This window comes from Amblyomma mixtum, chromosome 5 (assembly GCF_055824585.1).
Source record: "Amblyomma mixtum isolate Tamu chromosome 5, ASM5582458v1, whole genome shotgun sequence".
Lineage (NCBI taxonomy): Eukaryota > Metazoa > Arthropoda > Arachnida > Ixodida > Ixodidae > Amblyomma > Amblyomma mixtum.
In genome coordinates, this window is record NC_143016.1 from 177,908,891 (window position 1) to 178,044,459 (window position 135,569).

The 135,569-nt window shown below is 50.1% G+C and overlaps 1 protein-coding gene, 2 long non-coding RNA genes and 3 pseudogenes across 5 annotated transcripts; 2 read left to right on the plus strand and 4 right to left on the minus strand.

Moving 5' to 3' along the window:
* The first annotated feature begins 27,123 nt into the window (after positions 1 to 27,123).
* LOC149344905 (uncharacterized) lies at positions 27,124 to 32,618 on the plus strand (annotated as a pseudogene).
* A 1,886-nt stretch (positions 32,619 to 34,504) lies between these two features.
* On the minus strand, positions 34,505 to 37,370 carry LOC149344906 (uncharacterized). The gene is made up of 4 exons (XM_089542684.1): positions 37,098 to 37,370; positions 36,034 to 36,198; positions 35,297 to 35,396; positions 34,505 to 34,701 (listed from the first exon to the last, which is right to left on the minus strand). Exons 1-4 carry the CDS (start codon positions 37,235 to 37,237, stop codon positions 34,534 to 34,536), a joined length of 573 nt encoding a protein of 190 aa, XP_089398810.1. The 5' UTR covers positions 37,238 to 37,370; the 3' UTR covers positions 34,505 to 34,533.
* A 22,897-nt stretch (positions 37,371 to 60,267) lies between these two features.
* LOC149344907 (uncharacterized) lies at positions 60,268 to 62,110 on the minus strand (annotated as a pseudogene).
* Positions 62,111 to 64,326: 2,216 nt separating this feature from the next.
* LOC149344908 (uncharacterized) lies at positions 64,327 to 64,696 on the minus strand. Its single transcript, XR_016282797.1, has 2 exons — positions 64,597 to 64,696; positions 64,327 to 64,461 (listed from the first exon to the last, which is right to left on the minus strand). It is a non-coding gene; the product is annotated as an uncharacterized LOC149344908 (long non-coding RNA).
* Positions 64,697 to 65,365: 669 nt separating this feature from the next.
* Positions 65,366 to 68,051, minus strand: LOC149344909 (uncharacterized). 3 transcript variants are annotated; one of them, XR_016282799.1, is made up of 4 exons: positions 67,769 to 68,051; positions 66,779 to 66,835; positions 65,479 to 65,632; positions 65,366 to 65,416 (listed from the first exon to the last, which is right to left on the minus strand). It is a non-coding gene; the product is annotated as an uncharacterized LOC149344909 (long non-coding RNA). The 3 variants fall into 3 exon arrangements; XR_016282800.1 differs by adding an exon at positions 65,915 to 65,931 and having other exon boundaries at positions 65,366 to 65,632; positions 67,769 to 68,045; XR_016282798.1 differs by having other exon boundaries at positions 65,366 to 65,632; positions 67,769 to 68,045.
* Positions 68,052 to 96,939: 28,888 nt separating this feature from the next.
* LOC149344910 (uncharacterized) lies at positions 96,940 to 98,612 on the plus strand (annotated as a pseudogene).
* The last annotated feature ends 36,957 nt before the right edge of the window (positions 98,613 to 135,569 follow it).

Here is a 135,569-nt window from a genome sequence, read left to right on the forward strand (position 1 = left end):
AACGCAAGAGGCGTCCGTGTGCTGTGCCATGTCAGTGCACGTTAAAGATCTCCAGGTGGTCGAAATTATTCCGAAGACCTCCACTACGGCACCACTTTATCTCTTTCTTCTTTCACTCCAACCTTCCTCCCTTCCCTTACGGCGCGGTTCAGGTGTCCGCCGATATATGTGAGACAGATACTGCGCCATTTCCTATCCTCAAAAACCAGTTTACAATTTATATAGGTCATGCATCTGTATCAAAATGATAGCCTGCCATTCTTGAGCGCCATATAGAGTGGAGGACCAAGAGGATTATGAGATCAAATGGTACCCCATCCTCATTAGCAGTACTTGAAGAACCAATTCCCTGCGGGTCAAGTGGTAGCTCTTTTTTCTTGTCCTTTTTAATACATCCCAAAAATAAACCCCTTCCCAGGAATGCAAAAAAAAACATGACATATTGTTTCGGGCTGTTTAAAATTAAGCAGTTCATTCCCCAGAGTAAAAAGAAATCATTTCCCTCTAAAAACTTATTAACTGGTAGCGTACCGGTGTGTAATTTTAAAAAAAAAGGTCTCAACATCTGGTGGCACCTGCATTTTCTTCACCCTTTTTACAACATCACTTCCCGGGCCCCCACTGTACAAGGCCCTGTGCATGGGCTGTGGGAAAACAATATCGCAAAGATCACGGTACAACTTTTTCCTTTTAGTTTTGCATAAATAACCGCTGGAAAAACGTGTAGAAAGGAACCTAACACTTGCTACAATCTCTTTTTAGTAACCAAGAATTCCACCCGAGAGATCTTTTGTGGATACAGCAAACTTTGTGGATACAACAATAGCCGCAGCCTCAATTGGCACAGGGTGCGCAAGAACGGGTCTGTGACGTCGCGAAAAACGAAAAAAAGGTTCACCAGCTGCCTTGAAAACAGCTGCCCTAGTCACAGTCTCCCGTCTTTGGCCCGCCGGAACAGGTTCGTTCTGCTACGACATTCCCATTCGGAAGCCCCTATCAAGACGGCAAAAATCCTGTGTAGCTGCTGAATGTTCACCACGAGAGCAATGCAAAACCTGCATTACATACAAGACCTTGCCACGACTGCTTGTTTTTTTTTTAACATGTATTTATTGAATTAATGAAGCGATGTTTTAAGTACATGAGCAATCTGCAAGCAGTGGCACATCAACAGAGAAGCACGAGAAAAGTGTTAATGCGGAGCACATAGCGGATACATCATAACACGACACATCTAAGCAACAAAGATCTAGATATAAGGCAATGAACAACAAAGCACTAAGAGTGAGTACCGGTCGGGGTTCATATTCCGGTTCATACTCGGTCGAGGCACACAATTCTTTTAGGAGTACAGTCATTCTACAGAAATTGTCTTTGGCAGAAACAACAGATTCACAATGTCTGTCTATCATGCGTGTTTTCCACATGCTGTGTAATCCAATTAACAATAACATACCTAAGGGCTCATCAACAAATGCTAGTGCAGTGATAAATCGTACAGAATGCGGCGCTGCGGCCAACTTCCCCGCAGATTCACTGCCCGAAGAACTCCAGAAGCGTGTAGGCCCGCAAAAGACCCTGATGGAAAGCTCTAATCTAGAAGTACTAGTCCGGGTCACAGCACGAGCCCAAAGGTCGCCTTCAGCACTGACTCAGGGCCATCTGATGGGGTCGACAGAACTGATCACTCCCAGTACCGATATTAAAGTTTTATGACTGACTGACTGACTGACTCGGGGTTTGAACTTTCTAACGCGTTACCTGAAGAAAATCGGCTGTGGTTAGCGTGCTCGGCTACTGATCAGGAGTTCGAATCCGGCCGCGGTGGCCGCATCTCTATGGAGGCGAAGCGCAAAGGCGTTCGTGTGCTGCGTGATGACAGCGCACATAAGCGTGGGTCCAAGAGTCGAACTTGTCGCCGGGCGATTCGCCTGGCCTTCCGACGCTACGGTCGCCTTCCCGAAAAGTCCCCAGGTGGTCGAAATTATTACGGAGCCCTCTACTGGGGCACCTTTTTCTTTTTCTCTGCTTTCTTTGCCACCTTCCTCCCTCCACTCACGGCGCGGTTGGGGTGTCCACCGAGAAAAATGAAAATTGATTTTGAAGAAATAAATGACGCAGCAGCTGTCTCACATATCTCGGTGGACACCCCAACCGCACCGTAAAGTTAGGGACAAAGACATCAGGCAACTACATGGAGGCAGCTACAAACAAACACATACCCCAGTCGCTGCATATACAGTAAGATTTGGCCTACGCAATACACTCCGGAATGCGTGTGGTGCGGAGAGATAGCCACCCTCTACCACTCCACATGGGGCTGTCGGGCGAGTCCGATAGAGCCCAAAATTACAAGCCCGTCAGTCGAGCAGTGGGAGGAGCTTCTGTCCAGCTCCGACCCCCAAGATCAGCTTGCGCTAGTTGAGTAGGCCGAGGAGGCAGCAAGAACCAATGGGATCCTGCACCTAGGAATGAATGAATGAATGAATGAATGAATGAATGAATGAATGAATGAATGAATGAATGAATGAATGAATGAATGAATGAATGAATGAATGAATGAATGAATGAATGAATGAATGAATGAAAAACTTTATTGTATAAGGGTTCTTTCTCGCAGCGTAGGTGGAGCCCTCAGTCCAGGACCCCAGCGGATTTTGTAGTCTTGCGAGCCCTGCCGATCAGCTTGAGCTGCTCTTCAGGCTTCGAGCTGGACAGCGCAGCTTCCCGGCTCAACACCGAGGAGACCCTCGGTAGAGACCACTGCATCATTAACACTACACTACGCACACGCCCCCTCAAGCGTGCCAGAACACAAGCCCATATCCCAGATTGGACGAAATTCAGGCAAAATTTTAACTCACTTAATAATACACCCATTTCCGCGCAAGGCTACACAGCATGGTCCCAACAGCTCCTGGCACACCTTTCCTCGCATGAAACACACATCCAGCTCTCAGAGGTGGTCACGGACGTGGATAACCACCTTCTACACCTCTGGGAAGCCCGTCGCAGCCTCGTCCGCCGTTGGCGACGCCAGAAACACAATAGAAAGCTTAAAGCTCGAATTGCCGAGCTTACCCAGAAAGCGGCAGAGTACGCGGCCCAACTCGCCGACTCCAACTGGGTAGATAGATGCAACACGGCCGCGCGACAAATGTCCAGCCGAAACACGTGGCGTCTCTTTCGAGCCCTAATCGACCCAACACAAACACGAACCGAAACACAAAAACATTTGCAGTGAGCCCTGCACGCTTTTCCTGGCAAAACGACTCAAATGGCACAGAAACTTCGGGACCAGTATCTGTGTACAGCCCGAGACCCCTGTGGATCTGCGTACTCTTATGCAGGCAGAGAGAACACGGAGCTGGATCAACCTTTCCAGCTCCATGATCTGCGGGCGGCTCTCACCAAAATGAAACGGGGCACTGCGCCAGGACGGGATAAGGTCACCGTCAAGCTTTTGACGAACCTGCCCTACTTGGCATACCAGTCCCTCCTGGAATACGTCAATGCGATTTGGCGCGGGGACACCCCCCTGCCAATCGAATGGAAAACGGCTTTGGTCACTTTTATTCCTAAAGCTGGCAAACCAATTGACACAGATAACCTCCGCCCCATCTCTCTCACCTCATGTGTGGGCAAACTAATGGAGACGATGGTGCGGGATCGGTTATCTACATATCTTGAACACAAACAAGTCTTTGCGAGCACCATGTTCGGATTCCGCCCACACAGATCCGCACAGGATGTCCTCCTGCAACTCAATCGGGAAGTCCTTGACCCCCTCGAATGCCCCCATAATGACCGGGTAGTACTCGCCTTGGATCTCAAAGGGGCATTTGACAATGTAACACATGAGATCATACTCACTAACCTAAGTCACACCGACTGTGGCCTCAACACATTGCAATACATAAGCCAATGTTTAATCGATCGTCAATCCTACATTCGAATTCAAGATAGAGACCATGGTCCTTACCTACTCGGCACGCGGGGAACCCCTCAAGGCGCGGTACTTTCCCCGCTGCTCTTCAATCTGGCCATGAAGCACCTGCCGGCCCAGCTGAGTGGTGTCGCCAGCGTGCAGCACGCCCTGTACGCCGATGACATCACTTTGTGGGCCACGCAGGGCAGCACAGGAGACATTGAAACCAGCCTGCAAACAGAGGCGACGATAGTAGACCGCTACGCCCGCCGCTGCGGTCTTCAATGTTCCCCTCAAAAATCGGAATTTGTGCACCTCCGCTCCTCAGAGAAGTGCACAACTAAAATATCTCTCTCTCTCTCTTGAGAGTCGTCTCATGCGCGAAAGTGATGAGATACGGGTACTCGGACTCTACATCTACAAACACAGGCGGCCAGACACTACATTGGCCAAACTCCGTAAGGTGGCGGACCAGGTGGGCCGCATGGTCCGCCAGGTTTCCAACAAACGCGGAGGGTTACGAAGTAAGGATGCCTTGCGGCTGGCAAACGCCTTCGTAACTAGTCGAATTCTCTATTCGACTCCTTATCTCCACCTACGGAAACAAGAGGAGGACGCCCTTGAGGTCATCCTTCGCAAAATTGTTAAACGTGCCCTTGATCTCCCCATCACTACTTCAAACAGCCGGCTTATGGCTCTTGGGGTGGTGAATACTTTCCGGGAGCTCCGGGAGGCGCACCTTACAAACCAGTACACGCGCTTGTCGCTAACGGAGTCGGGTCGCCGCCTTCTTGCTCGACTCCATATCCAAAACACACCCCTCCAATGGAAGACAGGTTTCGCATCCCGGAACTGTGGAGACGTGCCTTCCACGTGCGGCCTCTTCCAGCAAACATGTCACATGAAGACCATAATGGTCGGCGTCTGGCACGAGCGGAAGCGCTAGCCCGACATTATGGCAATAAAACAGGTGTATACTACGTGGACGCCTCCGGCCCTCACCACGGCGCATGGCACACGGCCGCGGTAGTTCACAACAGCAACACAGTTAACGGCCTAACTTTCAGAGCCCGCAGTGCAACACAAGCAGAAGAGGTCGCGATCGCTCTCGCGGCCTCACATTCCAATTCAAAATACATAATCACCGACTCGCGAGGGGCCTGTCGGAACGTGGAACAATGCTGCACTCCCTTTTTAGCCTATCGAATATACCAAAATTGCATACGTGATACGGACCCCGCACACCGTTACCACATATGGGCCCCTGCTCATCAGGGGTTGGCAGGAAACGAGGCAGCAGACGCAGCCGCCCGCGCGCTCTGTCACCGGGCTGTTTTCTCCTCCCCATCCGATCAGGAACCCGATTTTAATCCGGTATATACATTCAAAGATATTACAACATATTATCAAAATTGTCATCGCCTTTACCCTAGCCCATGTAAAGGCCTGAAGAAGGCGGATGAGCGGCTCCTTCTCCGCCTTCTCACCAATACATTGCTGTGCCCGGCAGCGCTAAAACATTTTGACCCCTCCTTTAGCGGTAGCTGCCCACACTGTAGTGCAGTGTCTTCTGACACCTATCACATGGTGTGGGCCTGCCCCTCCAACCCCGCTATTCCCCCCATCCCCAACCCAACCCGGGAGGACTGGGAGGCGACCCTGCTCGGCTGCCACGACTTACAGGCCCAACAAGCCTTAGTCGGGCGCGCCCGGGCGGCGGCAACCGCCACTGGGGTCCCATACTAGGGACCTCCACCTAGTGTTTGTAAGGATCGGTCCCTTAGGGGCTGATCCAAACATACCTCCTGTTCATTCGTAATAAATGTTTTCACCACCACCACCACCACTGCTCCGGTGTTGGTGTGTTGTTTATCGGCGCTGCCTCTAATTTCTGACAGGCCCATGTAACGTGGTAAAGCGTTGGGTCTTCACCGCATAACGGGCATTTGTTGTCATATGTGGATGGAGAGATTTTGCTGAGTAAACTGAGATTGGGGTATGTATTAGTCTGCAGTTGTCTCCAGGCAACCGACTGCTCTCTACTAAGGTCTTTGTGGGGAGGAGGGTAGGTCCTCCAGAGGGCTCGTTGGTGTTCTAAGATGGCTCCATACCGTCTAGTGACTGCGTCCAGTTCCCCTTCGGTGCGCGCCTCCCGGTTGGCGTATGCTCGGGCATTGGCGTCCGCACATTGTTTCCCTTTGACAGCCTCATGGCCTGGTGTCCACGTGACGAAGCATCTCGTAAAAGTGATTGTTCTCGCCTTGAGTATGTGAATGGCTGCAGTGGATATGCGTTTACTGCTGTATCTTCTGCACGCCTCTTGTGAGTCTGTAATGATGTGTGCATGGGGCTCGTCACTCTGCTGGGTGATGGCGAGTGCAATTGCTGCTTCCTCAGCCTCGAGGATGTTGTTGGTTTTTATCGAGCGCAGTTGATTTCCCTGAGCTGGTAATCCACCACGCTGGCTACCGAGCCGTATCGGTGTCTGTATGTTGTTGCGTCAACATATAATACGGCTTTTGCCCCGACGAAGCTTCTTTCGCGGAATTCAGATCTTGCCTTTCTTCTCGCCTTATGTATATCTGGATGCATGTTTTTTGGAATCAGAGGATCTCAATGATCCTCCTGATTTCATTGATTTCTTTCAAATCGTCCCTCATGCCCAGCAACCGCAGCGTGTTTCTGCCTGTTGCGGACAGCATCAGTCTTGTTTTCTGCGCGAGTAGGTGGGCCTCGATATGTTCTTGTACTGTGTTGTTTATGCCCAGTTTAAGGACGTTCTCCGTCGAAGCGCTGACCGACAGTCCGAGAGCGCATTTGTATGCTTTTCTAAGAATTGCCTCTAACTGCTCCTTTTCTTACTCGAGCGGTGTTTGGTAGGGGACGCCGTATAAGATCCTACTGACCACGAGGGCCTGTACTAGCCTACATGTCTCTTCCTCCTTCATACCTCTTCTTCTGTTGGAAATTCTTGCAATCATTCTGGTGATCTGAGCTGTGGTATTTGCTAGCTGTCTGATCATGTGATCAATACGACGGTTGCTTTGGATCTACATACCGAGGATCCTAACTTTCGATACTTCCGGAACCTTCGTTTCCCCTATGTAGATATCTATGAAGTTTTACAGATCATACCCTTGTCTGTAGACTCTGAGCACCTCAGATTTTTCAGCGGAGCATGCAAGTCCACAGTGTCGGGCGCATGCGTTGACCGTGTCTGCTGCTCGCTGAAGAAGCTCTTGTTTTTCTCCTAAGGATCCCTTTATCACCCAGATTTTGATATCATCTGCGTAGATGGCATGCCGGATTTCTTCAATTTTTTCGAGCGCCCTTGCTAAACCAATCATTGCAATATTAAAAAGCATAGCTGATAGCACAGAGCCTTGCGGTGTTCCTTTTTCGGGGGTGTTGAAGGTGTCAGTCCTGATGCCTCCTATTCCAATGGTATAGGTTCGGTTAGTCAGACGGGCATTCACATAGTTGAATATTCTCTGCCCAACACCCAGTTTGCTGAGCCCATCCAGCACAGCCCTGTGACTGACGCTGTCGAAGGCCGCCTTAAAATCGAGAGCGAGCAAGATATTTTCTCCATATTTTGGGACGTTAGTAAGCACCTCCTCCTTGATCTGCAGGAGAACGTCTTGTGTTGATAGGTATTTTCTAAATCCAAACATAGTGTGCGTCATGAGTTCGTTGTCCTCAAGGTGGGTCTGCAACCTGTGATGCACAACTCTCTCGTACACTTTTCCCAAGCATGATGTTAACGAAATGGGGCTAAGATTTTCCAGGTTTGGAGTCTTTCCGGACTTCGGGATTATTACTATTTCCGCATGTCGCCAGTCGTCCGGGAGGGTCCCCTGTTCCCAGTGTTTATTGACGAATTCCGTGAATCTTTTGATTGAATTGTCATCCATATTCCTTATCATGGCATTGGTGATGCCATCCTTCCCTGGTGTTGTGTTCTTTGTGGCGGACATCACAGCGTGTCTGACTTCTTCTATGGTAAGGGGTTCGTCCAGAGCGGGATTCGCTTCGCCCGTGTATGCCGAGCTGCTGTCGGCGTGTGTTGCATTGCCGATATAACGCTGCTTGATGTTCTGTAGCATTTCCTCGTCAGTGCCTTGGAACTGCTGCGCGATCCTTTGGGTCGTCTTACGAGTTTCGGATTTTGTTTGAGTCTATGAGAGCCCTTAGCAAGGCCCATGTCTTGGCCCAACCTAGAGTCCCCTGAAGTTCGTTGCACTTTTGGTTCCAGTCGCGCCTCGAGAGCTCTGTCGCATATTATTCGGCTTGTCTGGTGACCTCAGCGATCTTACGCTTGAGCCGCCTATTATGCTTTTGCCTTTTCCACCTTCTTAGTAGGTCCCGTCTGGCGTCCCAAAGGTGTAAGAGATGTTTGTCCACCTCGGGTGTGTTGTAGTGAGGGCGACCTTTCGGGTTAGTTTTTGCCAGTCTGTCTTGATTCCTCGACCGAATTCCTACCTAGGAACACCACCTGCAGCTCAAGGAAGGGAAAACTTTATTTACAGTAATGGTTCTTCTGCGGTTTGGGGGCTTCTTCAGAGACGTCTTGGTTCTACCCCCAGGAGCCTTCTCTGTCGAAGTCGTCCATCTCTAACCAGTGGTCGGTTGCCCTCAGTCCAGGGCTCCGCTGGCCACTGCCGCCCGTTGAGCTCGCTGTACCAGACCTTGTTGGTCTTCGCAGCGGTCGCTGGACAGCAGAGTCTCCCACTGCTCCGCACTCGGGTTTTGTATTTTGGGGACCACGTCTATGTTTTGGCAGGCCCATGTGATGTGGTATAGTGTAGGTTTTTCGTCGCACCAGGGACATTTGTTCGTGTATATCGTAGGGTGCATTTTGTTTAGTATATGTAGGTTTGGGAAAGAGCCTGTTTGTAATTGTCTCCAAGTGACAGCTTCCTCTCTGCTGAGAGATTTGTGCGGTGGGGGATATCGCATTCTTCTGCCTCTATAGTTTTGTAGTATGGCCGAGTATTCCCTGGGTGCTGGCGCGAGTTCCGCGGTCTCGTCGGAAGCTCGGAAAGTAATGTATCCTCGAGCTATCCTGTCGGCCTCTCGGTTCCCTGCAACCCCCGTGTGCCCCGGTACCCACACAATTTTGTGTAGGATCTTGTCGTTTTGTTCTTCCCGGTTTTTAATTCTGTCACTCGCTGCGAGGAGTATACGGATCGCGTGACGACCTATCCTGCCATTCATGTAATTTCGGCAGGCTGTTTGAGAGTCCGTAAGTATTGTTAGTCACCCCAACCGCTAAACCCCGTCCCATTTTGCGGAATAAAGTTTTACACTACTACTACTACTGCGGCACCTCTTCCTCTGCTTTCTTTGCCACCTTCCTCCCTCGACTCACGGCGCGGTTCGGGTGTCCACCGAGAAAAAGGAAAATTGATTTTGAAGAAAGTAAACGACGCAGCCACAGTCTCACAGATCTGGGTGGACACCCCAACCGCACCGTAAGAGAGGGATAAATCAGGGAGTGAAAGAAGAAAGGAGGAAAGAGTTCCAGTAGTGGAGGTCTCCGGAGTAATTTCTACCAGCTGCGAATCTTCAACGTGAACTGACATCGCACAGCACAACAAAAAACAGATAGACGAACTCCGGGCACAGAATGAGCTTTTGCTCAACAAAATTCAAAATTTAGAGTCAAAATTGGCGTCTGCCGCACCGAGCCCGCAGAACTCGGACGCAATGGAGAGCGACGCGGAGATCTCGCCTGCCCTCGTGACAGCCATCTCTGCGATGGAGGAGCGCTTAACCTCTAAATTGCGATATATGATAGAGACCGCCATGGACCAGATCTTGACAAAGGTCAAATCTGCCGTCCCCGCGGTGGTCTCAAAACACATCTCGGACAACCCCCGCCTCCTCCGTCGGAGGGGACCCATTAGGGACGTATCCCGTCCTTCAAAATTCAACTGTCTGATTATTGATTCCGACAATGAGGACAGCTGCCCCGCTCCTTCCGTCATCACCCCCTTGATGGCGCAAGTAGCTGGCTCTGAGGCAGCCAATCCCTCCTCCTCCCCCCCAAGAATTTTAAATCATGGCGAGACACCTTAATCAAAGGATTTCCGCCATCTCCAATTCGGCCATGTCAACTTCAATAACACAGTGGAACTGTAGAGGCTTTAAGGACCGCACTAAGCGGGCCAATTTCCGCCTCTACCTTGAAACTTTCGAGTCCTTACCAGCCGTGGTTGCCCTCCAAGAGCCAGGCCTGGGCGCCACAATTTCAAATTACACGACGTTCCAACAGGATCCCGCGTCTTGTCTTCTCGTTCACAAAGACTACACAGCCAACCTAGTGGATCACAACCTCCAACTAGAGTACTCTTATGTAATGGTGACCCTCCTACCAGTCCGCCGCAGGGACCCACCGTTGCATATACTCAACGTGTACTGCTCTCTCAAACTAAAGCGAGTGACTTTTGCGGACCTCTTTAGCCGCGCGCTAAGAGTAGCGGGCCGCGATCCCCTGCTGATTGTGGGCGACTTTAACGCTCCCAGTCAGCAGTGGGGGCATCGCAAGGAGGAGTCGCGCGGGCGTAAGCTGGCCGAGCTTGCGTCCACGTTGGGCCTCACCCTCCACACGGACCCTGTCCACCCAACCCGGCTAGGAAATTCCGCGACACGGGATACGTGTCCGGACTTAACCTTCACTCGCAACATACGACACGCAGACTGGCTCAACACCGAGGAGACCATCGGTAGCGACCACTGCATCCTTAACACTACACTGAGCACACGCACCCTCAAGCGTCCCAGAACACAAGCCCGTATCCCAGATTGGACGAAATTCAGGCAAAATTTCCACTCACTTGATAACACACCCATTTCCGAGAAAGGCTACCCAGCATGGTCCCAACAGCTGCTGACACACCTTTCCTCGCATGAAACACACCCAGCTCTCAGAGGCGGTCACGGACGTGGATAACCACCTTCTACACCTCTGGGAAGCCCGTCGCAGCCTCGTCCGCCGTTGGCGACGCCAGAAACACAATAGAAAGCTTAAAGCTCGAATTGCCGAGCTTACCCAGAAAGCGGCAGAGTACGCGGCCCAACTCGCCGACTCCAACTGAGTAGATAGATGCAACACGGCCGCGCGACAAATGTCCAGCCGAAACACGTGGCGTCTCTTTCGAGCCCTAATCGACCCAACCCAAACACGAACCTAAACACAAAAACATTTGCAGCGAGCCCTGCACGCTTTTCCTGGCAACACGACTCAACTGGCACAGAAACTTCGGGACCAGTATCTGTGTACAGCCCAAGACCCCCGTGGATCTGCGTACTCTTATTCCAGGCAGAGAGAACACGGAGCTGGATCAACCTTTCCAGCTCCATGATCTGCGGGCGGCTCTCGCCAAAATGAAACGGGGCACTGCGCCAGGACGGGATAAGGTCACCGTCAAGCTTTTGACGAACCTGCCCGACTTGGCATACCAGTCCCTCCTGGAATACATCAATGCGATTTGGCGCGGGGACACCCCCCTGCCAATCGAATGGAAAACGGCTTTGGTCACTTTTATTCCTAAAGCTGGTAAACCAATTGACACAGATAACCTCCGCCCCATCTCTGCACTCCCTTCCTAGCCTATCGAATATACCAAAATTGCATACGGGATACGGACCCCGCACACCGTTACCTCATATGGGCCCCTGCTCATCAGGGGTTGGCAGGAAACGAGGCAGCAGACGCAGCCGTCCGCGCGCTCTCTCACCGGGCTGTTTTCTCCTCCCCATCCGATCAGGAACCCGATTTCAATCCGGTCTATACATTCAAAGATATTACAACAAATTATCAAAATTGTCATCGCCTTTAACCTAGCCCATGTAAAGGCCTGAAGAAGGCGGATGAGCGGCTCCTTCTCCGCCTTCTCACCAATACATTGCTGTGCCCGGCAGCGCTAAAACATTTTGACCCCTCCTTTAGCGGCAGCTGCCCACACTGTAGTGCAGTGTCTTCTGACACCTATCACATGGTGTGGGCCTGCCCCTCCAACCCCGCTATTCCCCCCATCCACAACCCAACCCGGGAGGACTGGGAGGCGACCCTGCTCGGCTGGCACGATTTACAGGCCCAACAAGCCTTAGTCGGGCGCGCCCGGGCGGCGGCAACCGCCACTGGGATCCCATACTAGGGACCTCCACCTAGTGTTTGTAAGGATCGGTCCCTTACGGGCTGATCCAAACATACCTCCTGTTCATTCGTAATAAATGTTTTCACCACTACCACCCACAGCACACGGGCGGCTTTTGCGTTTCGCCTCCACCGAAACGCGGCCGCAGCAGTCGGGTTCGAACCCGGGCACTCCGGCTCAGTAGACGAGCGCCTTAACCACTGAGCCACCGCGGCGGGGCCGAGATGCGAGACAATTACTGCTTCATTTCATTTCCTCAGAAACTAAAAGCAAAAAAGAATAGGGGACCCTATTGTTGTTGTGAGTAGCTAGTTATTTTATAGAAATGGTCGAATCTGGATGGAGGCGAAATTCTAGAGCCCGAGTACTGTGCGATGTCAGTGCACGTTAAAGAACACCAGGTGGTCCAAATTTCTGGAGCCCTTCACTACGGCGTCCCTCATAGTCTGAGTCGCATTGGGACGTTAAGCCACATACTCCATAAACCAAACGAAGGAAAATGGAAGGAAAAGGTGTTGCTAGCCGCGGCATCTGCCGTCGCTACCTGAAGCACCTGAGCTGCGGCTAGCGGGAATAGGAGGGCAGGGAGAGGGAAATTAAGGGGGGAGCGATAGAAGAAAGGAGGAGGGAAGGGCGGCATGCAGTATACACTATGTACAAATACAGGATATGTTGACCCCATGAGTTCGGGACATAGGCGGCAATAGCGGGACGCCAGTGCTCATGCGGAGGGCAATAACGCGAGGGACATTTAAAGCGAAAGCCTTTAATGCCTTATGTTGTCGTGACCAAGACGAGTTAGCACGTTTCGGTTGCATGCCTGATATGGGCATATGTCAATCATTGGCCAATCGATACTTAATCGGGTGCAATCGAAAAACATCGGAACATGATATAAAAGGATTTCATGATTATATCATTGTACTTAATAACTAAATGGATGATTGGTAATTAGTAATAAAGTGGCATGGGGGACTGTCCACTGCTCCTGTACCTTAACTAACACTAATTAATCAGTGTACTAGTTAAGGTCACGTTAACTATCACTAACCATACATTAACTGATATCACGAAATGTGCATATCATGCTTAACTATCATTAACCATCACTAACAGACGTTTCCAGACGTTTCATAGACATTGTGCCGAACATTCTAGAGAGTTCCATCACTTGACACGTGAGTGACAGGACATAATGAATGACATTAGAACAATGGTAAATACCAATTAGCCTAACTAATCTTTCTAGTTAGACCACATAAATAAATAAAACCGAGTCGGAAATTTATCGAGTTGGGGAATCGAAGCAGGGTCTCTGGAGTGCGAGGCGAGCACGCTAACCACTCCGCCATGCCAGCTCGATGGTTTGGAATGAACAAAAGCGTGTCTAGCTAATACGGCATCTTCGTTCACTCCCATCTTCCTCCCTTTCCTTGCGGCGGTGGTGGTGGTGAAAAACATTTATAATGCAATAAATATTTACAGAGAGGTGATTGGGGTAGGCCCTATTGGCCCTTACCCCTAACAATACTAGGTGGAGCCCCTATTCCGGGGCCCCATTGGCAAGCAACGCCGCCCGCGTCCGTTGAACCAAGGCCTTTTGGCTCTTTAGGTCCTGACAGCCGAGCAGGGCCGCCTCCCAGTCCTCTCTGGTGGGGTTGGGGTTGGGGGGGATAGATTTATTTATTTATTTATTTATTTGTTTATGAATACTGTCAACCCTCATTTGAGGGTCATTACAGGGAGGGAAAGTGAAGAGACAAAGAAATGCACATATAACCATGAATGAACAAGCTTCTTTGAGCATACAATACAAGAGAGCATTGAAACGCAATACAGTTCACACCACTGTAGAACCACCTGCTATACAAAAAGCAATATTGGACAATCAGTTACGCGCCCATCTACAAGAATCCCATGCCTAGACGGAATCCCCAAGTGCATTCAAGAAAGCCGCTACACCTGTAGACTCAGCAACGTGAGCGGGCAGTTTATTCCAGTGCTCAATAGCATCCGGAAAGAATGAGCAGCGAAAGACGTTAGTTCGTGTCAAGTATGGCCGAATTGCTTTGTGGTGGTTAAGGCGGGAGCTTAGTCTACCTGGAGGCTGCAGATATTTTTCTTTATTGATGTTAATTTCTCCGTGAATGATTTGGTAAAGTATTTTTAATCTCTGCCTTTTACGTCTTTTTTCTAATGTTTCTAGACTACATGAGTTTAACATCTCCGTTACCGAATCTGTTTTCCTGTATTTTGAACAAATAAATCTCGCTGCACGTCTTTGAATCTTTTCTATTTCCGTTGAAAGAATCTTCTGCCGAGGAGACCATACTACAGATGCATATTCTTAGATGGGTTATCAAGATGGGTATATCAAACCTTAGATGGGTTTGATTGACACGCCCAAACCATGTGGAAGGTGTCAGCCACCTCCCCACAGAACTGGCACGTGCCATCAAAGGATGTATTGAAATGTTTAAGCACCGCCGGGCACAGTACAGTGTTAGTAAGAATTTTGATGAGGAGGCGCTCGTCAGCGCGATCCAGTCCCTTACAAGGGGCCGGGTAGCGCCGGTGCTCCTCCTTGTAGTAATCGGTGATGTGTTTGAATGTAAGGGCCAGATTGTCAGGTTCAGGTGTCCACCGAGATATGCAAGATAGATTCATTTCCTTTCCTCAAAAACCAATTTACCGTCGAGCAAAGCGCAGAGCCGAATGGGCGATGGCGTTCTGTGGACTCCCTGGCAGCGTTGCAAGACGGCGTCGCGTTCCACTCGTAGAAGCCAAGCTTAACATCTTAACCACACATCAGTGACACAAGCAGGAACAATGGGCTTAAGGCTTTTGCCTCGTCGCACCTTAGGTCAAAAAAGTGCCATCTGAATTTTTTTTTTGTTCTGCGCGTGTGCACTGGCCCCCCGCTATTGTCCTATATCCCGGACAGATGGGGTCCCCCTATTCTAAAAGTTTCTTGTAGGGAGGTTTCTTCCCTTTACACCCGAGCTGGCATGGGGCACGTCATGCACCGCGTATATAGCTCCTCTTAGGATAAGGGAGCCATGAAACGCTATTTCGTGAGGTTAGGGAAAGCGCACGAGCGATCGGTGGTGGTCGTGGTGAAAAAAATGGCTGAGGCTTAACTTGGTTCAGCCTGGAGAATGCGAAGCATCATCGAATCGCGTAATTTGGAGGCGCACAACCATAGCGACGGCGCGAGGTGGGCCCCCGTTTCTCCACTGTCGTGACGTCATCGTGTCACGTGGTGTGACGTCATGTATCACGTGATTTGGAGGCGCACAACCACAGCGACGGCGCAAGGTGGGCCCCCGTTTCTCCACTGTCGTGACGTCATCGTGTCACGTGGTGTGACGTCATCTATCACGTGATTTGGAGGCGCATAACCACGGTGAAGGGCTGAAGTGGTAGCTAAAGTAGTATGCTTCGCATAAAAATTAGGCAGTGTCTTAGCTCTGGTTAAGCGTGGATATACAAGCGAAAAGCTGCAGTTGTGATTGGTTTGACGTCGTTGCTGTCGCAGTTCGCGGATAATCCACTGGGAGCATGGTGGAGGCGTTCGGAGTCCACATACTGCCTGTATGGAGGTGCTGTCTTAGAAGGTTGATTTAGAGACATACTGCGGTGTCCATTCCTTTCGGGTGTACGCCAAGATATGAGAGACAGGCACTTCCTTTCCTTAAAACCAATTTTCATTTCCTTTCATTTTCCTTAAGGCCCTTACAGCGCGGTTCGGGTGTCCACCGATTTTCATGGCGCATTGTTTGTCGTTTATTTATTTTTTGTTTGTGCCGCATGTGACGTCACTTGGTTTCGCGCATGCGCAGCTGTGGCAAATCTTGGCTCCGACGGCTCACGCGAAACGCGGCGACAGGCGTCGTTTCCTTTCCTTAAAACCAATTCTTTTAAGCATGAAATGCTTTTAGCTCCCGCTGTCGGCAGTGTGGTGGCGCCGAGACCGAGAGCCAACATCCAGGCACTGAATTCCACTCATCCGGGCACTGAAACGGCAGCATCCGGGGTGGTGGTGGTGAAAACATTTATTACGAATGAACAGGAGGTATATTTGAATCAGCCCGTAAGGGACCGATCATTACAAACACTAGGTGGAGGTCCCTAGTATGGGACCCCAGTGGCGGTTGCCGCCGCCCGGGTGCGCCCGACTAAGGCTTGTTGGGCCTGTAAGTCGTGGCAGCCGAGCAGGGTCGCCTCCCAGTCCTCCCGGGTTGGGTTGGGGATGGGGGGAATAGCGGGGTTGGAGGGGCAGGCCCACACCATGTGATAGGTGTCAGAAGACACTGCAATACAGTGTGGGCAGCTACCGCTAAAGGAGGGGTCAAAATCTTTTAGCGCTGCCGGGCAAAGCAATGTATTGGTGAGAAGGCGGAGAAGGGGCCGCTCATCCGCCTCCCTCAGGCCTTTACATGGGCTAGGGTAAAGGCGATGACAATTTAGATAATATGTTGTAATATCTTTGAATGTATATACCGGATTAAAATCGGGTTCCTGATCGGATGGGGAGGAGAAAACAGCCCGGTGAGAGAGCGCGCGGGCGGCTGCCTCGGCTGCAGCCTCGGTTCCTGCCAACCCCTGATGAGCAGGGGCCCATATGAGGTAACGGTGTGCGGGGTCCGTATCCCGTATGCAATTTTGGTATATTCGATAGGCTAGGAAGGGAGTGCAGCCTTGTTCGACGTTCCCACCGGCCCCTCGCGAGTCGGTGATTATGTATTTTGAATTGGAATGTGAGGCCGCGAGAGCGATCGCGACCTCTTCTGCTTGTGTTGCACTGCGGCTCTGAAAGTTGGGCCGTTAACTGTGTTGCTGTTGTGAACTACCAGGGCCGTGTACCATCCCCCGTGGTGAGCGCCGGAGGCGTCCACGTAGTATACACCTGTTTTGTTGCCATAATATCGGGCTAGCGCTTCCGCTCGTGCCAGGTGCCGACCATTATGGTCTTCATGTGACATGTTTGCTGGAAGAGGCCGTACGTGGAGGGCACGTCTCCACAGTTCAGGGATGCCAAACCTGTCTTCCATTGGAGGGGTGTGTTGGATATAAAGTCGAGCAAGAAGGCGGCGATCCGACTCTGTTAGCGACAAGCGCGTGTACTGGTTTGTAAGGTGCGGCTCCCGGAGCTCCCGGAAAGTATTCACCACCCCTAGAGCCATAAGCCGGCTGTTTGAAGTAGTGATGGGAGGTCAAGGGCACGTTTAACAATTTTGCGAAGGATGACCTCAAGGGCGTCCTCCTCTTGTTTCCGTAGGTGGAGATAAGGAGTCGAATAGAGAATTCGACAAGTTACGAAGGCGTTTGCCAGCCGCAAGGCATCCTTACTTCGTAACCCTCCGCGTTTGTTGGAAACCCGGCGGACCATGCGGCCCACCTGGTCCCCCACCTTACGGAGTTTGGCCAATGTAGTGTCTGGCCGCCTGTGTTTGTGGATGTAGAGTCCGAGTACCCGTATCTCATCACTTTCGCGTATGGGACAACTCTCAAGAGAGAGAGAGAGATATTTTAGTTGTGCACTTCTCTGAGGAGCGGAGGTGCACAAATTCCGATTTTTGAGGGGAACATTGTAGGCCGCAGCGGCGGGCGTAGCGGTCTACTATCGTCGTCTCTGTTTGCAAGCTGGTTTCAATGTCTCCTCTGCTGCCCTGCGTGGCCCACAGAGTGATGTCATCGGCGTGCAGGGCGTGCTGCACGCCGGCGACACCACTCAGCTGGGCCGGCAGGTGCTTCATGGCCAGATTGAAGAGCAGCGGGGAAAGTACCGCGCCTTGAGGGGTTCCCCGCGTGCCGAGTAGGTAGGGACCATGGTCTCTATCTTGAATTCGAATGTAGGATTGACGATCCATTAAAAATTGGCTTATGTATTGGAATGTGTTGAGGCCACAGTCGGTGTGACTTAGGTTAGTGAGTATGATCTCATGTGTTACATTGTCAAATGCCCCTTTAAGATCCGAAGCGAGTACTACCCGGTCATTATGGGGGCATTCGAGGGGGTCAAGGACTTCCCGATTGAGTTGCAGGAGGACATCCTGTGCGGATCTGTGTGGGCGCAATCCGAACATGATGCTCGCAAAAACTTGTTTGTGTTTAAGATATGTAGATAACCGATCCCGCACCATCGTCGCCATTAGTTTGTCCACACATGAGGTGAGAGAGATGGGGCGGAGGTTATCTGTGTCAATTGGTTTGCCAGCTTTAGGAATAAAAGTGACCAAAGCCGTTTTCCATTCCATTGGCAGGGGGGTGTCCCCGCGCCAAATCGCATTGACGTATTCCAGGAGGGACTGGTGTGCCAAGTCGGGCAGGTTCGACAAAAGCTTGACGGTGACCTTATCCCGTCCTGGAGCAGTGCCCCGTTTCATTTTGGCGAGATCCGCCCGCAGATCATACAGCTGGTAAGGTTGATCCAGCTCCCTGTTCTCTCTGCCTGCATAAGAGTACGCAGATCCACGGGGGTCTTGGGCTGTACACAGATACTGGTCCCAAAGTTTCTGTGCCAGTTGAGTCGTGTTGCCAGGAAAAGCGTGCAGGGCTCGCTGCAAATGTTTTGTGTTTCGGATCGTGTTTGGGTTGGGTCAATTAGGGCTCGAAAGAGACGCCACGTGTTTCGGCTGGACATTTGTCGCGCGGCCGTGTTGCATCTATCTACCCAGTTGGAGTCGGCGAGTTGGGCCGCGTACTCTGCCGCTTTCTGGGTAAGCTCGGCAATTCGAGCTTCAAGCTTTCTATTGCGTTTCTGGCGTTGCCAACGGCGGACGAGGCTGCGACGGGCTTCCCAGAGGTGTAGAAGGTGGTTATGGACGTCCGTGACCGCCTCTGAGAGCTCGATCTGAGTTTCATGCGAGAAAAGGTGTGTCAGCAGCTGTTGGGACCATGCTAGGTAGCCTTTCTCGGAAATGGGTGTGTTATCAAGTGAGTGAAAATTTTGCCATAATTTCGTCCAATCTGGGATACGGGCTTGTGTTCTGGGACGCTGGAGGGTGCGTGTGCTCAGTGTAGTGTTAAGGATGCAGTGGTCGCTACCGATGGTCTCCTCGATGTTGAGCCAGTCTGCGTGTCGTATGTTACGAGTGAAGGTTAAGTCCGGACACGTATCCCGTGTCACGGAATTTCCTAGCCGGGTTGGGTGGACAGGGTCCGTGTGGAGGGTGAGGCCCAACGTGGACGCAAGCTGCGCCAGCTTACGCCCGCGCGACTCCTCCTTGCGATACCCCCACTGCTGACTGGGAGCGTTAAAGTCGCCCACAATCAGCAGGGGATCGCGGCCCGCTACTCTTAGCGCGCGGCTGAAGAGGTCCGCAAAAGTCACTCGCTTTAGTTTGGGAGAGCAGTACACGTTGAGGATATGCAACGGCGGGTCCCTGCGGCGGACTGGTAGGAGGGTCACCATTACATAAGAGTACTCTAGTTGGAGGTCGAGATCCACTAAGTTGGCTGTGTAGTCTTTGTGAACGAGAATACAAGACGCGGGATCCTGTTGGAACGTCGTGTAATTTGAAATTGTGGCGCCCAGGCCTGGCTCTTAGAGGGCAACCACGGCTGTTAAGGACTCGAAAGGTTCAAGGTAGAGGCGGAAATTGGCCCGCTTAGTGCGGTCCTTAAAGCCTCTACAGTTTCACTGTGTTATTGAAGTTGACATGGCCGAATTGGAGATGGCGGAACTCCTTTGATTAAGGTCTCTCGCCATGATTTAAAATTCTTCGGGGGGAGGAGGAGGGATTGGCTGCCTCAGAGCCAGCTACTTGCTCCATCAAGGGGGTGATGACGGAAGGAGCGGGGCAGCTGTCCTCATTGTCCGAATCAATAATCAGACGGTTGAATTTTGAAGGGCGGGATACGTCCCTAATGGGGCCCGTCCGACGCAGGAGGCGGGGGTTGTCCGACATGTGTTTTGAGACCACCGCGGGGACGGCAGATTTGACCTTTGTCAAGATCTGGTCCATGGCGGTCGCGATCATATATCGCAATTTAGAGGTTAAGCGCTCCTCCATCGCAGAGATGGCTGTCACGAGGGCAGGCGAGATCTCCACGTCGCTCTCCATTGCGTCCGAGTTCTCCGGGCTCGGTGCGGCGGACGCCAATTTTGACTCTAAATTTTGGATTTTGTTGAGCAAAAGCTCATTTTGTGCCCGGAGCACGTCTATCTGTTTTTTGTATTCCGCGTCGAGTGCGGAGACGGTTACGGGAGAGGGTGAGGGATTGGAGGTGGTGGTGAAAAACATTTATGGGAAATTAAGTTTTTTTTACAGAAAGGTGATTGGGGTAGGACCCTATTGTCCTTTTCCCCGTACAATACTGGGTGGAGCCCCTATTCCGGTGTCACATTGGCAAGCAACGCCGCCCGCGTCCGTTGAACCAAAGCCTTTTGGCTCTTTAGGTCTTGACAGCCGAGCAGGGCCGCCTCCCAGTCCTCTCTGGTGGGGTTGGGGTTGGGGGGGATAGATGGATTTGATTGACACGCCCAAACCATGTGGAAGGTGTCAGCCACCTCCCCAAAGAACTGGCACGCGCCATCAAAGGATGTATTGAAAGGTTTAAGCACCGCCGGGCACAGCACAGTGGTAGTAAGAATTTTGATGAGGAGGTGCTCGTCAGCGCGATCCAGACCCTTACAAGGGGCCGGGTAGCGCCGGTGCTCCTCCTTGTAGTAATCGGCGATTTGTTTGAATGTAAGGGCCAGATTGTCTGATTGGGAGTACCCTTCCCAGGACAGGGAGATATCCCGGGGAGAGAGTGCGCGGGCGGCCTGATCGGCCTGTTCGTTTCCCTGGAGTCCCTGGTGACCGGGGGCCCAAATCCGGTTGCGTGGAGTTGGATCTTCGCATCGACAGCTATATTCCAGTATGCGCCAGGCAAGCGGGGGAGCCCAGCCCAACTCGTAGTTCCGACAGGCCCCTCGCGAGTCGGTGATGATGTGTTTTGACTTGGGATTCATGAGAGCCAGAGCAATGGCAATCACCTCCGCGTGTGTTGCGTTGTAGGCTTTGAAAGTGAGCCCGTTAACTGTGTTTGTGTTGTGTACGACTGCGGCCGTGTACCACCCCCCGTTGTGTGGGCCGGCAACGTCCACGTAATACACGTGTTCTTGGTTACCATAGTATCGCGCCAACGCTTCCGCGCGCGCCTGACGACGACCGCTATGGTCATCTCTGGACATGTTGCGGGGAAGGGGTCGGACCCGGAGGGCGCGTCTCCAGGGTTCTGGCACTCTCTCCCTTTCCTCAATGTGCTAGTTATGTTTGATGTGCAGCCGGTCCAAGAGGCGGCGACCGGACGTGGTCTGTGCAAGACGCGTGTATTGGTTGACTAAGTGGGCTTCTCGAAGCTCCCTAAATGTGTTCACCACGCCCAAGGCCAGAAGCCTCTGGTTGGACGTGGTGACCGGGAGATCGAGAGCCCGCTTGATGACTTTCCGCAGGATGACCTCCAGTTGGTCATCATCGTGTTTGTGCAGGTGCAAGTAGGGATATATTTCAGAAGCGACGAGGCTTGGGCATGTTGGTATGACATACTTAAGGGAAATAAATAGCGCACAAGAGAAGACGGGACAAGCGAGGAGACACAGACAAGCGCTAACTTTCAACAGACGGTTTATTGCAAAATCGGGAGCATATATACACATGTCCAGATAGGCAACAAAGAACATGATCGAAGATGACATCAACAAGACACACACCCCCTCGACAGCCATCTGCTTATCGTGCCAGATATGCAAGCTCTTTTTTTTAGACAAACTAACGGAAGGTTCGCTCACACAAACCGGTCCAAAGCGCACGATGTTCGACGCTTCAACAATCTCCCTGGTAAGTTGGTCGCGGTGATGATACAAGATCACAGTATCTTCAAAAATTGGACGGCAAGGAGGGTCACAGTCACATGTCTTACAATGCAAAGCCAAATGCCCGTCGACACCACCTCTGACTTTCTTCGCGTGCTCTTTTAGGCGTACGTTGAGGCATCTGCCCGTTTGCCCGATGTAGAATCTACCGCAGGACAAGGGGATCTTGTAGACTACCCCCAACCGACAATGGACGTAGGTCTGCCTATGTCTGATATTACAGTCGGGTCTACGCATTTTGATCGGGCAACTCATTCTGCACAATCTCCCCAGCCTCTCAGGAGCCGTGAACACGACCTTCACATGAGACCGTTGACCCACCTTCTTGAGGTTGTGTGATACCTTATGCAAGTAAGGTATCACCGCCAACTTTTCTTTCTCTCTTCTATCCTTTTTCTTTTTCCTGTCCTCTGATCTTTGTTCATGACTCAGGCGAGAAGCTTCCTTCCTATTGCGATGCAAGCATTCAGCTACCGAAGCTATCACGTGAGTCGGATAGCCCGCGCCCTGCAAACGTGCAACTTGCATGTTTAAACCCTCCTCGAACGTATGCCGGCATGACTTGTCAAGAGCATTGGACAGGAACGAACGAACGATATTTCTTTTGACAAGTTTAGAATGCGCTGAACTGTACTGCAAAGGGGGCTTGTTAGCTCTGGGCTCGTATATCCAACAGGCATGGTCCTTTCGAAACCGCAGCCGCAGGTCTAAGAACCTAATGCTGTCATGATCAGGCATTTCAGACGTGAATGTCAACGGGTAAAAACAATCAACAAAAGAATTTAAAATGCGCGTGACAATAGGGTGACTACTAGCAAGAAGATTAGATCGTCCGACAAGAGGGTCAGTAAAAACAGACAGGTCAAAAAGAATTAAAAAGTCATCCACATAACGAAAGATCTTTAAAATCTTTAGATCAGTTAGTCGCTCAAAAAGAGCCTTGTCACAACGAGCTAAAAACAAGTCACTCAAAATCGGTGCGATGCAGGATCCGATGCAAACACCTTGCTTTTGCAGGAAAACGTTGTTGTCAAAGGTAACAAAAGTAGAAGTAAGGTAAACGGATAAAAGCTCTAAAAAACCATCCGTGCTCACGCCACAAGCATTTTGAAAGTCGACAGCGCCGCTATTGTCGATAGCATCCTCGACGCAAGACAGCAGCCCTTCATGGGGCAACGAGTAAAACAAATCTTTTATGTCTACTGAAAAAGCTGCAATGTTCTTCTGGTCATTTGCTTTGAGGAAGTCAATAACGGCTGCGGAATCCTTGGTTAGGAAAGGATCAATCACAGAGAGGAGTTTCAAATTGGATTGCAGATAGTCCGCAACGCACTTCTGCCACGAACCAGACTCTGAGATAATGACGCGAAATGGGCATTCTATCTTATGCGTCTTAGCCGAGAAAAACATCTCCAGTGTATCTTTGTCGCTATTATCTATGCCCTTAACGACGTTCGTCAGGCTAAGCTTGTCGCAAAGCTTTTTTGCCCGCGCCTTCACCTTTGTTAGCGGTACGCGTTTCATCTGCTTGAACACAGTCTGTACAGCCTCAGACGCCTTAACACGAAACAAATGAATGATGAAGACAGGCTCGATTCTTCCGTGACTTGCTGCACGCAACCGCCTTCAGTGAAGGAGATTCAAGGGTAGGGTGCCTTAGGTGGCGTGAGTATTCAAGCCTTCTTGTCCACTCCACTGAGGCCTTCTGGCAACAGGCACTGGTCGCCCTTGTCACCTGGTTCCCCCGAAGAAGACCGAGGAATCCAGTTACAAGATCCACACAATTGGTAAGGTGGATTTACCGGATGAAGTTAGCCGGACTTTGCGCTTTGGTCCCAAGTACGCTGTCGAGCCAAAGAAAGACGCTGCGGAACTACTGGCCTGTGTTCGTAAGGTGGCTAGGCGAGCGGACGCTGATGGGAAGGACGCTTGTGTGTCACAAGGTGTCTGCGTGCTAGAGCGCTGTAAACTGGAGCGTCCTAAAGTTCGGTTTCAACGTTTGTCGACCCTCCTCAAAGACCACTCGTTATGTGTGCTCCCCGCCGACAAGGAAGGGGGTTTTGCTGTGCTTGGACACGATTTGTTTCAGCGTCTGAGGCTGTACAGACTGTGTTCAAGCAGATGAAACGCGTACCGCTAACAAAGGTGAAGGCGCGGGCAAAAAAGCTTTGCGACAAGCTTAGCCTGACGAACGTCGTTAAGTGCATAGATAATAGCGACAAAGATACACTGGAGATGTTTTTCTCGGCTAAGACGCATAAGATAGAATGCCCATTTCGCGTCATTATCTCAGAGTGGTTCGTGGGAGAAGTGCGTTGCGGACTATCTGCAATCCAATTTGAAACTCCTCTCTGTGATTGATCCTTTCCTAACCAAGGATTCCGCAGCCGTTATTGACTTCCTCAAAGCAAATGACCAGAAGAACATTGCAGCTTTTTCAGTAGACATAAAAGATTTGTTTTACTCGTTGCCCCATGAAGGGCTGTTGTCTTGCGTCGAGGATGCTATCGACAATAGCGGCGCTGTCGACTTTCAAAATGCTTGTGGCGTGAGCACGGATGGTTTTTTAGAGCTTTTATCCGTTTACCTTACTTCTACTTTTGTTACCTTTGACAACAACGTTTTCCTGCAAAAGCAAGGTGTTTGCATCGGATCCTGCATCGCACAGATTTTGAGTGACTTGTTTTTAGCTCGTTGTGACAAGGCTCTTTTTGAGCGACTAACTGATCTAAAGATTTTAAAGATCTTTCGTTATGTGGATGACTTTTTAATTCTTTTTGACCTGTCTGTTTTTACTGACCCTCTTGTCGGACGATCTAATCTTCTTGTTAGTAGTCACCCTATTGTCACACGCATTTTAAATTCTTTTGTTGATTGCTTTTACCCGTTGACATTCACGTCTGAAATGCCTGATCATGACAGCATTAGGTTCTTAGACCTGCGGCTGCGGTTTCGAAAGGACCATGCCTGTTGGATATACGAGCCCAGAGCTAACAAGCCCCCTTTGCAGTACAGTTCAGCGCATTCTAAACTTGTCAAAAGAAATATCGTTCGTTCGTTCCTGTCCAATGCTCTTGACAAGTCATGCCGGCATACGTTCGAGGAGGGTTTAAACATGCAAGTTGCACGTTTGCAGGGCGCGGGCTATCCGACTCACGTGATAGCTTCGGTAGCTGAATGCTTGCATCGCAATAGGAAGGAAGCTTCTCGCCTGAGTCATGAACAAAGAGCAGAGGACAGGAAAAAGAAAAAGGATAGAAGAGAGAAAGAAAAGTTGGCGGTGATACCTTACTTGCATAAGGTATCACACAACCTCAAGAAGGTGGGTCAACGGTCTCATGTGAAGGTCGTGTTCACGGCTCCTGAGAGGCTGGGAAGATTGTGCAGAATGAGTTGCCCGATCAACACGCGTAGACCCGACTGTAATATCAGACATAGGCAGACCTACGTCCATTGTCGGTTGGGGGTAGTCTACAAGATCTCCTTGTCCTGCGGTAGATTCTACATCGGGCAAACGGGCAGATACCTCAACGTACGCCTAAAAGAGCACGCGAAGAAAGTCAGAGGTGGTGTCGACGGGCATTTGGCTTTGCATTGTAAGACATGTGACTGTGACCCTCCTTGCCGTCCAATTTTTGAAGATACTGTGATCTTGTATCATCACCGCGACCAACTTACCAGGGAGATTGTTGAAGCGTCGAACATCGTGCGCTTTGGACCGGATTGTGTCAGCGAACCTTCCGTTAATTTGTCGAAAAAAGAGCTTGCATATCTGGCACGATAAGCAGATGGCTGTCGAGGGGGTGTGTGTCTTGTTGATGTCATCTTCGATCATGTTCTTTGTTGCCTATCTGGACATGTGTATATATGCTCCCGATTTTGCAATAAACCGTCTGTTGAAAGTTAGCGCTTGTCTGTGTCTCCTCGCTTGTCCCGTTTTCTCTTGTGCGCTATTTATTTCCCTTAAGCAAGTAGGGAGTTGAGTAGAGGATTCCACTCGTTACGAAAGCATGGGCAAGCCGCAGTGCATTCTTGCTTCGTAATCCGCCCCGCTTGTTGGAGACCCGGCGGACCATGCGGCCTACCTGGTCTCCCACCGTGCGAAGTTTAACTAGGGTGGTGTCGACTCTGCGTTGGTGGGGTGTGAAGAGGCCAAGGACTCGGATCTCCTTGGCCTCCCGGATCGGTCCCGAGGGGAGACTGATGCGAAGCGGTGTTGTGTCCCGAGGGGAGGGACGTAAGTGCACGAATTCTGATTTAGCTGGGGCGCACTGGAGTCCGCAGTAGGCCGCGTAGTCGTCGACTATAGTCGCCGCTGCTTGCAGGCAGGACTCCATGTGGCCCAGGTTACCTTGCGTGGCCCAGATTGTAATGTCATCCGCATAAAGAGCGTGATGTATCCCGGGCAGAGAAGACAATTTGGAGGGAAGACGAAGCATTGCCAAATTGAAGAGCAGGGGAGACAGGACCGCGCCTTGAGGTGTTCCCCTCGAGCCGATGGTGTATGGCCTGTGTTCCGTATCTTGTATGCGTATATAGGCTTGACGGTCTATAAGAAATTGTCTTATGTAATGGAATGTTTTGTGGCCACAGTTGGTGTTACTGAGGTGGTCCAGGATTACTTCATGTTTGACGTTGTCGAATGCGCCTTTAAGATCCAAGGCCAGGACCACCTCGTCGTTGTGGGGACATTCTACAGGATTTAAAATGTCGTGGTGGAGCTGCAGAAGTATATCCTGTGCTGACTTGTGAGGACGAAAACCGAACATAGGTCCGCGAAAATGTGCTGTGTTTCGAGATAATCGGAGAGTCTGTCACGCACCATCGTCTCCATCAGCTTGCCGACAGAAGATGTGAGGGAGATGGGGCGAAGGTTCTCCACATCAATAGGTTTGCCGGCCTTCGGAATGAAGGTCGCGAGAGCCGATTTCCAATCGAGAGGGAGAGGAGTCTCTCCGTCCCAAATGCTATTGATGTATTTGAGGAGCGCGGCGTAGGCTGCGTCGGGAAGGTTGGCCAAGAGCTTGACCGTAACCTTGTCGCACCCGTGTGCAGGCGTTTGAGCGCGGAGCGATCGGACGCGTGGCACATCGGCTCCGTCGATTTTCGACTGGAACCCCGCCAATCTGATGTAACACCTATCAAACCTGTGCGACTGCATCTGTGAAGTCAGCAGGATCCTGGAGACACCGATCTGACCCAGGTACGCCCAATTTTCGGCCATTTCGAGCAACCCTCCGCATCACCACGTAGCGGTCGAGCTGAGCCTAACGGCTTCGGCTCCCCCGCCGCTGGCTGCGGAGGCGCCCGCCGGTCAACCGCTCAACATGGCTCTGCCTGAACAACGCGGATACGACCCCACGACTCTGTCGTGGTCGTCTGTCCCTGCAAGCCAGCCAGAGGATGGCCCATCCACCATTTCGGCGCAGCAAGCTGCCCTTTTTCAAGTCGTTGAAAGCCGGCGCCGCCGCCGGCAGAACGCACGAGGAGCTGCAACGCCCAAGACTCCTCTCGACAAATCAGCAACGGGAGACGCTCGCGCTCCGTCTTCTAAATGTCCGCAAAAGTCATTTTCACCAGTCTCCAAGTGGACGCCCTGACGATTACGTGATCGTGCTGCGGCCACGCAGTACGGTCGCCCTCAAGACAGCATTCCAGCAAGGTGAGCTCGGCGCTGCCATTTCGGAACTCATCGGCAGACGGCATATGAATGCGATTACAATTTCTCCCAATTGCGGGCAAAACATTATCGTCTGTGGCACGCAGAACCCCGAGGTAGCTCAAAAGCTTCTGACGGACATCCAAATTACAACCAGCAAAGGATCGCTTCCGCTTCACGTACACCTCAAGCTCACCGGTGACGTGTGTCGTGGTGTGATTTCTGTACATAACCTTGAAACCAGCGAATCCTTGAAACATAGTGTGCAGTGGCGCGGTGGTGAATTAGTCCATGTGCGCAAGCTGGGAAAATTGAATGTAGCTGTGCTGACTTTCGAGGGACGCAGCGTTCCGCGTTACGTCCATTATAATGCAGAACTGACTCCCGTCAAGGAGCATAAAAAAACGGTGCCAGCGTGCTACCGTTGCGGCACACTGGGGCACCGGGTGGACAACTGTCCCACCCCGGTCAAGGAAAGATGCGGCCTTTGTGGTCAAAACATGGGGCTTGGTACTGAGGGGATGGCCCCCCACGTCTGCAATCCTATGTGCTTAATCTGCGGGGGCCCGCACCTCACCAGCTCCCGCGAATGCACCGCCAAATTCATCAAGCTGCCGCAGCCAGGGCCCAGGACGCCATCCAAGGGAGCCAATTCCGGCGCTACACAGGGAGGGCGGCAGCAAAACAACCAGAAGACGCCACGGCGTGGCGTGATGCCTCCCCCAGGCAAGACAGCAACGGTAACGCCACCACCCGGAGCAGCGGAGTTCCCAGCTCTCAGCGCTTCACCTGGCGGCGCCGCCTGCAACCAACCCAAGGTAGGCAGCTGGGCGAGGGTCGCCTCCTCTCCTTCCCCTCCTCCCTCCTCCCCCACCAGCACCGCCGAGACGCAGGAACTCAAGCGCGAGCTCGCCCTCTTGCGAGCTCAAAACAAAAAACTAGCCAGCGAGCTTAACTCGCTCAAAGCCAAATTCCCTACTCCGCCCGCGTCGAGCGACGAGGAAGAAAATATCACAGACAGGAAGATTTCTACTCCTGTGGAGAGTCGCGCCGCGGCCCTGGAGAGCCGGGTGACCGCAATTGAAACACCATTGGCTGACCTCCCCAAAATTATCCACGATGCCATTGCGCGTCAGGTGGAGAGTGTCATCGCACAGGTGACACAAGCCGTAACTCCCATTATCCAAAAATGGATAAAAGACAATCCGCGCGTCCTTAAACGCGTAGGGCCCATCAGGGACGCTAACCGCCCCTCAAAATTCAACAGAGTTATTCCCGATGAGTTTGACTTCTCGGAAGACTCCTCCACGTCTGCGCCGGGCACTAGCGGACTGGGGAGTCTTAATAACGTAACCCCACCCTCTGCCTCCGACCATGGCCCCCAACCCTAAGTCGCGAGCAAGAGCAACTCAGCCGCTTACAATGACGCAGTGGAACTGCCGAGGTCTCAAGAACCGCACGAAGCGGACTCATCTCCGCCTCTATCTTGAGACCTTTGAGTTTCTCGTCGCCGCGGTTGCCCTTCAGGAACCCGGCGCCGGTGCCAAACTCACAAACTACACTACATTTCAACACAACCCGCAGACATGTATACTTGTTCACAAGCAGCATACTGCGCAGGAGGTCACGCTCCCCACAACACCGCCTTTCCCATACACGATGGTGTCCGTGCTGCCCCTAAAGCGGTCTGACCCACCTGTACACATTCTAAACATTTACTGGCCACCTAAACTTAAGAACGTCACATTCAATGAAATTTTCACCCAAGCAATGCAGGTGGCGGGAAGGGATCCCCTTCTGATCGTCGGCGACTTCAACGCCCCGAGCAGGCTATGGGGGTACCCCCGGGAGGACAGACAAGGGCGGAAGCTTGCAGAACTTCTTTCCACACTTGGACTTACTTTACACACTGATCCCGCCAACCCAACACGTGTCGGCAATTCTATTCAACGAGATACTTGCCCGGACCTCACATTTACACGCAACATACGCCATGCCGACTGGCTGAATACAGAGGATACTCTGGGTAGTGATCACTGTATAATCAACACCACCATTTACATGCGTCCCCTGGAACGCCCACTAACACAAGCTCGTGTACCGGACTGGACGACTTTACGCACATCTCTACCTATCGTAGATCCCCTCCAGTCGGGATACGACGCATGGTCCAAATCGCTCACGTCTACACTCACGCAACACGAAAAGCAGATACAGCTCACAGAAACACAAACAGACGTGGACAACCACTTGCTCCACCTTTGGGAGGCCCGCCGCAGCCTCACCAAACGATGGAAGAAACAGAAACATAACAGACGCCTAAAGAAACGCATCCTCGAACTCACACAACAACCAGCGGAATATGCTACTCAGCTAGCCGACACTAACTGGGTGGACCGGTGCAACGCGGCTGCGCGCCAGATGTCTGGCCGCAACACGTGGCGCCTATTCCGCGCTCTCATCGATCCAATACAAACACGCACGGAAACCCAACGCCACTTACATAGGGCATTGCACAACTTTACAGGAACGACAACACACTAGCGCACACGCTCAGGGATCGATACCTTTGCACCACTAAGAACCCCCGGCAGGCGGCGTACTCGTATGCAGGCTAAGAGAACACGGAGCTGGACAAGCCGTTCCAGCTCCACGACCTCCGGGCGGCCTTAAGCAAGATGAAGCGGAGCACTGCACCTGGGCGCGACAAGGTTACGGTCAAGCTTTTGGCCAACCTTCCCGACGCAGCCTACGCCGCGCTCTTCAAATACATCAATAGCATTTGGGACGAAGAGACTCCTCTCCCTCTCGATTGGAAATCGGCTCTCGTGACCTTCATTCCGAAGGCCGGCCAACCTATCGATGTGGAGAACCTTCGCCCCATCTCTTTGACGTCTTGTGTCGGCGAGCTGATGGAGACGATGGTGCGCGACAGACTCTCCGATTATCTCGAAACACAGCACCTTTTCGCGGACACCATGTTCGGTTTTCGTCCTCACAAGTCAGCACAGGATATACTTCTGCAGCTCCACCACGACATTTTAGATCCTGTCGAATGTCCCCACAACGACAAGGTGGTCCTGGCCTTGGATCTTAAAGGCGCATTCGACAACGTCAAACATGCAGTAATCCTGGACCACCTCAGTAACACCAACTGTGGCCACAAAACATTCCATTACATAAGTCAATTTCTTACAGACCGTCAAGCCTATACGCCCTGTGCAGCGCCTATAGGGGCGCCACTGAAAGCCGCCTAGCGGCGGCCGTTGGAACTGCAGGCGGGCCGGCGGGCGAGCAATGAGCCTCACACGGCAAGCATGGCTGAGGTGCGTGCGTGCGATTTGCCGTTTCTGCGTGTTCCGGACGGTTATTTCTCCGGTGAGAGTGTGCGCAAGGGGACAGCACTTTATAATAGTGGACATGTGTCCGACCTCACGGCTGTCTGGGACGACATCGTCTACATACGCGCCAAATGTCTGCCGCAGACGAGCATCAACAAGCTTGCCTACGAAGTGGAGCTCATTGTGAGTATGCCCTCTAATGCATTCATTCCTTGCCGCTTCAGCCAATGTTTTTGCTTTGATTAATGCACTCGCTTTTTCCGCTTGCATGACGCGTATTGTTACAGTAATTTGAGGGAGTGCCGTCCAACCTGCCAGAGACTCGTGCAGGTTGCGGTCGCGCGAAAAGCCAGCGAGTGTGCAAAGCAGCACGATGGGCGTGAAAAAACATCTCGGGTTAGACTGCGGCAGTAAGGGCTGAACGTTTTTATTCTTGCACTTTACCACTGCCAGAACAGGTCCAATTTCACGTGTTCCGTCGTTAAAAAAGAGCGTTTCGATGATTACAAGAGAGCACGCGAGTGAGATATCAGTCGAGCAAATAGCTAGAAAGTTGCACCGCCGGTAGCAAAAAGTTTTTAAATTTGAGAAGTATTTTATTTTTAGTGTCGCTCTCATTGTTATTCATATCAGCCTCACTCCCGAATGCATAGTTGAGGCGAAAGATTTGTCACCTGGCCTAGCGCCCTTAGTCTAAAGTTGCTTAATCACTTGCTTAATCACTTCATTGCTTAATCTGTGTAGCACCGTCTTGTCATTGCTTTTTCACATTCCAGCCAGATTACTGGAATAGTTTCTCTCCCTTCAAATTACCTGCACAGAAAGTTTCCAAAATATAGAATTTGCAAACATAGTTTGTTCAGGCTGTGAGGGCTGGTGAAACAAAGTAGTCGATTCAAGCTTTCTAGAGGGCAGCTTTACAAGTGGCATTTTATTCTTTTCCCACAGGTGCCTGATTTCTTGCTAGAAGATGGAAAATGCACTTGCAAGGCGGGAAAGGGAGGACGCTGTAAACATATTGATGCTGTGGTGCAATATGTTAACTCAAAAGAGCACAGCTCTCAAACAAATGACCCGAGGAAGTGGGGAAAACCTTCTGTAAAAAGCCTCGGAATTTACCAAAAGGGAGCATGCGTGGAAAGCTTCTATGGGAAGCAAGTGGAAGAGGTGGTTGCACTGCCACCAGCAGCCCCCCCTGTTCAAGATGCGACAACAGTGGCTGCTCTGCTTGACGGCCTTTGGGGTGAAAACTGCGCACTTTTCACGGCAGTCAGCAACGAGCTCTCCCCTCAGATTTTAGCAGAAGGAGATGAAGTGGCCCAGCACCCTACACCAGTTGTAGAGGGAAACATGCGCACTTCAGCACTTTACCGGTCAGTTGAGACCTGGACAAACACAGACTCTGAAATGGAATTTTATATGTCAAAGGTTGTGGCTACTCCTCATGACATACTTCATACTGAATAAACAACAAGGGAACCACGCAGAGATCTTGCTCATTGGAGAAGTATGCGAGCCATTCGCATATCTGCAAGTAGCCGGCCGCACACAATACTAAAATCGAGACGGGATCCCATTGCAGTAGCCGAAGGGTTTCTAAAAGACACAAGATTCTGGTCCCCTGCCACAGCATATGGAAGTGCCCTGGAAGCTGAAGCTGTGAGATCATTTGAAGAAGACATGTGCATTCAAGTCCGTACTTGTGGGCTTGTAGTGATGCTTGAACAGCCGTGGCTGTGCTGCATACCTGACGGCATTGTACCTCAAGAACCGGTGCAGGCCCTACTTGAAGTGAAATGTCCTTACACATGCAAGGACAAAAATATTGTCGAGTTCAGCGAACAATCCTGTAACGTACCTTACTTAGTATTTAAAGACTGCAGGCTGGAAGTGAAAAAGACGCACCAGTATTACACGCAGATTCAGATTTCCCTGTATGTTCTTGTCATGCAGAAGTGCTTCTTTTACGTTTACTCGAAGAAGCAACAAATTCTCATTGAAGTTCATGTGGATGAGAATTTTATTGGCACATCTGTTCCACGGTTGCAGGCATTCTACTTCAAGCATTTCCTCCCAGCAATTACTAAATCATCACATCAAACTGAGAAATAAGAACAATAAACTTTATTTCTCAAGGTCAAACCGACATAAGCATGCATTCTGTCTCACTTTCAACACAACTGTTACATGGTATGACTAAAAAAATCTCTCTTAATGCTGCATGATTTTGTGAACCAGCAATAGACATTAAAAGATCCAAAATGCATTTACTTTCAGGCATGCAGGCTTTCAGAATTGCTTTCAGAATTGGCTTTTGCAGATTCGCAAGCACCCCGCACATGTCTATTATTTTTCCGACATGAGGAACAAGGTCTGAGGAAAGCTTATCAGACAAAATTCTGTATATTTTTATCCGTTGGATGGACCTCTCTACATGAATCCGAGCACTTGCAACAGTGTATGTGGTATTCACCTCTTCTCGGGTAAATGGCTGATTAGGGCGGGCAAAAACTGGCATTTGGAATTTTACACCATGCTCTGCCAGCATGCTTCTTATCTGAGGAAACCCTTTATCAGCCAGCACAAGATCCCCAGGTTTTAAAAGGTGCAAAATTCCACAGTCTGTGGTGATAAATGAATCTGTGGCACGACCACCATAAGGCCTTGAAAGAAAGCTTATGATGCCGCTTGGTGTGATGCCCAGTAAAAACTTGACAGTAAAGCACCCTTTATAATTTGAATACATTAGAACGCGTTCATGCACAGTGCTTGGTGCCGCACAAGCAACCTCTGTGCAGTCAATAATGACCTGACAGTCTGCAAAATGCGGCTTAAAGCTTTCTGGCATCATCATCTGATTAGTCGATCGTGAGGGCCAATATATAAGGGGCCTCAACTTTTCGTGCAAAACATTCAGCACGGAAAAGAAATACCTAGAACAGGTCGTCCTGTGAACACCAAATAATACTGCCAGAAAACAGTATGATAGATTTAGTTTTAGCTTCATTAAAAACAGGAGAAGTTTGTTTGAAGCACTAACTATCTCCTCAGATCTGTGTGCTTTAAAAGATTCAATAACTATTCCTCGTAGCTTTTCAAAGACTGGGACTGAAACGCCTCCAATCGATTTGAGTATGTCTGCAGCCTTGTCTTCGCTACAAGCTGCAAGTGTCTCATAGCCTTGAAAATTTGGAGTGTTCGAGTTCGACACCACTACATTCATCGGGTCACATGCAGTGTCTTTTAGCTCTGTTGTTGTGCCCCAGGAAGCATCCTTGGTGTTCTTCTTCATAGGAAGGACGGCCTAATGGAAATTCAATTCATTTGTTAATTTTCACAATTCTTCAAAAACAAGAAAAATAAATTGTGTGCCTCTAGCATGCAGAATCAAGAGACATACGGTAGATATATCCATGAAATTAGTAAATTGAAACAGAAGGAATACAAATAGAGAACAAAGAATATAAATTCGGGTCAAGAAAATGGTGAGTAAGATATCAAAACCATGGGATATGGCCGCCCTTAATTTTAAATATCTGTGCATGTGGCAACTTGTTTTTGCCTGAAATTAAATCTCTTCAATCCACACCTTTCGCGCACAGAAATAGAATCATGCAGTGTGCAACAATCATAAACAACCAGTCACTTACTTGCGTCTCAGCATTGCAGTCTTGCATGCAGCAAAAGAACAGGCTTGGCATGTCAAGTTCTGTTTTCCATGCACAAGGGTCTGTTTGCAATCCGATCTGTACAATGTATAAAATGAAGAACCCTTGTTATTTTAAAACCTCTGTAATGAGCCACTTAAATGCAAGTCAACCAAATCACAGCAACGCAGTTCCCTATGCCATCGTGTGGCACCCCAGCCATGGTGCAGTGTGACAGCAGCAAAAATAAGAATCAAATGATTTTATGGTTATCACATAATGTGAATAAACATGGAGTCAAGTAATCAGCACAGAAGACTACAGGCCTGCTATACTTGTCGTCACTTTTATCAGTTCTTAGCGAGACTTATTACTTAATGCTTGAACGCCAGCTGTCAATTTCTCATATTTAGCATTCAGTGACGCAGCATCAAAATTGTCATTTGTTTCTTGCATAAAGTTTTCTGATGCAGCAAGAAATTACTGCTACAAAGGTGCATCAGTAAAGCAGCCCGGCAGTGAAACCGGTTAAAAAATTTGTCTCTCAGGTGCATGAGTAAGTGACAGCAGTGGTGTAGCAGTAATAATGGCTTTTCTCACTAATGACAAAGGGCAATTCATATACATACTCTTGCCGTTTCTTGACATTTAAAGATAAACATCCATTTGCAGCTATGAAAGAAATTGTATCTACACTTCTCTTTTCCACCTCCATACTGCGGTCATCCATGGCATCCTCAAGTGGTGGGCTATCCGAAGGAACGCTGTCCTCCTTTTGCTCACGTGCACGCAACCTGCAACCATAACAAAACATAAAGTCCACTCTTATATAGTAATGGCCTTTCCCCAAGGAACAGCAGTTCTGATATAAATAGCTATGCACAGTACATGGGACACTCTTCTGTATGCACAAATTGTGCCTTTCTTACCTTGTGCCTCTGCCTGCATGATAAAATAAGCCTCTGAGCTGAACACAGACCACGAAGTGCAATTAAGTTCCTATTCCCTCATCACATTGCCAAGAAATTTCTTTGATAGTAACGTAAAGCAGAGGATGAAACTAATGTAAAATAATTTACAATCTTGGCGGGTACTGCCTCCTAGACAGGGATTGTATGTATAGGTTCTTTGAGATCCAGCAGTTATTTTTAACCGCCTATGTTCTTTAACACAATTTTATGGAATGTGCCAGAAAGTCTAAATAATCTTGTCATTAAAATACTTGTCTTAAATTAAGCAACAAGCAATTGTAAGCTACCAGTACCATCAAATGACAGTGGTGGTGTAGTTAGTCTCATTTTCATACACTTACTCCTGCATTCCATGCCTTTGTGGAAATACCAGAAACAAGCATATTTATGACGCTGCAGCTCTACCCGAGTTGTCTCCCATAAGAGAGCAGAAAATATCTATTGTCAAGTTTATTTTTACCTTTGATACCTCTTTGAACTTCCAGGCTTTGGGCATCTGTTCACACTTGGGAATATGCTGGGAATGTATGCAGGACTTCTCGGATCATTTGACCTCTCGCCGTGTAGAAAATGTTTGCTGCAGATCCTGGTGTTTTTCGTAGGCTCCCATGGGCTGCCATCCTCTCTACAAGATGCATTAGATAACAGGAAGGTGCATGAACTAAGCAATTAGTTGAAAGGGCACATGACACAATATTAGCAGAGTGAAATAAAATGCAAAGCCAGGCAATAAATATTACTGGTAAATCACATGTTAAAGTGATTTTTTTTTTCAAAGTAGAGATGGTTTATCGAGTTTAACATCACAAAAACTCAGGCTGTGAGCGACTCCGCAGTGAAACACTCTGGATAATTTCAACCATTTGGGGTTCTTTAACGTGCACTAACATCGCATAGAAAACGGGCACCTAAGCATTTCTTTCGCGGCTAGGATCGAACCCAGGTCTTTCGAGTCAGCAGCCGAGCATCTAAACCATAGAGCCACCGCGGCGGCTTTCAGAGGCGAAACAAAACCGCAATAAAGCAGCATGAAAACATTAATTCATATCATGCAGAAAAGAGAACCACGCACGCTAGAACTACTACAAGGGTTAATAAAAAACGACGGTCTCACAGAGTTTACAACTTCTTTCACTGTGACCACAACGCGTAACATAGCCGGGGTAGAGAGATTACGCATTCACCGCAGAACAAATGTTTCGAAGTTCAGGCGGTTACTGTTACCGCGAAGTCATGCTAAAAGCATTCAACACAAATGTTGTACGCCCTATCGAAAGCTTTTAATGCCCACAGGTGTCACGTTGATGCTTAATTCTTGAAAGGCACCGCGACCTTGTTTTTAACACGGAGCATTTTGTTCAAACCATCTAAGCGCAATGAGCACATCACAGCTTCGCTAGCGATTTTAACTGTTGACGAGGCGAAGTTTAAACGGGGAAGCGTTCGCTAAAGGTCCAGCGCTTCAAGCAAGACAAAAAATAAAAGAAAAACGATCGAACGCTGAAGCATAGCGCGGTTTCTCACCTTCTGTGTCGTACAGCCGCGATCCATCGCCGCCGTCGCTCTTGCTCGTGAGGCAGGACCGGAAACTTATAGAAGTGCGTTCCTGGCGAGTTTTTGTAGGTATTCGAGCAGCCAACTACGCAGCAGTTGTTTCTCGACATCGCTGAAGGCTGACAGCAGCGTTAATTACAATCAAGAACACCCGCACGACCGCACGAGTGTGGACATGCATAGACGCTGGCGGGAACAGCGGCCGACCGACGATCGCTGCCATATGTACGATCTCAGCGATTCCTGGGTGTTGTAATCGACTACAATCTGTCATGGTCACCTCAGATAAAAAAACTCCGCCAGAGGATTACTGCAGCATCGCAAGTGTTCAGGTTCATGGCGGGAACAAGGTGGGGTAGCAACTGCCGATCAATGCTTCTGCTTGAAAAAGCCTACGTTGAAGGAACCTTGCGCTACTGTCTACCAGTGCTTCAAAGATTATCTACATCTAGCAATAAGACTCTCAATGCCGCACGGAACAACTGCCTGCGAATATGTCTTGGCCTCCCAAAAGGTTCCTCTGCGTCAGGAACAGTAGCGGAGGCAGGATGTCTCCCACTAGAGGTGATTTCCGCCCAGGAAACTATGCGTACCCATCTCCGCCATGTCCTGCAAGGGAAGAAACACTTCCTACACCGTGTCCATCTAACTCACAGCAACTCTAGCTTTGGCCAGGCAGTACATCTCCTGCCCCTTCCTACTATTAATCAGCCACAGAAGCTACTACCTCTGGCCTTTCCTCCATGGACACTCTCTCCTCTAAAGGTAAAGAAGTCTGTTCCAGGTGTGAATGCAAAGAGCCGCATGCCACAGGCAGCGCTTCTGCAAACTACTCTCGCCTACTTAACGGAGGAATATACGCAGCACATCCATATCTTCACCGATGGTTCAACTACTAAAGAAACCTCTTCTTGTGGCCTTTATGCGCCCTCAACAAACCATGCCCTTTCTTACCGGCTGCAGCGGAGGACATCCTCTACGACAGCTGAGCTTCACGGCATTAAGGAAGCTGTTTCTTACATCCTGCGCCGAACCGCCGGCCGTTGGGTTATCTTCACCGATTCAAAAGCATCTCTGCAGATCCTGGCCAACCTGCTGAAGAAAACGAATCACCAGCCAGTTTCCCTCGCCATCGGGTATATACATCATTTAGCTATTGCCGCAGGCCACTGCATAACATTTCAGTGGGTACCTGCTCACTGTGGCATTCTGGCTAATGAAAAAGCAGATGAAGCGGCCCGTAAGGGCCATCAACATCGGAGATACATTCGAACTTTTTTCACGAAATCGGATGCGTCCCAAATGGCTAAAAGTTTTGCTTACCAAGAAACGTATCGGCTTTGGAGTTTGCCGACACATCAGTACCAATTTCTTCACTCAATCGACCCACATCTTAGATCAAGACTCTAACCCAGAATTCCTCGACAACTGGAAACACTTTATCACCGACTTCGTCTGAATTCTGCATATACAAACGGCTTGCGATACCGTTTTGGACAAACGAACAGCCCGCATTGTGACAATTGTGCCTCTATAGAAACTGTGGAACATATCCTACTTGTGTGCCCTGCGTATGCTAACGAGCGTGCGTACTATGAACATTGCATGCAGAAGCTCTGCCCAGTGCCCCTAACAATGGACAAAGTTTTAGGTCCCTTAGCCTGCTTCAGGCAACAGAGACTTGCAATGAACTTTCTTTTTACATATTTAAAAGACATTGGACATCTTGATAAGCTCTAAATTCACTTGCACGTTACCTTCATGCATTCTTCATGCAGTGAACTTCGTCAGCCCATTTGTCGGACTATGCGCTCCATCATTCCATAGGTTACATCAATACTCGCCATTGCATCCTTAGTACCCATTTCATGGCCGCATTTTATCTTCGGGTTTTTTTTTTACCTCTTCCACGCTGCTCTCCTGTCTTTTTCTCCCAAATTTCCCTTCCTACGCAGAGTAGCATGCCAGCGATTTTTAAACGCCGGCTAAATTCTCTGCATTTCATTAAAGAGTCTCTCTCTCTCTCTCTCTCCGAGCCCGTCTACACTTCGCGGTGTTGGCGACAGGCTGCGCTACCGGCGTTTTGCTCACGGCGTTACAAGATGCGGAACACGGGCCATACACCATCGGCTCGAGGGGAACACCTCAAGGCGCGGTCCTGTCTCCCCTGCTCTTCAATTTGGCAATGCTTCGCCTTCCCTCCAAATTGTCTTCTCTGCACGGGATACGTCACGCTCTTTATGCGGATTACATTACAATCTGGGCCACGCAAGGCAACCTGGCCCACATGGAGTCCTGCCTGCAAGCAGCGGCGACCCTAGTCGAGGACTACGCGGCCTACTGCGGACTCCAGTGCGCCCCAGCTAAATCAGAATTTGTGCACTTACGTCCCTCACCTCGGGACACAACACCGCTTTGCATCAGTCTCCCCTCGGGACCGATCCGGGAGGCCTAGGAGATCCGAGTCCTTGGCCTCTTCATACCCCACCAACGCAGAGTCGACACCACCATAGCCAAACTTCGCACGGTGGGAGACCAGATGGGCCGAATGGTCCGCCGGGTCTCCAACAAGCGGGGCGGATTACGAAGCAAGGATGCACTGCGGCTTGCCCATGCTTTCGTAACGAGTAGAATCCTCTACTCAACTCCCTACTTGAACCTGCGCAAACACGATGATGACCAACTGGAGGTCATCCTGTGGAAAGTCTTCAAGCGGGCTCTCGATCTTCCGGTCACCACGTCCAACCAGAAGCTTCTGGCCTTGGACGTGGTGAACACATTTCGGGAGCTTCGAGAGGCCCACTTAGTCAACCAATACACGCGTCTCGCACAGACCACGTCCGGTCGCCGCCTCTTGGACCGGCTACACATCAAACACGACTACCACATTGAGGAAAGGGAGAGAGTGCCAGAACCCTGGAGACGCGCCCTCCGGGTCCGACCCCTTCCCCGCAACATGTCCAGAGAAAACCATAGCGGTCGTCGCCAGGCGCGCGCGGAAGCGTTGGCGCGATACTATGGTAACCAAGAACATGTGTATTACGTAGACGTTGCCGGCCCGCACCACGGGGGGTGGTACACGGCCGCAGTCGTACACAACACAAACACATTTAACGGGCTCACTTTCAAAGCCTACAGCGCAACACACGCGGAGGAGATTGCCATTGCTCTGGCTCTCACGAATCCCAAGTCAAAACACATCATCACCCACTCGCGAGGGGCCTGTCGGAACTACGAGTTGGGCTGGGCTCCCCCGCTTGCCTGGCGCATACTGGAATATAGCTGTCGATCTGAAGATCCAACTGCACGCAACCTTATTTGGGCCCCCGGTCACTAGGGACTCCAGGGAATCGAACAGGCCGATCAGACCGCCCGCGCACTCTCTCCCCTGGCTATCTCCCTGTCCTTGGAAGGGTACTCCCAATCAGACAATCTGGCCATTACATTCAAACAAATCACCGATTACTACAAGGAGGAGCACCGGCGCTACCCGGCCCCTTGTAAGGGTCTGGATCGCACTGACGAGCGCCTCATCAAAATTCTCAATAACACTGTACAGTGCCCGGCGGTGCTTAAACATTTCAATACATCCTTTGATGGCACGTGCCAGTTCTGTGGGGAGGTGTCTGACACCTTCCACATGGTTTGGGCGTGTCAATCTAACGCATCTATCCCCCCCAACCCCAACCCCACCAGAGAGGACTGGGAGGCGGCCCTGCTCGGCTGTCAAGACCTGAAGAGCCAAAAGGCCTTGGTTCAACGGACGCGGGCGGCGTTGCTTGCCAATGGGGCCCCGGAATAGGGGCTCCACCTAGTACTGTGAGGGGAAAGGGCCAATAGGGTCCTGCCCCAATCACCTTTCTGTAAAAAATTTAATTGCTTATAAATGTTCTTCACCACCACCACCCGGGTGCAGTGCCCCGCTCCATCTTGCTTAAGGCCGCCCGGAGGTCGTGGAGCTGGAACGGAGTGTCCAGCTCCGTGTTCTCTTCGCCTGCATAGGAGTACGCCACCGGCCGGGGGTCCTTAGTGGTGCACAGGTATCGATCCCTGAGCGTGTGCGCTAGCTGTGTTGTCGATCCTGTAAAGTTGTGCAATGCCCCATGCAAGTGGCGTTGGGTTTCCGTGCGTGTTTGTATTGGATCGATGAGAGCGCGGAATAGGCGCCACGTGTTGCGGCCAGACATCTGGCGCGCAGCCGCGTTGCACCGGTCCACCCAGTTAGTGTCGGCTAGCTGAGTAGCATGTTCCGCTGCCTGTTGTGTGAGTTCGAGGATGCGTTTCTTTAGGCGTATGTTATGTTTCTGTTTCTTCCATCGTTTGGTGAGGCTGCGGTGGGCCTCCCAAAGGTGGAGCAAGTGGTTGTCCACGTCCGTTTGTGTTTCTGTGAGGTGTATCTGCTTTTCGTGTTGCGTGAGTGTAGACGTGAGCGATTTGGACCATGCGTCGTATCCCGACAGGAAGGGGTCTACGATGGGTAGAGAGGTGCGGAAAGGCGTCCAGTCCGGGGCACGAGCTTGTGTTAGTGGGCGTTTCAGGGGACGCATGTAAATGGTTGTGTTGATTATACAGCGATCACTACCCAGACTGTCTTCTGTATTCAGCCAGTCGGCATGGCGTATGTTGCGTGTAAATGTGAGGTCCGGGCAAGTATCTCGTTGAATGGAATTGCCGACACGTGTTGGGTTGGCGGGGTCAGTGTGTAAAGTGAGTCCAAGTGTTGAAAGAAGCTCCGCAAGCTTCCTCCCACGTCTGTCCTCCCGGGGGTACCCCCATAGCCTGCTCGGGGCGTTGAAATCCCCGACGATCAGAAGGGGATCCCTTCCAGCCACCTGCATAGCTTGGGTGAAAATTTCATTGAACGTGACGTTCTTAAGTTTAGGTGGGCAGTAAATGTTTAGAATGTGTACAGGTGGGTCAGACCGCTTTAGGGGAAGCACTGACACCATCGTGTATGGGAAAGGCGGTGTTGTGGGGAGCGTGACCTACTGCGCAGTATACTGCTTGTGAACAAGTATACATGTGTACATGTTGTGAACAAGTATACATGTAGTGTAGTTTGTTAGTTTGGCCCCGGCGCCGGGTTCCTGAAGGGCAACCATGGCAACGAGGAACTCAAAGGTCTCAAGATAAAGGCGGAGATGAGTCCGCTTCGTGCGGTTCTTGAGACCACGGCAGTTTCACTGCTTTAGTGTAAGCGGCTGAGTTGTTCTTGCTCGCGACTTAGGGTTGGGGGCCATGGTCGGAGGCGGAGGGTGGGGTTACGTTGTTAAGACTCCCCAGTCCGCTAGTGCCCGGCGCAGACGTGCAGGAGTCTTCCGAGAAGTCAAACTCATCGGGAATAACTGTGTTGAATTTGGAGGGGCGGTTAGCGTCCCTGATGGGCCCTACGCGTTTAAGGACGCGCGGATTGTCTTTTATCCATTTTTGGATAATGTGAGTTACGGCTCGTGTCACCTGTGCGATGACACTCTCCACCTGACGCGCAATGGTATCGTGGATAATTTTTGGGAGGTCAGCCAATTGTGTTTCAATCGCGGTCACCCGGGTCTCCAGGGCCGCGGTACGACTCTCCACAGGAGTAGGAATCTCCCTGTCTGTGATGTTTTCATCCTCGCCGCTCGACGCGGGCGGAGTAGGGAATTGGGCTTTGAGCGAGTTAAGCTCGCTGGCTAGTTTTTCGTTTTGAGCTCGCAAGAGGGCGAGCTCGCGCTTGAGTTCCTGCGTCTCAGCGGTGCTGGTGGGGGAGGAGGGAGGAGGGGAAGGAGAGGAGGCGACCATCGTCCAGCTGCCTACCTTGGGTTGGTTGCAGGCGGTGGTGGTGGTGACAACATTTATTACGAATGAACAGGAGGTATGTTTGGATGAGCCCGTAAGGGACCGATCCTTACAAACACTAGGTGGAGGTCCCTAGTATGGGACCCCACTGGCGGTTGCCGCCGCCCGGGCGCGCCCGACTAAGGCTTGTTGGGCCTGTAAGTCGTGCCAGCCGAGCAGGGTCGCCTCCCAGTCCTCCCGGGTTGGGTTGGGGATGGGGGGAATAGCGGGGTTGGAGGGGCAGGCCCACACCATGTGATAGGTGTCAGAAGACACTGCACTACAGTGTGGGCAGCTGCCGCTAAAGGAGGGGCCAAAATGTTTTAGCGCTGCCGGGCACAGCAAAGTATTGGTGAGAAGGCGGAGAAGGAGCCGCTCATCCGCCTTCTTCAGGCCTTTACATGGGCTAGGGTAAAGGCGATGACAATTTTGATAATATGTTGTAATATCTTTGAATGTATAGACCGGATTAAAATCGGGTTCCTGATCGGATGGGGAGGAGAAAAGGCGGCGCCGCCAGATGAAGCGCTGAGAGCTGGGAACTCCGCTGCTCCGGGTGGTGGCGGTACCACTGCTGTCTTGCCAGGGGGAGGCCGTGGCGTCTTCTGGTTGTTTTGCTGCCGGCCGGTGGCGTGACTTCCCCGTGTCGCGCTGGCATTGGCTCCCTTGGGTGGCTTGATTGGCGGCCTGGGCCCTGGCTGCGGAAGCCGGATGAATTTGCTGGTGCATTCGCGGGAGCTGGTGAGGTGCGCCGCATATTATGCACATGGGATTGCAAACGTGGGGGGCCATCCCCTCAGTACCAACCCTCACGTTCTGGCCGCAAAGGCCGCATCTTTCTTTGACCGGGGTGGGACAGTTGTCCACCCGGTGCCCCAGCGTGCCGCAACGGTAGCACGCTGGCACCGTTTTCTTATACTCCTTGACGGGAGTCAGTTCTGCATTATAGTGGACGTAACGCGGAACGCTGCGTCCCTCGAAAGTGAGCACAGCTACATTCGATGTTCCCAGCTTGCGCACATGGACTAATTCACCACCGCGCCACTGCACACTTTGTTTCAAGGATTCGCTGGTTTCAAGGTTATGCACAGTAATCACACCACGACACATCACCGGTGAGCTTGAGCTGTCCGTGAAGCGGGAGCGATCCTTTGCTGGTGGTAATTTGGATGTCCGCCAGAAGCTTCTGAGCCACCTCGGGGTTCTTCGTGCCACAGACGATAATATTTTGTTCCCAAATGGGAGAAATTGTAATCGCATTCATATGCTGTCTGCCGATGAGTTGCGAAATGGCAGCGCCGAGCTCACCGTGCTGGAATGCTGTCTTGAGGGCGACTGTACTGCGTGGCCGCAGCACGATCACGTAATCGTCAGGGTTCATCCTGACCGTTGGCTTGGGCGTCCACTTGGAGATTGGTGAAAATGTCTTTTGTGGACATTTAGAAGACGGAGCGCGAGCGTCTTCCGTTACTGATTTGTCGAGAGGAGTCTTGGGCATTGCAGCTCCTCGTGCGTTCTGCCGGCGGCGGCGCCGGCTCTCAACGACTTGAAAAAGGGCAGCTTGCTGCGCCGAAATGGTGGATGGGCCATCCTCTGGCTGGCTTGCAGGGACAGACGACCACGACAGAGTCGTGGGGTCGTATCCGCGTTGTTCAGGCAGAGCCATGTTGAGAGGTTGACCGGCGTGCGTCTCCGCAGCCAGCGGCGGGGGAGCCGGAGCCGTTAAGGCCGTTGTACGATCGCTTTTGAGCGGATCCGCCAGGCAGGCGGACTGGCGGACCGAACGACCAGACAATAGGCATTCGCCCCGTTCGGCAGGCGAAAGGAAAGTTGGTGAACTTCAACTTTGGGGCGGACGAGCGAACCGCCCGGCGTCCGAATTGCAGCGATTGGCTGCTTTTTACGTGACGTAGGCATCCGCTCCTGCCGGGCAAGATGGCCGTCCGTCGACTGAACTGGGGAGCGAGGCATAGGTCGTGGCTGTAGTGGTGGCACCTATGCCGCGAGGCATACTATATTGGCCAGATGTTGATATTACGAGTGTTCAGAGCGGCTGCGAACTTCTACGCGTGCAGCAGCGGCGAGCAGCTACAGTTTCCCGAGTTGAAATCGACGCTGATGTAGTTGACAGAGCGCCTCTTCAAACCGACGCAAGATCTACGCGTTGGCTGTGTCACGAAGTGTTTATATGGAGCTGTTTGTGGTTGCTGCAAGCGTTCCTAATTCCTGCGAGGATCATCACGCACAGCGGCGAACAACAGCTGCTCACGGTGAACTTTTGTGCGTGCATGAGCTGCGTAGCACAGTGACTAGTGTCCGCGTAGTGAAAGTGATTGCGATCGAAGCGAGTGCTTTTACGTCAAGGCAGTGAAATGTGCGCCTTCGAGAGCTCACTACGCACGCCGTGCTTTCCGAATGCTGAAATGAACGTGGCGTTGTGCAGCTAGTTGCATTCGTTTCGATGGTGGCAGTGATCGCGACCGAACCGTGCACATGACGTTGTTGCTGGCTACGCATTCGTTACCATTTTTTTCGCGATTCGTGTTGGCACTGTGCTTGAGAATTGCCGTGTGTGTGACGTGACGCGACGCGAGCTTGGCTGCACGGCCGTAGGCAACAGCGATGTCGCCATCCTTTGCTTTGGTGCTCCATTCAGTACGTTTTGTGATGATGGGTGCTCGGTTTACGACTCGCCGGAGAAACTGTGTAACCTGTGTGAAAACATCGGTGAAGTGCAAATGTATCTTCGGGAGCGTCATTTATTTTTATTTCCTGCCGGCTGTGCGCACATTTGCCTGCAATAAACATATCGGCGTGATGAATGGGTGACTGAACACTTCCGCTAGCCATTTCGGTTTAGGTTGTAACAACATGGTATTCCGCGATTACAAACAAGAATCATTGCCGCTTTTGAATCACGACTGATTGACAGTGTACAAATCTCTAATATGTGCCAACTCATAAGTCTGTTTTTCATGAGCATTTCAATTCATGTAGTAAGACATGATGTTGGGCTAGTCGGTTCATGGTTAGAGCGAAACAAAACTGCGCGAAGACGGGACAAAAGAAAGGCACGAATACACACACACAAAGCGCAGACTTCCAACTGACTTTATTTTGTAAAAGCAGGGTGCTTATAAAGGCAATCACAGCAAACTAGGAGACAAGCAGAAGCACGTTGCTTCTGCTTGTCTCCTAGTTTGCTGTGATTGCCTTTATAAGCACCCTGCTTTTACAAAATAAAGTCAGTTGGAAGTCTGCGCTTTGTGTGTGTGTATTCGTGCCTTTCTTTTGTCCCGTCTTCTTCGCGCAGTTTTGTTTCGCTCTAATTGATGTAGTGCAGAAAAAAAATAAAAAGTGTGGCAGCAGCTTATGCAATCAAAACTGACCACAGAGCAAGTTGAGCATAACGAGTCTTGATGAAAAAGAAGAAAAAAATATTGAGAAAACCTTTGCCATTGCTTTTTTTCTCTTTTTGCTGAGCAGTGTTAAGTCAATATTGACAAATGCTTGGCAGTATTCAGTTTAAGTGGGATGTTGGTTTCCACTGCAATCAGAAAAATACAGTGGTCTTGAAGCACCTCATAGGCAATGACAGTGTCTGTTGTTGATTTTGCTCATGGTCCTTTTCGATCCAGGGATCAGTGGTACGAAACTGGATGTGTTCGCAATGCTATTGTTGCAGAGCTGCTCGCGAAATCGGCCTTATTGGTGATAAGCGGTTGTTCAGCGGCGCTTCCTGGGTCAGCCGCAGCACTTTGTTTAACAAGCCATTCTCGAAGCTTTGAGAAGATCTCGTCGATGCACTTGCATATGTCTGTCTGCTACCACCTTCATTTGCCTGTGACTGCTTGCTACAGACATTACTACTTGCAGACTGCAAAATAAGCCCTGTGGAGCTGGTAAAGCTACGCTAGGAACAAAGACGATGGTAACAACATCACTGCACAGGGTAGCAATTCTTGCTCTGTTGTCGTCCCTTAGCACAGTTTCGATATGGCAACTTGCCACCAGTGCACCTCACAGTACGCTATGATCAAGTTCTGTGAAATTTACAGAAAGCAACAACGGGAGAGGAAGTAGGTTGTATAGGCATATCTAGTGCATGCTGTACAGATAGCTTCCTGCCTTATTATAGCCTGGCCCCTCTGTTTTTAATCCTTCATCACCCAGCACCTATGGCCCTATTTGTGTTATTGGCATGTGCTGCAAATCACCAAACACATTTCATACTCTTGACCCTGCTAGATTGTTTTGGCCCATTAAGTTGTTTGATTCAAATCGGCGAGCTTTTAGAAGACATTTCTGCAATAGCCAACTTTTTCTTGTTCTTCACGATATGCACCTTGACTGCAACATCCCCCTATGATGCTTTTGTTCTTTGCTTTGAAAAAGCATGCGAATCCCCTATTTATGTGAGGCTGGTTTTCTTGTGCTTTAACTTGCATCCAATAGCTCTAAACTGGATTTAAGCTTAAACAGCCAGCCTTCGGCAGATTTCCCTTGCCAATTCTTATGTATCTTGCCTTTTCCTGCAATCTCGGACGTCCGCCAAGGAACTCCTTTGGGCCTCAGCTTTTCATTACTTGCATTATTACCGTCCCTTCAGTGTTTTGTCATATGCCTTCACTGACAGCCATATGGGGTGTGCCATATTGCAATCAATACCAGCATTTCAGTTCAAAACAACAATTAGCATGCCCTGGATTGTCCTGTTTGCTAATGTTATTAAGAATGCAGTAATATTGTTTTTTATTGTCAGCATTACATTTTGCCAACTTATAAGGACTTCCGATAAAGGTATATTCACTGTATACTGGTTCAAATACCTAATAATCCTCATACACCCACCCACAACCTAGGATATTTACACCATGACGTGTTGTTAGTATCACCGTCTTCCAAGTTACTTGCATTCAATTCCCCTGTGTGTCATCAACTTGGGTATTCTAATGGCACATGGCACAAATCTAATTTAACTAGAATCCTTGAATTAGTTCAGTCCTGAGCCGCTTGTTTTATTTTCTCAGGCCATTTTTGAAGGTCCAGTGTGACAGCACTAAAAGTGCATATTTGAATGTCTTCATCTTATGCAGGTTTTTTTTTGCTCCTTACCAACACGTCCCCAACTAATCAGTCCCAACTTGTAGTCTCTCGTGCACTAGGTGCACTAACACTCTTGTGCCTCATTTAGCTCATATGCCACTGAATTTCAAGATTCGTTTTTGTTCGTGCCACAGAAGGCTGTAACGGTCTTGCATCCCACAAGGCTGTGTATCTTACTGTCCTTCGAAGTGGTTACTACAGAAATCATGCTATAAATTACGAACTCACTGAGCTCCTACCTGGCACACCATTTTAAAGCTCGCTACTAAACTGACGTCATTTAGGACCACTGAGGTGTGATAAATATGAAAACAAATAGATCTGATATAGTGCTCAGTCACTCGGTCACCTCGGCAAACCAGTACAATGCTCTCTTATGCATAACGTGTTCATTGAGAATTTTTTTGTTCATAATTTATTTCAAACTATATTGGGGCAGATTTACACAATAGTAGCATTTGGGCTAACTTTGCACAAGCTAGCTCTAGCTACCTACATTCGCTCACTTTAAAGCTAAACATGCATTAGTGCACCCACCTGTTGTTGACCAGGCTTCTCTTTGTGGTTGTCTGTTCTGCTTAGCTGAGCAACACACTGACTTCATGATGTGGCTCAGTGAGAATTCTACATGTGTATGCTTATGCATGTAACTTGTATATAGTCACATGTACTAAGGATAGTATTAACTGGGCAATTGGTTGAGCTTAAAAGCTCTCATCATAAGATTGCAGCAAAGAGATAGCAATAAAAGACAAAAGTCATCACTGCCTTTCTGTTTTTCTTCGTCATCCTTCGGCCTGACTTCAACTTGGTTTTTTTTCCAACTTCCTTATGACTACTGATGGCTCAGTTAATTCGTTTCCTTGCAACCCAGACTGGCAGTGGAATAAGGGTATTTTGCTAAGAAATTGGTAATTAGTAACTAGTACGACATTATTCTATATATAACAAGTGGTGCGGATATCGATTAACAAATACAGATTCTCTCTTTTGCTTGCTGCTTTGGGAATCAGAGTTGCCCTTAAAATTTCTCATATTATTTTTTACTGATCAGAAAGGACGTACCTTCAAGATTGCTGTAGAGCTTTACTGGAGAACTTAAGCATCTATGGCCCACACATACTTCAATGGCTTATTTTTCAATTCATTCTGTCCTGAGACATCATAGCTCTTATTTCTGAAAATTAACTTTTTCGCATTCTGCTTCATATGATTGTGTTTGTTTGAGGTAACTGCAAAATATGAAGCAGTTCCCGTTCCCTTGCCTATACAAAGCATTCTATCCTAGCCTCCGCCAATATTTGCTATGTAAACTTTCCAAATCGGTTCTTGCATTTCCTTAACCTCTAGGCCAGTGTACTTACTCCCTTATCTAATTATGTATGGATTAATGAGGATGGCACATGTATACTTTTCTGAAATACGGAGCAACCACTTTGTTTTAAATTCATGGGACAGTTAAGAATGCTTTGTGGTCATACGCACAATACGCCACCTTGTTTCTGTGCATGTCAACATTGATTGGCTCTCAACAGAACTTTCCACACTTGTTTACTATGCTGCATACTGGTTTGCACAATGTTCACTGCAATGTCACCTCAGGAAGCACTGGTAAAAGGAAGCGGCCTGCCCACTGTCACTGCAGAACAAAAGCGTGCACTTTAGTACAGTGATGCGCACCATATCCGCTTTGAAGCCACTGAGTAGTATTTCTATTTCGATTTTCGTAATGGTGTGAAAAACATGACGAAAAAAAATCAGAAAAGAAATCAGTATTATTGCGTCGTCATTTTTCTGTGATATTGTAAACACCTGCAGTTAACACTGATCTTCCATATTAGTAAAGGTTGGGAGCATTGTAATTTCCTCATGTATAGATGCATTCATATCTGATGGTAACATGCTAAAATATGCTGATTTTTTCATGCATGCATAATACACACATACACATACACCTTTTCTTTAATGAGAGACAGTGGCGTGTTTGATGTCATTTGACCACACATACTATGATGTGGATAGAGTTGAGGTGCGGCGGGAGTGAACAGGGACACAAGAAGAATGATATACAGGTGATGCTGGATTTCCCACAGCTGAAGAACCAAGCTGGGCAAAAATGATCTCGTTTGGTTTGGTTTGGTTTATGGGTTTAACGTCCCAAAGCGACTAAGGCTATGAGAGACGCCGTAATAGAGAGCTTCGGAAATTTCGACCACCTGGGGTTCTTTAACGTGCTATGACAGATCATTGTTAAAGGCTGTGAACAAGCAGTCCACATCAGCAGCAGCAGATGCCCTCTTTACAGATGCAACAACCAATCTTGTCAAGGTCACCTTGACGTCAGAAGCAGTAGCATGGACTAAGCCTCGGTACTATTCCCTTTTATCTAAGAGCACACAGAGGCATCTGCCCTACGTCACCTCTTGTGTAGGACAGTCCAGCATACACTGTTCGTGATATCGCTTTGGACAGTTGGCAGTATCAGTGAGGTGTTTGTTGCGGGTTGTCTCTTTTTGTTTCATGTTAACTATGCGTATCTATTCCTACAACAAATATTTTTGTTTGCATTGAATTGGCATCTAAGCTCAGCCAACAATCAATGTTCAGTTTTGGTTTTTGGCTGTCAGAACATGTTATCACCGAACACTATAGTCAGATTCAATTTAAGTCTGCAGTGAAGCTCTGTCATCTGGACCGCCGCACAGAATTCTTCCGCACCAAAAAAATAGTCCGCTGTTAAAACTTTTATTGTATACTACTATAAGAAGCTTATTACAAGAAAAAATGATAAGCTCTAGAATTCTGATACCTGGATAGATTAATAAAGTCAAACATCGAACAACTTATTTTGGTTACTGTTATTGGTTAGTGGAGTAATACAGGATGCCTCGGGCCATGACCGAGTGCTAACAACTGCTGTTTCTTTTAAGTTTTATCCTACTATACATGAGGTACGCGGTATGTGAACCAGAATCATAAAATTTCAGTCACAGCAATTTCATCTTGTTCAGATGTTTGATGTGTGTTCCACAAGGTTACCATCCTCAAATCTAGCAAACCATTCTCATGAAATGCACCATTATTTTTTAACTTGCAGTTATGTTGTAGGTAGGCAGCCAACGTCTGTGTTAAAGTACTCCACTCAGGATGTCGATTTGCTTCTGCAAACAATGGAAACTCACTAAAAGCATGTGTTTGATTGCACAGACGGTTACCAGTTGAAAATAATAACAGTCTTATTCACCCGACATCACTGCTATCATTCAGCAGCACAGAGAACCCTACGCAACGTCGTATAGGCTTGCGCCTACGCTTACGCTGCTGCTGAATGACTGCGTCGGCAGCGACGAACTGCGCGACTAATGGCCAGTTCACCCTGTTTGTGTTGCCCATGTAAGCAGTCAAAACCACTACAGCCGAGCTACTCATCTGGTAGCTGACGAGAGCCGCGTACAAGAGCAAGAACATCAAAAACCACGCCATGGCGTGGTTTTTGTGGGCGTGGTTTATGTGCCGGTCGCCGAGGAGCAAAAAAAGACCACGTTTTCGCGCCGTCTAGGTTGCCAACAGGAGCATGCTATTGGACAGACGGCAATCCCGGGCGCGCCAATCGGAACGCTTTAAACCATCCGCCTCGTCCGCCAGCTCCAAAATGATCGTACAACACCCATTCCGCCCCACGCCCGAGCGAAGGCCGAAAGCGAGCGGTTCGCTCGCTGGCGGATCCGCCCAAAAACGATCGTACAACGGCCTTTAGGCTCAGCTCGACCGCTACGTGGTGATGCGGAGGGTTGCTCGAAGTGGCCGAAAATTGGGCGTACCTGGGTAAGATCGGTGTCTCCAGGGTCCTGCTGGCTTCACTGATGCAGACGCACAGGTTTGATGGGTGTTACATCAGATTGCCGCGGTTCCAGTCGAAAATCGCCGGAGCCGATGTGCCACGCGTCCGATCGCTCCGCGCTCAAACGCGGCGTCCCGATGGGAGGAAGAGGAGGCGATCTCAGCCCAGCTGCTCACCTGTTTGTCGTGTTGAGGCGCTGATGCCCGGGCCTCGGCAGCGCCAATTGTCTTGAGGGCCGGGAAGTGGCCAGTGTCTCTGCCGCTGGGCGGTGGAGGCGCCGTCTTCTTCCCGGGCGCTGGCTTCACCGACGGTGAAGAAAGTGACGATGTCTTGTGGTCGGTGCCGTGAGCACCACGCGGCGTTCCGCCACCGGCACCTGGTTTTGAATGACTTGGCTGCTTGCCAGGTCGCTGGGACCAGGAACGCCGCGTGGTGCTCACGGCACCGACCAGAAGACATCGTCACCTTCTTCACCGTCGGTGGAGCCAGCGCCCGGGAAGAAGACGAGGCCCCCAGCGCCCAGCGGCAGAGACACTGGCCACTTCCCTGCCCTCAAGACAATTGGCGCTGCCGACGCCCGGGCATCAGCCCCTCAACACGACAAACAGGTGAGCAGCTGGGCTGAGATCACCTCCTCTTCCTCCCATCCCTCACCCTCCCCCGTAACCGTCTCCGCACTCGACGCGGAATACAAAAAACAGATAGACGTGCTCCGGGCACAGAATCAGCTTTTGCTCAACAAAATTCAAAATTGAGTCAAAATTGGCGTCCTATGCACCAAGCCCGCAGAACTCGGACGCAATCGAGAGCGACGCGGAGATCTCGCCTGCCCTCGTGACAGCCATCTCTGCGATGGAGGAGCGCTTAACCTCTAAATTGCGATATATGATCGAGACCGCCATGGACCAGATCTTGACAAAGGTCAAATCTGCCGTCCCCGCGGTGGTCTCAAAACACATCTCGGACAACCCCCGCCTCCTCCGTCGGACGGGACCCATTAGGGACGTATCCCGCCCTTCAAAATTCAACCGTCTGATTATTGATTCGGACAATGAGGACAGCTGCCCCGCTCCTTCCGTCATCACCCCCTTGGTGGCGCAAGTAGCTGGCTCTGGGGCAGCCAATACCTCCTCCTCCCCCCCAAGAATTTTAAATCATGGCGAGAAAGTAGCTGGCTCTGGGGCAGCCAATACCTCCTCCTCCCCCCCAAGAATTTTAAATCATGGCGAGACATTTTAATGAAAGGAGTTCCGCCATCTCCAATTCGGCCATGTCAACTTCAATAACGCAGTGGAACTGTAGAGGCCTTAAGGATTGCACTAAGCGGGGCAATTTCCGCCTCTACCTTGAAACTTTCGAGTCCTTACCAGCCGTGGTTGCCTTCCAAGGGCCAGGCCTGGGCACCACAATATCAAATTACACGACGTTCCAACAGGATCCCGCGTCTTGTCTTCTCGTTCACAAAGACCACACAGACAACTTAGTGGATCTCGATCTCCAACTAGAGTATTCTTATGTAATGGTGACCCTCCTACCAGTCCGCTGCAGGGACCCACCGTTGCATATACTCAACGTGTACTGCTCTCCCAAACTTAAGCGAGTGATTTTTGCGGACCTCTTTAGCCGCGCGCTAAGAGTAGCGGGCCGCGATCCCCTGCTGATTGTGGGCGACTTTAAGGCTCCCAGTCAGCTGTGGTGGTATCGCAAGGAGGAGTCGCGCGGGCGTAAGCTGGCGGAGCTTGCGTCCACGTTGAGCCTCACCCTCCACACGGACTCTGTCCACCCAACCCGGCTAGGAAATTCCGTGACACGGGATACGTGTCCGGACTTAACCTTCACTCGCAACATACGACACGCAGACTGGCTCAACACCGAGGAGACCATCGGTAGCGACCACTGCATCATTAACACTACACTACGCACACGCCCCCTCAAGCGTCCCAGAACACAAGCCCGTATCCCAGATTGGACGAAATTCAGGCAAAATTTTCACTCACTTCATAAAACACCCATTTCTGAGAAAGGCTACCCAGCATGGTCCAACAGCTGCTGACACACCTTTTCTCGCATGAAACTGAGATCCAGCTCTCAGAGGCGCTCATGGACGTGGATAACCACCTTCTACACCTCTGGGAAGCCCGTCGCAGCCTCGTCCGCCGTTGGCGACGCCAGAAACATAACAGAAAGCTTAAAGTTCGAATTGCCGAGCTTACCCAGAAAGCGGCAGAGTACGCGGCCGAACTCGCCGACTCCAACTGGGTGGATAGATGTAACACGGCCGCAACATGTGGCGTCTCTTTCGAGCCCTAATCGACCCAACCCAAACACGAACCGAAACACAAAAACATGGTGCATTTGCGCTTTCCCTGGCAACACAACTCAACTGGCACAGAAACTTCGGGACCAGTATCTGTGTACAGCCCAAGACCCCCGCGGATCTGCGTACTCTTATGCAGGCAAGGACAACACGGAGCTGGATCAACCTTTCCAGCACCATGATCTGCGGGCGGCTCTCGCCAAAATGAAACGGGGCACTGCGCCAGGAAGGGATAAGGTCACTGTCAAGCTTTTGACGAACCTGCCCGACTTGGCATACCAGTCCCTCCTCGACTACATCAATGCAATTTGGTGCGGGGACACCCCCATGCCAATTGACTGGAAAACGGCTCTGGTCACATTTATTCCTAAAGCAGGCAAACCAATTGACACAGATAACCTTCGCCCCATCTCTCTCACCTCTTGTGTGGGCAAACTAATGGAGACGATGGTGCGGGATAGGTTATCTGCATATCTTGAACACAAACATGTTTTTGAGAGCACTATGTTCAGATTCCGCCCACACAGATCCGCACAGGATGTCCTCCTGCAACTTAATCGGGAAATCCTTGACCCCCTCGAATGTCCCCATAATGACCGGGTAGTACTCGCCTTCGATCTTAAAGGGGCATTTGACAGTGTAACACATGAGATCATACTCACTAACCTAAGCCAGACCGACTGTGGCCTCAACACATTCCGATACATAAGCCAATTTTTAATGGATCGTCAATCCTACATCCGAATACAAGATACGGAGCATGGTCCCTACCTACTCGCCACGCCGGAAACCCCCCAAGGGGCGGTACTTTCCCCTCTGCTCTTCAATCTGGCTATGATGCACCTGCCGGCACAGCTGGAGGGTGTTGCCGGCGTGCAGCACGCCCTGTACGCCGATGACATCACCTTGTGGGCCACGCAGGGTAGCACAGGGGTCATTGAAACCAGCCTGCAAGCAGCGGCGACGATAGTAGACCGCTACGCCCGTCGCTACGGTCTTCAATGTTCCCCTGAAAAATCGTAATTTGTGCACCTCCGCCCCTCACAGAAGTGCACAACTAAAATCTCTCTTTCTCTTGAGAGTGGTCCCATACGCGAAAGTGACGAGATACGGGTACTAGGACTCTACATCCACAAACACAGACGGCCAGGCACTACATTGGCCAAACTCCGTAAGGTGGGGGACCAGGTGGGCCGCATGATCCGCCGGGTTTCCAACAAACGCGGTGGGTTACGAAGTAAGGATGCCTTGCGGCTGGCAAACGCCTTTGTAACCAGTCGAATTCTCTATTCGACTCCTTATCTCCACCTACGGAAACAAGAGGAGGATGCGCTTGAGGTCATCCTTCGCAAAATTATTAAGCGTGCCCTTGACCTCCCCATCACTACTTCAAACAGCCGGCTTATGGCTCTAGGGGTGGTGAATACTTTCCGAGAGCTCTGGGAGGCGCACCTTACAAACCAGTACACGCGCTTGTCTCTAACGGAGTCGGGTCACCGCCTTCTTTCTCGGCTCCATATCCAACACACCCTTCCAATGGAAGACAGGTTTCGCATCCCATAACTGTGGAGACGTGCCCTCCATGTGCGGCCTCTTCCAGCAAACATGTCACACGAAGACCATAATGGTCGGCGCCTGGCACGAGCGGAAGCGCTAGCCCGACATTATGGCAACAAAACAGGTGTATACTACGTGGACGCCTCCGGTCCTCACCACGGGGGATGGTACACGGTCGCGGTGGTTCGCAACAGCAACACAGTTAACGGCCTCACCTTTGGAGCCAGCAGTGTAACACAAGCAGAAGAGGTCGCGATTGCTCTCGAGGCCTCACATTCCGATTCAAAATACATAATCACCTACTCGCGAGGGGCCTGTCGGAACGTCGAACAAGGCTGCACTCCCTTCCTAGCCTATCGAATCTACCAAAATTGAAAACGGGATACGCGCCTTGCACACCGTTACTTTATATGGGTCCCTGCTCATCAGGGGTTGGCAGGAAACGAGGCAGCAGACGCAGCCGCCCGCGCGCTCTCTCACCGGGCTGTTTTCTCCTCCCCATCCGATCAGGAACCCGATTTTAATCCGGTCTATAGATTCAAAGATATTACAACCTACTATCAAAATAGTCATCGCCTTTACCCTAGCGCATGTAAAGGCCTGAAGAAGGCGGATGAGCGGCTCCTTCTCCGCCTTCTCACCAATCCAATACATTGCTGTGCCCGGCAGCGCTAAAACATTTTGACCCCTCTTTTAGCGGCAGCTGCCCACACTGTAGTATAGTGTACACCTATCACGTCGTGTGAGCCTGCTCCTCCAACCCGGCTATTCCCCCCATCCCCAACCCAACCCAGGAGGACTGGGAGGCGCCCCTGCTCGCCTGCCACGACTTACAGGCCCAACAAAGCCTTAGTCGGGCGCGCCCGGGTGGTGGTGGTGAAAACTTTTAATTGCTGAAATGGAGTTTGGGAGCCACAGAGTGGCCCCGCTACATGGTCGGCGTCCCTAGTCCGGGACACGGCATGACAATGCCCCGTCTCTCGCCCGTTTCACTAGAGCCCTTTGGGACTCAAGCGAGGAGCAGTTGAGGAGGGCAGTATCCCATGCCTCTCTGGAAGGGTTAGGGGAAGGGGGGAGGTGGGTGGTGGGGATTTTGAGTACAAGCCCACACCATGTGGAAGATATCACAGGTCTCCCCACAGTGCGGGCATCGCCCATCCGTGTTAGCATAGCAATGTTTTAAGATTGCAGGACAGAGTAGAGTACCTGTCTGCAGGCGCCTTAAAGTTCACTCCTCCGTCTTACTCAGCCCCTCCGCAGGGGCCGGGAAAAGGCGGTGGCTGTCGCTATAATGCGTTATTATTTCCCTGAATCGCAGCAGCGGCTGGTTAGACTCCGAGCCAGAGGAGCTTGGATGAGGAGCCCGGTGAATAAGAGCTCGGGAAGCCGCGTCAGCGGCCTCATTACCTCGTAAGCTCTGATGGCCAGGAGCCCAAATGATTCTTTTCGGTGTTGGATCAGTGGCAGTGCGTCTTAGAATGCAAGCAGCTAAGGGGGAGATCTCCCCTGCAAAGTAATGAGCGCATGCTTTTCGAGAGTCCGTAATGATGATTCTCGAATTGGCGTGGGCGGCAGCAAGCGCTATCGCTACTTCCTCGGCTCGCATTGAATTCGGGGCTCGAAAAGAGAGTCTATCAACGTGCATTTCCTGGTGAACGACAGCGGCCGTGTAAAATCCCGTGGGTGATGGCCCTGCTACGTCTACATAATATACACCGGGTCGGGAGCCGTGTTGTCTCTCAAGAGCCCGAGCCCGCGCTTGTCGTCTGTTTTCGTGCATGTCGGTGTCCATGTTACGAGGGAGCGGGGAGACCCAGAGCATATGGCGCCACAGTACTGGGATACGCTCCGCCTCCTCTGGAGTGAAGTAGTGTTGGATGTGTAAGCGGTTTAGCAGGCGGCGCCCAGGAGCCGTGTGCATGAGCCGCGTGTATTGGTTCACGATATGGGCCTCCCTCAGCTCCTGGTAGAAGTTTAGCACCCCCAATGCCTTGAGTTTGGCATTAGAGGTAGCCACCGGGAGATGCAGGGCTCGCTTAGTTGACTTGCGGATGATGGCGTCTATTCGCGCCTCGTCTTGCTTAGTAGTGCGGAGATATGGCACGGCGTAGAGGTTCCGGCTAGTCACGAAGGCATAGACGAGCCGAACCCGTCCCTGCCCCGCAGACCGCCCCGCTTGTTGGAAACGACGCGGATCATGCGCCCTACCTGTTCGCCTACTCTCTTGAGTTTCACAATGGTGGAGTCCGGTCTGAGTCTGTGGTGAATGCAAAGGCCCAGAATACGGAGCTCCTCCACCTCTCTAATAGGGCCTCCTGACAGAGAGATGTGAATTGCTGTCCTATCCTTTCGGTTCGCTCTGACATGCAGAAGCTCTGATTTCGCTGGAGCACATTGGAGCCCACAGTCAATAGCATACGCATCGACTATGGAAGCGGCCTGCTGGAGGCGGGCCTCCATGTCCCCAAGGCTCCCCTCAGTGGTCCAAATTGTAATGTCATCTGCATATAACGCGTGTTGAATGCCTTCCACCCGGGCCAGTTGGCTTGGGAGGCGCATCATAGCAATGCTGAACAGGAGCGGTGATAACACCGCTCCCTGAGGGGTACCCCGTGTTCCCATCATGTAAGGGCCGCATTCCTCGCCCTCAATCCGAAGAAAGGCCTGGCGATTAGTCAAGAAATCTTGTACATACGCGTAGGCCTTAGCCCCACAATCAGTAGAACCCAAGTTGGCCAGGATGCTTCCGTGTTTAACATTGTCGAAAGCCCCTTTCAGATCAAGGCCGAGGATGGCTTTGTCATTGTGTTGCATAGTTGTGGGTCGTATTACATCCCTGTGCAGCTGGAGAAGGACATCCTGTGCAGACATGTGGGGGCAAAACCCGAACATGGTGACTGCAAAGAAGCCCTTACTCTCCAGGTATGGAGAGAGGCGATCCCGTACCATCGTCTCCATAAGCTTGCCCGCACATGAGGTCAGTGATATGGGCCTCAGGTTGTCCGTATTCACGGCCTTACCTGTTTTAGGGATAAACGTCACAAGTGACGTTTTCCACTCGGGAGGGAGTGGACGCCCGCCCCAGATCTGGTTGATGTATTCTAATAAATGAAGGAAGGCTGAGTCCGGTAGGTTCGCCAACAGGTTCACTGTTATGTGATCCCGTCCCGGAGCCGTACCCCGGCGCATTTTTGCTAAGGCCGCCTTAAGGTCGTGCAACTCAAAAGGGGCATCAAGTGTTTCATTAGGCTTGCCAGAGTACATGTACTCAGGCCTAGGCGGGTCCTCCGTACGACAGAGATATCTGTTGCACAGAGTGTCCGCAAGTTGCGCCGTCGTACCTTGATACCCTTGCAGAGCCCGCCGGAGCTCCTTTTGCGTCTCCCCTCTCGTATGGGAGGGGTCGATCAGGCTGCGAAAGTCCCCTTCGAGCTCATCTGATGAGCTGCGGCGTCGCAGCGTGCTATCCAATTTGAATCTCAGAGTTCGGCAGCATATGCTGCAGCCTGCTCTGTGAGTTTGGCTATGCGGTCGCGTAATTTGCGATTAGTTTTCTGCTTTTTGCACCGTTTAGTTAAACTCCGGCGCGCCTCCCACAAATGCAGGAGGTGGGTGTCCACTGCGGGGATCTCTTCAGTGGTTTGTAGTGTTGTGACGTGTTGTTTCTGAATGTTGTATATGTGGTTAGCCCACTCCGCGTAGCCGCCGGAAAATAGTACGGGAGGAATAGTGTGATTTCGGAATTTGTGCCAATCGGTCAGCTTGGCCTGACCCCATTTTTTGCGCGCTGCCTTCGCCACGAGTGTGATCCTGAGAAGGAGGTGATCGCTGCCTAGAGAATCTCCCAAGTTCTCCCAGGCAGCCGCTCTAGCATTTTTAACGAGAGAAAGGTCTGGACACGTGTCGCGGGTTACCGAATTCCCCACTCGGGTGGGATACGCCGGGTCCGTGAGCAACGTGAGGCTGAGGGTGGAGATGAGCTCCGCCAGCTTACGTCCTCTTGCCTGTTCGAAGTGGTAGCCCCAATGAAGGCTGGGAGCATTGAAGTCTCCAACGATCACTAGAGGCTCTTTGGCTGCCATTTATTTTTATCGCGCGAAGGAAGATTTCATTGAAAGTTACGCGCGGCTTATGCGGAGGGCAGTATATGTTGAGGATATGTATTGACGGGTCGTGGCGTCTGAGAGGCAGTACCCGGACCATTGTATATTCTTGCTCGGTACTCAAGTCTAAGTCGACCTGAACCACGGTGTAAGCCTTATTCACCAGGATGCACGTAGAGGGGCCCCCCTGAAAGGTGCTGCAGCCTGATAATTTAGCGTCTATGCCGGGCTCCTGCAGGGCAATGAGTGCCGGCATGTCACCTAGGGACTGCAGGTAGAGCTGGAGGTGTGACCGCTTTTTCCAAGCTCTGAAACCCCTGCAGTTCCATTGGATGATCTGGAATTTTTCAAAGTTTCTATCATTCCTATTAGATCTGCTAGCCATCTTGTTCTATTTATTTACGGGCGAGCGGACTAGCTCTGGCCAGGAGCCAGCGCAAGCCCAGTGAGGGGCCGCACCGACCCACCAGCTGCCGAGCCTGAACCATGTTCCTCCGCTGCCTGGCGGGAGGCTGTCTTACGTTTGAGGTGAGGGGATTCGCAGCTAGTGGCATTCTTAATTTGGGTGCTGACCCAGGGCTGCACGGCTCTAAGGACCGAGTCAGTGACCTGGGCCATAATGTCGGGAAGTGCTTGCGTTAAAGCTGCCTTGAACATGTCCTGGAAGGCCTCGCGGACTGCTGACATGATTTGATTCGGGAGGGCCGCCACTTGCTCCTCCAGTTGCTCGGTTTGGCGCTGCAGTGCCTCTAGGCCGGCGACGCGACCAGTAGATCCAACTACAGTGTCCCCGCTCTGCCGCGAGACACTAGTGAGGCAAGATGTTACGGATGATCCGCCATCCTCGTCGTCTGGCTCAGCTTCTTGCATTGGTTCGGATGACCCGGCCTGTTTGGCCTCTAATTCCTGAATTTTGCGCGCTAGAATTTGGTTCTGGCGCCTGAGCTCCTCTACCTGCTGCTGTAGGGCGGTTTCGGTAGGGGAAGGACGGGTAGGGGAGGGACGGGTAGGGGGCCCGGAGACTGCCCTACTCCAACTGCTCACCTGTGGTTGGACGGGTGCCAAGGGCGGGAAGTCCCTGGCGTTGAGGACCGGGGGCACCGCCTGGGTCGCGGACTTGACAGGTTTCGATGGCTCGATTTTGGCCTTGGTTTCCTGATCGACTGGCGCTTTCTTGGCCTTGGGCGGAGGAGCCTGCTTGGGCCCCGTCTTTGTCTTCGGTTTGGATCCGGATGGGGAGCTCGGTTTGATGGCTTTCCGGAACCGCCCGGCACAGCCAGGAGCTCCGGTAGGGTGGCCGCCTCCGCAGATGAGGCAGCTCGGAACACAGTCATGTTCCGCCGGGCCGTCAGGAGTGGCATCGGGAACCTGGACTCCGCAGCGTTTGCAGCGCCCCGGCTACGGTCGCGGGCACGCATCGGCCCGATGGCCCACTGTGCCACAGCGGTAGCATGCAGGCACTGTTTTCTTGTACAGGCGAACAGGGAGCCGTTCGTAGCTGTACAACAGCGTCCGCGGCACCTTAGTCCCCGCGAAGGTGATCACCGCAACCGTGGTTCCCCCTAGCTTGCGCACAGACACCGCATTTGATTCCGCACTGAGTTTTCTTTTAACGCTTTCAGACGTTTCGTCTGGCGAAACAGTCACCACGCCTCGACAGAGCGCACCGGAGATTTTAGGGTGTCCCCAGAACGGTAGCTCGCGTTCCCCTACCGGCAGCACATTATCCCGGAGTAGCTTCTCCGCGGCGTCGACTGATTTCAGTGCACATACAAGGACGTTTTGGTCTCAAACGGGCCACACCGCAAGTCCAGCATTTGCGTCGTCCCCGAGGATGCTGCGGACTGCAGCGCCGGCTTGTCCAGGACCAAAAGTTGCCTTGAGGTCGACCGTGTTTCTTGGTTTCAGCACCACGACGATGTCATCTTTTTCAATACGCGGTGTGTTGTACGGCCGCCACCGGAGTTTGCTTGGATCTCTTCGAGGCTGCGTTCAGCACACTCCCGCCCTGCGTATGCGCAGAGCTAGCCGGCGCCTGTTGCTTGGTGGCTCCAGCACCAGCGTCCCTCGATGCCGCCGGCGCGTTCTTCTTTCCGCGCCAGACGCGGACCATATCTTGGAGGTAATCGTCCTCGGTTGGTAGAGGATCCTCGCCATGAGTCGCATCCTCAGATTGATGGGTATCCATTGTTACGATCTGCAAGGACTGCGGGTCGTATCCGCACCGCCACTGGGATCCCATACTAGGGACCTCCACGTAGTGTTTGTGAGGATCGGTCCCTTACGGGCTGATCCAAACCTACCTCCTGTCCCTTCTGAATAAATGTTTTCACCACCACCACCAGCGCAACTTCGACGCAGGTTCCGCATTAAGAAATGAAACGAAGACGTGCCTCCGAACTCTGGATTAACAAAGTGATTGGTTTGTGGCTCGTGGGGGTTTAACGTCCCAAAGCGACTCAGGCTATAAGGGACGCCGTCATGAAGGGCTCCGGAAATTTCCACCTCCTGGGGCGTGCACTGACATCGCAGAGTACGCGGGCCTCTAGAATATCGCCTCCATCGAAATTCGACCGATGGAGGCGAAATTCTAGAGGCCCGTGTACTGTGCGATGTCAGTGCACATTCAATCACTCTTACACTCGGTTCAAATATATCTCGCGAGATAGCCTCCAACCTAAGAAACGTATGATGTATGGAGGGAGAAATCGTATGACGCCACACGCAACAGCGTGCGATGAACGGTTGCGTCAATATTTTGAAGCGAAAGCTTCACTACGCCAGGTAAAGCCAGGGCCACCGTGTCTTGTGGTGGTGGTGAAAAACATTTATAATGCAATAAATATTTACAGAGAGGTGATTGGGGTAGGCCCTATTGGCCCTTTCCCCTAACAATACTAGGTGGAGCCCCTATTCCGGAGCCCCAATGGCAAGCAACGCCGCCCGCGTCCGGTGAACCAAGGCCTTTTGGGTCTTTAGGTCCTGACAGCCGAGCAGGGCCGCCTCCCAGGCCTCTCTGGTGGGGTTGGGGTTGGGGGGGGGATAGATGGGTTTGATTGACACGCCCAAACCATGTGGATGGTGTCAGCCACCTCCCCACAGAACTGGCACGTGCCATCAAAGGATGCGTTGAAATGTTTAAGTACCGCCGGGCACAGTACAGTGTTAGTAAGCATTTTGATGAGGAGGCGCTCGTCCGCGCGATCCAGTCCCTTACAAGGGGCCGGGTAGCGCCGGTGCTCCTCCTTGTAGTAATCGGTGATGTGTTTGAATGTAAGGGCCAGATTGTCTGATTGGGAGTAGGCGCCCAAGGACAGGGAGATAGCGCGGGGAGAGAGTGCGCGGGCGGCCTGATCGGCCTGTTCGTTTGCCTGGAGGCCCTGGTGACCGGGGGCCCAAATCAGGTTGCGTGGAGTTGGATCTTCGCATCGGCAGCTATATTCCAATATGCGCCAGGCAAGCGGGGGAGCCCAGCCCAACTCATAGTTCCGACAGGCCCCTCGCGAGTCGGTGATGATGTGTTTCGACTTGGGAGTAGTGAGAGCAAGAGCAATGGCAATCTCCTCCGCGTGTGTTGCGCTGTAGGCTTTGAAAGTGAGCCCGTTGACTGTGTTTGTGTTGCGTACGACTGCGGCCGTGTACCACACCCCGTGGTGTGGGCCGGCAACGTCCACGTAATACACATGTTGTTGGTTACCATAGTATCGCGCCAACGCTTCCGCGCGCGCCTGACGACGACCGCTATGGTCTTCTCTGGACATGTTGCGGGGAAGGGGTCGGACCCGGAGGGCGCGTCTCCAGGGTTCTGGCACTCTCTCCCTTTCCTCAATATGGTAGTCATGTTTGATGTGTAGCCGGTCCAAGAGGCGGCGACCGGACGTGGTCTGTCCCAATCAACGTACGTCCAGCGGACGTACGATGTACAGTCTTTGTCAAAAGTTTAGAGCCCAGGGGGTTTGCTTCTAAGCCTCGCAGTGGGACTCCTGTAACATTCGTGGCAGCCATACCCATTGGAGGAGGCAGGACCAGAAATCATCTTACCTTCTGGAAATTTGGAGCGCTGGAGATGCATTACGAACCCCATAGTATGGCTCAGAAGAAAACTGCCTGGGCTACAAACTTTTGACAAAGGCTGTACGTCCCTCAACGGATGTACGGATATCCGTGGGAGATCCGCCGACCTCCGACGGATCTCCGAGGGACGTCCGACGGAGGTACATTTATAACTAAAAAGATCTCCCACGGACATCCGATACGGATATCCGCGGATATCCGCCGCGGATCTAAAGAGGACATTGGCATATAGCAGGTTTTGGTGACTGCAGTCACTAATATAACTGTCATATACTAAATGAGTTTATATACAAGCCCACAAAGTGTTCTATATCAGGTACAGGCCTCATCGTACGTCAAATGCATATATTTATAGGAAGCAACCAAACACAAAGCAAGTTGTCGTAAAATCAAACAATTTTATTAAAGGCTTTAATGCATGCTTTCAACCTTCAAGAGGTATTCTTCATGCTTGACGCTGGAAGAGGTCCCATGCAATAGGACGGGTTACTGTATGCAGGTTGTATTCTCATGTTGAATCTGTTGTAAAAAAGTTTTTCCCAAGAAAACAAACACAAATGCAAGAACACTGTCACTGGAAGGGGTACATGATTTTTGCAATTCAAGATACTGCCACTGAAGATCATAATAAAAAATACTATAGCTATAACATACCTGCTGACTATGTCACACATTCGCAACCATGAATTGCATGAACCGTCCACACATGTGCTGCAAAGGAAAAGATGAAGAGTGCATGAGGAGAGCTGATAATTTCAACACACTTCGAACTTACATGTAGACCAAGGCTCTGTAGCGCAAGCTACAACACGGTTGCTCTGAATGGGCTGGTGACATCCGTGCAGCAGCCCTGAGGGAACAAGTGGACAGGTTGTGAGTGGGCAACATGCACTTACACTGTATTACATACCTGTTGACACTACGATGTGGCACATTTGCAACAATCAATTGCACGAGCTGTCCACATATATGCTGCAAAGAAAAAGATGAAAAATTAATTTCAACATACTTCGAACTTACATGTAGACTGCTGCTTTGTAGTGCAAACTATTACATAGTTGCTCTGAATGGGCTGGCCACGTCCGTGTAGCAATACTGAGGGAACAAGTGGACAGGCTGTGAGAGTGAGCAACATGCACTTACACTGCAACTAATACATACCTGTTGACACTACGATGTGGCACATTTGCAACAATCAATTGCACGAGCTGTCCACATACATGCTGCAAAGAAAAAGATGAAAAATTAATTTCAACATACTTCGAACTTACATGTAGACTGCTGCTTTGTAGTGCAAACTATTACATAGTTGCTCTGAATGGGCTGGCCACGTCCGTGTAGCAATACTGAGGGAACAAGTGGACAGGCTGTGAGAGTGAGCAACATGCACTTACACTGCAACTAATACATACCTGTCCACACTACGATGTGGCACATTTGCAACAATCAATTTCACGAGCCATCCACAGACACACTGCAAAGGAAAAAGTGAAAAATGCATTTGTGGAGTTGGAAATTTTAACACTACGAACTTACATGTAGACTGCTGCTCCGTATTTCAACCTGCTATAGCAGAACAGTAGCACAACAGGTTATGTGTCATACCGGCAGAAGTTTCATGCAACAGGAAAGGTTACTGCGTGCAGGCAGTACTCTCATGGTTGAACTTGGTATTCCAATAAGGGATGCTCTGAAAGACAAACCAAAACACAAATAGAATACTTTTACTGAAAGGTTAAGCAAATATTTAAGTGCGAGATACAGTAAGTAAAAACATTAATGAAAGACAATATCAAGATAATTGCATAATTTTGACCCAGAGTTTCTCCAGCCTTGCTGTCACATAGTAATGCAACTCTATGATGAGATAAGAGGTGCACAAGAGTTTACAATGCATATAGCACACACAACAAAATCAAGCTAATAATCTACAATGTCACCGTGCCAACCACGGCTTGCAGAGGTATGTTACCTTCGGGTTGCAAAGGTCTGAAAAAAAAGACACAAAACACGAGTGCATGCAATTTTTTTCCCACCGGTTGCATGAGAAAAGATAACACTACATTTATGTTTCCCTGCATATTACTGAAATAGTAATAATGAAGATAAACTTTCAAACAGGCTACGAAGTTAAAAAAAAAAGACTTGTAAAGGCACGAAGAAAATCGGCATGGGACAATTTGAAGTCAGGAGTGTTAGGGCTGGAAGAATTTGAAAATACAGTTTAACAGCTTTGCACGCATTAAGCAAGAACATTTCATTAAGAAGCTTGTGAAGAAGTAGTGGAACATAACAGAGGCTGGTATGTTCCCTTCATCTAATATGAACTTTTGGCACTACAGTAGGATGCAATTCAAGAATGCAGCAGCGAATGCCCTCAACAAAAGCCCTCCAGCCAATGCCATCGACTGGTTTTCATGATGTGGCGGTTAATTACATTTCACGGAGATACATGCGAGCCACCTGGGATTTCACGTTAAGGAAATAACTACGACGTCTGAGAACTACCTGATGACTTAGTGGTTAACACAAGGCTCAGTAGAGAAAAGTTTGTGGGACGTGGATTTTCAGAAATATATTTATTTTTACATTGCCTCACTAGGCAGTCAGCTGAAACTTGTTGAATAAGTTCGAACATCTATCTCCCCTCATTAAACTGCTCTGGCTAACAGCACAGTACAGAATTTTTTTCCAAGAACTCGCATCCCGAAAACTTTTATCCACCACTGTACAAGTACACTGCACTATAGCCAGATGCCCTCTACTGCACAGAGCAAAGAAAACGAAAGTATCAATCATATGAAAGGAAGAAATTTGCATCGTAGTTCAAACTTACCTGTAAGCTGCTGCTGTACTCTCAGGTAACATAGGTCATAGGTCAGTCACATCCATACTGCATGGCCAAGGAAACAAAATATGGGAGAGCAACCTGTAGTGCACTTTGTCAACATAACGTAGACGTCATGATGCAGCAAAACATGGCCTTTGTTGAAACAAGCCCGCTCACAAGGTTCGCTGATGAAGCACCCAGCCGGCACTAACAACAAATCTGATGATCTACAGCTCCACAGGAGTAAGGAAGAGAGGTGTGCTCACAATCCAGGGATATGTATCTCTAGGTGTGCCATATATGGACCTGCTACCTTGCTCAGCACTGAGCCTTATGAGCATGAACATGTTTGACAAAGCTACACCAATGCACTGCATAGCCTCATTGCAGTTAGTACGCCGCGATAATAGGTGAATAACATGTGACTGAAGTTCGGAAATTTAACAGAACACTTCAGTTTTCAAAACAATGCTACTGCACAGCACAAATTACTGTGCTGTAGATGGCTGGAAACATCCATTTGACAAGCCTAATGTTGAAACAAGTCGATAAGCTGTGAAGGTAGACGAATTTTACATTATTTTCAACCTACCTGCACTTTCCATGGCATGGCATAACTTAGCCACCAATACATTCCGCACGCGGGCCACATACACACCACAAAGACAGTAAGAAAATAAGAAATCAGTCGCGAATCACTGCAAAACACACACAGCCCCGACATTATCCTTTTCGTGCGTTCTATTTTATTGCTATTAAGAACTTACGTAAAACTGCCTCAAGATTCACACCATGCACGTGTACACCTCATCTCAATTTTTTTCGTAGTGTAGAACGAGAGAGGCGCGATGCACTGGCTTACGGAGCTTCGCGACAGGCTCGCGAACGCGGGCAAACACGTTTGCGGCAGCTATCGCATCGTACTTGTAACTTCCACAGCACTTTGCTCATCCCACGGCAACATCATCAAAGTAATCTTCAAGCACAGTTACTTACTTGCAAGTTATAACACGCCGCTTCTTTCATCCGAGGCAACAAAGAGTCGGGTGCAGTACGACGTCGGGGCTATTTCACGACAGCTTCGGGTCCAGAAGAAGGTCTTGACGAGCGCATAGGTGATTGATCACATTTATAGCACAGCCAAACAACCGCATACTGCAGCAAAAATAAAGGTCGGAAGAAGCACGATGCCACGAAAAACTACGCAAAGATCGTGCTGTTGGGCACCGCGCCGCCCGCGACGGAACTGGTGGCTGACGGATTGGATTGGATCGACTTTAAGGCCTGTCGTTCTGCCGCCGCTTCTGGTAGGAGTTTAGTTTTCATGGAAGGCAGCATGCCTCGGTTACCTCGGCGGAATGCTGGAAGAGAAAAGGGCATTGATCGCAGAAAGTCATGCAGTTAGTTTAATTCAGGTTCTTTCATATCAGCACCATATTCGAGTGATGTTAATTGATTAATCCGAATATGCAACTAATTGGCGGTATAAAAATTTGATCGGCTGAATTTGTCGTTTGCAAATAGAATTTCTTTTAATTTTTTGAGGAAAAACAAAATATGTATGTGATGTAAGTTCAGATCCCTACAGGCATATTCACGGATACCCGTCGGACGTCCGTCCGCGGATATCCGCCAGATATCCGATAACGAACGTCCTTCGGACATACTCCGAATCTCCGATGCGTATGTCCGGATATGGACGTCCGTAGGCATGCCCTACGGACATCCCCACCTGGCACTGGAGATTCGGATCTTAATCGTACGTACTACGGATATCCGTGGTTGACTGGGGTGCAAGAGGCGTGTATTGGTTGACTAAGTGGGCTTCTCGAAGCTCCCGGAATGTGTTTACCACGCCCAAGGCCAGAAGTCGCTGGTTGGACGTGGTGACCGGGAGGTCGAGAGCCCGCTTGATGCCTTTCCGGTGGATGACCTCCAGTTGGTCATCATCATGTTTGCGCAGGTGCAAGTAGGGGGTTGAGTAGAGGATTCTACTCGTTACGAAAGCATGGGCAAGCCGTGTCTGGAGATTTCACCTTCATTTGACCTTCAGATGAAGTAAAAGAAAGAAAAGGCGCATAACTGGCCCCGTGGGCCAGTGGACACCTTAGTCGCGCTTTAAGCTACGAAACCGACGAAGAGCGGCAGCTTCAAAAGCAAAGGAAAGGCGCATAGCTGACCCCCTTGGGAGCGTTTGCACCTCAGTCGCGCTTTAAACTACATGGCGGTAGTGACATGTGTGCGCTTCCCCATCCCCAACCCAACCCGGGGGTACTGGGAGATACTGCTCGGCTGCTCTGACCTGCAGGCCCAACAATCCTTCGCGGGCGCGCCCGGGCGGCGGCCACGCCGCCACTGGGGTCCCAAACTAGGGACCTTCACCTGGGGCTTGTAAGGATCAGTCTCTTACGGGCTGATCCAAACATACATCCCGTCCCTTGCTAATAAATGTTTTTACCACCACCCATGCGTCGGCATGGAGAACGTTATGGCAGAAACGCGGCCGTCGGCTTTCGCGGCGTTCATGGGTGTTGGCGTTGACGTTTTAGGCTCCGATGGTTTTAAGGACATGAATGCGCATAACTGGCTCCCTGGGTCTGTGGACGCCTGAATCACGCTTTGAAGTACGTGGGGTGGTGAGAGAGAGACAGAGATGCGGGCTCATGCATTAGCACTCACAACGTTGCGGCAGACACGCGGCACTGCAACAATAGGCCGCAGTGTTCAATGGGTGAGCAACCCCTCGCGATCAACCAATAACTGCCAGGGTTGTTGTTGTTCGGACTGAGAGAAGGATGAAAAGGAAATTGCAGGGGCCTGCCAACTGGCTCGAGCCGAGCCACCAGCGCTGCCACGTGCAGATAGAGGAGAGTTAAAAGATCAAAGGAAAGAGAAAAAGAATAGAAAAGACACGCGCCGCAGCAACAACCGCGTCCGCCGAAGCGGTCGCTGGCTGAAAAAAATTCGCTGTGGCTTAGCTTCGTTAAGCCCGGTTATCCCGGTAATTGCGAAAGCAATATCCGTACCTACGCCATGGTTCAGCTGGTAGTGTAGCTGGTGGTGGTACAGCATTCTAGTACACTGTAGTGGTGGTGCTTGTGGTTAGACTTGTGGCGATGCATCGGTTATACAATCCAATTCAATGCAATCCAATGCAATGCAATCCAATCCAATGCAATCTAATCTAATCTAATCCAATCCAATCCAGTCCAATCCAGTGCAGTCAGGCCGCCGTTCATGTGCACTGCCGTCGCACACGGACGGCGCGAGATGGTTGCCTAGCTCTTCGGCGTGACGTCACAACACCTGTGGCGCTCCTGGCGCAGAGAGCGGGAGTTAGGCCGCCGTTCATGTGCACCAACGTTTCTAGATAAGTAGTAGTAGTAGTGAAAACATTTATTTTTTTTTCAAAAGGAAGAGTTAGGGAGTAGGGGGATGGGGATAGATAGATGTGGAGCTTCAGTGGTCGGTCTTCCCTAGTCCAGGATCCCGTTGGCCTCCGCCGCTGCCTTGGCCCTCGTCACCAGCATAAGCTGTGTGCTCGGGTCGGAGTCAGCCAGGAGGGCCTCCCACTGCTCTAGACTAGGGCTATTTACCTTTGGTAGTAAAGGGCTTTTTTCGCAGCCCCAGGTGGCGTGGTACGTTGTGGCGTAGCCCCCACACCACACGCACTCTTTCGCGTATCTGTTCGGCCACATTTTGTGATACATGGCTCTGCTTGGGTAGGTGTCTGTTTGTAGTCGTCTGAGCGTGGTGGCCTGCTCTCTGTCGAGGATATCCGCCGGAGCCGAGTACTTCTTGCGCGCTCCCAACAACGCCTTCATTGCCTCCCCGTAAGATTCTGGCGTGCTGAAGGGTTCGACCGGCAAACCCGCCCTCCGGTTCGTGAACCCTCGGACAACGGTGTCTGCCATGAGATTTCCCTCAACCCCAGTGTTAGGGACCCAAATGATGGTATGTTGAATGCTTGTGTTGTTTGATCCATGTCTGTGTTGTTTTTGTTCGAAGAGGATACTCGCGGCTTCTCGGCCGATCCTTCCATCTCTGTATGCCCTTGCTGCAGCCTGAGAATCCGTCGCTATCCAGTAACTCAGTCCCTGCCGATTGGCTTCAGTCAGGGCTAGAGCTATGGCGATCTCTTCCGCTGCTTGTGTTGTCTTTGTGCGCACTGATGCACCAGTAACTATATTCCCATTTGCGTTCACTACTGCTACCGCCCTAGCGTTTTCCTTCTTTCTGTACTTGGACGCGTCAACATACAGAACCATCTGTTTCTTCTTTAGGAACCTGTCCAACTCCAATGATCTCGCCGCCCGTCTTCCTTCGTGGTTCTTGGGGTCCATGTTTCTGGGCACTGGTTTAACCAAGAAAGTGCTCCTAATTTGGCTGTCAATGTCTGTCTTGTCTTCGCCCTCGTCATCTGCCGGGTATCCTAGCTTGACCAGTAGTGCGCGGCCAGTGGCTGTTCTTTTAAGTCTTTCCATTTGAAATCTGAGCATGGTTTCGCTGTGCTCCTCATAGGTGCCGTACACCCCCATGTTCATCAGCTTCTCTGTCGAGGCGCAGGTCATGACGCCTAAAGCTTGCTTATACGCCCTTCTGATGCATGTTTCCATTTTGTTCTTTTCCCCTTTGTTAGGTTGTAGGTACGGAAGCGCGTACGTCATCCTCGGTATGATGAGCGCAGAAGTGATCTGTAACGCATCTCGCTCCTTCACCCCTTTTCTCTTGTTCGTAATCCGGCTTAACATCCTGCATATCTGTTTCGTGGAGTGTTCCAAGAGCTGGATGGTATGGTCCCGTTCGCCTTTCTCCTGCAGCCACATTCCCAAGATGCGAAGCTTATTTGTCCTCCTTACGGGTTGTCCATCTATCTCTAATTCTATCGTTCCCCTGTCCTCTTTATTTTTGTGAAGTCTAATAAATTCTGAAGACAGTTGGAAAAATCCAGGGGCACTTTGACTGTCTAAAGTGCGTAGAGGCGAAAGCGTTTTCCGCACCACTTTGACTGCTTCTGTGGCACTGGTGGCGTCACATGTAATTGAGTACTAATTACTAAGTGATGACAAATCACTAATTAATGGTTAATTACTTATCAATGCCTGAATACTAATTAACTGCTAATTAATGACGCTTAAGCTTCCCCTTTAGGAGTGGAACGCGACAGCGTGTTGTAGCGCTGCCAGGGAGTCCACGGAAGGCCACCACCCGTTCGGCGCGATGCCTTGCCGTTTGAACGCAACGGTTTTTGAGGAAAGGAAATGGCGCAGTAGTTCTCTGTCATCTCGGTGGACACCTGAACCACATCGTAGAGGAAGGGAGGAAGTGGGAGTGAAAGAAGAAAGAGAAAGATGGCTCGTAATGAAGAAAATTAAAATTGTATTTGAGGAAAGGAAATTACGCAGTAACTGTCTCACATATCTCGGTGGACACCCGTCAAAATTAAAGGGGGGGGTGCACTTTTTGACCTAAAGTGCGGTCACTGATGTGTGGTTAAGATGTTAAGATTCGCGTCTAACGCGACAGCGTCTTGCAACGCTGTGAGGGAGTCCATAGAACGCCATCGCCCATTCGGTTCTACGCCTCGCTCGTCGGTAAATTGGTTTTTGAGGAAAGGAAATGTATCTGTCTCTCATATCTCGATGGACACCTAAACCTCGCCGGAAGGGAAGGGAGGAGGATGGCAGTGAGCGAAGACACCGTATTCACTAGACGCGCCTTTGTTCATTCCAAACCATCAAGCTGGCATGGCGGAGTGGATAGCATGTTCGTCTCGCACTCCGAAGACCGGGCTTCGATTCCCGAGATCGACCAATTTTCTACTGGGTTTTATTTATTTATATGGCCTGACTAGAAAAGTTAATTGGGCTAATTGGGTAATTAAGCAATTAACTAAGCTCAGTCCCACTTACTTGGAGCATCACTATACGATCCCTTCAATTGGTTGCATGGTTACTAGCCAAAGTACAATTGGCCTCGTTTGAAATTGGCGCACTGTGACGTCGTGACCGTTTCGACCAACTGAAATGCGTGACATTTCTGTCGACAACTGCTGCTTACAACGATGAGACACATATAGGCTTTCGCCTTGTGAGTGAAAAACATTTATTGCTCCAAAAATCAGGTTTTAGCGGTGGGCCGATGTCGTCATGTCTTCGGCCTCTTCACAAGGTCGGCGCCCCTATTCCAGGGCACCGCTGAGTCTTGCTGCTTCGCAGGCGTGCTGCACCAGTGCCCTTTGGGCCGTGAGCTCGCTGCTGGTCAGCAGGCCCTCCCATTGTTCCGCATTCGGGTCATTTAGCTTGTGAAATGCTCTGTTACGTTCGCATTCCCATGTGATGTGATATAGAGTGGGGGTTGCTCCGCACCACGGACATGTGTCCCTGTATTGTGTAGGGAACATCTTATGTAGTATGTGTAAAGGACTGTGTACGGGAGGCCTAGGCATGACCCAAAAAAACTCTCTCCATCGACTAACACCAGAGACACTGTGTCTGGCTCAAAATTATCGCCCTGCCCCGTCAGCGAAGGCGGTTGTGTGGAATGCAGCGGGAGCAACACAAAGACGTGCGAAATAGCCAGAGGGCAAAAGAGGAGAGGCCGCGCGGGGCGCCCAGCGCGACCACACGCATCCCTGCGGCCCGTTTTGCAGCGCGTCCCCAACTCCCCCCCCCCCCCCTTTGGCGCAGAGACAGGCACGTTTGTGCGTTTGTGTGTGCGCGCATGCATGCCTGCAGACGGCCTTGTTGCGAGGTACGGGCTGCGGACTCGGAGAAGGCTGGGAGTTGGGTCTTTATTAAGGGAAGTTAACCCAAAAGAAAAGAGGGCCCCATGCCCTTGGAAAACAGACTGTCTCCCCGGGCAGCTGCTCTCTTCCGCTGCTAAGGGAGGACTCCCTTTGTCCGTTGACGGCCGAGTTTGCGAATGCCGTGGTCGCGTGACCAAGCCGCGGTTCTTGGAAGAGACCACCCCGGCTTCTGATGCGAGAGGAGAGAGGACAGCCGTGACCCTCATAAATATGTCAACTTCGAGAGGAGTGCGTCTTCGGCTGAACATGAGCTCCGCGTTCGCGAAGAGGCCGGCACCCTGCGGCGCGGAGGGTAGGCCGGAACGCTCGCGGCACAAACAGCTTCCCGGAGTTCGCGGGCCCACTGGCCTGCATTGTCTTGCAGCGCGACGGCCTTACTAATGGATCGAGGTGGCGGGGGAGGCCGGCAAGTTAGCACCAAGAGGGCTCCCAGCAGAGGATTCGAGGAGGACACCGAAGGAAAGAAAGGGAGTCCTCAGAGAGAGGCGTTGGAGACAGATGAGACAAAGGAGAGAACGAGCAGAGACGGCGAAGTAAACGGACGGAGATCGCGCTGGTCTGTAGTCGGTGAGGCCGGACCCGAGGGCATCCGCTGCAAACTGACCGCCAGCCGAGACGCCCAAGAAGCCGGACGCCACAACCCGTCAGAGTACCGCCAGCCGAGACGCCCAAGAAGCCGGACGCCACAACCCGTCAGAGTACCGCCAGCCGAGACGCCCAAGAAGCCGGACGCCACAACCCGTCAGAGTACCGCCAGCCGAGACGCCCAAGAAGCCGGACGCCACAACCCGTCAGAGTACCGCCAGCCGAGACGCCCAAGAAGCCGGACGCCACAACCCGTCAGAGTACCGCCAGCCGAGACGCCCAAGAAGCCTGACGCCGCAACCCGCCATAAGACCGCCAGCCGAAACGTGGGACCGCCACCAGTCTGAGGGCCACCCCCGCCAGAGCAGCCAAGCAGCGAGGCACCTGTTGGCCGGACCGCACCGACGCCTAATACAAGACAGCGGTGAGCGGAACTCCCAGTTACACCTTCAGGCAGAGAGTGTGAATAAATTAGGTTCACTCGGAGGCGTTGTGTGTTGGCTCATTTGGGTCCTCCAGGGTTTCTGACTGCCCTGCTCGGCTCGTGATCTCGCGAACTAGGCTGTCTACCCTCGAGTTACCCTCTATCCCGGTGTGTGCCGGTATCCAGAAAATCCTGTGTCTTAAGGTCTTATTTGGAAGCTTTGCTTCGAGGAGGATGCTCAGCGCTTCCTTGCTTATTTTGCCCTGTATGTAGTTCCTGCATGCTGCTTTGGAGTCTGTTAGGATTATCAAAGACTTCTTCCTACGGTAACCTTCGGCCGCCGCTAGAGCTACGGCAGCTTCCTCCCCCTCCGTTACCGTACAGTTTCTTAATGTCGCGCTGCTAATTGGTTCCCCCATGTAATCTACCACTGCTGCCGCGACTCGGAACTTTCTGGTCCTGTGGTCCCATGGATAGAGGGCCGCGTCTGTGTATACTGTGTTTTCCATTGTGGCTAGGTTCCGCTTCACATAGTCTGCCCTGCCCTGCCTTCTAGCGGCACCGCCACCCTCATCAGCAACAAGCTGGTCACCATAGCACACAAGGAGATTGAGGGCACACAGATAGAACATGTAATAACAGAGATTATACCCAAAAAGAAACACAAGGCCAAAAGCACTTTCATAGTTAACCTTTACAGCCCCCCCAGACAAAGGGATGGCGATTTTAGCAAGCTTTTTTCGGAGGCGAATAAGCTAGCCAAGACGAACACCTTAATAATCGCGGGTGACTTTAACGCAAGGAGGTCGAGCTGGGGATACCAAAAAACTGAGAAAAAGGGGCAGCAGATGTGCGTAGCGGCGGAAAACATAGACTGCGACCTCCTAACGGATGAAAACCAACCAACTAGGCGAGGTAACAGTGTGAGTCCAGATACTTGCCCTGACCTCACCTTTATCAAGGGAGCAAAGCAGGCCGAGTGGGAAAATCTGCTGGAAGACCTTGGCAGTGACCACTACATTCTAAGAACGGCAATCGAAGCAGCAACGTAAAGAAGAAGATCGGAACGGCCCACCTTACCAACTGGGACGCCTTCCGCAAGCACAGCGAACGGCTAAAAGGGGAAATCACTTCCATAGAGGAGTGGAGCCAACCGCTGAAAGAAATACAAGAACTCTATACAAAGGAAATAGATAGAACAGAACAAGCACCGGAGGTGGACAGGCGGCTACTCGGGCTATGGGAGGCAAGACGCGGGCTCACCAAACGCTTTAAAAAACAAAAGCTAAACAGAAAACTCAAAAAGAAGATTGCGGAAATCACGCTGAAGGCAGAGGAGTATGCCACGCAACTGGCCAGGCAGGGATGGCATCAGTTCAGCAGCTCACTGAACGGCACGCTCAGCACGGCCAAGACGTGGCGCATACTCAAGGCCCTCATGGACCCAACCAAGACAAAAGCAGAAAGTGGCAAGGCGATTCAGAAATTGGCCTACCAGTACGAAGGATCGGACGAAGAACTGCTAGAAGCAGTCCGCATCAAATGCTACGGCAAGGACAACCCCCAGGGCTACAACGGGGAGTACCAAGAAGCAGACAATCCCGCAATGGACAGGCCGATCACAAGAAAGGAAGTCCAGGCGGCGATAAGCTCGACAACAAGAAATACAGCAGCCGGCGCAGACAAGATCAAGAACGCCTTGATCCGCAACCTCAGCGACGAGGCGATCGACCAGCTCACGGCGTACCTCAACACGCTGTGGGCAGAGGGAGTGGTGCCGAAGGAGTGGAAGCACGCTGTCGTGGTTATGATACCCAAACCCGGCAAGAAGCTTCAGATTGAGAACCTGAGACCCATTTCCCTCACGTCGTGCCTTGGCAAATTGTACGAGAGAATTGTCACCAGGCGAATTCAACAATACCTGGAAGACGAAGAACAGTACCCGCACAGCATGTTCGGCTTCCGGGCGAACCTGTCGACGCAAGACGTCCTGCTGCAGATCAAGGAAGAGATCATAGACACGGCACCTAGAACTGGCGAAAACATTATCATGGCCCTGGACATCAAAGGGGCCTTCGACAATGTTAGCCACGAGGCCATTATGGAAGGCCTAAACAACGCCAACTGCGGCAGAAGAACCCACGACTACGTAAGATCCTTCCTGTCAGAACGCACTGCGACAGTGGGATTGGGAGACCTGCGAAGCGACACCTTTCGCCTTAAAACTCTCTCCGGGTATGCGGCCCCTTTCTGTCGCCGATTTCATCTCAAAGAAATGCGAGCGCCATCTCTTGGGTGGTGGAAATACCGCGTTGGTTTTCTACGGCCTCCGTGCCCAGCTCAAGCATAGGTACTTTAACACCGCGCTTGATCTCAGAGGCCACGATTTCTCTTCACTGCCGCGGCGCCCATTGACTGCGCATGGTCACAGTTTGCTGCGCGAATGATTAACGTTAGTTCGTGCCTCGCATCGTCTGCGCCGGGGGCGACTGCTTCTAGTATAGTGTACTAGATTCTAGTACACTATACTTCTAGCCGCGCTCATCTACGAATTGCGAAGTCCGCGTGCGCTCCACGTCTGGGGTACGTGAGGGCAGGATGCTCGAGGTTGAGCTTTTGGCTTTAAATATCGGGAAAAACTGGAAGCCCTTCTTTCCGCGGTTTAGAGAAACATGACGTACCGCTTGCCTCCTCGTAGTTTATGTTGAGAATATTCCTCGGGTGGGTAATATTCCTTAAATACGTTGTTTTTTTAACGGACACGAGCCATCTCCTTAAGACGCTCCTCAAGCTGGGAGTAGCAGACGACGCGCTCATCCTAAAGCGACCGCAGCGCCACCGCCTAGACGGCGATAGCGTGGGGCCGCTCTGCTCCCTGGCTCGCCGGCGCAGTTTCCCAACTGTCTTTATCTAGAAACGTTGATGTGCACCGCTGTCGCACACAGACGGCGCGAGATGGTCGCCCAGCTCTTCGGCGTGACGTCGCAACACCTGTGGCGCTCCTGGCGGACAGAGCGGGAGTTAGGCCGCCGTTCATGTGCACCGCCGTCGCACACGGACGGCGCGAGATGGTCGCCCAGCTCTTCGGCGTGACGTCACACAGAGGTCATGCGAAAGGTCATTTCATGTTCACCGCCGTCGCACCGCAAAGGCTTGAAAGTGAAAGTAGTATTGCTTTCGCAATAAAACAGATAAGCGGCCGTAGCAACCCGTCTATGGGAGTTTGCACGGAGACCCCTCGTGACCACTTCAGCCACCATGGGCGCTCAAAGCATCATGGGGCGATGAGCTACTTGTTGCGGAACTGCAACTTTTGGCCAAAAAATAATAGAAAAATAAAGCTCTTTGATAACTACAAACGTCTTAACATTCAATATCTTGTCTAATTGTTGCAACAAACGAGCCGAAAAGCATTTAAGTGCAAAGTTTGCCCAAAATAAGAGACGACTCGCTCTCCTATTGGCCATGTATTGAACACTATAAAAACTAATATTTCGCTAACAGGCGCACTATTAAAAGGAAATATGTTTTAAAAAAAATTCGTTGCTTCAATACTTTAAGAGGTTTTTTAATGGCATTTCGGAAAAGTGAAAGCTTTTATTGGCGTCGTGTGTCGTTGCGTTTTCACTACTATGGTTTTTGCATACTGCGTTCGCGCGAAAGTCGTCTGCGCACACATGAACAGCGTTTTCGGAATGAAACATCGTAGTAGTGCCACTCCGTGTTTCCAAAAAAATACGACTGTTCCGCAACAAGTAGCTCACCGCCCCATGATGCTTTGAGCGTCCATGGTGGCTGAAGGGCAGCCCCGCCAGCTTTCCCTCTAGGTAATAGTAAGAAACTCTATGGGGCGACCATCTCGCGCAGTCTGCGAGTAGTGCGGTGCCACCACCGGCGGCCTAACTCCCGCGCTGTCCGCCAGGAGCGCAACAGGTGTTGTGACGTCACGCCGAAGAACTGGGCGACCATCTCGCGCCGTCTGCTAGTAGTGGCCTCCTTGGTGGCGGTGCCACCAACGTTACTAGAACCTACTCAGTTTCGCAGCTCCCCATACCGCCCAGCGGAGGAGAGTGTCCCAAGCGGCGGTCACGAGAACTAACGGCGCTGCAGTCGAGTCTTGCTCCCTGGCGGGCGCGTCGTCTGCTACACGCAGCGCGGAAGCGTGGAGGGGCCGGCACATATGAGGTTTTGGCGAGCTGCATTCGCGCTCTACATGGCTGCAGTAAAATAATACTTCCATTACGGCAGCTTTTGCTTCGAAGCTGCGTGTTATCTTGGAGAAAACGTTTGTGTGATGCGAAATTCGGCAGTTAATATTGTGAAAAAATTGCAAAAACGCTGAAATGACTGTCCGTGGAGTCATCGTTGGGATACCCGCTATTGCATCCCGATGCAAAGCAGGTCAGCATGAAGAGGCCCTTTTTTTTTATTGGTCCTCTCAAAAAAAGAGGTAAAGAAAAACATAAAAGAAAGAGAGAGGATGCCTGGACCAGCAATGCTTTGCCAGGCTTAACGCCAATTCAAAATAAATGAAAAATAACTAAATGTTTCAAAGAAAAAAAAATTAAGCGAAGAACAGAGCATAAAAAAACTCATAAGAAAAGAAAACAAAAGTCTCGTCATAGTAAGTTAGACGCAGGCAGATAGCCAAAGCACAGCGTGCAGTCCGCGAAATAAATAATAATAATAATAAAAAAAAGAAAACCCAAGTCACTGCAAAGTCATTGTCACCGTAACAGTCAAAGAAAGCACTGAGCGCCGGCCACAAAATAAAGATCACAAAAATAAAAACATAATCAAGACAAAAAAAAACCGAAGTCACAGTCACTCAGACAAGGACACAGTCACAGTCACGCAGTCAATACAGAGTCGCAGTCACACAGTCAAGGACGTAGTCACAGTCATAGTCACGCCACGACAAAGCCACCTATGCTCAATAAAGGAGCACGGGGCGCTCCGCTGTGTCACAAAATACTAAAACAAAACTCAGGGGCCACTTTGACGATCTAAAGTGCGCGAGGCGAAAGCCTTTCCACGCAACTTTGGCTGCACGGCGGTTGGCACACACGAGGCGGCTATGGGGCGACTTGGTTTGGCTAGCCATGACCAATTGGGTCGAGACTAATTAGTCATGACCCATGAATAACTAGTCATGATTGATTAATTACAAACTAGTTATGTCCGGTTATTGACTGGCTAGTCATGACAAACCAGTCATGACTAACCAGTCAACTACTAATGGCTGGCTAATGACTAACTTGTCATGACTGCTTAAAGGGGTGGAGACACCAAATTTGTGGTTCGCGCGTTCTTGGTTTCAAACGTTTCTTATGGCTCCAGGAAGTATGATTCACAGTCAAAGATTCATATATTCACAGTGAATAATTTATTATAGCATTTTTAGGTGAACGATTTTCGGTTTCGGTTTCGGAACGCCGAGTTGTACAGTGACGTCACAGAGGGGGAAGATCAACTGCTTCGCTTGGTCACGTGGGCCCACAAAAGTTGTGACGCGGCACCTACTGCTGCATCGTCTGCTTTCTCACACACGTGCTGACCAGCGCATGAAAGCAAACAACTGCATGTCTAGTCCCAGCAGCTCGGATTATGACAGATCTCATTCCAATGAATGAGGACGTCGACTTTTTTTTTTGTTCGCGCGCTAATATCGCCTTCGCGGGTTCGCGTGAGGATGCGAAACACTTTGCAAAATGCCAGTAAGCATCGCTGCGCCGCTCTACCCAAGCTGCGCCCACAACCGCGGTGTCACACTTCGCTGCCGTGCAGCAGTACCTGAGCGCTGCTTGGGATGGTGTACAAATATCACAAGAAAAGACAAGATCGCCTTGTTATCAGAACTGCCAGCTATACTCGAGCAGCGACAAAAAAGCATGTCTGCTTATGTTGGGAGCTTTCGGCAACGGCACCGCTCGTGGGCGCTCCGGGCGACGAGCTCTGCTGCTGCCTGGCTGCCGTGGTCGTCGCTAGGCCTATAGCCTGTTTAGCAAGCGGCCGGCGCTTCGGAAGTCGCCTGCGCTATAATAAAAGGCCTACTTTTCACAAATAGCTGTAGTGTTAACAGAATCATCTCACAATAAAATAATAGTATGGTCAATCTCCTCTACGCCTTCGGCAGCGGAGCGAGCGGGCGCCAGGCGAGCCGGACCCCAACGTCGCGCCAGCGGCAGCTGATAGGCGCGGTTGTGAGAAATTTGCTCATATCACAGTTGTTACCTCTACTAGCAGCTCAGTATTGGTCAGCGATCCTCAAAAATGACACTTTTTTCACATTTCTTGTCCCATGGTTTATTATTTACGTCAAGAACACTCTTTAGCTCGCTTTTATGACGTCGGCAGACGGTATCCAGGCTGACCTACCGGCCGGCAGACTCGGCGTACTTCACGTCCGCACAAGAAAATACAAAACAGCCATGCTACTAGAAAGGATGCTTTCTAGGTTCGAGATACGACAGCATGACTGTGCTAAAAGTGGACCTTTCGGCAGCGACACTGCCTGCGGCAACGCCGGCCGACGACCTGCGCGCTGGTCCCAGACTGCCCTAGTCGTCGCTAGGCCTAGCTGCTTTCGCATTGACTCCGCAGCTGAGGGCGCTTCGGGACTGGCCAGCGCTCAGAAACGTGCTCCGCTCGGCACCCCTTTACTGTGAACTCGTCCCATAATAAAATATATGTTCGATTTCCACGACGTCTTCAGCAACAGAGCTAGCAGACGGCAGGCGAACCGCACCAGGTAGCAGCAGCACAGAACCGGCTATGGGATGAAATTTGCTTGCATCGCAGTCATCACTTCTACCAGGAACTCGGTATTTGCCAACGATCGTCAGAAACGATGCATTTTTGATATTCATATATCCCAGGGTTTGCTATGAACGTGAACAAACAATACTATCGCGTTCTTCAGATGCCGGCGGTCGGCACGAAGACTGACGCAGGCCGCCCGGCTCCAAGGAGTGCGCCCTATATGTCGTCATGATGCTGCCGCTCTCCGCGCTCGTATTGCCTGCCGCTTCCCGTCATTGCGTTCGCCGCGAGCGGCCCGCCGTTGACATCTAGCAGGCCGGACGCAGGCGACGAGCTGCGATCGGACGTTGCGACGCTGTTCGCAACAGCGCGCCGCAAACCGAGCGAGTGGCGGTTAGCAGCAAACGCGGCTCGCTGGTGCGTCGACTGCGCTCACGCGGCTGTGCCCCGCTCATCGTACGTCACTGTATTTTGGTATGACGTCACTAAAACTTTAATTTTTCTTTACCCCTTGTGACGTCATGGTTGATGGCGCTAGCGATGGGTCTAGATCGTGAGAGTGAGCATTTAGGTAATCTTTGGAAGCGAATTAAAATATTTTTAAACGTTTGTTGCGTCCAACATCTGGCTGTGAGTGCCCTTGCATACATAGGAATCCAATAGCAGGCTATTTATAGCTTCAAAATTTGGTGTCTCCACCCCTTTAATAACTAACCAGTCATGACAATTAGTAATTGGTCATGGTTAGTCATGATTAATCCGTCATGACTAACCATGACTAATGGCTAACCAGTAATGACTAGCCATGACTGGTTAATACCAATTAGTCATGACTAACCATTAATGACTAATTGGGTCATGACTTGACCCATGACTTACTAGTCATGATTGGTTATTGACTAACTAGTCATGACTAGTTGGTTAATGGCTAACCAGTCATGACCAATGCGTCATTAGTCATGGCTAACCAGTCATGACTAATGACTAACCAGTCATGACTAGTAATGACTGGTTAATGAATAACTAGTCGATCATGACTAACAGGTCATGAGTGATTAATGACTGACCAGTCATGACTGGATAGTTAGTCATTAACCAATCATGACTAACTAGTCATGAGTTAATGGCTAGTTTAAATGCCAAATGAGTAAGAGAGAGAGAGAGGGAAAGCCACTTCAAATGCCAAAGGCCCTGGTTCGATTCTCAGCCTCGACAGTTTTTTTTTAAGTAGTGACGCCGAAACGAGGACACATCTGCCGACACGGCTGCTAACGACAGTATGAGGCATTAAAGGCTTTCGCCTTAAAATTAACCGAGAAGCAGACGACACGTACAAAACGGCTGTCGCGAGCGCTCTCTTTAAAAAGGGCGCAACAGGGCCAGCGAGCCACACCAAGCGGCGACGAGGGAGCAAGACTCGATCGCAGCGCCACTAGTTCACGCGACCGCCACTTGGGACAGCTCTCCGGGCAGAGCTGTGAAACTGAGTTTGTTCTAGTAACGTTGGGTGCCACCACCGGACGCCTAACTTCCGCGCTGTCCGCCAGGAGCGCAACAGGTGTTGTGACGTCACGCCGAAGAACCGGGCGACCATGGAGGAAGAAAAACTAGGAGGGACCATGACGTCACAATCTTGAAGCCTAGTCATAAAAAATATAATCGAAAGAATCATGGCAAATAGGCCCTCACGTGACAAGGCAGTGGTAGCTCTTAGCCGGATTTCGGTTTCGGTTTCGCTCTCTCGCTGTACGAGCAACTGCGCGACCATCTGCTTCTGTTCACTGACGGCTCCGTGGTGAGCGCAAACTGCTCGCTCGCCGCAGCGGCCGCCGTCCCCGAGCGACGCGTGCGCTGACTGCGGCGCAGTGGAGATATTGGAGCACATGCTCCTTCGCTGTGCCGCTGCAGTGCCGCGTCGCGAGATTCTCGCGGCCTGCAGGGCGCTGGGAATCATCCCGGACAGTCTCGAAGCGCTCCTGTGGCCGCGCGGCAGTGCTCGCACCCGTGACAGAACAATGGTGAGCCTCTGTGCGTTCATCGAGCAGGCGGGCTTGACTTTCCGCTCGCTCTTCGCCAGGTAGTGCACGCGTGACACGAACGCTCCGTGGGTGCTACCTCGGACAGTATACGCGGCCGGGCGCCCCACCCCGGCCGCTAGTGCAGTGTGCCGCGCGCGCGATTAGTCCGAGACAGGACGTACGAGCGCGCGGCTGTGCAGTACATACAGTTTACTTCTTTTTGTAAGTGATTGTGCGCTGTGGCAGACGTAAAGCCGACGGCACTCTCTCGAACCGCGTATGTGCGCGAGCGTATTCGGCACGACTTGTGCCGGGCCCACGGGCGGGCCGAAGTCCGCCTGAGAAATAGAATCTTGCGCAGCGCGCCGGAGCGCTCGTAAAACACGTCCGTCCACCGTGAGCGCTCTGGAAGCCGCTGCGCCCTTTTTTAGAGGCTCGTTTCTTCGCCTACTGTCGAGTTCTCCGCTTATAGCATGCGCTGAAATAAACGCTCCGTATGTGTGTATAACGACGAAAGGAATTCCTCTCCATTCTCTTTATGAACCACAGTTGAACAGTGACGAGGTCGCGGCCGCACCCTTCGATGAAAAGTTCACCTGCAGTTTTCTACAGTGCACCCAAAAACTCAAGAGTGTAATCAACAGAACTGTTGAGACGCGGAGCCTTCAGGCAACCTCGAGCTCGGTACACATTCCGCCAAAGCTGCAACACAGGCGCTGCGCTTCTGCGCTACATCGGAGCACGGACGTTCACTAAAAAGCACCGCCGGCTGGCAGTCTGGTAACTATGGAGGAGGGCCTATTTCCCATGAGTCAGTGCGCAAAAGTGCCCTCGGCAGCGGCGTCAGAGGAGGATGGCTTGCAGAGGCTGAGCGCACTCTCTCCTAGTTTTTTTACCTCCATGCGGGCGACCATCTCGCGCCGTCTGCGAGTAGTGGCCTCCTTGGTACTGGCGGTGCCACCACCGGACGCCTAACTTCCGCGCTGTCCGCCAGGAGCGCAACAGGTGTTGTGACGTCACGACGAAGAGCTGGGCGACCATCTCGCACCGTCTGCGAGTAGTGGCGGTGCCTCCGCCGGCGGCTTAACATTTGCTTCGACGATGCCACCTACCGCTAGGGAAGCTCGTGGCAATGAGCGTAAGAGACAGCAGCGAGCTCTTCATCCTTCTCTCAGGTGCAAAAACAACAGCCGTCTACGCAGAGCGGCGGTAGACACGGCGGATGCGGGCTGAAGAAACGGATGAAGTTGCTTTCGCGATTTCCGGGTTTAACCAAGCTGAGCCTCTGCCAATTTTCTTTTATTTTTTATTTGTGATGTTTTATTTCTTTCATTTCTTTTTTTTATTCTCATTACTGTGCTTATTTTTATTCTTTTTTTTATTACGGAGTCGGCGGCCAACCTGCGCTGCGCGTGACGTCGCTCGGTTTCGTGCATGCGCAGAAGTGGCAAATCTGGCCTCTGGCTCACGCGAAGCACGGTGTTGACGAGCCTATAGCGAAGCTTTTCGCTTCAAAAATTGGCTGTGGCTTAAGCTCTGGTCAAACCTGGAGTGATGCGATAGCAACAGTTGGCCGAGTGGAACTCGCTGAGTCGAATTTCAGTCAGTCTTTCGCCGCTGCGTTTCGCTGGACGTTCCTTCTTCATATTCGTTCCTGGACGTGGATTCAGAGCTACTGCGTAATTTCTTTTCTTCAAAATCATTTTCTTCATTACGGGCCCCTCCTGTCTGTTTCTTCTTTCCCTTCCTCCCTTCCTCTACAAAGGATGACCGGTGTCCACGGAGATATGCGAGCCGTATACTGCGTAATTTCCTTTCCTCAAATAGAATTTTCATTTTCTTCATTACGGTCCCTCTTTCTCTTTCTTGTTTCACTCCCTCCCTTCTGTGAGGTGCGGTTCGGGTGTCCACCGAGGTGAAACCACGACCGAGATACAACCACGGCCAAAGTGTGACCATGCTGAAGAGGCGGTGGTGGTGGTGGAAAACATTTATTTACAGATAAACTTCGGGAGGTGAGGTATGAGCTGACCCAGAGAGGGCCAGCCATCACAAGTACTAGGTGTAGGTCCCTAGTTCGGGACCCCAGTGGCGTCGGCCGCTGCCCGGGCTCGCGCGACCAGGGCCCGTTGGGCCTGCAGGTCAGAGCAGCCGAGCAGGGTCGCCTCCCAGTCCTCCCGGGTTGGGTTGGGGTGAGGGGGGATAGCAGGGTTGGAGGGGCAGGCCCACACCATGTGGTAGATGTCTGAAGACTTCTCCGCATAGTGCGGACAGCTGCCAGAGAAAGAAGGGTCGAAGTGTTTGAGAGCTGCCGGGCACAGCAAAGTATTTGTATATAGGCGAAGCAGAAGCCACCCCTCCGCCTTTCAGAGGCCTTTACACGGGCGGGGATAAAGACCATGGCCAGATTGATAAAGTAAAGAAATGTATTTAAACGAGTAAGCTGGAATGAATTCGAGTTCCTGATCGTCGGGGTCGGAGGGAATGTCCGGTGAGAGACCGCGCGGGCGGCAGCTGACCCTCAAGGCCCATGTGAGCAGGAGCCCAAACGATACGCCGGTGAGCGGGGTCTCCGGTGTAGACGCTGTTTTGGAGAATGCGGTAGGCTAGATACGGTACCCAGCCCTGCTCTACGTTCCGACATGCCCCTCGCGAGTCGGAAATCGTTGTTTTTGAATTGGAATGAGATGCAGCCAACGCAATGACGACCTCCTCCGCGTGTGTTATGTCACGGGCTCGGAAAGTAAGGCCGTTCACTGTTTTGGATTCGTGGACGACTGCGGCCGTGAACCATCCCCCATGGTGGGGGCCGGAGGCATCCACGTAGAATACGCCTGGTTTCGATCCATAGTGGCGGGCCAGGGCTTCCGCCCGCGCCAGGCGCCAGGCGCCAGCCATTATGGACCTCGTGGTTCATGTTCGCTGGAAGAGGGCGCATCTCCACTGGGATGGAATACGTATGCGCTCTTCCATGAGAGTGGTGGGTCGGATGTGTAGTCGGACAAGGAGGCGGCGACCCGACGATGTCTTCGAGAGACGTGTGTATTGGTTGGTCAAGTGGGCTTCCCGGAGCTCCCGAAATGTGTTCACCATGCCCAGAGCGGCTGGCGTAGTGTTGTTATCGCTACAAAAGGCGCACGTGTGCTGTGCAATGTCAGTGCACGTTAAAGATTCCCAGGTGGTAGAAGTTATTCTGGAGTCATGCACTAGGGCATCTCTTTCTCTCACTCCCACCTGAAATCGGTAAATTGGTTTTTGAGGAAAGGAATTGGCGCAGTATCTGTCTCACATATCTCGGCGGACACCTGAGCCGCATTGTAAGAGAAGGGAGGAAAGTGGTAGTGAAAGAAGAAAGCGAAAAAGAGGTGCTGTAGTGGAGGCCTTCGGAATAATTTCGACCACCTGGGGATCTTTAACCCGCACTGACATCGCACGGCACACGGGCGCCCCTTGCGTTTCGCCTGCATCGAAACGCGGCCGCCGCGGTCGGGTTCGAACCCGGGTACTCCGGCTCGGTAGACGAGCGCCTTACCACAGAGCCACCGCGGCGGGTAAACACTCCCGTCTCCCTCCCTTTCCTTACGGCGTGGTTCAGGTGTACACCGAGATATGTAAGACAAATACTGCGCCGTTTCCTTTCCTCAAAAACCAATTTACCACTTTATCTGAAAAGCATGTTGAAAAATTCAGGGGCACTTTGACTGTCTAAAGTGCGTAGAGGCGAAAGCGTTTTCCGCAACACTTTGCTTATGTGACATTGGTGACGTCACCACTGGATGACGTCACACATAATTGGTTGGTTTATTGGTTTATTGGGGTTTGACGTCACAAAGCAACTGGGGCTATGAGGGACGCTGTAGTGAAGGGCTCCGGAAATTTCGACCACCTGGGGTTCGTTAACGTGCACTGACATCGCATCAGTCTCCCCTCGGGACCGACTCGCCGCCAGGGGGCAACGCGGGTCGGACGCTCTGCACATGGGCTCCGGCTAAATGTGTGTGTTTCTCCGGAAATTTTCATCACAGCGGCCAACCAACTGTCCAAGCAAGCGCCAAACATCTCCAGGGACCTACGCAAGTCCAGGTGTGTGATTTGAACTCTTCCTTTCCTGGATTCCGGCCCGGTTCTGTGCAGCCGCGGAACGCCACCTAGATAAGCCTGACGGCAGCCTCACCAACGCGCCAAGCCGGCGAGCCCGGCCTCCCCATGGACATCCAGGTGGAGGGACGCACCGTCCCAGAACACGAACTTCAGTCCGGCGACTGGATCGCCGCGTTGGGCCGTTCGTACAAGACTCGGGCAGAAAGGCAAGCGATTGCAGCAATTACCCATAAACCGCTTCAAACGCCTGACACCGACGGCAACGCTCACCCAAACGGCAGGAACGCCCAGCTCTCCGCCGCGACAAACGCCGTTGCGGCGCCGCAACGGGCGCCGCCGATCACACGTGCTTCACTCCTCGTCTCCCAGCGCAACAGACGAATACCGCCCCTGCCGTTAGAGGCAATCAGGGTTGTCGTCCGGCCGCGAGGTGAGCTCCTGCTCTCTACCATGCCCGGAATGAAAATACGAGCTGCAGTTCAAGCCCAACTAACAAAGCCTCTGCCAGCCGACGCTGTGCTTCGTATCCACCCAACCAACAATACATTTACCATAGCCACAACGCACATCGAAACCATTCAACACCTGATAGGAGTCACCCACCTGTCCATCGACGACACACGGTACGAGTGCACAGCTTATGCGGCACCGCCCCCGGGCGCCACTAGAGGAGTACTGACGAACGCCTACTATCAAGAGACGCCCGACGAAATCTACAAATATATCGTGCAAGGGAATCCAGACCACACCATCTTGGCTGCACGCAGAATGGGGAAGACCAACTCAATCCTCATTACATTCGACGCGGACAAGGTCCACTACGCCATCAACTATATGGGCACCATCTACAGATGCACGCCTTACAGAGGTAGCCCAGACGCCTGCACGAACTGTAGGCAACCGGGCCACCGTTACGACGTCTGTCCCTTACCCAAGAGTCATCTATGCCCCAGATGTGGGACACAACATCCCAGTACTGACCCACAGTGCATACCTAAATGTATCCACTGCAACGGCCCGCACCTCACGGGCACAGGACCCTGCAAGGCACGGAATCCAGGCACAAAACGGCTTCAGTACCCTGCGAAGCCAGCCTTCCAACAACTAGACCAGCATCCGTCGTCATGGCCTGCACTTACCCAGCTGCAGCAAGACCTCACGGGGTCCGCCGCAAGCAAGCAGGACACATGGGCGCAGAAAGTGATGCAGTCACCGCGAGGCTCTACACCGCCGGCGCACAGCACAATACAGCCAACCTCAACGCCTGAGAATGCAGCACAACGGCGGCTGCAAGAAGAAAACGCCATGCTCCTCCAACGCATCGCATTACTGGAAGACAAGCTAAGTGCTACCTCTGGGGGACCATCCCCTTCTTCCTCACTTCCTTCCCCCACTTCTAACCCCACTCACGATCCTGTCTCACCAAATCAACAAGACACTAACCCTCAAAGCAATGACCATCCCCCCACCGCACCCATGCATGAGGACCCAGATCTCGAACCGCTACCCTCCCCGAGCAATAGCGCTAGAACAAGCGTAGCTCTCTCTGATGCAGACCTCCAAGCAGTGGCAGATCGCCTTGAAAACATTCTCTGTGCTCGGCTAGAAGCTCGCCTGGTCGAACGTATTGAACACACCATAGTAACTAAGCTAGAAGCAGCGCTTTTGCAAAAAATCGATCAAATGTTCGTCCAAATCTCTACAACCTTCCATAAAGCGCTGGAAGAGCATGCACAACGCACAGCCCGCAGATTTCAGGAAATAGAAGAGCATCTGGCTGGATTTGAAAGTCACCCCTATCGTAAGCGCAAGCCAAAGACACCAGATCATCAGGACCCCCCAACCCCGAATATAAGTCATACTCCTCCCACTTTAACGCAACAGGCACTTCCATCGCTGCCACACGATGGCGTCCTCTAAACCTTTATGCACGGTCTGGCAGTGGAACTGCCGGGGTTTTGGGAGAAAAAGAGGGATCCTCCAACAACTTCTACAACATGCTTCAGGGCCGGATGTCTTGGCGCTACAGGAACCGATTAATCGCATTACCCTGCCGGGATATACGCCTTATTTACCCTCATCGGAGGCACCACACAACGTAGCATTTCTTGTTAAACGTACGTGTCCCGTATTGGTGCACAGCCTCCCCGTTTGCGACATTGACCATATCTGCATTGACCTTGTTCCCAATAACCCAAAATTCCACAGTCTCTTTATTCTCAACATTTATAGCCCCCCTAAAAGGGCTCTCCCAAACTTCGACCGGCTTTTCTCACTTGTCAAACAACTTGCGCATAAGCGACCCTTGCTAATTGTAGGGGACTTCAATGCCCCACACACAGCATGGGGGTACCCTACAGACACTCCAAAGGGCCGCCGAGTCTGGCTGTCCACACAGCAGGAAGGCTTCACACTTCTTACTGATTCCGATCACCCCACTCGTGTGGGAAGAAGTGTGAGCAGGGACACCACACCAGATCTCACATTCACACACTCCATTCCTGATGCAAAATGGTGCAACACTAATGACAATGTAGGCAGCGATCACTACATTAGAGATTACGCTCCATAGCTAAATTGGCAAACCCTCCCCTAAACACCCAACTATCACGAACTGGGAATCTCTCAGAAAATGCCGAAGCAATAGAACGCACACGTCCATAACGGACATAGAGGCGTGGACCACAAAACTACATCAGGATATACGAGCAGTTACTCGCACTACACCCCCGGATTGCCCCAGTGAGGCGGTAGACACACGCCTCTTGCGTTTGTGAGAGGCAAAAACGGGCCTTGAGCGCCGCTGGCATAAACAACGGTGGAACCGAACTCTTAAAAGAAGACTTTGTAGACTAAATGCAGAAATAGAGACGCACGCAACTACTCTGATGAGGCAAAATTGGGAGACCTTATGTACTCGTATCAATGGAAACATGAGTCTCTCTCCGACATGGCGCCTATTTAGGCATCTTCTAGACCCAACGCAGTCCAAAACGACCCAAAATCATAACCTCACTAAACTCATTCATGGCAGCACAGTTCAACCACAGGACCTCTTACAACAGCTTAAAGACCTCTACTTTCCACCATTTTCTGCCCAAACTCACCCCGACTACGAAGGCGCCCCAAACACACTCTTAGACCAGCCCATTACAGAAGCTGAGGTAAGGGCAGAACTCCACAAACTGAATACATCCTCCGCTCCGGGACCGGAAGGGATCACGAACAGGGCACTACGAAATCTGGACACCCCCTCTATCGAAGTCTTAACAGCCTATTTCAATGAGTGCTGGCAAAACGGTTCCCTACCACCTCAATGGAAAACAGCGAAAGTTGTATTTCTGCCCAAGCCAGGCAAGCCGCTTCACCGTACTAATCTCCGACCCATCTCTCTTACTTCATGTGTAAGCAAGCTCTTCGAGCATGTCATTCAGACGCGACTCAGCAACTACTTGGAGGATAATGAGCTCCTCCCTAACAGCATGTTTGGTTTTAGACCAGGATTGTCAGCGCAGGATGTATTCCTCCAACTACAACATCAGATACTGGAACCCAAAACAAAGGATACGAAAGCCGTATTAGGAGTAGACCTCAATAAGGCCTTTGATCACGTTACCCACGCGGCTATCCTAACCAACCTGCAATCCCTCGACGTTGGACAACGCATGTACAACTGCATTCGCGATTTCCTCAGTAATCGCACGGCCCATCTCTCATTCGGCCCGCATTCCTTAAACGACATCACCATCGGAGCACGAGGCACCCCACACGGAGCGGTCCTCTCACCGACTCTCTTTAACATAGCCATGATGGGATTACCTAAATTACTCAAGTCGATACCCAACCTACACTTCAGTTTCTATGCCGATGACATTACACTATGGACATGCCGAGGTAGCGACGCGGAGATAGAACACCGCTTACAAACAGCACTAAATATAATTTGCACGTACGTCCATGATAGAGGGTTCTCATGCTCCCCCACGAAATCGCAACTTTTCATATACAAACCCCACCGAATGTCTGGCACACCACCCAATATTCAGCTCGTTTTGGGCAAGGAACCGATTCCCACAGTGCCAAAGGTTCGCATACTGGGAATGTTTCTCACTACTTCTGGCTCTCACACTGACACGATCCAAGCACTCCAAACGCACACACAACAAGCCACTAGGCTCATCAAACGTGTGGCACACAGAAAATCGGGCCTACCAAACACGCTTCGACTAACACAGGCTTACATCACCTGTAGAATCACATATGCACTACCGCATCTGCCCCTCTTGGCGAAAGATAGAGAACGCCTAGACGGCCTCATTCGGAGCAGTACGCGCAAAGCTTTACGCCTTCCCCCATGCACTTCCACAGAGCGCCTTCTTCGACTAGGAATACATAACACTTTCGAGGAACTCTGTGAGGCCACCAAAACGGCACAACTAGCCAGACTCACACGCACCCCTGCAGGACGAGCTCTGCTACAGTCTCTTCGCATATCGCCTGTCGGAGTTATACCCGGCGCTGAATCCCCACTCCCATAAGAGCTGCAGTTCAGATACCCCCCCTCCCTAAACACATGCACCCGGAGCGCGATCAAAAGCGCACAGAGGCCCGGGCCTTAGCACTACCCAGAGCTTACGGGGAGGATCCCAATGTAGCATATACTGATGCCTCGCTCTACGCATCAGGCGCACAGGCAGCTATAGTGGCTGTTCGCAGTGACGGCCGCCCCATCACGGCAGGAACCATTCTTACCTCATCCATAACCACGGCAGAGGAAGCGGCTATCGCTCTAGCCATCTCCTCTTCAGCCGCTACCAAAATTATTTCCGATTCGCAAACAGCAATCCTAAATTATAGCACTGGTCGTATCTCTCGGCAAGCCAGCAGCATACTCCGACGCTGGAATCCCTCCAGAACCGTAACGCTCCTCTGGGCGCCAGCACATGCCGTACTACCCGGAAACGAGGAGGCGCATGCCCTCGCCCGAGATCTTACCCTCCGGGCGGGTGAGCACACCGCCTACTCCATCGAAGGGGAGTGCCTGTTAAATTTCAGTGACATTCTACAACACTATCGTTCCAACAGACAGATATACGCACCTCCTCACCCTTCGCTATCAACCACGCAATCAACTTTCTGGCGCAGGCTTCAAACTCGCACACTGCCATACCCGATAGTCATGCACGGACGCTTCCCTGACCTATTCTCCTCCTCGTGCCGACTATGCGGCAAACCTGGCGACTTTCTGCATGTTCTGCTCACCTGTTCCACTTACCCGCACCCCCCTCCCCCAGAGGTGGCACTCACTTACTGGGAACAGCTGATGTCCAGTTCAGCACTCCAAGACCAACGACTCGCCATCACCAGTGCCTCTAACAGGCTGGCCCTCCAGGGTCTGGCACACCATTTGTAAGGGAGGAACCCACTGTGTGGGCCCCTCCCGCAGGCCATGAGGGGGGCTCTGCCCCCACCTGTAATTTGTCATGACCAATAAAGTTTACACCACCCCCCCCCCCCCCTAGGGACCGATCCGGGAGGCCAAGGAGATCCGCGTCCTTGGCCTCTTCATACACCACCAACGCAGAGTCGACACCACCCTAGCCAAACTTCGCACGGTGGGAGACCAGGTGGGCCGCATGGTCCGCCGAGTCTCCAACAAGCGGGGCGGATTACGAAGCAAGGATGCACTGCGGCTTGCCCATGCTTTCGTAACGAGTAGAATCCTCTACTCAACTCCCTACTTGCACCTGCGCAAACACGATGATGACCAACTGGAGGTCATCCTGCGGAAAGTCATCAAGCGGGCTCTCGATCTCCCGGTCACCACGTCCAACCAGAGGCTTCTGGCCTTGGGCGTGGTGAACACATTTAGGGAGCTTCGAGAAGCCCACTTAGTCAACCAATACACGCGTCTTGCACAGACCACGTCCGGTCGCCGCCTCTTGGACCGGCTACACATCAAACATGACTACCACATTGAGGAAAGGGAGAGAGAGTGCCAGAACCCTGGAGACGCGCCCTCCGGGTCCAACCCCTTCCCCGCAACATGTCCAGAGAAGATCATAGCGGTCGTCGCCAGGCGCGCGCGGAAGCGTTGGAGCGATACTATGGTAACCAAGAACACGTGTATTACGTGGACGTTGCCGGCCCACCACGGGAGGTGGTACACGGCCGCAGTCGTACACAACACAAACACAGTTAACGGGCTCACTTTCAAAGCCTACAACGCAACACACGCGGAGGAGATTGCCATTGCTCTGGCTCTCACGAATCCCAAGTCAAAACACATCATCACCGACTCGCGAGGGGCCTGTCGGAACTACGAGTTGGGCTGGGCTCCCCCGCTTGCCTGGCGCATACTGGAATATAGCTGTCGATGCGAAGATCCAACTCCACGCAACCTGATTTGGGCCCCGGTCACCAGGCACTCCAGGGAAACGAACAGGCCGATCAGGCCGCCCGCGCACTCTCTCCCCGGGCTATCTCCCTGTCCTCAGAAGGGTACTCCCAATCAGACAATCTGGCCCTTACATTCAAACAAATCACCGATTTCTACAAGGAGGAGCACCGGCGCTACCCGGCTCCTTGTAAGGGTCTGGATGGCGCTGACGAGCTCCTCATCAAAATTCTAACACTGTACTGTGCCCGGCGGTGCTTAAACATTTCAATACATCCTTTGATGGCGCGTGCCAGTTCTGTGGGGAGGTGGCTGACACCTTCCACATGGTTTGGGCGTGTCAATCAAACCCATCTATGCCCCCCAACCCCAACCCCACCACAGAGGACTGGGAGGCGGCCCTGCTCGGCTGTCAAGACCTAAAAAGCCAAAAGGCTTTGGTTCAACGGACGCGGGCGGCGTTGCTTGCCAATGGGGCACCGGAATAGGGGCTCCACCCAGTATTGTAAGGGGAAAGGGCCAATGAGGTCCTACCCCAATCACCTTTCTCTAAAAAACTTAATTTCCCATAAATGTTTTTCACCACCACCATCGAAATTCAGCCGCCGCGGCCGGGATCGACCCCGCGTCTTTCGGGTCAGCAGCTGAGCGCCGTAAACACTGAGCCACCGCGGCGGGGCTGATGACGAAGTAATGACAAATTACTAATTACTCACTAATTACCGATTAATAACTAAATACTAATTAATGACTCTTAACCTTCGCCTTTAGGAGTGGAACGCGACAGCGTGTTGTAGCGCTGCCAGGCAGTCCACGGAACTCCACCACTCGTTCGGCGCGATGCCTTGCCCTTTGAACGCGACGCTTTTTCAGGAAAGGAAATTGGGCAGTAATTCTCTGTCATCTCGGTGGACGCCCGAACCGCATCGTACAGGAAGGGAGGAATGCCACCACCCCTTCGGCGCGATGCCTTCCCCTTTGAACGCAACGTTTTTTGAGGAAAGGAAAGGGCGCAGTTATTCTCTGTCATCTCGGTGGACACCCGAACCGTACTGTACAGGAAGGGAGGAACGCCACCACCCATTCGGCGCGATGCCTTCCCCTTTGAACGCAACGTTTTTTGAGGAAAGGAAAGGGCGCAGTTATTCTCTGTCATCTCGGTGGACACCCGAACCGTACTGTACAGGAAGGGAGGAACGCCACCACCCATTCGGCGCGATGCCTTGCCCTTTGAACGCAACACTTTTTGAGGACAGGAAATTCTCTGTCATCTCGGTGGACACCCGAACCGCACCGTACAGGAAGGGAGGAAGTGGGAGTGAGAGAAGAAAGAGGTGCCGTAATGAAGAAACTGAAAATTGTATTTGAGGAAAGGAAATTATGCGGTAACTGTCTCTCATATCTCGGTGGACACCCGTCTAAACGCGGACACATGTGCCGACCCGGACGGAGACACGGCTGCCGACACGGATTGCTAACGACAGCATGAGGCATTAAAGGATTTCGCCTTAAAAATTGTGTTTGAGGAAAGGAAATTATGCAGTAACTGTCTCTCATACCTCGGTGGACACCAGTCTAAACGCGGACCCATGTGCCGACCCGGACGGAGACACGGCTGCCGACCCGGACAGAGACACGGCTGCCGACACGGGTTGCTAACGGCAGCATGAGGTATTAAAGGCTTTCGCCTTAAAAATTGTATTTGAGGAAAGGAAATTATGCAGTAACTGTCAATTATGGCAATCTACAATTTACAGGCCGGCAATTTACAGACAGAATATTGAATGTTATGACATTCTTGATTATCGAATAGCGCTTATTCTTGCATTATTTTTTGGCCAAAAGTTGAAGTTCCGCAACAAGTAGCTCACCGCCCCATGCTTTTTTGGGCGCCCATGGTGGCTGAAGCGGTCTCGAGGGGTCTCCATGCAAACTCCCATAGACAGGCTGCCAGCTTTCCCTCTAGGTAATAGTAAGAAACTCTATGGTTCGCATTGCAACAAACGAGCAATTGCAAATTGCAACAAACGAGCAGAAAAGCATTTAAGTGCAAAGTTCGCCCAAAATAAGGCATGGCTAGCTCTCCTATTGGCCCAGTAATGAACACTACAAAAACTAATATTTCGTAATTAACAGGCGCACTTTTAAAAGTAAATATGTTTCAAAAAAAATGTCGTTGCTTAAACACTATAAGAGGTTTTTAATGGCATTCCATAAAAGTAAAACCGTTTATTGGCGTCGTGTGTAGTCGCGTTTTCACTACTATGGGTTTTGCACACTGCGTTCGCGCGAAAGTCGTCTGCGCACACACGAACAGCGTTTTCGGAATGAAAAGTCTTAGTAGTGCCACTCCGTGCTCCCCAAAAACTACGACTGTCTCGCAACCATCCATGCTCGCAACAAGTAGCTCACCGCCCCATGATGCTTTGAGCGTCCATGGTGGCTGAAAGGCAGCGCCGCCAGCTTTCCCTCTAGGTAATAGTAAGAAACTCTATGCCTACAGCGGTTGTACGGTCGGTGAGAGAATACCCCGCCGCGGTGGCTCAGTGGTTACGGCGCTCGGCTGCTGACCCGAAAGACGCGGGTTCGATCCCGGCCGCGGCGGCTGCATTTCTTGAAGGCGAAATTCTAGAGGCCCGTGTGCTGTGCGATGTCAGTGCACGTTAAAGAACCCCAGGTGGTCGAAATTTCCGGAGCCCTTCACTACGGCGTCTCTCATAGCCTCAGTCGCTTTGGGACGTTAAACCCCAATAAACCTAAACCAAACCAGAAAAGAGAACAGCGCACCAGGTCTCGGAGGAAGGAAATGCTTCAGGTGAACCACTCAAGCAGACGACATGACCGGCCGGCCGCGCAGGCCGGCCTAGCTGCGAAAACCTGATACAGGATTGACCGGAAAAAAACCCAAAAAACTAAGGCACTCTGTTTTGTAGAACATAAAAAAAGCAATCTTTTTGCAAAATAAAGCACAGTTATTATTATACTGCAATATGAACCAACATTTACTTTAATTTTGAGTTCATTACGATTTTTACTTTTGACGCACTACATTACGATGCGGACGAGGAGCGCGAACAGGCGCCGCAGCCTTGGCTGCGTTAGCATGCGTTAGTACACTCTAGCTGCGTCTTGGAGGAAGGAAAAGCTGCGTTGACTGCTAATACTATCCAAAACGAAGTGGCGCTCTGGCCCCTCTTGCAGCGTTTGCGAAGGTATCACTGGTGCTAAACGCGTTGGACCTTCGGTAACGTCGTGAACTGCCTTCTACGGCCGCTGAAAACCAGTGAGCTCCCCGAGACAGCCTTCCGACTTTGCTTCGCCATGAACAGCGATTCGGCTGCGAAGGCTACGGCATTGGCGTCGCTGACGGAGGCTTACACCGACTCTGAAGCTGAGCTGGAATCGGACCCCGAGGACAGCGGTGAGGTTGCAGCGGCTCCGTTGTCAACTGAGCGCACGCAGCCGAGCGTTGAGAGCACGCCCAGCTCACAGAGCGGAGGGGCGCCGCTCGTCCCGTACCGCGCCGAGGACGAGGAAGCGACGGCCGTAGACGAGCCAGGGTCTGGTCGCGTTGTGTACGCGCGTCTCGAGTTGCTGATCCCTTACTTCCAGTACGCGTGTCTCGAGTCGCCGGTGCCTTACTTCATGTGCCTGCGATCCGACAGCGTCCTTGACATCCCTTACTTCGAGTGCCTGCAATCCGACAGCGTCCTTGACATCCCTTACTGCCGGTGCCTGCGATTCGGCAGCTTCCTTGACATCCCTTACTACCAGTGCCTGCGATCCGACAGCGTCCTTGACATGATCCCTTTCCACCAGTGACGGTGCACGCCGGCGCTGCAGGAGAAGATCGCGCGCCTGTACGAACGCAAGCTGCGCGACGGACGCGACATGAACGCGTCCATCCAGATGCGCAAGGACTTCCGCAACCCGAGCATCTACGAGAAGCTGATCGCGTACTGCGGCATCGACGAGCTGGGCACCAACTACCCGCCCGAGACGTACGACCCGCACAGCTGGGGGCCGGACTCGTACTACGAGGAGCTGTCGAGGCGCCAGAAAGAGGAGATGGACAAGCGCGAGCGCGAGAAGAAGACCAAGGTGGAGTTCCTCACGGGCACCGCCAAGAAGCCCGAGCCGCGAAAGAGCAAGTGGGACGTGGGCGCCGCGCAGCCCGTGCTGGGAGTCGCCAGGCCCGTGTTGCCCGCTCTGGCCACCCGGCCCACCGTCATCTCGGCCTTCGGAACGCTCAAGTCGCTGGTGTGTTTAATGGACAGTGACATACATAGTGCCGCATGTGTCAAAGCCGGCTTGCCATTGCTGTCTCGTTCCTAGGTAGTTTCTTTTTCTGCATTTATAAGACGTTTGTGAGTTCATGCATGGGGTTGCGACCTATGTACTTCTCCAATGTATTGGAGCACTCCTGGAGACCCAGAGCAGTGACGTGAAATTGGCAACTGGTGTTCAGGCTTCCTATAAGCATTGCTTGCTGTAATCGAATTTGGAGCGCTGTTTTTAAAAAATGTAGCGTGGGCCTTCAGTACGATTTCTTTGTTTTTCCAAAAGAGGGCGCAGTTCCAGCTTCTTCAGCAACTCTGACTGTTATATTTTACAAGTGCCGTTTGCAGCTAGGCTAGACAGGCAGTCATCAGAGCATCCAGGACCAAAGTGTGGTGCAGTTCATAGTCTTGTTGTGGCCTTGTATGATTGTTCAGTATAGTCAAATAAAAAGTTTACACATGCTCCTTTTCGGGTCAAGTTATTGAGCAAAATTTTGATCATTTTCTCTTGTACTGTGCGAAGTCAGTGCAAGTTAAAGAGCCCAGGTGGACGAAATTTCTGGAGTCGCTTTGGGACGTTAAACCCCCCTAAACCATAAAACTATGAATAAGAACAGTACCAGTGATGTCATTAATATTATAAGCTTTCAGTTTGTGCCATCATATGCAGTGCCTCCAGAGCCCCTTTTGTTAGCACTGCATGGGCAGTGAATCACAAGAAACTTATTCATGCAATGGACTGCTTGCGTAAGCAACAGGAGTTGTGGGAAGATTGTTCAAGTCTGTGGCTGTGATTGCAAAAAATTAGCAGCCGCTTACCAGAAGGACGCGAATGGTGAATATATAGCTGCTTCGCGAAACGCAGTGCTCACGCCGTGCAGGACGCCACTTGCATTTATGTTAACGGTGGGTTAGAAAGCTCCTTATGGCCATGAGAGATACTTGTCGCTCAGCGCTTTTACGGCCAGCGTTCCTACGGTATGCTAGACATGTACAGATCCGCATGCGTTCAGCATTCCGAGCACGACGCTCTACTCGGCTGCGTCCATAGCTTCCCCGCGACGCGACACGTGCCACACAATGAAGGCTTCATGATGTAGGAAATGAGTGGGCATGTACTTGAGATCTTGACACGCAGCGCGTTTTCGGGTACAGCGTCTATTTGATCCGCCGCACGTTTGTGGCTCTAGCGTCCAGCAGCAGCGTTCACCCAAACAAGGACTATGCCCAAACTAACGCTCCTCAAACCGGGTCCCAGCCCGACGCTCTGCGTCTGTTGCACCCATGGCCTTCCCGGAAGTAGGTGGAATACTGCACCGGTTGTGCCAAACTGCGTCATTGCATTAAATAGCTGCTCTATGCTGCTACAAACAGGAGCAGTATAGAATGCTGCGCCGGTTGTGTCAACCTGCTCCATGCTGCTACAATCGGGTGCTTTTTCTGCAAATGCAGTGCCTTGCGCCATCCTAATATAAAGGGGAAAATTGCGCCAAGCTGCTCCGATGAGCACTGCTTTCGAATTGGCGGTGGCGTTTGATAGCCATCGAGAGAGACCCTTGTAGTTATCACCGCCGTCTCAAATATTGAGGCCCGTTGAAGTTCCGTGTAACGACCATAACTGTATCGCGGCATTCGTTTCTTGTGAGAGACGCGCCTCAGCAGTCGGGAAGAGCGGACATGTCTCACGTCGGCTCCGCCGAATTTAATGTTCTTTTCCCGAAGCATTTGCCGAAGCGCTACAACACCATTTGGCTACACTTCCAGAACAACGAGCTCCCACCCTTGTTCAGGTGGGACCATTTTCTCAAGTCCTTCGAGAATTTGAAGACTAAGCGGATCGCGCGAGTTGCTAAGCCTAACAGTTAGGCCACGACTCAGCTGCCCGCCGCGGCTTCGCGGGCAAACTGCCGTTTGCAACCCTGATGGGATACGACCCGGAGGGGATGCAGATCGTCACCATGCCACAGGCGAAAACCCCAGTTTTCGACAAGGTTACGGAGGCGATTATCCAACGCAAGATAGAAGAGTGGGAACGCGCATCAGCCCGTGACAACCACTCGGCACGGCAGAAAGGTCGAACGCCAGATGGACGCGTCACCGCGGCAGGGGATACGCCGATGCAGCAGACGCCCCGCACGCAAGTCAAGCGTTGGAAGCCTCCTCTGCAGCCGCGTCTGGACAAGCAAGATGCAGTGATCATAATCAAACCTAAAGGAACGCTGGATCTCAGCAAATTCAGGGGAAGCAACGCGGTCGGAAACGCCTTGCACATTGCAGCTGGCGTCGACAACGGCTCAGCCGAGCTCAGCGTTTGGCCCATATGGGAACAGAACATCATCGTCGTCGGGGTGCGAAACGCCCAAAAAATTACGAGGAACTTTAGCGGCTAAAGTGGTGAAAGGCGAAAGCCTGAGTGCAGCGCATTCTGCTACGCGATTGTTCACTTCACATTTTGTTGGTGCATTAATTAAATTGCAATTAATGACGCTTAAGCTTCGCCTTCAGTTGTAGCGCTGCCAGGCAGTCCACGGAACGCCACCACCCGTTCGGCGCGATGCCTAGCCCTTTGAACGCAACGCTTTTTGAGGAAAGGAAATGGCGCTGTAATTCTCTGTCGTCTCGGTGGACACCTGAGCCGCACTGTACAGGAAGGGAAGAAGTGTGAGTGAAAGAAGAAAGAGGGGCCGTAGTGAAGAAAATGAAAATTGTATTTGAGGAAAGGAAATTACGCATTAACTGTCTCACATATGTCAGTAGACACTAGTCGAAAATTGTATTTGAGGAAAGGAAGTTGCGCAGTAACTGTCTCACATATTTCGGTGGACACCCGTCAAAATTCGCGCCTGGTGACGTCACGACAATTTTGACCAATCTGAAACTCGGACAAATACGCCTTGCTCGTCGGTAAATTGGTTTTTGAGGAAAGGAAATGTATCTGTCTCTCATATCTCGGTGGACACCTAAACCTCGCCGTAACGGGAAGGGAGGAAGATGGGAGTGAACGAAGACACCGTATTCACTAGACGCACCTTTGTTCATTCCAAAGTTCAGAAACTTGCTCCTGAAGCTCCCGAGTGGCTCGAAAGAGTCGAGCCTTTGGTGACGCTTAAGGAGTTTTCATATTATGAAGCCACGCACCCCCGGGCGTATAGTGTTGTTTATTATTGCTCATTGCGCTCTGTAAGTGTATTTGTGTACTGTGGTTCTTGCCGAAGTCAGGCAATAAATAAATAAAAAAAAGCTGGCATGGCGGAGTGGTAGCGTGCTCGACTCACACTCCGGAGACCGGGGTTCGATTCCCAAGCTCGGCCAGTTTCTTACTCGGTTTTATTTATTTATCTGGTCTGACTAGAAAGGTTAATTGGACTAATTGGTCAAGTAAGCATTAACTAAACTCAGTCAAACTTACTTGGAGCATCACTATACGATTCCTTCAATTAGTTGCATGGTTAGTAGCCAAGGTACAATTGGCCCCGTTGGAAATTCGCGCACTGTGAGGTCGCGACCGTTTCGACCAACTGAAAAGCGCGGTGACATTTCTGTCGACAGCTCCTGCTTACAACGATGAGGCATTAAAGGCTTCCACCTTAATAATCAGAAAGATCCTGGCAATTCAAGAAATTCAGCTTGAGGGCAAGGCACACGCAGTGTACTCCTACCTCCGCCCCTCCGACGACACTTGCAAAGGAGTAATACAAGAGGACTCGAGGGTTTCCGACGAAGACATCACGAAAGCTCTTCGCTCCCCGGACGCACCAGTGGTGAGCGTGAGGAAATTAGGTTCCTCCAACGTGGCGACCATCACGTTTGAAGGAAGAAAGGTTCCGTTTCACGTTTTCTACTACGGTGAAGCTGTTCCTGTACGCCTATACAAGAAAACAAAGCCAGCCTGCGCACTGTGCGGGAAACTTGGACACCGGGCGGATGTTTGCCCTTGCCCTTCGAAGTCAAGATGCCCGCAGTGCGGTCAGCAAGATGTTCCAGAATCCCACGACTGCCAACCCAAGTGCACGGTCTGCGAAGGTCCACATCCCATGGGGTCGAATCAATGCAAGTACAAGTACCGAACATCTCAAACAACCAAGCCCAAGACAGGATGTCAACCACCGGTCAAGATCCAGGCTTCGCAACCGGTCCGGCAGCAGAGGCCCATCGAGCAGCGGGGACCGACTGACCCACCAGGCCCAGTCCTCCAGCAACAACTCAGCACCACCCGGCTCACGCTCTTCAAGCAATGGACCTGGGACTACCGATAAGGTGTCGCACAACAACGGCAGTCGTCCAGCCGAGAAGACAACAGGACCCCATAACAAGGAGCAGCGCAACGGCAGCAAGGTGAGCTGGGCAGATGTAGCTGCCTCCTCCCCCGAAGCGTTGGCTTAGAAACGACTGAAAGCAGAGATTGAACAACTAAAATCAGAAAATAGCACATTGAAACAGCAGTTCGGCATCGCAGTCAATCCAAACAACACATTACCTCCATCGACGCAACAGGCATGTCCGATGGAAGAAGATAGGGCAGAGCTACACCCTCCGTCTCCACACCAGTTAGATGCTAGCACCCCCGAGAGGCAAGCAACTACACCAGGCACCAACTCCGCAGGCACCACCACCGCAGGCACTAAAGCCGCAATATAGAGAGCACCCCCAAACCCAGGAATGCATCACTGGCTTGGAAAAAACAATTCAAGACCTCATTGAAAATAAATTACATATTATGATCGAGACTACAATCAAGAGCATGTTCGAATCAGTTATTAAACCCATGATGGAAAACCTCGAACCAGTCCTAATAAGGATGACTTCAGGAATTATCAGATGTTTCTCACAACAAGGGCACCAAACTACAAGGTAAAATGGGAACTCGTCGCCTGCTAAGCACTGAGCTAGATCTACAACCTGAGGGCGCACCACATGATGAGACCCACGTTTCTAGTGTTCAACATGGCTCCACAACGCAGACATAAACTTACCATCCTACAGTGGAACTGCAGGGGACTAAAGCGGAAGAGGGAAACATTACAACAATTTATGGATGTCCATACGCCGCAAGTAATAGCCCTGCAAGAAGTGAATATGGAGGCTAAGATCCGAGGATAGTCAACACATCAAACAAATCCCTCGACATGCATCTTGGTGCACAAATCATGTACGGCAACCACTATAGACCTTAATCTAGACACCGACATTGAATATACCTTCATAAAGCTACTACCGCAGCACAGAAACAGCATGGGCACCTGCATACTCAATATATATAGTCGCCCCAAACAGCACCGCGTTGCCTTTGACGCGATCTTTCTTAAAGCACTAAGAGAAGCCCAAAAACTCCCTTAGCTATAGTTGGCGACTTTAATGCTTCTAGCCCCCTGTGGGGCTACCCGAGGGAAGATGCGAAAGGCAGAAAACTAGCATCCACCATCGCTGACATGGCCTTGACCCTACTCACGGCACCTGCCAAGGGGCTGAGTAAGGCGGAGGAGCGAACTCTGCGGCGCCTGCAGACAGGAACCCTTCTCTGTCCTGCAATAGCAAAACACTTCGATCCGAACACAGATGGGCGCTGCCCGCACTGTGGAGAGATCTGCGATATCTTTCACATGGTGTGGGCATGTACTCAGAATCCTCACCTTCCCCCCTCCCCCACCCCCACCCGAGAGGCATGGGAGACTGCCCTCCTCAACTGCTCCACACTGGAGTCCCAAAGGGCTCTGGTCAAGCGGGCGCGAGACGGGGCCTCGTCATGCGGTGTCCCGGACTAAGGATACCGACCATGCAGCAGGGTTATTTATTTATTTTTTTTTAACCCTCAAGCTCTCTTTGATTAAAGTTTTTCACCACCACCACCACCTACTCACGGACCCGCAGCACCCGACGCGAGTCGGCAACAGCATAACACGGGATACTTCTCCCGACCTCACGCTCGTCCGCACTGCCCGCAACTATGAGTGGCTCAATACGGGAGAAACGCTAGGCAGTGACCACTACGTGCTGCAGACTATCTTTGAAAGTAACAAGCACAGCAAACCACGAGGGCAAGCCAGAATTACAGACTGGGAGACATTCAGGAAGGACACCAAACTAACAACAACTGAACAAATAACCAGTTACGAAAGACTGGGCGGCCTCCATTCTCGACCTCAAAGAAAAGTTCACAAAATCCCTCGCCACCACGGAGGACCACCCAGCTGTTGACAACTACCTCCTACATCTTTGGGAAGCCAGACGTGGTCTTATGAAACGGTCGAAAAAACAAAGGCAGAATCGGAAACTCAGATTCGGATCGCCAAGCTTACTTACTATTCAAGTGGAACAATGCGCATGGGACCTCGCTCGCACCAATTGGCTAACAAAGTGCGAATACCTCAAAGGCCGCCTAGACACCAAGGCCACGTGGAACCTTCTGCGATGCCTAATTGACCCTCCGAAAGTGAAGAGTGAACAACACAGAAATTTGCATCGAGCCCTACACAGCTTCCATGGCACAGATCAGGAACTCGTGGATGAACTCACGCGTCGCTATATCTGCACCGCGAGAGACCCACAACCCTACAATAAAGAGTGCCGAGGGCAACCGAACGAACACCTAGACAGAGACTTCACTTTGGAGGAAATCATTGCAGCACTAGCAGATATGCGCCGAGGCACAGCCCCGGGACAAGACAAAATTACGGTCGGACTTCTGGCCAACCTCAGCACAGAGGCTCTGCAGCAACTCACGGATTACATAAATGAATGCTGGCACACCGGTACCATTCCACAAGCATGGAAAACAGCCAATGTACACTTTATCCCGAAGCCCGGCAAAAAAATCAGCATCGAAAACCTGCGCCCCATATCCCTCACGTCGTGCGCAGGCAAACTCATGGAAAAGGCAGTCCACACCCGTCTCTCTATCTTGAGGACAACGAGCTACTGCCACACACGATGTTTGGGTTCAGGGCACACTTGTCCACCCATGATGTGCTTCTGCAAATCAAACGCGAAGTCATCGATCCCGCACGCACAAACAGTAACCGAGCGCTTCTAACACTCGACCTGAAGGGAGCGTTTGACAATGTCAAACACTCCACAATCCTCAACAACCTCCACAGCATGAACTGTGGCCAGCGAGTCTACTCATACATCTGTGATTTCCTTACGGACAGAACCGTCAACATCAGCACCGGCACAAAACACACAACGCAAGTGAAGATGAGCACGAGAGGGACTCCGCAAGGGGCAGTACTATCCCCACTTCTCTTCAATATTGCATTCCTAAATCTCCCACCTCTTCCCTATCAGGTACAGGGCATACGCCACGCCCTGTACGCTGATGATATAACCATCTGGACAACCACAGGAAGTATGGGAATGACTGAAGAACAACTACAAACAGCGGCGACAACAGTTCAAAATTATGCACGGGCGTGTGGACTAACGTGTTCACCCGAAAAATCCGAACTCATAGTCTTCCGTCAACGCAAGAATCAGGACACCATCAACATACGCGTAGATAACTCACCCGTCAAGGAAGTTCAGACCCTCAAGATACTGGGTTTGTACATAAATAACAACGGCAACAACCTTCTCACCCTCCAGAAACTACGGCTCGTGAGCGATCAAGTCGCCAGGATAACGACGCAAATCAGGGATGCGAGAAGACGATACTCTGCGACTGGTGCAGGCTTTCGTTGTAAGCCGCGCCGTCTACGTAGCGCCCTACCTCCGCCTCAAGAAGCGTGACATTAAAAACCTCGACATCATAATCAGAACAGCCTACAAGAAGGCCCTGGGACTCCCTCTTGCGACATCGACGGACCGGCTCTTGCGACTGGGTGTGCACAACATGATACCCAGATAACCACATGCAGCCTTTAGACGTATCAAATACAGCACTTGCTGGACATTGTGCATGTCCGATAGATTTCCAAATATGTCTGCATAACATTGAGGGGATATCCACAGGATTATCAGAAATGCATCCGTACCTCTAAAATACTATGTTGTACAGATGTTACGGCTGGACATTTGTCGCATATAATGGATGTGCACATAGGGCAGTTAGACATCTATAGTGCTTCCTATGCATTGCAACAGAGGCCTCATTGGCAGTATGTAGACCTTTCCAAAAAGGGCTCACTGGGCACTGCCATATTGTTCCCTGGACTGCATTGGGCCCCTCGCGCTAGCATGGTGGAAGCGGCGAAATGCCTCCTCTCTGGATTGCTGGAAACCGGTTCCCCCGCCGCTTCCACCCTGCTAGTGCAAGGTGCCCACTGCAGTCCAGGGAACAATATGGCAGTGCCCAGAGAGCCCTTTTTGGAAAGGTGTATAGCACCTGGTATTTACCTGAAGCCTGTGTATAAACTGTATTTAGGCTAGCTGATACGGATAGCATGTAGGTTGACTGACAATCACTGTAGTAAAAGTAAACTATAAGATTTGAATGATGTGCAATAATTATGATCGCAACCCTCTAGTCTAGCTAAGGTCAAGAAAAAACTTACAACAGATATTCATTGTACAGCAAGCTTTCCAGAAACTTCGCAGCCGCGTTAAATTGGCATCAATATCTTCATTGTTTAGAAAAATGTCTTACAACAGCATATAACACATTTTAACAGTAAGCAGCAAAACACTCGAAGAAAACCCAAATGGAAAGGGATTGTCTTTACTGTTTATAAAATGAGCATACGAAATACAGCTACTACACTACAGAAGAACTAAACACCAAAATGGTCACTTAAGTCAGTCAGCTCAATAACTGTGCCTATTGTGCTTGGTAGGTGAGCATACAGAGCACAGGTCTCAGTAAAACACTACTAAAACATGCTAACAGTGGCTACTCTTGCTGTCACAATTAAGACACATAGCACTGAAATAAAAAAGGCATACTCAAAAAGAATACAAAATGCAAGCAGAGTGCTACTTGAGTTCACTGTGAAATATGCATACAGCCACTGCAAACGACTGAACTAAACGATGAGTACTTAGATCTGCTGCTGATTAAAAACAAGTCATAATAATAACAGAAAAAAATGAAACTAAAATGAATATGCACACAGTAGCTTGCAGACCAAAAAAAAAACAAATTGCTGTCACAAAAATACAGCATGAATGTTCAAACAACAGAAGCTTGGTTAGTAGATACTTCTTTCAAAATGAATAGGAAAGGAAGTAATGCATATGACAACATCGATTTTAAATGACAAGAGCAGGAACGCAAAAGAAACACAAAAATTCAAATAAATGCGGACTAGCTAGCTTTCCTCCTAGCCAAATGAATAGAAAACAAATGTGTGAAAAGTAACAAATTCACTGTTTAGTGTAAATACAAAACAATCACTCAAGACAAGTGCCAAAAGAAATGCAAAGAAACATAATAGCTGTTACTGTTATTTGCAGACTACGCGGAGTACTGTACAGAAAGGACTAAAACTACTTAAGTGAGTGGAACAGTGAAAACTTAAGGCACATAGAAATTGCAGTAAAAAAGCACATTTTCAAACAAAGAAAAGATGACATGGAATGCTATTCACGTTAGCTGTGAGGTGTACATATCAGAACCAAAGTAAATGGAAGGCGACTGTGAAAAAAATTTAATTTCTTTAAATCTAAAGCATAATTCTCCATCACAATTGGGCTGTGCATATGTATTCAAGGATGCATGAATTGGGGGGCCAATGATTAAATTTTTTCCTGAATATTGCCTTCCATTTACTTTTGACTGCACCTGTACATATAAAAGTCGAAATGAATGAGGACCATATGGCATATTGCTTTGCTCTCTACCATAAGAAATAAATGCTGCGTTGAACAAAAGAAAGCTGAAATGAATATGCAAGCAGAAGCTTGTAGATACTAGCAACAAGAGTTGTCTTAAAAAACTCTAGCATAACACTTGATAAGCAACTTTAGCTGTGTTGGTGGATATTCAATTACCAGCTTATTCAATGAACATTTTGTTCTCAGTCCCTGCCAACCCGTTCACTGTGATTTGAATTGTCATGCTAGATTTTTTTGTGACAATTCCTGTTTCTAGTCTGTCTACAAGCTTTTGCTTGCATATACTGTTTCCAGCTTGTTTTTTCACGCATTTATAACTTTTAAAAAATATGCAGTCCCGTAAAGACCCCTTGGCAGCTCTTGCTTCAGCAGGTCCTCACAGTACAGCTGTACATGGGCCACTCCAATCGGCAACAAAAGCGACGAGGCCTTGCAGCTCTTGTTTTGGCTTGTAGTTCGTAGGTTCACTGTTCAGCGGTGCATAGGCCACTCTGCTGGGCAACAAAAGCGACAAGGGAACTTCAGCGCTGTGCCCAAAATAAATAAAATACCTTAAACTTCTAGCATGCTGAAAATTTAGTTTCCTGAAACTAGGTGTGCGCATCCTATACTGATTACAAATGAACAGGGTCCATGGGCATGCTTGGACTAACTATAATACAGCATCAACGCTAACTTTTACACTTTTAGAAATGAACAATGGAGCCTGTTTCCTCATGTGATCTTGCTGTCCTGCTTCCTTGTACAGTTTCCGAATGCCAAATTAATAGTAAAAAATGAAAACACACCACCACTGGTTTCGAATTTTTCAGAATGTCCATTCACCAGACATCACAAACACAAAATGCAAAACATAATCTTTACATCTATGTGGCACTACAGTAGAAAGAAGGTGGGGAAGATTAGATTCTACACAGCATAAAACGAACAAGCCAATCCAAAAGGAGCCTTAATCTGCTATAACAGACACAAACAGCTATCCTGTCCTCCAGCTTGCCCCTTGTTCATTTTATGCCTTATCTCTGGACATCACTATAAAATAAAACAGGCAAAATATCTCGCACCAGTTCACAAGCCAGCCATTTTGTAATGGCAGTTTGGCTGAAGTGAATAAACAAATTTTCCACATGGTTATCTCTCACGTAGGCACTCCAACTCATAAAACACTGCAGTAGACTACACAAAAGTTGTGCTTCAAAATCAACTCAGTCATGACATAAAACCTTTTTTTGTTTTCAATTTGCCCGCTTAAATGCAACTGTATTTCAGTTGGGACAGACACTGCAATGACCTAATAAGCTGAATGGCTTGCCTTCTGGACTGTCGCAACACATGTAGGCAGGCAATCATATGCTTGCACCTAAACAGAATGTTCCTGCAGCTTAAATTTTCGGTTACAAGAGTAAGGTATGTGAAAAATTAGGGTGATGGCTAAGCTTCACCTTAACAGCAGACAAGATAGCGTCCACACTAGTAGACACTAAGAGCGCCATCACAAGTGCTCCCCCAGTGACCAGTACTAACTGTTTATAGCTCGTGTGATATGTCATCGCTCCACAGTACCCCCAGCTGCAAGCACACCTGATGGAAACTTCACACATCATAACAGCCCACTCTCTCCCTGATGGCCTCTGTGAAAAATTGACACTTTCTGAATTTATCAATTTTCAATGTTGAATCACATCATTGATTAAAATTATCGACGAACAATCTCTATAATCAAACAACGCATCCGCTAGCTGGTCGCTCCTGTAACGCATTCAACCGACAGCACTTCATTGCCTTTGTGTTGCGTGCCCACCTGGCACGCAAAGGGCCTGGGTTTGAGCTGCAATACACGAATTTAACGAATTACCTCTATTTTACGAAATACCCCCAAGAGAAACCTCCTCGCTAATTTACCTACATTTGGATCCTCCCCTAACTGCATTTGAAATTTCTGAGATTGTTTCCAAAGTGATGGAGGGGTTTCCCGGGTTTTCAGCAGAACGAGCTCGTTAACTAGTGTAAAAAGGCGGATTCTCTACATGTTGAGGCAAAAGTTTTGTAGTCTTGGTTATCTTGGTTTTGTAGTCTTGGTATAAAAATTGGTTATCACACTTGCACTAGTACAAAATTCATGGTACACTATCGAGAACTTCCAAGTGGAATCTTCACTGCTATAAAATCAGCACAATAGCAACAGATTGGCGTATGCCCCATGCATGCAAACTGCATGCTCTGCTCATTTTCAGTTTTTGTTAGAACAGCTGAATGCTCCCTTGCCTAGACATTAAAATGTTTCCAAAGTTCTATCAGAAAATATCATGCGCCATGTGAAATAGTTGTACTACTTCAGCCCATGCAAAAATATAGCACAAATTTGGCAACAAAATGATAATACACAATGAAAATTTTGAAGCACAGGAAAACTGAGTGAAATACCTTTCCAAATGCATCTAGATGCCTCGCAGGAGCATGGCGAAGCCAGTCCCTGATGGCAGTCTCAACCACGAATTCACTGCAGTTGTGCACAGCAGTCATGGCAGCTACCAAAGACCACATGAAAATTAATGAGCATACCAAGAATGTCTGCTTCATGGCTGTACATTCAAAAGCAGCCACACAGCAATGCTGAGCATTCAATTACAAATTACAAAAACGAAAAGCAAAACGAAACTTTCTAGCGTCAGCCAGAGGTCTACATAGAAAGAGAGGCTGCTTTCGCAGCCCACATTTTCTACATTTACGGAGTAACACATGAAAGCAAGGCAGTATAACATATGTGAAACAGGGCAAAATAAGGGCACACGTAACGGAGAAGAAATAAACTGCAATGAATCAACTGATTGCAGATATGTACCTTGTTGCAGTTAGGCGGTGCTTGGCCCTTGCAACAGGTCGACGCAACCTGTGCGACTTTCCACGGCTGTAGAAAGAATAATCAAATGAGATTTCCAGGATAAAACAAAGCGTTAGACATCTTATTTCAAGGATTACAAAAAGGTGGTTCCTTCCGCATCTGCACTCCACGTTTGGGGGGCACAATTAAAGTGTCCACCAAACATCCGTCTCTGCAGAAAATTATCTTATAAATTTATTTGATGACTAAGTGGTACCTTGCAGCAGTTAGGCGGCACTTCGTTCTCGCAACACACCGATCGAAAATATCTGTGGCAAATCACACCTCAATTGAGGTAAAAGAGAATCCAGCATCAAACGGCGGGCTACTTAATCCTCTGCGTGACCGGTGGCTATTTCAGCCGCTAAAATTTCCCGCCTTTTCGAGTAATCACGATTAAAGCAAGGAAGGTAATGTGGCCGGCTTCGCGTACCCGATACAGGTTACAATTAAAGGCATTCACTAAAAACGGCACCTTCTCTGGAGAAAATATCCTGATATAACACTCACTGTTCGATGTCTGATTGAGTATCATATGTTGCAATTGACCATACGGCAGGGCAATGAAGCAGCTATCGATTCATTAATTCTGCAAGACGACGCAAACTGTGGCACTTCAATATGGCTCTGGGTATAACAAAGAGCAGTAAAACTTACTGCATCAAACGGGGGGTGACAGCTGTCAACTTCTCGCCTTTTCGTCACACGAAGCCAACCTGCACAGAAACAATTACCGGGAACTCAGATGTGCCTTGCAGCAGCTAAGCGACAGTTCGCGTAGCCACGTCCCGTATGACGCACCTCAGGGTGCTCCGGCTGCCAGAGCTGCCATACACACAACCGCCACTACCAGCCCAGATTCGCAACAAAGAGCGACGGCATAACGCCAGTGCTACCGCATATCCTCATCGCTAGCCCTAAATGGACCCGACGTTACGACGGTTACGAGCTAAAGCCAATAAGCCCCTCTGGCCCCTCTTTACGAGCGTGTTAACTTAACCTACACAAAAGCAATTACGCACGCCCCCAGATGTAGTAGTACATACAGTACTTACCCATAGAGAAAGATATTGGTAAAGAGCGGTCACTCCCATAGGGCCCAGCGACCCATTTGACTGCAGCGCACCAAGCGGGTGGTGCTACTCAATGCAAAGCAGGAAGCAGTAGGAGTTGTGAAACGACAACAGTATGCTCATTTCAACCTGCAGAGCAACGAGGGCCACTACAAAAAGCGCTTATGTGTCAAAACATAATGGAACACATGGAATGCACTCGATAAATTAGGTGGCACCTAGAGCAATCCTGCAGAGGCTTGCACATTACTTGTGCACTTAAATCCAGTCCCCCCCACCCTTAAAGTCCTGTGGGCTGACCTTCCATCCTGTGTACTTCTCTGAAAGATCATGTTGGGGCACGTTGGTTCCAAGTTAACTGTATGCTTCAATGCAACATTAACCTTTAAATTTATCAAGTTGTACACCAGAAACTGAGGACTGAAAGCAAACTTTGTCTAAATTTCTGTTCACAAATCTCACATGCCAACATAAACGAATTCTACAATACATTTTCACAAACTTTTGCCAGCACTCAAGAGAACAAAAATCAAAGTCCCCAATGCATTGGAGATGTCGCAGCAAAACATCACAAACCCTTTCTAGATGTGCAGTATCCTCAACAAAAGCAAGAAAAATGGCTGAGGCTTAACTTGGTTAACCCTGGTCAGATGCGAAGCATATTGATGGCTAGGCTTGGTAATACATGGCTTTCCTTGGTTGAATACTTGGTCATTTTAATACAACCACTAGAAGCCTTCGTCGTGGGGGAAGACAACGGCATGGCTACAGCGGAACGCCGACTAACCCCGAGACGCGCGTTGGGTGGGCGCCTGGATTGCCACGGAAGCCGCGTCCGCCTGCCCGGTGGAGCGAGCGTTTCACCTACACCGAGTGTGAACGAGCGTTCGAAATGCGCGGGAATGCCGCTCGAGGACATTCCGGTGTCTGTGCGATGGCATCGTTCTCCCTCTCCCAGCGCGTGACGGCGATCTGTCGTGACGTCATGTGTCACGTGGTATGTCACGTGGTGTGTCGTCACTGTACCACGTGGTGTGCACGGCGCGTAACCACGGCGAAGGGCTGTAGTGTACCTCTAGTAATATGCTTCGCATAAAAGTGGGTCTCAAGTGCTTGCACAAATGTGAATGCCCTTTGCGATGGTAAAGTTAAATTTCCAAACACTTTGCCTGGTACTACATGATGTGCTCTCAGCATCGTAAAATATTGATGAGAACCACTCAGTGCATTGTCCTCATCTTTCAACAACTGAGGGCAATGCAATTCTTTGCATATTTACCAACAAAATATTTCACCAAGAAGCCTGCAACATAATAGACAACAGAATCGTCAATAACATGAGAGTGCTTATCCGCGGCTAGCTCTGAAACATCTTGTAAGGACGGAAAGTCGTCAGCAGGAGCCTGCCCAACATTATCAGCTAGAGATGCCCTGCTAACAGAGAATGGTGAACATTCCAGTAGACATCTATCCTCCTCAGCATTACCTTGTTCAGAAAGTTTAAACAGTTTCTGCATGCAAATATGGTTTAAACCAGAGATAAACTGAAAAACATTCGGATTCATGTTGCAGCCTTCCTTCTGCCTAATGTGCCCAAACATATTCTCCAGCGAATCCTGCTGCAGCCGACGGGTGAGGAGGTACAAAAAATTATGATTTTGAGAAAGATCACTCCAAAGAAGCAAAACAGCCTGGATAGTTATCTGCCAGCCTATGATTGTTTGTGGCTGACGCTTGACAGCAAACTTCCACGTTTTAATCCAGTGAAGTTGATCTTGAGGGAAGTGAACAAGTTCGTCATCACCCCTTTTAATCGCATAGCGATATCTTTGCGCTGTTTTTTTAGGAGTTGAGCTGTGCAGTGCATCAAACAGTTTACCCGTTCTTTCGCAAAACTGCACTGTAGCCATTGCTGATGTGGGCAGCTCCTCTGGATATATTAAAGCCATAATGGCCACACTCACTGAAGCACTTAGTACTTGTGCTGCTCTGCTTACTTTCTTTCTAGAAAACGGTTTTAGAAAATGTGCCGCTCGGTCATCTTTGGGGCTAAACGCAAGCACAACTCGTGGGACGAATTGTACAGGTGCTCAATGTAAGCCCAGTCCACAACCTCTTCCCCAATTAGCAACTTGTTAGCTTGCACATTATTACGAGTAGTTTTAATGAGATGGGGCACGTCAAAAATAAAATATATCCGCCCACCCCTTCTTTCAAAGAAAGGCCTGTCAACAGACACGCCCAGCTGATAACACAAGCTGATGTTTGACGCCCCTTGGTCGCAAACAAGTGCTTTCACTGTCAGTTTGGCTATGTCTTTAAGTTTATCAATAAGGGACATGAGCAATTTACGCATAATAGGTGCTGGTGTTGAAGTGTGTCCAATGGTAAATGCTATTGGCTGAACCCACCTCTTGGAGATTCCACCCACCAGAACAACCAAAGCCCTGTCTGCAATTGTCGATGACCGCACATTACCATCATCCACAAAGCCATGAATAACATCCTGACTGGAATCGTAGCACAAGTTTTTTTTTTTTTTTTCAGTACTATTTCATCGAAGATCAAAGTGCATGCTTGATCTCTTTTATCCCATTTATCCCAAGTCTGACTTGTCGCTGAAAGCGACTCAATGACCCCAGGAATCACACCTGGTTTTATGTTGTCGTTAGCCAACCATCGTCTCAGCGAACGCTGGGTTGGCAAGGTGAAAATGGGTGCTAGAAATCTATACGCCCGTGGTCCACGAAAGTTTAGGTGCAACGCAAACTTCTTTAGCCACAAAGGAAATCGTTTGCCTTTGTCCCTTGGCTTTGAACGCACGTGTGCAGTGAGAAGTTTGAACACTTCGTCCGTGACAAATGGCCGGATGACATCTAGTGCCCTCGAAATAGTTGGCGGCAAGCTGTGTTGTTGTTTGCGCAACCTTGCGATGGTCTTGCGGCAGCTCTTCGCCTGCAGCCTCCTTATAGTTGCTGTGGCCCTGGACTTGGAATACTGCAGACAATTTGTGTATGCTGAGCCCATTACAGGATCGCTGCCAAGAACTGCAATAGAAGAAAAGAAGTAGCAATAAAGTCAGTCTTGGCACAATGCCTTTTAATGGTTCCGTCACAGTAAACATTGCTTGCATTAAGTGCAACGTATTGCATTACGGTTATTTTTCTATGAGCATAATGCACTCTGCGCGATTCATTCATACAACCCATGAACACGACTGTCCCGAATATAACTTGTCCCAGAGTAAGATTCTTGCATGTGAAGTAAACGCTTCTAGTGTTACATTACACCTTATGCATTCAATGCTATGGTTAACACCCTTAGTTTCCTGTGAATGCACAAAAAACGTCCACTTCAGCATTTGCCGCACATTTGTGTAAAGAGCCGCCTTTTCTTTTTGGATGATGCTGTTACCGACATCTGTAGGAACACGTCAGACAAATGACTTTTACCTTATCTGGATGAATACAATGATGGGAGCTTGAGGGTTGAGGAGATATTTAAATTAATTGAACAAAAAAAGGCATTGCGTCAGACGCATGTACCAAAACAGTGAGGGCAAACCTCCGACACTTTAATGCGTGCAGCTCCCCACACAGCACCAGCAGCAGTCACTACTGTTTCCAGCCACCCAGTGCTTTGCTGTTCTTTGCTTTCTTTGCTGCACTCAATTCTGCCAGCGTCTTCTCTTTCTGACCAACAGGTACTGTGGGTATAAACTTTTTGTATGTAGACAGCCACCTTCCTTGCACTTGCGCACCAAGTCGCAAGCTCACTGAAAACATGGCCTCTCTTACCAGCTTATGAGCCTAATGGCAAAGGTTTGTTTGCCTACCGTGAATAGGTGGGGAAAAAATGAAACTGATAGTTCTCATTATTACACGAGGGGCACTGAAGCGCATTTTGACGTTTTGAGCAGAATACTGCGGCTTGTTTGTTCTTAAGGCATGAAATTTGTGGGAATCTGGCTTTCCGCCGTCGCCTTTGCGCGGCTGTGCCGGCCGCCCGCGTTGTTTCTCCTCTTTCCCTTGCTCCCGCCTCAGGCGGTGGAGAGGCGGCTGGGTGACTAATCACTGTCATTTAGCCACAGCTCCGCCCCGGCTCCCCAAGGGCCTTTGCCATTGGCGCCTTTTGGCGGTAATCCGGGACCCGTTTTGGCGGCCGCGGATCCCGCGACCGTCCGAGCGGGGCCCAGCGAGAGAGAGATCCCTCCGAGACAGCGTAAGGTGCGTACGTTACTGTTTGTCCGTGCCGGCCTTTGCCGTTCGGACCAGTGCATACTCGAGCTCGCCCGCACGTGTCCTCTGACCTGCAGCGGCTCGAGCCTGTCCAGCGGGGTCCAGCGACCTCTGACAGGCGTACCTTGCGTTGATTGCCCACTCTCTCTCGCAACCGGCCCAACGGCCGACACGAGAGAGAGATCACAGCACTGCCGCGGGGACATTCTCCTGCAGCGGCGTGCCAGCGGCGCGCATTACTCGAGTCGCTTCGTGCGCGCAGCGGAGCCTTGCTCCTCGCGCGCCCCAGGACGGGGTGACGATTGAGTGTGTGTGTACAGCTGGAGGACGATGTGAATAAACGTCTCCTTTGTGAACTTGGAGGCCTATTTCTTTGCGGCGAATCGCTCTCCTCCCAGCGGAGGTTGAGTGCGCCGCATCGGTGTCCCAGTGTGTGTGTGGTGACGGCTGATCGGGGCCCTTGGCTCGCGCGAAGCTCGAACCCGCGGTGGGTGGTGGCCTGTGTCCACGTAGGAACCCACAACTGGCGCCCAACGTGCTAAGTCATTGGCGCTTACGCCTTTGATGGCACATTAGCCGAGCAGGTCGCCTTGACGATCACGCTTGCGCACCGTGTCTACCACCCCCAGCGCGGCACTCGGCAGCTACATGTCGGCTCCCTACGGAGTTGTAGCGTCGTTTGATCCGCTGGCTGCTGTTCCTTCGAATAGCTAGACACCGTGGTTGGCCGCGGCCCCCATTGGGGTTTACGGTGACACAACCCAAAATGTCGACCACGCGGCTCCCATTGGAGCTGTATCGGAAGCACCCTGCGGTGCATCCGCTGGTCACATGCCTCAGCTGTGCACGCTTTCCGCCCAGTGCGAAAGCAGTTCGTGTCACGCTGCCGCAACCGGCAGTTTCGAACAGCAGCAGCCGTGCCCGATTTCACAAGCAGTTGCGCTACGCCACCGCCGCCGCGATGCACTCTGGGAATTGTGGTACTCCGGCCGGCGGCCGCGTCAGCGCGGTGCGTGGCGCACGCGCGAGAAGCAGCCTTGTTTGCGTCGCCACGCGGTGTTTCTCTGCGTGAATGCTGTATTTGCGGGACAAGTGCGTTCACCTGAGGAGTGTCGTGAGCTCCGACAACTGTGCGAAGCAGAGCGTCCCGGATTTTCCGTTTTCTAGAAGAGAAAAAGTAGCCAAGACATTGCATAGAAGCTGTTCACGAGAGACAGCTGAAGAAGTGCTGTTCAGTACATTTAGCCGTACTGTCCCTGTTGATCAGCGGACAATGACAAATAGCAAATTTTCAAGTTCTGAACTGTATTAAATGCCCTTTACGCGGCTCTCAGCTTTAAGGCAGTCCCTTAAATTGTTAAAAAGAAGGCAATCGGATTTGCCTTCGTGCTGCGTCGTCAAGCCTTCTTTGCAACGATTTCTGCCCGGTGCAAGGTTGTAAGGCAACAAGTGTGCTAAGATTTATTGTTATATTCAGGAATCCACAATGTTAGCTTGATGCACGTATTCACTCCTAATGTCTCGAGCTCCCATACTAGCGATAATGCTTTCTCTATTTCACGGAATGAGAAAGCAGGCTATAAAACTGTCGAAATGTGGAATAATTTCCAACGTTTTGTTGCTCACTGGTCGTTGAGTATACATGGTAGTCCAGTAACAGCCACATGCCATTTATGCCGGGATATCACCCACATTTTGTCCGTTGTTTTGGATAAAAAAGGCCATCTAGTGTTTACCAATCAGTCAACCTGTTCAGACTCGTACTACGAAAATAGCGAAAGTGAGTCGTACGGGAGACGCCCTGGCAGAAGATTATATTAACCTAAATAAAAAAGTAGTTAGTGTATCAATAATCAAAATAAAACTATACGTCATGAAATTAAAATCCACTAAACCCTAATTAGGCGTACTCAAAAGCTCCCAGATTGGCTTCTCCCTTTCTCATTTTGTACTGAACACAATCATATGTCACATCTCCATTTAGAAAAACGGCATAGCTCGCTCGAATCGCTCACCTTTCCTGCTGGTGACCCGCCGAGCACGTCGTGAATACATGTATGTGTTTACGTGAGTAAGAAAAAAAACAATCGCATGGCCGGTTTTGATCAAGGGCTATGATGAAAAAATAAAGGCAACAAACGCTGTGTGACACGTCTATAGCGAATGCCTAGATGAATACAGCGAATACTGAAACAGCAAAATGAGGTGGCAAGATATGTAAATACTGTCTAAAGACGTTAATTAAATCACGTGCATCGCTATGCGTTCAAATGTTCTGCTGACAAAATTAACGAAAGCGGCCGTCAAGCGCGTTTTTATCGCCACCTGCAGCATTTTCTAAAGCAAGGTTCGAGGAACAAACGCAGCGTCGCCACCGCGGCCACTCCACCTCATGCGGCAACTGACCACCCTCTCTGCGCTGCTCCTACCGCGATTAGCATTGCACTCCTCGAAACTCCGCCGTGGTGCCTCTGTGGCTAGAATTTCTTTGGAGGAGAAATTCTAGAGGCCCGTGTACTGTGCGATGTCAGTGCACGTTAAAGAACCCCAGGTGGTCGAAATTTCCGGAGCCCTTCACTACGGCGTCTCTCATAGCCTCAGTCACAAAACCAAAACCAACCTTTATAGAGCTCAACACAATAAACGAAACGGCGGAAAGCTACTGCGGCCGGGTATAATGCCAGTCAAGGCGCAAAGTAATGTAGGCTGTCGTGCAGGCGACGCCACGGACTACAGCCAAGATGGCGGCTGGCTACTTCCGGTAAACGCGCGCATGCGCAGTATGCTTTGTGAAATCGGTCTATTCTGCTCTGGGAACGGCGAGGCGCTGGCCCGGTTCCCTGCGGAAACCGCGCCGCTCATCGAACTAGGAGCCTTGCCTCCCTCGTTCGTGCAGCCCGCCCAAGCCTCCACTGAGGCAGGGGTGCAGTGCGCTCAGTTGGCTGATGCGGCTCCGCGAGCCTGCGGGTCGGCTGGCGCGCTGGGCTCTCCTGATACAGCATTACGACTTTTCCGTGCAGTGTCGAAAGGGGAGCACAAACGTGGTAGCTGACGCGCTATCCCGTGCCCCACTCGCCAGCGGCGCCTTGACGCCTGTAAGCGGAGGGGGCGAAACAGCGGACGAGCCGCCGGGCGGCAAGGAGGGGGAACCCGCAAACGGGTTAACCCATTCCGCTAAAGGCCGTTGTACGATCGTTTTTGGGCGGATCCGCCAGCGAGCGAACCGCTCGCTTTCGGCCTTCGCTCGGGCGTGGGGCGGAATGGGTGTTGTACGATCATTTTGGAGCTGGCGGACGAGGCGGATGGTTTAAAGCGTTCCGATTGGCGCACCCGGCATTGCCGTCTGTCCAATAGCATGCTCCTGTTGGCAACCCAGACGGCGCGAAAACGTGGTCTTTTTTTGCCCCTCGGCGACCGGCACTTAGGCTGAGCCATGGCGTGGTTTTTGAAGTTCTTGCTCTTGTACGCGGCTCTCGTCAGCTACCAGATGAGTAGCTCGGCTGTAGAGGTTTTGACTGCTTACATGGGCAACACAAACAGGGTGAACTGGCCATTAGTCGCGCAGTTCGTCGCTGCCGACGCAGTCATTCAGCAGCAGCGTAAGCGTAGGCGCAAGCCTATACGACGTTGCGTAGGGTTCTCTGTGCTGCTGAATGATAGCAGTGATGTCGGGTGAATATGACTGTTATTATTTTGAACTGGTAACCGTCTGTGCAATGAAACACATGCTTTTAATGAGTTTCCATTGTTTGCAGAAGCAAACCGACATCCTGAGTGGAGTACTTTAACACAGACATTGGCTGCCTACCTACAACATAACTGCAAGTAAAAAAATAATGGTGCATTTCATGACAATGGTTTGCTGGATTTGAGGATGGTGACCTTGTGGAACACACATCAAACATCTGAACAAGATGAAATTGCTGTGACTCAAATTTTATGATTCTGGTTCACATACCGCGTACCTCATGTATAGTAGGATAAAACTTAAAAGAAACAGCAGTTGTTAGCACTCGGTCATGGCCCGAGGCATTCTGTATTACTCCACTAACCAATAACAGTAAACAAAATAAGTTGTTCGATGTTTGACCTTATTAATCTATCCAGGTATCAGAATTCTAATCATTTTTTCTTGTAATAAGCTTCTTATGGTAGTATACAATAAAAGTTTTAACAGCGGACTACTTTTTTTGGCGCGGAAGAATTCTGTGCGGCGGTCCAGATGGCAGAGCTTCACTGCAGACTTAAATTGAATCTGACTATAGTGTTCGGTGATAACATGTTCTGACAGCCAAAAACCAAAACTGAACATTGGTTGTTGGCTGAGCTTAGATGCCAATTCAATGCAAACAAAAATATTTGTTGTAGGAATAGATACGCATAGTTAACATGAAACAAAAAGAGACAACCCGCAACGAACACCTCACTGATACTGCCAACTGTCCAAAGCGATATCACGAACAGTGTATGCTGGACTGTCCAACACAAGAGGTGACGTAGAGCAGATGCCTCTGTGTGCTCTTAGATAAAAGGGAATAGTACCAAGGCTTAGTCCATGCTACTGCTTCTGATGTCAAGGTGACCTTGACAAGATTGGTTGTTGCATCTGTAGAGAGGGCATCTGCTGCTGCTGCTGCTGATGTGGACTGCTTGTTCACAGCCTTTAACAATGCTCTGTCATAGCACATTAAAGAACCCCAGGTGGTCGAAATTTCCGGAGCCCTCCACTACGGCGTCTCTCATAGCCTGAGTCGCTTTGGGACGTTAAACCCCATTAACCAAACCAGATCATTTTTGCCCAGCTTGGTTCTTCAGCTGTGGGAAATCCAGCATCACCCGTATATCATTCTTCTTGTGTCCGTGTTCACTCCCGCCGCACTTCAACTCTATCCACATCATAGTATGTGTGGTCAAATGACATCAAACACGCCACTGTCTCTCATTAAAGAAAAGGTGTGTGTGTATTATGCATGCATGAAAAAATCTGCATATTTTAGCATGTTACCATCAGATATGAATGCATCTATACATGAGGAAATTACAATGTTCCCAACCTTTACTAATATGGAAGATCAGTGTTAACTGCAGGTGTTTACAATATCACAGAAAAATGACGACGCAATAATACTGATTTCTTTTCTGATTTTTTTTCGTCATGTTTTTCACACAATTACGGAAATCGAAATAGAAATACCACTCAGTGGCTTCAAAGTGGATATGGTGCGCATCACTGTACTAAAGTGCACGCTTTTGTTCTGCAGTGACAGTGGGCAGGCCGCTTCCTTTTACCAGTGCTTCCTGAGGTGACATTGCAGTGAACATTGTGCAAACCAGTATGCAGCATAGTAAACAAGTGTGGAAAGTTCTGTTGAGAGCCAATCAATGTTGACATGCACAGAAACAAGGTGGCGTATTGTGGGTACAACCACAAAGCATTCTTAACTGTCCCATGAATTTAAAACAAAGTGGTTGCTCCGTATTTCAGAAAAGTATACATGTGCCATCCTCATTAATCCATACATAATTAGGTAAGAGAGTAAGTACACTGGCCTAGAGGTTAAAGAAATGCAAAAACCGATTTGGAAAGTTTACATAGCAAATATTGGCGGAGACTAGGATAGAATGCTTTGTATAGTCAAGGAAACGGGAACTGCTTCATATTTTGCAGTTACCTCAAACAAACACAATCATATGAAGCAGAATGCGAAAAAGTTAATTTTCAGAAATAAGAGCTATGATGTCTCAGGACAGAATGAATTGAAAAATAAGCCATTGAAGTATGTGTGGGCCATAGATGCTTAAGTTCTCCAGTAAAGCTCTACAGCAATCTTGAAGGTACGTCCTTTCTGATCAGTAAAAAATAATATGAGAAATTTTAAGGGCAACTCTGATTCCCAAAGCAGCAAGCAAAAGAGAGAATCTGTATTTGTTAATCGATATCCGCACCACTTGTTATATATAGAATAATGTCGTACTAGTTACTAATTACCAATTTCTTAGCAAAATATCCTTATTCCACTGCCAGTCTGGGTTGCAAGGAAACGAATTAACTGAGCCATCAGTATTCATAAGGAAGTTGGAAAAAACCCAAGTTGAAGTCAGGCCGAAGGATGACGAAGAAAAACAGAAAGGCAGTGATGACTTTTGTCTTTTATTGCTATCTCTTTGCTGCAATCTGATGATGAGTTTTTAAGCTGAACCAATTGCCCAGTTAATACTATCCTTAGTGCATGTGACTATATACAAGTTACATGCATAAGCATACACATGTAGAATTCTCACTGAGCCACATCATGAAGTCAGTGTGTTGCTCAGCTGAGCAGAACAGACAGGCACAAAGAGAAGCCTGGTCAACAACAGGTGGGTGCACTAATGCATGTTTAGCTTTGCAGTGAGCGAATGTAGGTAGCTAGAGCTAGCTTGTGCAAAGTTAGCCCAAATGCTACTATTGTGTAAATCTGCCCCGATATAGTTTGAAATAAATTATGAACAAAGTTCTCAATGAACACGTTATGCATAAGAGAGCATTGTACTGGTTTGCCGAGGTGACCGAGTGACTGAGCACTATATCAGATCTATTTGTTTTCATATTTATCACACCTCAGTGGTCCTAAATGACGTTAGTTTAGTAGCGAGCTTTAAAATGGTGTGCCAGGTAGGAGCTCAGTGAGTTCGTAATTTATAGCATGATTTTTGTAGTAACCACTTCAAAGGACAGTAAGATACATAGCCTTGTGGGATGCAAGACCGTTACAGCCTTCTGTGGCACGAACAAAAACAAATCTTGAAATTCAGTGGCATATGAGCTAAATGAGGCACAAGAGTGTTAGTGCACCTAGTGCGCGAGAGACTACAAGTTGGGACTGATTAGTTGGGGACGTGTTGGTAAGGAGCAAAAAAAACCTGCATAAGATGAAGACATTCAAATATGCACTTTTAGTGCTGTCAAACTGGACCTTCAAAAATGGCGTGAGAAAATAAAACAAGCGGCTCAGGACTGAACTAATTCAAGGACTCTAGTTAAATTAGATTTGTGCCATGTGCCATTAGAATACCCAAGTTGATGACACACAGGGGAATTGAATGCAAGTAACTTGGAAGACGGTGATACTAACAACACGTCATGGTGTAAATATCCTAGGTTGTGGGTGGCTGTATGAGGATTATTAGGTATTTGAACCAGTATACAGTGAATATACCTTTATCGGAAGGCCTTATAAGTTGGCAAAATGTAATGCTGACAATAAAAAACAATATTACTGCATTCTTAGTAACATTAGCAAACAGGAGAATCCAGGGCATGCTAATTGTTGTTTTGAACAACTGAAATGCTGGTATTGATTGCAATATGGCACACCCCATATGGCTGTCAGTGAAGGCATATGACAAAACACTGAAGGGACGGTAATAATGCAAGTAATGAAAAGATGAGGCCCAAAACAGTGCCTTGGCGGACGTCCGAGATTGCAGGAAAAGGCAAGATACATAAGAATTGGCAAGGGAAATCTGCCGAAGGCTGGCTGTTTAAGCTTGGATTCAGTTTAGAGCTATTGGATGCAAGTTAAAGCACGAGAAAACCAGCCTCACATAAATAGGGGAATCGCATGCTTTTTCAAAGCAAAGAACAAAAGCATCATAGGGGGATGTTGCAGTCAAGGTGCATGTCGTGAAGAACAAGAAAAAGTTGGCTATTGCAGAAATGTCTTCTAAAAGCTTGCCGATTTGAATCAAACAACTTAATGGGCCAAAACAATCTAGCAGAGTCAAGAGTATGAAATGTGTTTGGTGATTTGCAGCACATGCCAATAACACAAATAGGGCCATAGGTGCTGGGTGATGAAGGATTAAAAACAGAGGGGCCAGGCTATAATAAGGCAGGAAGCTATCTGTACAGCATGCACTAGATATGCCTATACAACCTACTTCCTCTCCCGTTGTTGCTTTCTGTAAATTTCACAGAACTTGATCATAGCGTACTGTGTGGTGCACCGGTGGCAAGTTGGCATGTCGAAACTGTGCTAAGGGACGACAACAGAGCAAGAATTGCTACCCTGTGCAGTGATGTTGTTACCATCGTCTTTGTTCCTAGCGTAGCTTTACCAGCTCCACAGGGCTTATTTTGCAGTCTGCAAGTAGTCATGTCTGTAGCAAGCAGTCACAGGCAAATGAAGGTGGTAGCAGACAGACATATGCAAGTGCATCGACGAGATCTTCTCAAAGCTTCGAGAATGGCTTGTTAAACAAAGTGCTGCGGCTGACCCAGGAAGCGCCGCTGAACAACCGCTTAACACCAATAAGGCCGATTTCGCGAGCAGCTCTGCAACAATAGCATTGCGAACACATCCAGTTTCGTACCACTGATCCCCGGATCGAAAAGGACCATGAGCAAAATCAACAACAGACACTGTCATTGCCTATGAGGTGCTTCAAGACCACTGTATTTTTCTGATTGCAGTGGAAACCAACATCCCACTTAAACTGAATACTGCCAAGCATTTGTCAATATTGACTTAACACTGCTAAGCAAAAAGAGAAAAAAAGCAATGGCAAAGGTTTTCTCAATATTTTTTTCTTCTTTTTCATCAAGACTCGTTATGCTGAACTTGCTCTGTGGTCAGTTTTGATTGCATAAGCTGCTGCCACACTTTTTATTTTTTTTCTGCACTACATCAATTGAAATGCTCATGAAAAACAGACTTATGAGTTGGCACATATTAGAGATTTGTACACTGTCAATCAGTCGTGATTCAAAAGCGGCAATGATTCTTGTTTGTAATCGCGTAATACCATGTTACAACCTAAACCGAAATGGCTAGCGGAAGTGTTCAGTCACCCATTCATCACGCCGATATGTTTATTGCAGGCAAATGTGCGCACAGCCGGCAGGAAATAAAAATAAATGACGCTCCCGAAGATACATTTGCACTGCACCGATGTTTTCACACAGGTTACAGTTTCTCCGGCGAGTCGTAAACCGAGCACCCATCATCACAAAACGTACTGAATGGAGCACCAAAGCGCAGAAGGATGGCGACATCGCTGTTGTCGCCGCAAAACAGTCCTACGGCCGTGCAGCCAAGCTCGCGTCGCGTCACGTCGCACACATGGCAATTTTCAAGCACAGTGCCAACACGAATCGCCAACAAAATGGTAACGAATGCGTAGCCAGCAACAACGTCATGTGCACGCTTCGGTCGCGATCACTGCAACCATCGCAACGATTGCGACTAGCTGCAAAACGCCACGTTCATTTCAGCATTCGGAAAGCACGGCGTGCGTAGTGAGCTCTCGAAGGCGCACATTTCACTGCCTTGACGTAAAAGCACTCGCTTCGATCGCAATCACTTTCACTACGCGGACACTAGTCACTGTGCTACGCAGCTCATGCACGCACAAAAGTTCACCGTGAGCAGCTGTTGTCCGCCGCTGTGCGTGATGATCCTCGCAGGAATTAGGAACGCTTGCAGCAACCACAAACAGCTCCATATAAACACTTCGTGACACCGCCAACCCGTAGGTCTTGCGTCGGTTTGAAGAGGCGCTCTGTCAACTACATCAGCGTCGATTTCAACTCGGGAAACTGTCGCTGCTCGCCGCTGCTGCACGCGGAGAAGTTCGCAGTCGCTCTGAACACTCGTAATATTAACATGTGGCCAATATAGTATGCCTCGCGGCATAGGTGCCACCACTACAGCCACGACCTATGCCTCGCTCCCCAGTTCAGTCGACGGACGACCATCTTGCCCGGCAGGAGCGGATGCCTACGTCACGTAAAAAGCAGCCAATCGCTGCAATTCGGTCGCCGGGCGGTTCGCTCGTCCGCCCCAAAGTTGAAGTTCACCAACTTTCCTTTCGCCTGCCGAACGGGGCGAATGCCTATTGTCTGGTCGTTCGGTCCGCCAGTCCGCCTGCCTGGCGGATCCGCTCAAAAGCGATCGTACAACGGCCTTAAAGGCCGTTGTACGATCGCTTTTGAGCGGATCCGCCAGGCAGGCGGACTGGCGGACCGAACGACCAGACAATAGGCATTCGCCCCGTTCGGCAGGCGAAAGGAAAGTTGGTGAACTTCAACTTTGGGGCGGACGAGCGAACCGCCCGGCGACCGAATTGCAGCGATTGGCTGCCTTTTACGTGACGTAGGCATCCGCTCCTGCCGGGCAAGATGGCCGTCCGTCGACTGAACTGGGGAGCGAGGCATAGGTCGTGGCTGTAGTGGTGGCACCTATGCCGCGAGGCATACTATATTGGCCACATGTTAATATTACGAGTGTTCAGAGCGACTGCGAACTTCTCCGCGTGCAGCAGCGGCGAGCAGCGACAGTTTCCCGAGTTGAAATCGACGCTGATGTAGTTGACAGAGCGCCTCTTCAAACCGACGCAAGACCTACGTGTTGGCGGTGTCACGAAGTGTTTATATGGAGCTGTTTGTGGTTGCTGCAAGCGTTCCTAATTCCTGCGAGGATCATCACGCACAGCGGCGGACAACAGCTGCTCACGGTGAACTTTTGTGCGTGCATGAGCTGCGTAGCACAGTGACTAGTGTCCGCGTAGTGAAAGTGATTGCGATCGAAGCGAGTGCTTTTACGTCAAGGCAGTGAAATGTGCGCCTTCGAGAGCTCACTACGCACGCCGTGCTTTCCGAATGCTGAAATGAACGTGGCGTTGTGCAGCTAGTCGCATTCGTTGCGATGGTTGCAGTGATCGCGACCGAAGCGTGCACATGACGTTGTTGCTGGCTACGCATTCGTTACCATTCTGTTCGCGATTCGTGTTGGCACTGTGCTTGAGAATTGCCGTGTGTGCGACGCGACGCGAGCTTGGCTGCACGGCCGTAGGACTGTTTTGCGGCGACAACAGCGATGTCGCCATCCTTCTGCGCTTTGGTGCTCCATTCAGTACGTTTTGTGATGATGGGTGCTCGGTTTACGACTCGCCGGAGAAACTGTGTAACCTGTGTGAAAACATCGGTGCAGTGCAAATGTATCTTCGGGAGCGTCATTTATTTTTATTTCCTGCCGGCTGTGCGCACATTTGCCTGCAATAAACATATCGGCGTGATGAATGGGTGACTGAACACTTCCGCTAGCCATTTCGGTTTAGGTTGTAACAACATGGTATTACGCGATTACAAACAAGAATCATTGCCGCTTTTGAATCACGACTGATTGACAGTGTACAAATCTCTAATATGTGCCAACTCATAAGTCTGTTTTTCATGAGCATTTCAATTGATGTAGTGCAGAAAAAAAATAAAAAGTGTGGCAGCAGCTTATGCAATCAAAACTGACCACAGAGCAAGTTGAGCATAACGAGTCTTGATGAAAAAGAAGAAAAAAATATTCAGAAAACCTTTGCCATTGCTTTTTTTCACTTTTTGCTTAGCAGTGTTAAGTCAATATTGACAAATGCTTGGCAGTATTCAGTTTAAGTGGGATGTTGGTTTCCACTGCAATCAGAAAAATACAGTGGTCTTGAAGCACCTCATAGGCAATGACAGTGTCTGTTGTTGATTTTGCTCATGGTCCTTTTCGATCCGGGGATCAGTGGTACGAAACTGGATGTGTTCGCAATGCTATTGTTGCAGAGCTGCTCGCGAAATCGGCCTTATTGGTGTTCAGCGGTTGTTCAGCGGCGCTTCCTGGGTCAGCCGCAGCACTTTGTTTAACAAGCCATTCTCGAAGCTTTGAGAAGATCTCGTCGATGCACTTGCATATGTCTGTCTGCTACCACCTTCATTTGCCTGTGACTGCTTGCTACAGACATGACTACTTGCAGACTGCAAAATAAGCCCTGTGGAGCTGGTAAAGCTACGCTAGGAACAAAGACGATGGTAACAACATCACTGCACAGGGTAGCAATTCTTGCTCTGTTGTCGTCCCTTAGCACAGTTTCGACATGCCAACTTGCCACCGGTGCACCACACAGTACGCTATGATCAAGTTCTGTGAAATTTACAGAAAGCAACAACGGCAGAGGAAGTAGGTTGTATAGGCATATCTAGTGCATGCTGTACAGATAGCTTCCTGCCTTATTATAGCCTGGCCCCTCTGTTTTTAATCCTTCATCACCCAGCACCTATGGCCCTATTTGTGTTATTGGCATGTGCTGCAAATCACCAAACACATTTCATACTCTTGACCCTGCTAGATTGTTTTGGCCCATTAAGTTGTTTGATTCAAATCGGCAAGCTTTTAGAAGACATTTCTGCAATAGCCAACTTTTTCTTGTTCTTCACGACATGCACCTTGACTGCAACATCCCCCTATGATGCTTTTGTTCTTTGCTTCGAAAAAGCATGCGATTCCCCTATTTATGTGAGGCTGGTTTTCTCGTGCTTTAACTTGCATTCAATAGCTCTAAACTGGATCCAAGCTTAAACAGCCAGCCTTCGGCAGATTTCCCTTGCCAATTCTTATGTATCTTGCCTTTTCCTGCAATCTCGGACGTCCGCCAAGGCACTGTTTTGGGCCTCATCTTTTCATTACTTGCATTATTACCGTCCCTTCAGTGTTTTGTCATATGCCTTCACTGACAGCCATATGGGGTGTGCCATATTGCAATCAATACCAGCATTTCAGTTGTTCAAAACAACAATTAGCATGCCCTGGATTGTCCTGTTTGCTAATGTTACTAAGAATGCAGTAATATTGTTTTTTATTGTCAGCATTACATTTTGCCAACTTATAAGGCCTTCCGATAAAGGTATATTCAGTGTATACTGGTTCAAATACCTAATAATCCTCATACACCCACCCACAACCTAGGATATTTACAACATGACGTGTTGTTAGTATCACCGTCTTCCAAGTTACTTGCATTCAATTCCCCTGTGTGTCATCAACTTGGGTATTCTAATGGCACATGGCACAAATCTAATTTAACTAGAGTCCTTGAATTAGTTCAGTCCTGAGCCGCTTGTTTTATTTTCTCACGCCATTTTTGAAGGTCCAGTTTGACAGCACTAAAAGTGCATATTTGAATGTCTTCATCTTATGCAGGTTTTTTTTGCTCCTTACCAACACGTCCCCAACTAATCAGTCCCAACTTGTAGTCTCTCGCGCACTAGGTGCACTAACACTCTTGTGCCTCATTTAGCTCATATGCCACTGAATTTCAAGATTCGTTTTTGTTCGTGCCACAGAAGGCTGTAACGGTCTTGCATCCCACAAGGCTATGTATCTTACTGTCCTTTGAAGTGGTTACTACATAAATCATGCTATAAATTACGAACTCACTGAGCTCCTACCTGGCACACCATTTTAAAGCTCGCTACTAAACTAACGTCATTTAGGACCACTGAGGTGTGATAAATATGAAAACAAATAGATCTGATATAGTGCTCAGTCACTCGGTCACCTCGGCAAACCAGTACAATGCTCTCTTATGCATAACGTGTTCATTGAGAACTTTGTTCATAATTTATTTCAAACTATATCGGGGCAGATTTACACAATAGTAGCATTTGGGCTAACTTTGCACAAGCTATCTCTAGCTACCTACATTCGCTCACTGCAAAGCTAAACATGCATTAGTGCACCCACCTGTTGTTGACCAGGCTTCTCTTTGTGCTTGTCTGTTCTGCTCAGCTGAGCAACACACTGACTTCATGATGTGGCTCAGTGAGAATTCTACATGTGTATGCTTATGCATGTAACTTGTATATAGTCACATGCACTAAGGATAGTATTAACTGGGCAATTGGTTCAGCTTGAAAACTCTCATCATCAGATTGCAGCAAAGAGATAGCAATAAAAGACAAAAGTCATCACTGCCTTTCTGTTTTTCTTCGTCATCCTTCGGCCTGACTTCAACTTGGGTTTTTTCCAACTTCCTTATGAATACTGATGGCTCAGTTAATTCGTTTCCTTGCAACCCAGACTGGCAGTGGAATAAGGATATTTTGCTAAGAAATTGGTAATTAGTAACTAGTACAACATTATTCTATATATAACAAGTGGTGCGGATATCGATTAACAAATACAGATTCTCTCTTTTGCTTGCTGCTTTGGGAATCAGAGTTGCCCTTAACATTTCTCATATTTTTTACTGATCACAAAGGACGTACCTTCAAGATTGCTGTAGAGCTTTACTGGAGAACTTAAGCATCTATGGCCCACACATACTTCAATGGCTTATTTTTCAATTCATTCTGTCCTGAGACATCATAGCTCTTATTTCTGAAAATTAACTTTTCCGCATTCTGCTTCATATGATTGTGTTTGTTTGAGGTAACTGCAAAATATGAAGCAGTTCCCGTTCCCTTGACTATACAAAGCATTCTATCCTAGTCTCCGCCAATATTTGCTATGTAAGCTTTCCAAATCGGTTTTTGCATTTCTTTAACCTCTAGGCCAGTGTACTTACTCTCTTATCTAATTATGTATGGATTAATGAGGATGGCACATGTATACTTTTCTGAAATACGGAGCAACCACTTTGTTTTAAATTCATGGGACAGTTAAGAATGCTTTGTGGTTGTACGCACAATACGCCACCTTGTTTCTGTGCATGTAAACATTGATTGGCTCTCAACAGAACTTTCCACACTTGTTTACTATGCTGCATACTGGTTTGCACAATGTTCACTGCAATGTCACCTCAGGAAGCACTGGTAAAAGGAAGCGGCCTGCCCACTGTCACTGCAGAACAAAAGCGTGCACTTTAGTACAGTGATGCGCACCATATCCACTTTGAAGCCACTGAGTGGTATTTCTATTTCGATTTCCGTAATTGTGTGAAAAACATGACGAAAAAAAATCAGAAAAGAAATCAGTATTATTGCGTCGTCATTTTTCTGTGATATTGTAAACACCTGCAGTTAACACTGATCTTCCATATTAGTAAAGGTTGGGAACATTGTAATTTCCTCATGTATAGATGCATTCATATCCGATGGTAACATGCTAAAATATGCAGATTTTTTCATGCATGCATAATACACACACACCTTTTCTTTAATGAGAGACAGTGGCGTGTTTGATGTCATTTGACCACACATACTATGATGTGGATAGAGTTGAAGTGCGGCGGGAGTGAACACGGACACAAGAAGAATGATATACGGGTGATGCTGGATTTCCCACAGCTGAAGAACCAAGCTGGGCAAAAATGATCTGGTTTGGTTAATGGGGTTTAACGTCCCAAAGCGACTCAGGCTATGAGAGACGCCGTAGTGGAGGGCTCCGGAAATTTCGACCACCTGGGGTTCTTTAACGTGCTATGACAGAGCATTGTTAAAGTCTGTGAACAAGCAGTCCACATCAGCAGCAGCAGCAGCAGATGCCCTCTCTACAGATGCAACAACCAATCTTGTCAAGGTCACCTTGACATCAGAAGCAGTAGCATGGACTAAGCCTTGGTACTATTCCCTTTTATCTAAGAGCACACAGAGGCATCTGCTCTACGTCACCTCTTGTGTAGGACAGTCCAGCATACACTGTTCGTGATATCGCTTTGGACAGTTGGCAGTATCAGTGAGGTGTTCGTTGCGGGTTGTCTCTTTATGTTTCATGTTAACTATGCGTATCTATTCCTACAACAAATATTTTTGTTTGCATTGAATTGGCATCTAAGCTCAGCCAACAACCAATGTTCAGTTTTGGTTTTTGGCTGTCAGAACATGTTATCACCGAACACTATAGTCAGATTCAATTTAAGTCTGCAGTGAAGCTCTGCCATCTGGACCGCCGCACAGAATTCTTCCGCGCCAAAAAAAGTAGTCCGCTGTTAAAACTTTTATTGTATACTACCATAAGAAGCTTATTACAAGAAAAAATGATAAGCTCTAGAATTCTGATACCTGGATAGATTAATAAGGTCAAACATCGAACAACTTATTTTGTTTACTGTTATTGGTTAGTGGAGTAATACAGGATGCCTCGGGCCATGACCGAGTGCTAACAACTGCTGTTTCTTTTAAGTTTTATCCTACTATACATGAGGTACGCGGTATGTGAACCAGAATCATAAAATTTCAGTCACAGCAATTTCATCTTGTTCAGATGTTTGATGTGTGTTCCACAAGGTCACCATCCTCAAATCCAGCAAACCATTGTCATGAAATGCACCATTATTTTTTTACTTGCAGTTATGTTGTAGGTAGGCAGCCAATGTCTGTGTTAAAGTACTCCACTCAGGATGTCGGTTTGCTTCTGCAAACAATGGAAACTCATTAAAAGCATGTGTTTGATTGCACAGACGGTTACCAGTTCAAAATAATAACAGTCATATTCACCCGACATCACTGCTATCATTCAGCAGCACAGAGAACCCTACGCAACGTCGTATAGGCTTGCGCCTACGCTTACGCTGCTGCTGAATGACCGCGTCGGCAGCGACGAACTGCGCGACTAATGGCCAGTTCACCCTGTTTGTGTTGCCCATGTAAGCAGTCAAAACCTCTACAGCCGAGCTACTCATCTGGTAGCTGACGAGAGCCGCGTACAAGAGCAAGAACTTCAAAAACCACGCCATGGCTCAGCCTAAGTGCCGGTCGCCGAGGGGCAAAAAAAGACCACGTTTTCGCGCCGTCTGGGTTGCCAACAGGAGCATGCTATTGGACAGACGGCAATGCCGGGTGCGCCAATCGGAACGCTTTAAACCATCCGCCTCGTCCGCCAGCTCCAAAATGATCGTACAACACCCATTCCGCCCCACGCCCGAGCGAAGGCCGAAAGCGAGCGGTTCGCTCGCTGGCGGATCCGCCCAAAAACGATCGTACAACGGCCTTAACCAGGCGAGCAGCGCTTCGCAAAGCGGACGAGAGGCAAAGCTCTTCGTGAGCGCCTCGGAGGTGCCGACGCGAACGGAAATTTTGGCTGCAAACCTGAGTGGGGACGAGACCATGCTCCCCTCTGGGATGACTGGAATCGTTTTCAGCCGTAAGAGCTACTGAAAGCCCAGCAAAATGACCCCTTTTGTCGCGAGGTGAGCGACGGTCTCAGGGAGACGGAGCGCCGTGACGCTACTTGTATTGTAGCGGGCGCAGGGGGGCAGAAGCCAGCGTGTGTCGCGGCGAACCCCGGGGAGTCATATTTGCTGGACCATGACGAGCTCGTGCTGAAGTACATAGCCACCGATGACGAGTCCATCGACCCGTTCTAGGTGGTTATCCCCAAAAGTCTGAGAGGCGCACTTTTGCGATTCTCTCATGACGAACCACTGGCCGGTCATCTGAGTGGCTCCAAAGTTTTTGCAAAACTGAGTCATTCGGTGACGTGGCCTGGCATGAAGCGTGACATTTTCCGCTATTGCCGTTCCTGCCATGTCTGTCAAGCGGTGAAGTCACGGGGCGGCAAGCCGCCTGGAATGATGAAACCGTTTGACAGTGTGCGTCCGTGGCAGATGGCCACCTGCGATTTGATGGGGCCTTTCCCCAGGAGCAAGCAGGGGTTCAATGACCTGAAGGCCTACGCGTCACGGTCTGACGAGCTTGCGCCGGTACCCATTGGTATCAAAGGCAAGCGCAAAGGCACAACTGGTGCTGCGGAACGCAAGCGTACGGAGCACCGGTACAATCTGAGGCGACGGTCACCGGTGTGATTGATGCCGGACGGCGGACTTTTCCGCAACCGAAGGCACGCAGCCTCAGCTAGCTGGCGAGCTTTCTCGTCAGGCCCTACCTAGGCGAAGCACGGTGTGTTATTTTTTTTTTGTTTTTGCAGCATGCTCAGTTCCAGCCTTGTGTGTTTATCAGTTTATTTATTTGTTTTGTTTAGTCAGTTTTTAGCCACTTTCGTTTCCAGCTTGTTCGTCGGTTTTCGTTCTAACGTACCGAGATGTACATAGGTAACATGCGTCTGCGTTGGCGTTCAGTTTTTTTTAACCAGACTTGTACATATGTATACTTCAGCCGCTCTCTCTTGCGCTTATCTTTTGAAGCGCAGAGTTTGCCTGTCGTTTGTACGGCGCCTTTTCTCATTTCCGGCCCGACTGTGGGTGGTTGGCTCGTTAAGGAGCCGTGTGTCGCGGTGCGCGAGTTTTGTGCGGCCCGTATGGAGGGGAAGTTGGCGGGGCGTTTGGGGCGATGGGGGGGCGGAAAGTGCACCCTTTGACCCTCGCCGCGGCGCCTCTGGACGCTTCTGATGGGGGGGTCGTTGTCGCCGACCAGCGTCCGCGCACGTGCCGGTGTATGCGTGTTTGTGGCTGTGGCTGTGTGCGCGCGTAACTATGAGCCAAGGCGACGCCTGTGAGTTGTGCCGTTGTGTCCTTCTGCGTGAGCGCGAGGATGAGAAGGACCCCTCGCTGTGGACAAGGTTACACATCTGGACGCCGCCGAACGTCCTCGCCCGTTTCAGCCGGCGTGAAAGGGGTGCACTAGCTTTCTTGTGCCCGAACGTGATGTCGTGTCCAAGGGCGCGAGGTCAGTGCTCTGCCGCGGCCCCGTCGTCATCAACGCACCCTACATCAACGGAAAGAAGACCGCCATCAGTCGTCGGCCCTCCCAACCCGTTCAACTTGAAGTCTGCGAGCGGTGAGTCGCCGACCGGCCCAATTTGCCGCGCCATCGAACTTTGAGGCTGGCATCCACCTGTAACACAGCTGTACAGTGGTATTCACATCTCCTTGTGTACCGTGTATATAATCTGCAGGCTGCTTTGATTTACTGAAGCGTATGCCGTGTTTGTTTGTTTGCCTTGTTTTCCTTTGTTTGTGTTGTTTTTTTTCTTACGTTGTTGTGGCTGGAACTGAAGTGTATCTAGTTTTTTTGTGTATTCATTTCTTTATTTTGGAACTGAAGTGTAGCTTATTTTTTTTTGTGTATTGATTTCTTTATTTTGGCCGCGTGCTTTGCCGATGGGTAGGAGGGCATTTAAGGAGAGGGGGATGTGGGAATCTGGCTTTCCGCCGTCGCCTTTGCGCGGCTGTGCCGGCCGCCCGCGTTGTTTCTCCTCTTTCCCTTGCTCCCGCCTCAGGCGGTGGAGAGGCGGCTGGGTGACTAATCACTGTCATTTAGCCACAGCTCCGCCCCGGCTCCCCAAGGGCCTTTGCCATTGGCGCCTTTTGGCGGTAATCCGGGACCCGTTTTGGCGGCCGCGGATCCCGCGACCGTCCGAGCGGGGCCCAGCGAGAGAGAGATCCCTCCGAGACAGCGTAAGGTGCGTACGTTACTGTTTGTCCGTGCCGGCCTTTGCCGTTCGGACCAGTGCATACTCGAGCTCGCCCGCACGTGTCCTCTGACCTGCAGCGGCTCGAGCCTGTCCAGCGGGGTCCAGCGACCTCTGACAGGCGTACCTTGCGTTGATTGCCCACTCTCTCTCGCAACCGGCCCAACGGCCGACACGAGAGAGAGATCACAGCACTGCCGCGGGGACATTCTCCTGCAGCGGCGTGCCAGCGGCGCGCATTACTCGAGTCGCTTCGTGCGCGCAGCGGAGCCTTGCTCCTCGCGCGCCCCGGGACGGGGTGACGATTGAGTGTGTGTGTACAGCTGGAGGACGATGTGAATAAACGTCTCCTTTGT

Bases quoted from the DNA above. Each gene is read 5' to 3' on its own strand.
- LOC149344906 (XM_089542684.1), bottom strand. From the start codon at position 37,237: ATGTCGAGAAACAACTGCTGCGTAGTTGGCTGCTCGAATACCTACAAA. The intron at 36,199-37,097 runs GTGAGAAACCGC...TGCATCTTGTAG, and splicing joins GCGGCTGTACGACACAGAAG to AGAGGATGGCAGCCCATGGG. The intron at 35,397-36,033 runs GTAAAAATAAAC...TTATGGTTGCAG, and splicing joins AGTTCAAAGAGGTATCAAAG to GTTGCGTGCACGTGAGCAAA.